At 39.1% G+C, this 144,179-nt stretch overlaps 2 protein-coding genes and 1 long non-coding RNA gene across 19 annotated transcripts in view; all 3 read right to left on the bottom strand.

Annotated features, from left to right (window-relative positions):
* LOC148877880 (secretory carrier-associated membrane protein 1-like) overlaps positions 1–9,972 on the bottom strand; it is a 24,842-nt gene extending 14,870 nt beyond the window's left edge. Inside the window, exons 1-4 of the mRNA XM_088945901.1 lie at positions 9,533–9,972; positions 8,011–8,076; positions 6,367–6,483; positions 6,201–6,263 (exon numbers count right to left, since the gene is read on the bottom strand). Coding sequence (XP_088802027.1) covers positions 6,201–6,263; positions 6,367–6,483; positions 8,011–8,076; positions 9,533–9,592 — 306 coding nt within the window. The 5' untranslated portion in view covers positions 9,593–9,972. The remainder of the gene's footprint in view (positions 1–6,200; positions 6,264–6,366; positions 6,484–8,010; positions 8,077–9,532) is intronic.
* A 14,752-nt stretch (positions 9,973–24,724) lies between these two features.
* LOC148877879 (uncharacterized) lies at positions 24,725–91,087 on the bottom strand. 17 transcript variants are annotated; one of them, XM_088945883.1, is made up of 15 exons: positions 90,353–90,682; positions 88,997–89,086; positions 87,415–87,528; positions 77,797–77,867; positions 64,423–64,533; positions 45,854–45,937; positions 45,672–45,790; positions 45,165–45,266; positions 41,520–41,636; positions 41,358–41,423; positions 41,146–41,212; positions 36,990–37,043; positions 36,238–36,327; positions 27,703–27,769; positions 24,725–25,125 (listed from the first exon to the last, which is right to left on the bottom strand). In XM_088945883.1, the coding sequence occupies exons 4-14, from the start codon at positions 77,830–77,832 to the stop codon at positions 27,746–27,748; spliced, it is 870 nt and encodes a 289-aa protein (XP_088802009.1). In that variant the 5' UTR covers positions 77,833–77,867; positions 87,415–87,528; positions 88,997–89,086; positions 90,353–90,682; the 3' UTR covers positions 24,725–25,125; positions 27,703–27,745. The 17 variants fall into 17 exon arrangements, with proteins under 17 accessions (XP_088802009.1, XP_088802014.1, XP_088802010.1 ...); XM_088945888.1 differs by having other exon boundaries at positions 77,797–77,821; positions 90,353–90,642; XM_088945884.1 differs by lacking the exon at positions 90,353–90,682 and adding an exon at positions 89,904–90,201.
* Positions 91,088–108,066: 16,979 nt separating this feature from the next.
* On the bottom strand, positions 108,067–109,423 carry LOC148877878 (uncharacterized). Its single transcript, XR_016101248.1, has 2 exons — positions 108,840–109,423; positions 108,067–108,750 (listed from the first exon to the last, which is right to left on the bottom strand). It is a non-coding gene; the product is annotated as an uncharacterized LOC148877878 (long non-coding RNA).
* Between the last annotated feature and the right edge of the window lie 34,756 nt (positions 109,424–144,179).

Genomic DNA, 144,179 nt, shown 5'->3' with positions numbered 1-144,179 from the left:
ACAAGAATAAAAATGCCTAACATTAGTTCAAAGGTTGGGGGGGGGGGGGGCGGCTGCTTGTCAATGCAGAGGCGAGCGAGCGAAGCGGAGCAAGACCCCCCTAACTCAAAAAAAAAAAAAAGGGATGCATCAAAAATGGGGCGGGAGGTCTAGGGGCGAAGCCCCCCAAACAAAGGGGAAAGGGGCAAACCACTTTCTTTCGCCTTATCTTTTCTTCCCTTTTCTTCCCTTTCCTTTCCGTTTCTCTTTTTTTTTCTTCTCTTTCTTTTTCTTTCCCTTCCCTTTCTTTTCCTTCCCATTCCTTTCCGTTTTTTTTTCTTTTTTCTTTTCTTTTCTGTCTTTTTATATCAGATGTGCATGAGCGCAAGAGGCGTACGCCTCAAAGGTGTCCGCGCCTCTAGCATGTCCTTTGCTATTTGCACACCTTCCAACATGACCAAAATCTCAACCCTCAAATAATCCCCTTCACCTAGTGGCCCTGAACAATAATTCTACCTTCCTCGTTCCTGAAAACACCACCAATACCTGATGAACACGGATTGCCTGCACTACTCCCATCAAAATTAAGCTTCATGAATTGGTGGGGACCATATGGGGTGTGTAACAAACTTATGTCAGTCTGAACTAGCCACTTCCTTCCAATTTCTCATAATATCACCCGTTAAAAAATCAGCAAATAACTCCAAAGACTTAACCCACTAAACCACCCTAACAATGTTAGTCTCAATAATAGCCTCTCTACTTCTTTCCCTATCTGAGAATATCCTTGAATTCCTTTCCTCCCAAATGGTCCAACTCAAAGTAGCTCTTTAACATCTCCACGTCAATCTTCCCCTCTTCTTTGGCCATTAAACCACCCAAACAATGTTAGTCTCAATAATAGCCTCTCTGCTTCCTCCCCTATCTAAGAATATCCTTAAATTCCTTTCCTCCCAAATGGTCCAACTCAAAGTAGCTCTTTAACATCTCCACGTCAATCTTCCCCTCTTCTTTGGCCAACTAAAATATGTAGAAGCAAACAAACTTTGCACATTTGGTGGGAGGATCCACCTACACCCAAACAAGGAGAAAAACCATTCCCAGATGGAAATTACAGAAGGGCAGGAGATTAATAAAAGATTCTCCATTAGTTTTACAGAGAACGCACCAATGCAGGGATCAGCACCAAACCAGTCTTTTTCCTTGGAGCAAATCATAAGTATTTATTATTTGCAAGAACACTTCCCAACATAGACCTCCAATTTTGGGAGGGATAGGTTTACACAAAACCTCCTTAACAGGGAAGGAAAGGTTGCCCCAAACTATCTAAGAGTTAAGACCATGAAAAAGGAAGCACAAGAAAAGGTACTAGTGGAGGAGTGAGTCCAAATTCAACTATCAAGTTTGGAAGAATCCAGGAAAACCCCTTCAAACATATGAAGCAAATTCAAGACATTGTTTAATTCCAAAGCCCTTAGACCCTTTCTTGGGCCCAAATCCCTATCAAAACATGTGCTTGAACTAGAAGAAACCAGGAAAGTAGAAAGAAGCTCATTTTTGTATCTTGAAAGAACAAAGAAAGAAGGAAATTTATCTTTCAAAGCAAGATCCCCCACTCAGACATATTCCCAAAATCTTATCAAATTACCAGAGCATAGATCATACCTGATACACAGTAAGGAAGAAGGTAGAATAGCATGGATGACCTTCCAAGAAGAAGCTCTCGTGGCCCTAGTTAGTACTCCTACATCCCAACCATCCGCCACATGCCCGTGAATGCTCACAATAACCTTTTCCCATAGTCTGTCCCTATTCTCAGGTAGTCTTCAAAACCATTTGCCCAACAAAGCCACACTTCTACAAATTTCCTAACCCTAGACCCTTATATTCCTTACTTCTACCAAGTACTAACTACTTCCCATCTAACTCTATGATCATTTTTCTCCGCACCTAGCTCCCACAAGAAATCCTTCATCATCTTTTCCAATTTCTTCCCCACCCCCTCTAGCATCTTAAAGACAAGCATATTACACAAGCAAGTTTTTCTTTTTGAAGGATCAATAGAAATTTTTCAGTAAACTGAAAAAGAGGTACAATACAAAACATTTGGTTGTCAAGTTGACAAACCAAACATAGATACACCACTCAAACTGAAAATAAATCTTCATTACAGGGATGCAACTCAAAAGTACTCCAAAAGTTTTCTAACAAATCAGCTTTGTTCACTTTATCGAACTCTGGAAGCTATAGAACCCAATCTGATATCAGATCACACACTACAGTTACCAAAAGATCAATGGTCTTTGACTTGTCTTCATATTACACAGGCAAGTTAGCTAGAGTGGATTTGATCAAAGTAATCCTACCTCCCAAAGAAAGGTAATTTTTCTTCCAAGAGGCAAGCATTTTAGCAAACCTTTCTACAATGGGCCCAAAAACTACTACTCTTTGGATTGTCTCCCAAAGATAAATCTAAATATTTCAAAGACCATTGAGACACCACACATCCTAAAATGCATGCACTCTCTACCAATTCCCTTTCCTCCAATGTTAATTTCCACTAAACAACTATGATTATGTCATCCACTAATTTCAAATTCCTAACCCACCTTCTATCCCCTCCCTCGTAGAACAAAATTATGTCATCAACAAATTGCAAATGTGTGATTGAAATCCCATCTTGACCAACTTTCCAACCCCTCACTAGGCCTCGTGAATCTACCTAATAATTAAGAGTTAAAATGAAGGGGGAGAGAGGAGTTTAGATTAGCTGAACACTTTAGCTGTTCAGCGGGCTGTGGAACCAATGATGAGGTTCCATGCCAGTATTAAATTCATAGGCCCCACTGTAAAAGATGTGGGCCCCATATATTTAATACTGGCATGGAACCTTATCATTGGTTACATAGCCTGCTGAACAGCTAAAGCGTTTAGCTAAACCTTGCTCGGGAGAGAGGATCCCCTTGTCTAATTCTTCTTAAGGCCAGAATGAAGTCCGCCATAGTTTTCCATTCACTAGAATGGAATAATGACAAGTTCTAATGCACCCAATTATCCACTTACACCACCTCTCCTCAAATCCAAAGCTTCTCATCACTTCCAACAAAAAGGACCAATCCACCATATCATAAGCTTTCTCCAAATCCAATTTGAATATTAATCATTTCTTTCCTTCTTTTTTCATCTCCACCACACTTTCACTCGCAATTAGAATTTGATCAGTGATTTGCCTATTCTTCACAAAGACCCCTTGATTAAAAGAAATGGTAATAAGGAAAGCTACCCTGATCCTTAGAGACAAAACCTTAGCAATTATTTTATATAAGGTATTCACTAGGCTAATGGATCTACTCTCCAGGATGAATTGCATCAGACTTTTTAGGCACCAAAGCAATAAAGGTTGAGTTTAAACCTGGATTTATTATCCCTCTCCCAAAGAATTCATTGGAAACGTCCTACAAGTCCTCTTTCAAAATATCCCAACAATCTTGATAAAAAGCTATTATAAACCCATCCAGCCCTGGTGTTTTACATCTGTCCATAGAAAAAACAGCCTCCCTTATTTCCTCCAATTCAAATTTGCTCTTGAACTAGTCTTTTAACTAATGTGATAAATCAGCTATTCAAAACCATCCAACCACACTCTATTTACTCTCCCTCTTCCCTCACAATAGTGGTCTGCACAGTACCAACAGGGGTTTGCAGCTCTGCATTAGGCTGGGAACCTAGAGAAAGACTAACAAACATAGAACAGGAGTTAGTATCTAAAACCGAAATGAAAACAGTACCTGAAATTGTGGGATGAGTAGAGGCAGGAGGCCAGCAGCTAGACCTAAAGGCTCTGTTGTCCTTCCCTATAAATTTGGTTGGATAATACCATCACTGCCATTAAAGTTTTGTTGGAAAGAGCCTCCTGTCTCTGTTAATACTTTTTTATTACTCCCAATAATCTGTCGATGAACCCCTCCTGGAATCCCTCTGAAAGCTCTTGAAGATTCTTCACTAATTCCTTACAGACACCCTGCCCAGAGGTTTGATGTGGTTCAGGTTTACCCTTGTCCAGGCTTTGGTTATCATCCCCATCAACATCCTTGTACAAAGAATTGTCAATACCTTCTACATGATTAATTGGAATCAAATTAGAGGTTGCATTAAACTTGACCCCTTCATCAACGATGAGCAAACCAGCACTAAGAACCTCCTCCCTGTTGCCTTCATTCTTCTCCTGATCCCCTATACTTAAAAGTTCCAATACAACAGTAATACCCTAAAACAAAATGTAAATACTAAATAGTATTTAGTACATGATAGAGTATATCATCAACAACAACAACAATAATAATAATAATATAATGCAACCATAGTAATAATATCATAATAAAGCACCCACCAAAATTTTGTCGCCCAGGCAGCGTACTTGACACCTAGGTAACATCTTGAAAACAATGCAGAACAAGATGTCGCTGCGGTCTCAAAGACCTATCTTCCTGAATCTGATAATGTAGCTAGCTTCCCCCACCCTCCACCTCTTATATGCCCTATCACTATCTCTTCCTCCACTAAACTATCAACCTCAATACATGAAGAAATACCAATATCTCAGTTCTAACAAAGGGCCCATGACCAATCAATCAACCCAGAGTATACCAGGAGTACCTCACCCAGAAAAGTTTCTAAAAGCACCTCCATCCCCAATTGCCCTGGATTCCCCCAATGAGCAACCATCAATATTCAGCTTGACTGCACCTAAGATAGGTGGGGCCCAATCTAGTGGATAATTTGTCTGCTAGAAGACTAAACCTTGGCAATCCCAGAGTTTGTCAAGATGCAATCCCTTAGAGATCAAAAGAAACCAAAATGCCAGGAGAAACCCGACTTGGGCCTCACTATTCAAGATGCAACAGGAAGCAATCTGAAACAGGATATGGCATAAAGGTTAGGAGAATGGGCACAAAGTGGAGAACCCTCCCAAAAGGTCCACCCAGAATTTCACTTTGACACCACAAAATGGGACATATATGTAACTCGAGGCCCAAGGTGGAGTCCATTGTCCATATGGAACTCCTAGTAAGCCCCATATTACAATCATTTGAACTCATGCAATCAATGTTTTTCATAATATAATGGGAGAACCCATTGCTTCCAAAGAAAATTTCCACAATCACTTGGCCAATATTGAGGTATTTCTATCTCCAACCTTCCATCGTCTAGCACCGACCTCCTTTATCTTTACAAACTATATTCATTAACTCCCTCTTTTTAGCTCCAAGCTCCCACAAGAAATCTCTAATGATCCTCACACTTTACACCAACATGGAACTGGGAACCTTAAAAACAGAGAAGCAGTACCAGCAAGTTAGATAAAGTCAATTTTATCAGAGAATCCTGCCTTGTAGATAGATGTGGTTCTTCTTCCATGGCAATAGCTTCCTGACGAAGTGGTCAATCACAGGATTCTATTGGTGAATTGGATAAATCACATCCCATAAATCTACCACAATCACTTACCACCTACTCCTCACACGCCAGAAACCCTTAGTTGTTTTATTGTATGAATTTAGAATAATGTTGTATTTGCAGGGAGTCCTTTTTCTTTTAATAAAGTTTCACCTTTCAAAATACTTTAGAATAAATTCCAAATTCTTTGTCATTTATATTTTATGACAATCATAATCAATGTGACAACAAATAATCTAGCTTGCATGTTGGTCTAATTAAGCTTCTCTTCATGCCTTCTAATTATGACTGATGTATCTCTCAATGCTATTGATCATGATTCAGTTCAAGCATGACTCTGAAAGCCTATCGTGCATGGTTTGGGCCAACTCTGCTTGGTGCTATACATCACAGTCCTTGCAATATTGTTATTTTGGGGGTTAGTCCTTCAACTCAGCTATCACCACTGTGGGAGGTGGAATGCCCTTATATTTCTTGTATTACTAATATTTCTTTGTCTTCTAATAAGGTTCTGATCTGCTTTATAGATAAAAGTATATATAATATGGATTTTCCAATTGCAATAAATGCTCAAAATTGTAATAACACATCATGTATCTCCAGAAATGTATTAAATAAATGAATGTCCCTCAAAATAGTTCACAAATTCAAATCATAACGTCATACAAACACAGCAAAAAGTGGTGAGAAATCCATCAGCAATTACTAAACATAAATATATCATTACTTCCATGATTTCTATTCACATGAAGTAAGACAAGTACCTGTTCTCTCTTCCTCAATTCAGCCTCCTTAGCTTGAAGCTCCTTCTCCTTCTTTTTTAAATCCTAAATTTATACAAAAGGCAATTAAAGAAAATAAAATTTATTTGACCAACACTAAATAGCATATATGATTTAACCTCTTCACCTTCCTTAAAATTGCACTCACCTTTTCTGTACCAAGAGGAATATCAACTGTTGCACCACGGCCATAGTTAAAATCTGCAGGCTCAGGTGGAAGGGGCGAAAGCCTTGAATTTGTGGCAGAAGGAACACTTCCAGGATTCTAGAAAGTAAATAGAATAAGGTTAAGGCATGGTTTACTTAATAAGCAAAGCATAATTGTAGAAGCATGATAAATACGTTTGCTACTAAAAACACCAAAAACTATTTGTGCATTTTCCACGATCCCACGCTTGAAAACTTAGGTGCTTAAAGCAAAGCTGGGAAATTGGATTGGGTTGCCAGTCCAGTCACTCTTTAGTGGTGTAGCAAAGTTTATCCAAGGACTCATTTGAAGGAGAGTGAGATGTTGGATAGATTTTATTTTTCTGTAAGTTCTAAGATTATAAAAGATGAATGGTTTGCCTTCTTTTACTTATAGGAGTTAAAGTCACTGCCTCGAGATGGTGAACACCTTATGTCCCTCCCCTCCCTACACCTTATGCTGTTATCCCCCCACATTCCTCCCTCCTTTTCTCTCATACTGGTTGTTGATAAGAAAGATGGTCAGCGGAAAAAAAAAAAAAAAAAAGTAACTCAATATCTACTCTCATGAGGAAGTTCAGGATCCCATTAACAGAAATTAGTTCATCAGTTTTCCTATTAAATTAGCAGATTGACATGGTCTAGTGGTCAATCTCCTTTTTTTTTCTCCTCGTATTTGTAGCAGCAGATAATTTTCTATTATTTAAAATGGAAACAGAGCACTTTCTGGTTGCACTTCAAGAAACATTAGTACCTTTTAGATCTAAGAATATGTCCTTTTAACACCAAGGCTTCTCTAGTTGTATGGAGGAATAGGGGGGACTTTTTTCCTCTGTATGCACCTCTATAATTTTACATCATATATATATATATATATATAAAAGAACTGTAAAATGATGATATGGTGGGCCTATAGTCTCATAATAGAACATGCAGTCTTATTCCTCAATTTCCCAAGGGTCAACATATTTAGTATGTGGTTGGTATAGCTTCCATTTAATAAGTAAACGTTTGTACTTGATTTGTCTTCAAAACTGAGAAAAGTACTTGATAAACCGTTTATGGACCACTAGGCACCACATCAGCAGAACAGTTAATAAACGCTCAACCATAGAGGGAAGCGTTAAAATGAAGCTTCCCCCAACGGTTGGTGTGCACATAAATCAAAACCCAACTTTTGTGAATATCAATGTGTACGGATGAATATGATGAGAAAAATGCTGATTTGGCGATGAAATGGTAGCATTTTGATAAACGCCCACTGAACAAAACACACGCTTAATATTTTTCCAAGATACATGATCTGTGCATATTTACAGGCATTCTTTTTGTATATGGTTGAGAGCCCCTCACTCTCCTTTTGATTTTAATACAATACATTACAATGATATCAGTTATCAAAAATAAATAAACCCCTAAGGTCAATCAAACAGCCAAACAATGCAACTCGTAAGCTAAGCATACAATATTTAAATAATATAATTTCCAAGACATATCTCAATGGAGCAAAAAATTAGGACATTCATCAATAATATCAGCTATATTTCTCTCTAACGAAAACCAGTACATGTCAGGGCAAATTGAAAGGAAATAAATATGAACTTACTGTTGTAAAAAATGCACCTCCACCATAGTGTGATTGACCCGATGCTTTACCCCTAGCAGCTGGATCCTGATGTTAAAGATATAAGGGGAGGTTGATTAAAGTTAAAGCTAGCATAGTTCAATATAGAAGGTAAGAAAAAAATGAAGAAGTTCTTTTTCACATAAAAATCAGACATTCTATACCACAATTAAATCCAGAAAGAGAACAAAAAAAGGAAAAAAAAAAGAAAAAGGAGATCAGACAAGAACACCACATCATCTTGTTCAATGTACAAGTGCACATAAAGGCCTAGCATATGTTTTGTTCAAAAAAAAATGCATTAACCAATTTTGTGTGTACATGAAAACAAAGCATGAAGCCATGAACATAATGATACGAATACGAAGTCCTCGGCTAAGTTTTATCTGGATAAGACCGTCCACATATGTCCCATATGCAAGAACAAAACAGGTATTTGAAAATGTCAATCTCTTTAAAAAATAATAATTGTCAATGCCCTTGTAACAAAAAATCTGTCTTATATTCACCTACATAGTTGTACAACATTTAATGAATAAATGTTTGTCTGGATGGTCAATCATACAGTATTGAGATTTAAAGAAAAAATAACTAAAAAAAATGTTTGTCTGGATGGTTAATCATGCCTTTAATTTCTCTGTAGACTCCAAAAAGCCCATTAACTACTCCTAGATGGCAAAACCTAATTAAAGCAAATTGCTCTACAATTATGCAGCATTCTTTAGTTCCTAAAGAGTTATTTCTTTGAAGTTGCTCAAGAAAATATGATAAACCATTTTAGGGCCCCTATAAAGTTCTGCGAACACAATAAGCAGTTAACATACACGGGAAGAAAAACAAGAGTGTAAGCGAGCACAAAAAAAACCTCTGAAGCAATCCTCTGGCTCTGGGTAAACCAGCAGTGACCAAATAATATGGATCCGTAGATATACAAGGACTGAATTTCACAAGCACCTCAAATATGGGAAGAGATTGGCCTCCTAAAACAGAACCTTTCTTGTTCATAACCAAACTCAATAACACAATCAATTTATAAAATCCAAGAGAACTAAAATAACCATCTCACACTCTAAATCTACTAACACAAATAATATCCCATTAACCCACTAATCCACTAACCACTAGACACATAAGACAGAATTATCATCCAAATCAGAAATGCGAAGAAGAGAAAACACAATCCAAATCATAAATGTGGATTTGCAAACCAGATCTCATCATCCAGACAAGCAAACACCAAAATACGGCCCAAATCTCTTTTGTGCTCGATTTAACAGATAGAAGAAAAAAACTAAATGAAACGGACAGTAAATTGAACATCCAGAAACCTAAAATTTCACATACAGATTAAATAAAGCAAACACACAGCAAAATTCCCTCAACTCATATGGTCAAAACATGTCTGGAAAATCAGAAAGAAACGCATAATAAAGAGAAGAAGAAGATGGAAAAGAGTAGAAAGGACAAAGGATCAATAAGTCAAAGATCATAGAGACAAACTCACTGCGAATGGATTAACTTCTTCTTCCTCCTCGAAAGGATTGGGATCGTACCGACCGGCCATAACAGTAGATCCTCAGAAATCAATCCTCAGTGTTAAAAAACAAAAACCAAAGGATCTGGAGGTGCAAACAAGTAAGAGAAACGATTTCAAGCACCAGATTTACAAACCTAGGGCTTCTTTTGCTCCTCTCGCAGGTAACAACTAACACATGAAACGGCGAGCGAGAGAGAGAGAGAAAGATGAGGAAAAATTTGCTTTCGGTCGTATTACGCTTTGGAAAAACGACGACTTCGCTTTTTTTTTAGTTTGTAAAATATTGACAACAAGAGGGGAAGGAGAAGCAGCCAGAAAAATCCACCCTCCCACCGTTACTCGTTCAGTTGTTATTACTGAAAGGGAAAGTTTCCGATGACTATACTTTGCTCCCCCGACTTTAAAATAGGATAATTCACTACTCGAACTTTTAAAATATACCAATCGCTACCATGTACTTTGATTTACCAAATACAGTACTCAAACTTTCAAAATGTGCCCATCAATTACTGCTTATAATTGTTAAGTAGCATTTGAAAAGATATAAATACTTTTCAAGTATCATCTAATTTTCTTTATCAATCAATCATTCAAATATTGACAAAAAATAACAGTCTCCAATTCTTATTTCTTCTATTTAATAAAGTTGGGATTACGTCTCAATGGTCATTTTGGTGATCCCAACTTTCTTAAATAAAAAATGCAATATTTTTGAATTGTTCATTTTTTATCAATGCTTGTATTGTTGATAAAGAAAATTAAATGATACTTGAAGGGCATTTATGTCTTTCCAACTACCATTTAACAATTGGTAAACAGGCAAGTTAATAGTAGGAAAAATTCCCGATTAGTACCTTATACTTTAGGCCTAGTATCACTTTGGTCCCTGAACTTTAAAACGCAACAATTCAGTACTTAGACTTTTAGAATGTACCAATTCAGTACCTACTGTTTAGGGATGTCAACAGTTTGGGTTTAATCCAACCCGACCCCGACCCTGACACTATATGGTCTAACTTGATACCAACCTGACCAAACCCATAACATTTCAATTGTATGTTTTAAACATGTTTTCAATACCTAAAATCCATTAATGTAAGTTGTGAAATTGTTTTATAGATTCTAAGGTGTCATTTTTCCCATTTTAAAAAAGAATAAAACCAAAATCAATATGTAAACAAATCTTAACTTTAAGGCTATAGAGTTAGAAGTCAAAAAGTTATAAGAATACTTTGTATATATGTGAGACATCATGACACATCAAAGACAGGTCATTCATAAACCCAATCTGACCCAACACGACTCAAGTTGAAGAATCAAAACCCTAAACCGATCCTAAACCAAATATGCCTTACCCTAACTCGACCCTATAAGTTTGGATCAAGCCAAATTTACCATTTAACATGACCTATTGACATCACTACTACTATTAACCAGTCATTAGTGTGACATTTGAAAAGACAAAAATGTCATTCGAATGTCATCTAATTTTCTTTATTAACCATCCAAATGTTGACAAAAAATGAATAGTCCCAAATCCTTTTTTCTTTTATTCAAGAAAGTTGGGACCACATTTCAGTGGGCATTCTACTGGCCCCAACTTTCTTGAATAGAAGAGGCAAATATTTGAGATTGATCATTTTTTATCAACATTTGGACGAGTGATAAAAAAATTAGATGACATTCGAAAGGCATTTATGTCTTTTCAAATGTCAATTGACGAATGATTTACAATAAGTATTAAATTGACATGCATTGAATACTAATCAAGAATTTTCCCTTATATTACCATTGTTAGTAGGAGAGGAGAGGCTGCGCGGTCAATCTCTCCACGTTGGGAACTTCTTTTAATGGAAATTGATGAGAGTAAAAACAATGCCATACTCTCATATAAATCCCATGGGATAAGCCTCGTTAAACCTTTGGAATTGGATTGGGAATGGGGAGCATTGAATATCTCTTTTTGCGAAGAATCATATTGATGATAAATTGACAACCCAACCATGTACGACAAAACATTCCAATCCGATGACTCGTAAATAGCCAAGGGCAGTGAGCATTAGAAGTAAAATTCGTAATAGTAGGAAGCAAGCAACTTGCAACTTTGGGTCGAGGCGTCTAAAATTGATCGTTTACCCAGGTCAGGATCCAAGAAGATTGTACTATTTGTAGTTGTGTAGTATATAGAGAGAGAGAGAGACAAACTTCTTGTATTTATTTAATGTGTAAACTAACGACCCAAACGTAAAATTGACTATCTACGAACACGATTTGTTGCGCGAGATGTGATTTGGATTTTGCGGCTACGGGGCTTTCCGCTTTCTGACTTCTTTTCTCTACATGAAATATTGCGGGTACGGGACTGATCCGTCAGGGACACTGTGGCCTCCGCCTCTTATTCTCAAATCGATTAGGCGGTACGCACAGCAGGACTGCTCGGCAAATGCATTGATTTTGCACAAGAAAGGTGTGGATCAAGAGTCAAAACCCGAGAATCCAATTCACTTTGCATCCGAAAATGGAGCACCTTGATTGAATTAATAAGATTTTTTGCCATGGGAATGGGTTGATTCCAAAAGACGGCTCTGCCTAGTTCAAGATGGCAGGACGCCTCTATGTTTTGCAGCTATGAAAGGCCAAGTGAGTTATCAGACCTCAAAGGGTACATTTTTATTATCCTCCTTACAAATATGTAGAGTTGTAAAATGGGTCGTGCTGGGCCAATATGGCCCAGTCTGCTTGCGGCTCATGCAAAGTGTAGGTCGTGTCATGCCAGTCGACGAGCCATCCTAGGCCATGTCTCCCTACTATGTGATATTTTTGAGGGTCAACACGGCACAACCCACGGCCCGTGCCAGGTTGGTCCATGGGCCAAGCCTTAGGCTAGGTCGGGTTGTTGATCGAGCCAAAGCTATGAAAGGCTTATTTAAAAAATTGAAAAAAAATCTTAAATTTTTTATTTTATATGAATTTTGATATATACAATTGTTTATTTTATTAATATATTATATACTATATATTATTATATAATTATAATATATAAATATATTTATATAATAGTGACGTGCCTTGCCCGCAGTGTTAGACAGTTTTTGTATGCCCTTAGCTTCAATCTGATTTGATGTGCTTTTGTTATTTAGTGGAAATAAATAAACTGCATGTTTGATTCATGTTGTTTGGTTTAATTCTGTGGAAAACCCTAAAACTGGACATTTATAGAGACTCGTGTTAGTTTTAAATGTTCACAGCCATTGGATAAGTCTGGGGAGATTTATCCTGCCAAGGCTGATACTGGTGTGCCACCAAGTGTTGGGATGGCCTGTCTCAGCCACCAGGGTAACACCCGAGGCACATGCAGTGTGGGATTACTTGAATCCTTGAACCGGGCCAGATTTCTAGTATTGCCCTGGACCTTGGAGATAGATGGGCAAAAACTGGAAAGTTACACCTGACCCCTAAACTCGATTATGACACTTCACTAGGTGTTGGATCAGGCTGCCTTTGATATGCCAATCGGTGAGATCCTTAAAGGGGATCAAAACCTGGGTATGTTGGGGTAGTTTGAGAATTCATCTGAGTGGGTGATCATAGTGATAGAATCAGCCACTTTGTCGGACAAAGGGTAATGATTGGGAATGCACTCTCTCTGATGGAAACCAAACTGCCAGCAGTTGATTTCAATCGTTGGAATTTTGTTTTGCAAAATTAATATATTTATATATATATGTACGGTTTCAAATTGTTTGCAAATGGATTTAATTCCCGGGATCCATGTGAGAGGAGAGTGCGGCACTGTTCCTTGCAGCCGAGGGAGAGGTCCTCTCTTGTCGGGCAGTGCTTGATCATTAAGGCCTGAGAGGTTAAGTGTAAGACCATTGAGGATAATACCTGATGGGCTAATCTTGCACCTGCCCACAGTCCCTGGGTTTTTATAAGATGGCTTGGCCTAGGGACCACTTAATGTAAGTGTTGGGCCCATAAGGTCCATATGATGGACTCAAGGGGTTCATTGAGTTTTTCAGTGAATTCGGTTGGGCCTTGTTTTAAAGGCTGGGCCGAACCCATGTGGCTGGTGTGTAGATCAATGCTTGGGTCCCACGCCATACAAAGAAGCCCAACTGGGCAGCAGATTGGAATGTAATTAGACACTGAACACTTAATGGGCCAGAAGCCCATTTCGAGGTGGGCTGATATGATCACCCATCCTTGGGGCGAATTTGAGATTAATGTTAGTAAAAGGATTGGGCCTTTAGCCTTATCCACTCTTGGAGACCAAATTCAAATTAGATTTGAATCTGGTAACCTCCTAATAAGATCAGGAGTAATCTAACTTTATCTGCAGATAGAATTAAAATTATCCCCTATCCAAATACTGATTTGGATTGGGATAACTCCTAATTAGGAGGATTCTTAATCAAGAAGAAAGGAGGAGAAACCCTGACCAAGAAAGAGAAATATCAGATTTCGAACCACCTTGAAGAGATATAGGATATCTCCTGCGAATTGAGAGAGGATCTCATTCATACTCCAGAAAAAGAAAAAGGCAGTTCAGCCTTTTCGTTTTTAGAGTTCTCCTCCTGCCGCCGCCATCTGTTTTTGCAAGATTAGATCTTTGTAGAAAAAGAAAGTCAAGAAATCTGTTTTTGACATTAGTCTTGCAACAAAGACTAAAAGGATTCAGTGTTTAGTGATTCCAGAGGATTCTTGTGAAGGATCCAGTGTGTAGGACGCACCCTGCTAGTTTTGTTCCATCCACAGCTGTGTCATCTTCAGCAGGAACGGATCTTGGAGCATTCTTTGGGCATGAACACCAACTTTGGGAGATACTGTTTCTCCGGATCAGGTATATTCCTCTCATTTATCTTTTGGTACAGGTCTGGTTTGATTATGGTTCAAGTAGGATCATTGAATATTGTATTCTAAACTTAGGGAATATGATTCCCAGTTGGGAGGAGGTAGGAAATTTTTTGAAATTTGCCCACCCATTCCGCAACCTTTATGGCGTCCATTAGATGGATCCTACCATTCTTTCACGCAGGCCGTGGGTGGCATGGCTCAATTTACAGTTTTGGAAATATGCAAAAAAAAGTTTAATATAGGGGCTGCAAAATGGATTGGTCCAAAATTTGATCCTATTTTGTTAGATTCGAGTATTCTTCTACCTGATTTTTTTTATTAAATCGGACTAGATAATAAGATCAGATTGAAAGATCGAACTGCTGTATTTTCTATAAAAAACATGTACATATGTGATGAAAAATAGTTAAAAAAAATACTTTTATTTTTTTCTGTTTTTACAAGTTGTTGTGTTTTTTCTTTTAATAATTTATTGTTTTTTTCAAAATTAAATCAGACCAAATCATATTTGTAGAGAATAGTGATGTGGGCCCCACAACTGTGGTCCCACTCTGTTCGTAGGGTAGAATGTATCTAGTCATAGCTGTGGTTATTTTTCTGTTCTGTTATTTCTAGTTTCAATTTTATATTGTTTGTTATTTGTTAGCAGTTATGATGTAAACACCAAGGGTAGATATGTCCTTTCATGTAACTAGCATAACCTATATATATTAACTTAAAGTGGCGGCGGCAAAATATTGACATTCTATTCTTCTCCTAAAATTATGTGTTCTATTGCTCTTCCATCACTCTTTCTTCTACATCTTCTTCACTTCTCTTCTCATCGAACCTAAAATCTCTTAGTGATCAAGACTGAATAGGAGTCTTGACAATCTACATGGTATCAGAGCCAAGTTAGGGTTTTTAATGTGAGTCTAATACCAGCTGACCACATGAGAATCTCCTAGGACTGAAAGCTGAAAAGGAGGAGTTCGCAGACTGATTCTTGGAGATCGTCGAGGTACTAGCCGTTGTTGGAAACTTGCTAGGGTTGCAGCATGTTGGTGGTCAGGAAGGATCAGAGAAGACTAGGGTTCAGGTAACCCTAGAAAGTAGCGAACTATTTTTCCTTGTAAATTGTTACTTTTTTAATAGAAGTTCTTTCAGAGAAGATAGGTTGGACCTATCTGAAGGGGAAGGCCGAACCATTCTAGCTCTTTCTCTCTTCGATTTCCTAGGGTTTTACAGTAAACCCTGAACCGAACTATGTTTCTCTCCACTCTAGGGTTTGAAAGTGATATGCGGCAAGCCCTAGTGGTTGACTAAACCCTATGATCTACCTAGAGCTACTCTTAAGTTGATTGGTAGGTCCGATCAGATTCTAGGGTTTCTTATTACTGCAAGCTCATCTATACAGTTTGGACTGGGCGACTGAATTGCTTCCTTTCAGGACTGATTAAAACCCTAACTTTCCATAGCATATCAGTTTTCTTTTTAAAGCTGTTCTCAGAGTTCTAAGGGGCTAGAGATCTACGGACAACTACTGCTGTGTTGGCTAGTTGGTTTCAGATCAGAATTACTTCTGTTTTGTGCACATACACTGAAAATACAGATCAGGCCTATACTGTTTTGATTGTGATTGGTGACTCAAGTATTGTTTTTGAGACTTGGCAGAAATGGAGTCTAAGATTCAGGTATAAGGTAGTCTTTGGACATCAGTTATAGTGGTGTTTCTAAGATGAGTGGTCAGATTACGACCGTAAAGTTTGATGGATCAAACTATTTGGAATGGGCCCAATCAGCCGTGATGGCTATTGGTGGAAGAAGTAAATTAAGGTACCTCCTGGGAGATATGAAAAAACCTTGCAAGGGAGACCCGACATATACCAAGTGGATGTAAAAAACTACTTGGTCATGACATGGCTGTGTAATTCTATGCAGCCTCATATTAGCCGGAACTATTTATGGGCAAAGACAACTAAGGAGATATGGGATGTTATTAAAGAAACTTACTCCCAACCCTTTAATGTTGCCAGAGCATATGAATTGAAATGTGAAGTGAATTCCCTTAAACAAGGAGAGAAACCGGTATCAGAGCATATGAACTACTCAGTAACCTTCTTCCCTGACCGATGTGTTTTTCAGGATTTGGAGACGCAGAAGGTGATTGGGACTGGCCGTGAGACAAATGGGATCTATCTTCTCGGAGAGTGGTACCGTCAGGGAGAGTCAGTAGAGAAGTTATCCTTTGTTTCTCAGAGTGTGAGTTCGGTTATGCTTTGGCATAACCGATTAGGTCATTTGTCTTTTCAATCTTTACAGAGTCTGTTTCCTACTTCATTTGAGTATATTGAGTTGTCTCAGCTACAGTGTGAAAGTTGTGAGTTTGCTAAGCATTGTAGAAAGCCTTATTTATTGAGTAATAAAAAGAATGATAATTCTTTTGATATTGTGCATACTGACGTTTGGGATCCTTATCATACCTCTTCCATGGGTGGGTATAGATATTTTTTGTTATTTGTTGATGATCATACCCGTTTTTCTTGGGTTTATCTCATGCGTTCACGAGATGAGGTACCTTCCCTCACCCAAAATTTTCACCAAATGATCATAACCCAGTTTGATGCCAAGATCAAAGTTCTTCGATCTGATAACGCAAATGAATACTTTGCCAAATCATTGACATCTTATCTTCTTCATCATGGGATTATCCACCAAAGCTCTTGCCCTCATACACCTCAGCAGAATGGAGTTGCCGAGAGGAAGAATAGGCACATTTTGGAAGTGGCTAGAAGCCTCATGTTTACTTCCAATGTCCCCATTCGCTTCTAGAGGGATGCTATCCTCACGGCGGTATACCTTATTAATCGGGTCCCTTCCAGGGTCCTTGATATTTAATCTCCTTTTTCGCTTCTACACCCACGTAAGGACTTGTTTTCTATTCCCCTTAAGACATTCGGTTACACTTGCTTTGTTCAGCTTCTCGGACCCCATCCCTCCAAGTTCGAACCCAAAGCCTCGAAATGCATCTTCCTTGGTTATGCACAAACTCAAAAGGGTTATTGTTGTTATGATTCTGTCTCTGGGAGGAAGTTTATTTCCATGGATGTCACTTTCTTTGAGGGGACACCCTATTATCCTCGGGTTGCCCCTCAAGGGGAGAGTAGTGAGAGTGGGGGTTTGAGTTCTTGTCTTCAGTGGGAGAGCAGTGAGAGGGGCAGTTCCTTTACCTATTCCATTGGGTGATGAAAACTGCAATGGTGAGGGTGGTCAGAGGGATCAGGAGTTGAGGGAAAGCTGCAATGGTGATGGTGGTCAAAGGGATCAAGAGTTGAGGGTTTATCATAGGCGGTGCAGGCAGGTTGATCCTGATCATCAGCAGTCCAGACCAGCTCTAATCTCATCTGCAGTTCCAGGTCTAGATACTTCAGTCCTAGAGCCCATAGAGACTTCCCCTACAGATGATCTTGACCTTCCAATTGTAGTCCGTAAAGGGAAACGACATTGTACCACATCCACAGCCCACTGTATTTCCCATTTTTTATTCTATGATCGTCTATTTCCTACCTACAGGTCCTACCTTAGCTCCATTTCCAATGTCCCTATTCCAAGAACAGTGCAAGAAGCCCTATCAGTCCCTGAATGGAAAGATGCAATGCAAGTTGAGATAGATGCTCTATTGAAGAACAACACCTGAGAGGTAGTTGATTTGCCAAAAGGAAAGAAACCAGTTGGATGCAGATGGGTATTTACGGTGAAGCATAATGCAGATTGATCTATTGAGAAGTACAAAGCTCGGTTAGTTGCAAGAGGGTTTACACATAATTATGGCATAGATTACTTTGAGACATTTGCACCGGTAGCCAAGATGACTACTATTCGAGTTCTCTTGTCCCTTGCAGCAAGTCACACCTGGCCTTTATACCAAATGGACATGAAAAATGCCTTTCTGAATGGAGATCTGCAGGAAAAAGTTTACATGCGTTTGCCTCCTCTTTGACACTGTTGGTAGTATATGTTGATGATATTATGGTCATAGGGAATGATAGCCATGAGATTTAGTCTCTTAAACAGCTTCTTCATCAAGAATTTGAGGTGAAGGACCTTGGTGTACTTCGGTATTTTTTGGGTATTGAGGTTGCTAGATCCAAATAGGGGATCTTTATATCTCAGAGGAAATATGTCCTAGACCTGTTGGCAGAAACTAGAAAATTAGATGTCAAGCCTGTAGATACACCAATTGAACAGAATCACAAGATTAGTGTCGAGAGTGGGGAGCTTCTTGAAGACAAAGTTATGTTCCAGCAACTAATAGGAAAGCTCCTATATCTCTGCCTCACTCGGCCAGATATTACTTATGCTGTTACTGTTGTCAGCTAGTACATGCATTCTCCTAGAACCACACATCTTCTTGCAACAGAAAGAATCTTAGCTTACTTGAAGAGATGCCCAGGTAGGGGTATACTTTTTAAGAACAACAATCACATGAAGGTGGAGGTTTATACTGATGCAGATTGGGCTGGGAGTGTTGATGACAGAAGGTCTACCTCGGGATATTATGCCCTTGAGAGAGGAAACCTTGTCTCCTAGAGAAGTAAGAAACAAAGTGTTGTCTCCCGGTCAAGTGCTGAAGCATAATACAATTCCATGGCCAACGGAGTGGCTGAAATCCTATGGCTAAGATCTCTACTTGAGGAGTTGGGTATTGAGTATGAGAAGCCTCTGATACTGTACTGTGATAATCAAATCGCCATTAATATAGCACATAATCCAGTACAGTATGATAGAACCAAACACATTGAAGTTGACCGCCACTTTGTACGAGAGAGGGTCTCATCTCATGAAGTATGCCTCCCTTACATCACATCTAGTATGCAACTAGCAGACATTCTTACTAAAGCCGTATCAAGAAAGAAGCTAGAGTCGGATCTATCCAAGTTGGGAATGATGAACATATACTCCCAACTTGAGGGGGAGTATAGAGAATAGTGATGTGGGCCCCACAACTGTGGTCCCACTCTATCCATAAGGTAGGATGTATCTAGTCATAACTGTGGTTATTTTTCTGTTCTGTTATTTCTAGTTTTAGTTTTATATTTGTTATTTGTTAGCAGTTATGATGTAAACACCAAGGGCATATATGTCCTTTCATGTAACTAGCATAACCTATATATATTAACTTAAAGTGGCGGCAAAAGAATATTGACATTATGTTCTTCTCCTAAAATTTTGTGTTCTATTGGTCTTCCATCACTCTTTCTTCTACATCTTCACATTCTCTTCTCATCGAACCTGAAATCTCTTAGTGATCAAGACAGAATAACAGTCTTGACAATCTACAATATTCAAATATCCGATACCCTTAGTCGAATTCAGTTTCAAATCAATGTCTATGAGGTCCAATCATACCTAGTTTAATATCTAAAAAACTAATATTTGTTTAAATTCATGTGGGTTTCTGGTTTCTTAAAGTTTTTCAAGAATTATAGAAAATGCCAAATTTATATATGCATATTGACCTTGAGCTTTATGCACATCATAAAAGTTGAATCCCCAAATAGCATATATCATATATGGTTAATGTTTACTTGCACATGGATATGTTTACAAACTAGGCTTTGCCTCCTTATTAACATTACATTCAGGCCAAAGCTTGAACATAGCTCAACCATTGGGTCTAGATCTTGAGCTCGAGCCTAACCCTCATGTAAGGCTCAAAGCCCAATTTCAAAATTGGGCTTGAAGGGTTGAGCTCAAATTTAAGCCAAGTTTTTGAGAAAGCTTGAGCCCAACTCGAAAAAAAAAAAAGTCAGGCCTAGTGCTTTTTGGGCCTAAGCTCAAACACAACTCAACCATTAGCCTAGATCTTGAGCTTGAGCCCAACCCTCATATAAGGCTCAAAGCCCAGTTTCAAAATTGGGCTTGAAGGGTTGAGCTCAAGCTTAAGCCAAGTTTTTGAGAAAGCTTGAGCCCGATTTGGAAAAATGTCAAGCCTAATGCTTTTGGGCCCAAGCTTAAACACAAGTCAACCATTGGCCTAGATCTTGAGCTCAAGTCCAATGCTCATATATGGCTCAAAGCCCAGTTTCAAAGTTGGGCTTAAAAGGCCGAGCTCAAGTTTAAGCCAAGTTTTTTGGGCTTGAAGGGTTTTTTTGGGCTTGAGTCAAACACAACTCAACCATTAGCCTAGATCTTGAGCTCAAGCCCAACCCTCATATAAGGCTCAAAGCCCAATTCCAAAATTGGACTTGAAGAGTTGAGCTCAAACTTAAGCCATGTTTTTGAGAAAGCTTGAGCCCAACATGGAAAAAAGTCAAGCTTAGTGCTTTTGGGCCTGAGATTAAAACACAACTCAACCATTGGCCTAGATCATGAGCTCGAGCCCAACCCTCATATAAGGCTCAAAGCCTAGTTTCAAAATTGGGCTTGAAGGGCTGAGCTCAAGCTTAAGCTAGGTTTTTAAGAAAGTTTGAGCCCAACTTGAAAAAAAGTCAAGCCTAGTGTTGTTGGGCCCAAGCTTAAACACAACTCAACCATCGGCCTAAATCTTGAGCTCGAGTCAAATCCTCATATAAGGCTCAAAGCTCAACTTCAAAGTTGGGCTTGATGAGCCAAGCTCAAGCTTAATCCATATTTTTTGAGAAAGCTTGAGCTTGATTCCGAAAAAAAAAAGCTAAGCCCGACGTGGGTAAGCTCGAACCGAACTAGGAAGGTCTGTACCGTATAAGACGGGTGTACGGGGAAGGCATGTACAAGCTCGAGACTTTAGAAGGGAAGCTGGTACTTCGAGCATGGAACATCGACAACTTAAGAAGGTACTATGTATGAGTCCACAACTCCAAGTATAAGTCACTCATGAAATCACTAAATTGGTCAAATAGACAACGAGCTGGAGAGAGGACCATAAGTCACACCCAAAAGCCTAAGGGCTATGGTGCCGAGTTGATAATAGACTTTGGCACGATAAAAGTCCGAGTCGCCTCTTCGGCATAGGCAGCTTAAAACACAGTCGCTTTGGCATGGGCAAAGCAAAGTGGTCCAGGCACAAACAGGTCAGGTATGTACCCTACACTGTCTGTTCGCCCTGCCATACAATGACAATTAGATTATTCCTATTAGTGTCGAGCTTGCCAGCTCAGGAGTAATCTATACTTAGAAAAAATTCCATTCCTATTTGGTTTAGCTTGCTAGCTTGGGAGTAATCTATACTTAAAAAAAAATTTCACTCCTATTTGGTTTAGCTCGCCAGTTCGGGAGTAATCTATACTTAGAAAAAATTTCACTCCTATTTGGTTTAGCTCGCTAGTTTGGGAGTAATCTACACTTAGAAAAATTTGTACATAAAGATTGCAAAACACTTGTATTTCATTGATAAAGAACTTCAAGTACAAAAAGAAGAGAAAAAGAAGAGAAAGATTACAATTAACCGAGTTCGGAGGCTCGGAACATTGAGCATTACAAAAGAGGGGGGGGGGGTCCAAGAAAAGAGGCTTCAATTTGTTTGGGGCTCTTCATCCTTAGTGGAGACTTCAGCAAAAGGATCTACCTCCATATGGTCCTCGGCAGCACCGGTCTCCTCTCCCTCGTCCTCAAGCAGGTCATCATCACTCTCTGCTTTTAGAGTCCGGATCCTTGGCAGATTCAATGGCCATCTCCTTGGTGATCTTCGACGTGGTGATAGCGTTGAGATCAAGGTGGGGAAATTCACGCCGAGTCAACCACCTGTTGAGTTTGAACCCCTTGTAGTAGCCTGATGTCCCTGCCTCGACCAACCTTTCCCGAAGCTCCACTGATGACTTGTACTCCTCAACTGCCTTAACCTTGGCCTCCTCTATCGCCTGAAGCAGGAGTTCAGTTCGTTCCTTCATGTGGGCCTCGAGGTTCTCGATCTCCCTCTTCAATGCCGTTTCACGCTCTTTGAGTTCAGCATGGGCATTTCAGGAAGACTCCTCGGCTTCGAGAGTTCACTTTAGGTTCACCTCAGATTGGTAAGCCAAGGCGTGGATGGAGGAGTTCACCTGGCAAGAGAAGAAAATGAGTATTAGTATATGAAAAATCTAAGTACAAGACAATTTGAAAGATAGGTTCAAGAACATACCACCATACAATGTGTGGTTGCTTAGGCTTCGAGCTGAGCAACTGGCAAGTCGGCCCAACGAGCGATCTCCTCAGTAAACACCGTGTCCTTGCTCTTGAGAAGGCCGAACTTCGGAGTTAAAATGCTTCGAACTGGAGCATCGCTGCTCGAAGAAGTGGCGGCCACTAGAAAAGGCTCTGAAGACGTAGCCTCCTCGGGTATGCGGGGTGGGATGGCCTTGCCCGAGTCCTCCTCGACCAAATCAATTACAGGAGACTGCTCGACAACAGGTGGGTGCACGGGCTTAGGAACGACAACCTCAGTTGTGGCTGCTTTAGTCTCGACGCAAGTCTTTTTGGAGGCTCTCTTATTCTTTTTCCCTTGTCATGCTCCCGAAGAGCTCATCGACAGGGATGTCGTCCATGGCGGTTGCGACAAGAAACGAGCTAAGTCAGATACAATACCAAGGTAAAACGAATAGAAAAAGTACAGCAAGTAGCGACCTACCAGGAGGACTTAGGTCGACTTGCACGAGCTTTTCCTTGGTCACGATGTTTTCGAACTTCAAGCTGAGCTTCGCCCAAGATCAGACCTCCTCCCCTGTCTTCAGGTCTAGTCTAACGCCGGGGTCCTGGATGGCTGCCATCCAGTGAGTTGGGAAGGGCCATCCATTGGTGTTGCGAACCACGAAGTAACGCCTTTTCTAGGCCGAAACCTTATTAGGGAGCTCATGCAATAGTTTGTACCCGGGACAAGGAGACAAGTAGTAAGTTCGCCTATCTTCGGGTAGAACGCATGCCATGTTTTTCTTAATGGAAATGATCAAAGAGAAGGCGTCGAGGTCAAGGTGACGGTTGTAGTCATAGAAAAGAGAAATGGTCCTTACAATATTACGGATAGAGTTCGGGTATAGTTGGTCTATGGTAATGCTAAAGAATTTAACGATCTTGATTATAAAAGGGTGAAGTGGGAGACGTAGACCAACTACGAGCTGCTCATCGAAAACCACAATCTCATTGTGATCATGATCCCAAGGAAAGTTGCCTAAGAGGATGCTATACACAAGGCCGATAGGGAGTCTGTACCGGGCTACTAAGGCTAGGAGCCTGTCCGCCGTCATTATTGACGGTCCGAAGTTGTCTGGCAGCCAACCTCGGTGGGAGGTGGAAGACAATTTACCGGAAGCTTTTCGCTCCCACTGAGGTGAGTCCACCTCGGGTGGACCGAGAGCCACATCATGTCCTGAAGTGACCACCTTGATAGGACGAGGATCCACGATTTGCGCCGATGTGCTCACCTCGGCCCTAGCGGATTCGCCGCTCTCGTCTAAAAGGCTATTTAAGCTAAGGCTAGACATATTAAAGGAAATGACAATGTAATCAAAAGGAAAAAGCAAAGGAATGTAGACTCACCCTCCACATCACCTAGATTCCGTGCCAAATCCACCTAAGCTCGTCGTGAACTCCCTACACTGGGTTAGGACCCCTGCTATGAGGAGTGGGGGGCAATTAATGATGAGTAATTTGGCACGACCTAGTAAATAAAAATCATGTAGACACGATTTGCATGTAGAATGGCAACTCATCAAGGGGAGCCTAATCAGTGGTATGCGGAGCTCGACATAAAGCCACTTCGGCATAAGGCTACTTCGACATAACACCACCTCGGCAAATAATCGAGTTCGAGATCTGGGAACCGAAGTGACACGTAATAAATACCAATAACTTCCCAGTAAACTTCAAATATTGCGGGATCATACCGCATAACGGCAAGCCTTATATTCTCCCTGTCCAAATCGAGTGGTGATAATGAAGTTCATTGACTGATACTTACTCCCCGACTAAAGTGGAAACGGATCTCATCCATTCAAGCCGCAGATCTCGGAATTGTTCCGGGAAACCTGTAATAACTCAACTATATAAAGGCATCAACTCCTCCATGGTCTAGCACTCAGATTCTAACTCACAATCATGACACATTATTGACTTAAGCATTGAAACAACCTCACCGAGTTAACCACCCTGGGTGCTCTAATCCTCTGTCTTGCAGCTTAATCCAACTCGCTACATGACTAAAGTCCAGGTCATCTTCCAACTAGGAGCTTCCAGATCGTGCATCATTAGAACCAAGGTAGTTCCAAATTTGATTCGTTTATATTATTCAAATTAAACTCAAATTGCAATTGTAGTATAAATAAATTAAATTAAAAAGCATCAGAATATTATATATATTTTTATAGAATGAACTTAAGAATGACTTTGCTATTGTATTTCATGAACAAAATGAACTGAAAAGTTTTCGTGTTAATCTCTATCATTGGAGCTTAAGCGACTCGCATTAAGTACAAAAATTAAGGTAGGAATTAAACTGGACTTTCAACATTTACAACATGAACAAAAGATCCACAGAATAATAAACAAAAGGCTAGTCCAAAAATGAATTAATTATAGAAAAAGGATAGTTGAACAGATAACGAGGTAATAGAAAAGAAAAATCAACAAGTCTAAGTCTATTCGGGATAGCCATTCTCACGGTCGTGATACATCTGGCTCCCTTGGAATGGATCGACCCAGTCTTTATCTTCTCTTATAGCTTGGTCCCAACGCTGTCGAAATATTCGAAGGTCCAAGGTTGATTGCCTCCTTATCTGCTCAAACGAATTATCAAACAACTGTTAATTGATGGAAATAAACACTAGCCTCTTACTAGTGTTTTCTGCGTTAAATGAAAGCTAAGGGTTCATTTGGTTTACAGTCAAACTTAAAATTGATTGAAACGGAATGGTCTGTTCCTCTCGCCTGTTTGACTTAGACAGAAACCAAAATCAGAAACGGAATCAGCTGAAATGCAATCCTCATTCGTCAAGGAGGGGGAGAGAGAATGGCAATGGGATTCCAATTCTGCCCAACCAAATGGTTGGATTCGATCCATTCCGATTCCTATTCCAAATCCCTATTCCCGCGAACCAACAGACCATAAATAATTTTCTTTCAGAAGAACAAAAGTACATCCACTCTTTCATGAAGGGCACATACTGCAACCCCAGGATGGTACAGGGCTAATCACATATTCACATGCTGCAAGCCTACAACCGTTCCACTCTCTCATAAAAAGTAACATTGTAAACAACCTGTTCGTGGTCAGGGATATAAGTTTCAAGTTCAAAAAGGTAGATTTGGAAATAGATTAATGCTTCGTTTTCAAAATAAATATCAAGCTGAAATCATATAGATGAAAGTTGAAACCTAAAACCTTGTGACAGTTGATCAAATTGGCAATCGTTGGTTTGCTTAGGCCAGGAGAAGATCCAAGGAAAGTGAATAACTGAATAGAAAGATTGAATAAGCAAATAGAATGAGTTAATCCCTCCTGCCACGACTTGGTTACAAATCTATCCAGGTGGAAGAGTCTAGTGGATATGCAACAGCCAAGTCTCAACCATTCTTCAGGTGGTAAATTGTTGTTCTTCCTTTGAACAGGAGCACCCACCAAAAATATTTCGGTTTTAACTGAAATAACCAAAAAAAATTTTCGGTTCAGTTTATTCGGTTTCGGTTCGATTTATCATATAGCTGAACCGGTTTTTAGAATTTCGGTTTTGACCAAAAAACCGAATGCTCACCCCTACCAATAAGAAATCCAACTTATCCAAATCCGATAAGAATCCATTAGATTTTCGGTTTCGACTCAATCAGAATTGTAATAAAACATTATGATATAATATAAATAATATATTATAATATATAATATATAATTACATAAATAATATAAAAAGTATAAATAGAAAATTTATATAATATTTCATAACTAACAGATCGGATCAGGTCATGGCAGATCGGATCCGGGTACATCTGAATTCAATCCATTAAAAAAATGGATCAAGTTTCCCGATCCAAACCGATTTGTTAGGATCAAGAGAGGTATCTGAATCCAATTCGGATTCAAATTGGATCTGATCCAACTTATTTGCAATCCTAGTTATTTGCGACCCTCTAACAAAAAACAAACATGCTATTGATCAAATGAAAAACCAAATTATTTGATGAGTGCATCCTACTATTGCTACCCCAAATGGTACACTAACAACCTGCTAACATATGAAAAAAATAGAGATTGCCTCTAGGTGTAAGAGGGTGGCCTCACATAAATACATAACTCCGGCCAATCCGGGAATTGAACCCAGGCCAATTTGATCTATTTTGATAATTAAATTTTAAGTACTAATTCCTAATATGTGCACAACTCAGGGATGGGCTTTCTAGAAACAAAAGTGCATCCAACCAATCTTATAGAAGAAGAATAAAACATGTGATCCAAATGACTAAACATGGAATATTCTATAGAAGAGTAAACATGCAAATGATAATTAATAAGAAACTCTAGAAAGTTAGATTAATCACACATTTTAAGTGTGTGAAAATAACATTCTGAATAAGAGGATAAAATGGGAAAAGCACAACTTAGACTTCTGGAATGTGCACCCAAAACCTATAAATAGATGCTTCTCACCCATTTCAAGGGACCTTGGAACTGCTCTTGCTCTATCTCCTTCATGCTAGCCCATTTCCTCTCTCTCTCCCTCATCCATATTAGTTTTTTCCCATCTTTCTATGAAGCCATCTACCATTTTCTCCCTCTTTTTCACGAGAATTCTAGCTCCGGTGAACTACATTGGCCTGATCCCTCTGATAGAGGATATGTGGGCAGCCCCTTCGGGAGTTTGGCCACTTCATTTTCTTTCTTTTTCCCCCCTTCCCGGTTCAGCCACCTGGCCAATTCCTCAGACATCAGAGTATAAACCACCTCACGTCTATTGGCCTTACACTAGGGTCTACCACCTTACTATGACAATTTAAAAATATCAAGGTAGACAACATATTGAATTATGAGTTCACACGACACTTTCGTGCAGCCCTCTATGAAACACAAGCATGCTATCAGATGAAAAACCAAACCACTAAATGAGTATATGTGTGGATTATTTGGTTAAGATGAATTTACAAAGTCACAACATTTCTTGCAACAAATGAAAAATAAAATCTCCCAATGAGTGCATGCCTTTTTCCTTACCCCATATGATATAAAAATAACTTACAACATATGAAAAACTAGAGACAACATCTAAGGTTTACTGCTTACTATGACGATCAAGAAATGCCAAGGTAGCCTAACAGGTTTTGTGATGTCCAATAAAACACTAACATGCAATAAATTAAAAAGTTACCCAGTGGCATGCCTAGGTGATTTGATTTGATGAGTTCACATGATCACGACACTTTCTTGTGACCCTCCTACAAATCACATGATCACATGGTCACAACAATTTTTTTGCAACCCTCCAGAAAAACAAATACATTCTATCAATCAAATGAAAGACGAATCAACCAATGAGTGCATGCTTGTTACTAGCCCCAAGTGATATATGAACCATGGTTTTAAAAACCGGACCAGACTAGATGATCAGACCAATTGACCCAAAAACCGGTCATGGGTCTGGGTTTGGTTTTGGACCCAAAAACCATTTGACCTGAGGTTCAACTGGACGGTCAAACCATTCAACCCAGGAACCGGTGGGCAAAACGGTTCCATTTCCGGTCCAGTTTTCAAAACCATCATACGAACTACCTACTATCATATGATAAAATGGAAACTGCCTCTAAGATCTACTACCATGCTAGGAATATCAAAAAATATGAATGTAGCCTAACATGTGGCACAATTTGTTCAAATCATAACACTTCCTTCTGGCCTCTAAAAAACCCCAAACACGCTTTAAGTCAAAAGATAAACCAAATCACCTAGTGAGTGCATGCTTGGGTGATTTGGTTTTCATGAATTCACAGTCACAATAATTTCTTGCAACCATCCAATAAAATGCAAACATGTTGCTATCAATTAAATGAAAAAAACCAAATAACACAACGAAGGCATGTCTTCTATTATTACACCAAATATATGATACAATAACAACCAATCATCATATAAAATAGAGACTTGCCCTAGTATATACTACCTAGCTACAACAATCAAGTAATACCAAAGTAGCTTTAACGTGTAGAATGACACCTAAGCGATAAGACGCTCATGGAGGATTACTTCACTTAATTGCCAAGATATTTTTTATACAATACTCTTGGATGCTTTTCTCTTAAATTTCTAAGATTATAATAATAAAATAGGCATTAATAAACCAGATTACTCAGTTTGAATTAAAATACTAATTTCTTTTTACTATTTCTATTATTTGTTAGGGTTCAATCAAGATGTATACTATCTTGAACACTCAAAGACTTCAAAACCTAAACAAATAAGCATAGAAGAATTCAAAATTTTGTCCAATCAACACATATTTATCATTCTTCTTCTTCCATCCTTATTTCTTCCCTTCTTTTCATGGGACAAAAATAGAGGCTCAACCCTTTTTATTTTCTAAATTTTCTTTTCTTTCTTCTAATTTTTTTTCATGAATATGTTGATTTTCTATGCTTAAAATGAAATTTATACATTTTTTTTTTATGAAGATTATATGCAATCAATAGTGAAAGATGGTGGTTGTTTATTATGGAACCTCAAGAATTGCCCTAAGATTTTATTCAAACAAAGCCCATTGTTTAGGCAACGCCTAGGTGACTAGGCTACAAGGTGCCCCTTATCCCCTAGCAGCCTAGTCTCACCTTGGTACCTTGAAAACTATGGTGGATTCTATATTTCCACTAATAATATAGATACTTGCAGCTTGTCCGTTTCCTCCAAACTCTTATCTCTTAAAAGGTAGGGGTGCAATGATCCAATCCAATCTTATTTTGTTGAATTCAAATATTCCCATTTCGGATCTTCAAGTCGGATCGAATTCAGATCACCCCCTATCCAATCTGAGAGGATCTGATCCAATATATATGTTATTTATGTTGGAAGGGTTAGGATCCATCATATGGATGGAGGAAATTTAAAAAATTTCCTAATCCTTTTGGGAATCGAATTCCCTATGTCTTGAAAAACTGCATTTTTCCATATTGGTCTTGCACCGAGCTGGACAAGATTTGAAACCAAACAAAGAGGGAGATTTATACCTGATACAAATGCCACAAACGCAGATCCAAATGTGGAAATTCACGCCCAAACCAATCCTAAAATCAGCCTCCACTGAAAATGGCACAGTGTATAGGTAAAGCTGATTCAACAACACAGTTTTCAACAAGATTGCAACCCAGGTGTTTGGATCAAACTAGGGAAGGTAGCCTGAAATTCCTCTGAATTTTTCTTGAAAAAATAAGAAGAAAACTGATCTCTATTAGTCCTTGATAGCTGATGTCGAACTGGGAAAAAACTAGGAGACAAAAGGGTACAGAGAGAACCAGAAACTATAAAAATAAGAAGCTGTTTTAGACTAGTCCGCCCCTCCTCTTTTATAATCTCTTATGGAGCTATCTCCTAATCTAATTAGGAGATAATCCAGATCTAAATCAGATCTGGACTCTAATTAGAGATATACCGTATCTTCTTATAAGATTAGGTGCTCCATGCCCAGATCCAAACCCATAATTAATTAACCATATTAATTATGGGCCTTAGGCCCATCAACTATAAGGCTCATGGCCCAAGGGTGTTGCATGACCAACTTAGGCCTGATTTGTATGGCGTGGGACCCCACAATGACCTCACATGTCCACATGGGTTCAGCCCAACCTTTGTGAAAAGGCTTAGCTGAATTCACTGCTAAACGTAGTGAACCCCTAAGCACATCACTATGGGCCCAATATTTACACTTAAACGATCCTTGAATTCAGCTATCCTATGAAGATCCAAGGATAATGACTTAAGTAAGATAAAGCCCATCAGGTAATCAACCCTGTAATGGTCTCTTACACTTAACCTCTTGGCCCATAATGATCAAACACTGCCCGACAGGGAAGGACCTCTCCCCTTGGTTGCAAGGTGCAATATCACACTCTCTACTCGGATGGATCCCAAAAATTAAAACCTTTTACAAACATTTTCATAAAAATTATCATAAATGTATTTTGCAAAGCCAAATCTAAAACACGGTTGAAATCCTATCACTATGATCACCCACTTATGTGAACTCTCAAACTGCCTCAACATACCCAGGTTTTGACCCTTGATAGATCTCACTGATTGGCATATCAAAGACAACCTAATCCAACACCTAGTGTAGTACCATAATCAACTCTAGGGGTTATGTGTAACTTTCCAGTTTTGTCCATTAATCTCCAAGGTCCAGGGCATAACTGGAAAATGGTCCGGGTTCAGTGTTTCATCCAAACACACACTGCATGTGCTTGGAGTCCAACCCTAGCAGTTGAGACAAGCTGCCCCAACTTCTTTGGCAGCACATCAATTTTAACTTTGGTAGGATAAACTCCCTAGAGCTTGGTTTGATAGATTCAGACTAGCCCTTGGAAAATTCGGCTATGTACAGGCTCAGTCAGATCATACACTGTTCATTAAAAGAGTGAACTCTTCTTTGACCTTGCTTGCTGTATATGTGGATGATATTGTAGTGACAGGGAATAATAATAGTGAGATTGAATCCCTCAAACAGCTCCTTCATCAAGAGTTTGAGGTGAAAGATCTTGGTGCACTGCGATATTTTTTGGGTATTGAGGTTGCTAGATCTAAACATGGGATCTTTATTTCTCAAATGAAGTATGTTCTAGATCTGTTGGAGGAAACTGGAAAGTTAGGTGTCAAGCCTGCCGATACACCCATTGAACAGAATCACAAGATCGGTGCAGAGGGCGGAAAGCCTCTCGAAGATAGAGTTATGTTCCAACGGTTGGTTGGAAAGCTCCTATATCTCTGCCTCACACGGCCAGACATCAGTTATGCAGTCAATGTTGTCAGCCAGTACATGCGTTCCCCTAAAACTACACATCTTCTTGCAGCTGAGAAAATATTAGCATACTTGAATAGATGCCCAGGTAGAGGTATACTGTTCAAGAACAATAATTACATGAAGGTGGAGGTCTATACAGATGTTGATTGGGCTGGGAGTGTTGATGACAGGAGGTCTACCTCTGGATATTGTGCCCTTGTAGGAGGTAACCTTGTCTCTTGGAGGAGTAAGAAACAGAGTGTTGTTTCCTGCTCTAGTGCCGAAGCTGACTACAAGTCAATGGCTAACAGAGTGGCTGAAATCCTATGGTTGAAGTCACTACTTGAAGAGTTGGGTATTGATTATGAGAAGCCCTTGATGTTGTATTGTGATAATCAGGCGGCTATTAATATAACTCACAATCCGGTGTAGCATGACAGAACTAAACATATCGAAGTTGATCGACACTTTGTCAGAGAAAGGGTTTCATCACAAGAAGTGTCTCCCGTATATTACCTCCAACATGCAGCCCGCAGATCTTCTCACCAAGGCCGTTCCAAGGAAGAAGTTAGAGGCAGACCTATTCAAGTTGAGAATGACAAATATCTATTCCCAACTTGAGGGGGAGTGTAGAGAACACTGATGTGGGCCCCACAGTTGTGGTCCCCACTGTGCTCGTATGATAGCACATGTAACCTTTGATTAGTTTGTTAGTGTTAGTTGATAGTTATCTTAGACAGCTTGTTATCTCAATTATTTATTTGTTTTATTTGCCATGTAAGCATTAATGGCAATTATGTCCTTTCCTACATTTAGTGAACATAAACTATAAATATTGAGAGGGTGGCGGCAGCAGATTCATTCGATATGTCCCTCCTTTCAAAACCCTTGTGTACTTCTACTTCTTCTCCTTTCTTCTCCCTCTTTCTTCTACTTTTCTCAATCCGAAATCTGTTGGAATTCAAGACTGTCTGTAGTCTTGATCGACTACTAAAAGAAAAACTCAACTTAATTAATTAAGTATCCGACATGGCTGATAAGCAAGATCACACTCAGAATGCTCAGAACTTGGTTACTATGGACCAATTCAAGCTGGTCCTTGACAAGCTAGACAACCTAGCCCAAAGATTGGACGAGGTGGGGCATCCAACAGAAGGCTGCCCCATCAGAAGCTAGGGGCAATACAGTGGGTGCTCCACTCATACACCACTGGGCCAGTGCCTGATCGACCAGGGAAAGGTTGACCCCTCAACGTCCAACAGCAGCAGTCAGCGGTCCAACAAGCCCCTTTCGAAGACCTCTTGGCTCCCTAGTCGGAGAGGTGATCCATTGGGGTCCCATGATAACCATCGGGACCACGACCGCCATCATCACCACACAAAGAGCAACCGGGACGATGGCAGGCGCTCTAGCCACTACAACCCTCCTCTGAGGACAAGAGGCCGATGCTATGCCTCTCCCCCACTAGTGTTAGATCTTCGCGATCTTCTCAATGACCGCCGAGCTTGTAAGGCTCAAGATGTGCCGATATCCAAGCACTCAGGAAATAGGGCCGACCTGTTCCACGTAAGAGAGAACTTGGATGAGACCCAAGCCCCCATCGATCGACGCCTTGGTGACGTACAGGCGTAGATAGGCGCCATCCAAGATCAAATCCAGCAGGTGAAGGAAGGCCGAGGTGATGCCTCCACTAGTCAGAATCCCTCGTCCACACGGATGGACGCTTTCACTGACTCCATCACCTCGGAGTTGCTCCCACCTCACTTCAAGGCTCCCACTCTGGAGACTTACAATGGGAGCACAGATCCAAATGACCACTTGGAGAGCTTCAAGGCACTTATGCTCCTTTATGGGTACTCCGACACCCTGATGTGTCGAGCCTTCCAAGTCACCTTCAAGGGAGCAGTACGCATATGATTCTCCACGCTCCCCCCTCGATCCGTCAACTCCCAGGACCAGTTTGCCAACCTCTTCCTCTCCCACTTCGTCAGTAGCCAACGGTGTTAGAAGATTGTCGTATCCCTCATGTCAATCAAGCAGAAGCGCGAAGAAAGCCTTCGGACATACATTGACCGATTCAAGCGAGAAGAGCTCGAAGTAAGAGACCTTTATCCCTCGGTATCCATGCATGCAGCTACCAACGATCTTCGGCCTGAACCCCTAAAATGGTCCATCTCCAAGACCTCACCCAAGAAGGCATAGAACTACATAGTTGCTGAAGGCAACAAGGGAATTCCATTGTGTCCAACCTCTAAGCAGGAGAAGAGTACACGTCAGAGGCCCTCGGTGTTATCCCAGGGGCGGAGACTCCAACGATCAAGTTAGCCAAGTGCCAAAGAGGGGCCGGACCAGGTTTGAGACAAGGGCTTAGAGCTTAGTCCTTAATAACTAAAGAGATTTCTCTTGGGATTCTGGATGCAAGAGAGCAAGTGTCTTTACCTTGAGATGAGGACCCCCTTTTATAGCTAGGCTTTCCTTGGAGTGGTTGGAGGTAGTTGAAGACAAGGTTTAAAATATCGATACAGGCGTATCGGGCGAATCAATATTGTTTTTTATTTACTTTTATTTTTTTTTTCTGAAACCGGTTCAGGGGGCCAGTTTAGGGCTCCACCCCCTGAACCAGTTAGACCCCCAATACACCCACTATAGGGGCATATCAGAGGGGTCCCAGAACGATATGTATCGGCCGATACCAGCCAATACGTGTTGATACTTTGAACCTTGGTTGGAGATGTTCGACCTGGATTCAATCTGGTTGATGCCACATGGCACGATCCGAGGCTTGCCAAGTACACTTACATCACTTCGTCCTACTCTCTTCGACCGAAGCCGAGGTCTCTGCCCAACGCACCATCCCACCTCGACCACTACGGCCTCGAGAGTAGGGGGCAAGTGATGTATACTTGGAAGGCCTCGGGTCGCGCCACATGGCATCAACCAGATGGAACCCTGGTCACACATCTCCAATTGCCTCCAACCACTCCAAGGCAAGCCCAACTATAAAAGGGGGTCCTCATCTCAAGGTAAAGACACTTGCTCTCTTGCATTCAGAATCCCAAGAGAATTCTCTTTAGCCATTAAGGACTAAGCTTTGAGCCCTCGTCTCAAGCCTGGTCTAACCCCTCTTTGACACTTAGCTAACTTGACCATCGGAGTCTCGACCCCAGGGATAACACCCGGGGCCTCAGACGTGTACTCCTCTCCTACTTATAGGTCAGACCCGTCGGCCTCAGACACTAGCAAAAGTCCCTTGTTGCCCTCGACCCCATCTTTGGCAACAACACATAGAATCGAGATTTGCCCCTGGCACCAACCTTACAACACATCTCACTGCACTGGGAACATCTCCCCATTAATAACATACAAATACGGCTAGGATGTAATGTGAGGCTGGGATGTTCCCGATGTGCAGTTGGGATGTACTGTTAGGTTGGTGTGAGGAGCAGATCTAGACCAATATAGATGCCCATCGCACCAAAAGCCTTTCCACCTTCCATGGACCTCCTCAATTGAAGTTGATTATCTTGAATGGTTTTGGAAGGTTGATTCAACCCATTGTCTCTCCTCCTTTCTCTTATTCTTCTTTGTTACTTAATTTTCTTTCTATTTCTCTAAAACCACTATCAAAGGCAGTTTTTTGCTTTTGCAAGTCTTGCCATTTATACAGCAAAACTGCGTTGAAGTTCATATCCATGTTACAGCATTGCCTAAGGCTCTTTAGCATCAAGGTCATGGTTTTGAAAACCAGACTGAACCGGGTATTCGAACTGGGAACCGGTCAGGTCTCCGGGTCCAGTTTTGATTTAGACCGTTAATTCTCAAAAAAACATTGAAATGGTCAAAGAACCACTGATTTGGGTAGTCGAACTGCTAAACCGTTCAACCCAGGCAGCGGTTCATGGTTTTATTTAACTTTTTAAGGAAGTATAAACAGAGGAGATCTCAAATTTGAAATAGAGATATCAGTTCTGAGATCTCAGATCTGAGATCACTGAGATGAGATGAGAGAGAGAGAGAGAGAGATCAGCGAGATCTGAGATCTGGTAGATTTGAGATGAGATCTGAGGTCAGATCTGCTGTGGCCAGCTCGCCGCTGCTGTCTGATACCATCACCGTGGGTGAACCACCACCACCACTTCCTCTTCTTCCTCCTCCTTCACCGCGGGTGAACCACCACCACCACCACTTCCTCCTCCTCCTTTCTTTTCTTTCCTTTTCTTTCTTCCCTTTCCTTTCTCTTTTTTTCTTTCCTTTCCCAACCGACAGCTACCTCCTCTCTATTTATATTTCTTCCTAATATGCTAATTCAATGGTCAAGGACTCAAGATGCAATAAAGTTGCCTTGACCATTTCAACCCATTTGATCCGAACAACTGAACCGCTGACCCAGAAACCGGTGGCCAAAGTGGTTCAATGTCCAGGTTGGTTTTTAAAACCTTGATCAAGATTGTTGTTTCATCAGGTTCAAGCATGAAATCTTCCTTGTTATTTTCATACTCACTGAAAGGTATTGCTAAGACCACTTTTTGATTGCCAAACTGGACTAGAGTTCATGAAGATTCTCTTATTCTGAGTTCAACTTATCCTCCAAAGTTTATTAATTCAAAATAGCCATAATTTGAAAGCATCAACATTTTGACTCTCTTTACAGTTATAAGGGGTGATGATTTAGCCATTAATGTTTTAAGAAAACCAATTGAAAAGAAAAATATATACTACAGCAGGGGAAGTATAACTAAGTCCATAAGCAGATATCTTATATATTCTTATAACAAATGGAGAAGGGAAAGGGTGTACAGTCAGGCCCTCTGCATGGAGGAAATGGAATTGCACAGTAACTTGCCTTCATTTTTGCCAGTACCGAAAATTTAAAAAAAAAAAAAATCTAGAAATGTAAAAAAATTATACATGAAAACAATATACCTTTCTTGCTGAGGATCCTCCTAAAGTTTGTATCCCTTTATGGACAATAAATTCACTGTCAATAACTCCTACCTTCTTTATTCGACCACCCTGTCAACAAATGGTGCATAGCGGTAAATATACAACATATTCTTAATCTGTGACAGGAAAAAAGAAAAGGAATCGGAAAAATAAAAATAAAAAACTAACACAGCACAAAAACAATTTCTGATAAGCATATTAAAACAAATTCCAAACTACTAGAACAAATTTAAAATGGAAAACCAAGACAAAAGGTGTATTAGTAGCATATCTGACTGATGCACGTTTTTGGGTACACAAATGCATGTATGTAAGAGATAGACTCCTGATTCAGAAATATTACAAATGTTTTTTCTATACTAAAATCCAACAATTTAGTTCCTAAGGTAAAATTTCATACTGAACCATGTTCACATTCACGCATAAAAAATTTACATGAAAGAACCCAAGTTTTTAGTTCTCATCGTTAAAAGGATTTCAAAGAAGAACTTCAGAAAGTAGTTCTAGGAATAGTAAGGAATATAAGGACCATAATCAAAAAATTAGTGAATTACAATATACAAAACATAATATTGTAAAGTTTTTATTTAATTCAAAAGAACAGAAGATATAAGTAGTGGATACATTAGAGATTATGTCCACAAGATATATCTACACACCACAAGACATACAAATATCATAACCGCGATTTTATTGTGTCTATGCTTCTGCACATATAATGAAAATCTCACCTGTGCACAATAACCAAGTTTCATATCCATTCCCCATCCATGTACAAGATCATTCTGCATAGACCCAGAAACAGCATAAGCATAATAAGCATGTGATGGCAACTCCTTAATAAATTCTATAGAAGTGACAAGTTGTTAGCATGGCATGCATTACGATGCATGAGTAAGAGAATATTGGCAACAAAGACATCCAAACAACAACCATGGTAATGATTGGATTCCAAATGTTAGGTCTCAAAATTTAATGTTTCACTTTCACCACACCCAAAATCGGACTTTGATAAGGAAAGTTGAATGGAGTATCCATTAACACTATTTTTTTTGAAACAGGTAAGCATTGCAATGTATTAAAGTATGAGAGAAATCAAGAAACATCAGCCCATGTACAATGAGAGCCTGCACATTGGGAATACAAAAATATTTAACGAAAGAAAGGTCCAGCTTGCAAAAAAGAGAAAAGCTGGGTACCCATGAACACCCCTTTGTACACTTAACCAGGAAAACAAAAAAACATGCAACCTTGTTTTTAACTGAAATTACATCAGAATAATTGTTATCAAAGACTCAGCTGTTTCTTTACTTCCAGAGAGCCCATGGGATGGAAGATGGAAAAATTCTCCAAAGCAGTTTGCCCCTAGCATTCAAACCCCTGAGGGACTACCCTTCCAGAAGTTGAAGAACTGATTCAGGTAAGCAGGACTAAACACCGAAGCATGACCAAGCCATGTCCCACAGTTGGGAAGAAAAACTGCAATGGATAAAAAGGTGATTAGAGGATTCAAAAGTCTCATTACACAAGGGGCACAAGAAGTTAGAAAGTAGCATTCCCCTTCTAAGCAGCTGATCAGTGGTAAGGCATTTACCAAGCACCAGTCCAAACCAGGAAGGCAACCTTGGATGGGGCATGGGAATTCCAGATCAAAGCCCAACAGAAATCAATGTCCTCGAAAGACACCAAGTTGTTGTAGAAGGGCTGAGAGGAAAACTTGCCTGAGGAGAACCAAGACCAGAACCTTTCATCTTCAGTTCGATAATTAGGCAGGATGTTTTGAACAAGGCTTAACAGCTCAGCCAGTGGGCTGATTTCCCAATCATTGAGATTTCTTCGAAAAGTGGGGCCCCAAACAACCTCCCCATTCACAGAGTCAAATCAGTCTTCAACCACAGCATCCTTACCAAGTGCAATGTCGAAAAGAGAGGGGAATCTCTCCTGTAGAGCCAGATTCCCACACCACTGATCATGCCAGAATTTGAGGCGATTACCTCTACCAACCTTGCACCTGATGCCCTTCAAGAAATCAAGGAGAATAGAGGCTATATTGCTCCACAGAGCACGCCCCTTCGGGGATAGACCGGCGCCTGAATCCCAACCAAGGTTTGTGAGCCCATATTTGTCTTCAATAATTCTTCTCCATATGCCGTATCTCTCTTTGCTGAATCTCCAACACCATTTACCCAGAAGAGCCTTATTAACCAATTTAATATTTCTGATGCCAAGGCCTTCAGATTTTCTAGGCTAGCACACAATAAAAGACATGGAAGTCTGTCAAGTCCTTAATTTTGCTGGACTGGGAGCATGTTATTAAGATACTCCTAATCACAGCTTAAAGAAAAAAAAAAAAGAAAAAAAAAAAGAAAAAAGGGGCTTTCTTTCCAACCTAACTTTTAAGCCCAGTCAGTCCCATGGATGGGCTGAAATAATTTAGGAAAGAAAGGGGCCTGTAGTCCAATTTAGTAAACAGCAGGCCCTAAGTTAATTGGGCCTTATTTGTAATGCATTAAGCATTTAATGGGCCTGCAGTAGAGCCCATTTAATGGGACAGCAGGCCCTACAAAAAGTTTTATTTGTGTTAATTAAAATTTTTGTGAGGTGTCCCAGGGGATGCCATTTGTCTTATTTTAACAAGAGGGCTATTTTCCCTCCTTTAACCACTTGAAGTGGGGGGACACATGTCACCCTAGGGGAGAGACTACAGTCATTTCACCTCCTCTAACCACTTTAAGTGGTGGGACACATGTCACCCTAGGGGAGAGAGTCATTTTCCCTCCTCTAACCACTTTAAGTGGGGGGGCACATGTCACCCTAGGGGAGAGAGTTATCCCCCCCTCTAACCACTTTACGTGGGGGGACACTTGTCACCTTAGGAAGGAAAAATTTTCTTTTCCCTCTTTAACCCATTTTAAGTGGATGACACTTGGCACCCTAAGAAGAGAGGAGTGGGAAGTTACTTAACCACCTCCCTCCTCTATATAAACTCCTCTCCTACAAGAGAAGGGGTTAATGCCATTTTTTTGGCTAATGCTATTCAGTTGATAGAATTTACAACAACAAGAGACAAACCAAAGGAGAAAGAAAAGAAGATTGTGGTGTGGAAGAAAAGGAAGAAGAGGAGAAAGAAGGTAGGGATTGCAGTATTCCTCCACCTCTTCATTATGATACTCCTACAACTCCCTCTATTAGGCCTATGTCTTTCTTTATACTCCTTTCACACCTTCTTTCCTTATTGTTTTCATTTTATTTTTTTCTTTCTCCTTGTTTCATTTTTTGTGAGGGAGACAACAATCTACAGCCTTGTTCATGCAACTTAGCTTATTATGGTTCCTCGTAGCATATTAACATATGTGTGAGGAGGAAAACCATCTACAACATTGTTCATGAAACTTGGCTGATTTTTTTTTTTTTTATCAATAACAACTTTTATTAAGAAAAAAGATAATAGAAATATACATTAGGAAGGGAGGGGTAAAAACTCTTAACCCTCCCTAACCTTATAGATCAGATTACAACAATGCCCAAAAGAGATTTGCTCTTCCCACCCCTTGTTTGGCCAAAGTGTCTACCAGAGAATTAGCACTCCTCTTGGACCACTGAACCTGAATTTGCATGTTTTGAGTTAGTTGGTTAATTTTCTTTTTTTTCATTTGATAACCTCCAAAGACTAAAATCTTCCTTCTGTAGCCAGCTAACAGCCAGCCTAGAGTCGCCTTCCACCAACAGTTTACTGATTTTCAGCTGTTGGGCTCTTTTAATCCCTTGGCTGATTATGGGTTCTTCACACCATAATAATGCACATAACCACAATTTAAAGGCCATTTGTAGTCTTATTGATGAAATACGACTATTTATGACACCTATTTATCTGTTATGTATAAAAAGTTTGTTTATTTATATTTGTTGGTTTTCTCTTAAACAAAGAGGGAATATATACTAGAGTTTTCAAAGGAAAATTCTGTAGAAATGATACTTAGCTTAGTATATTCATTTGTACTTCTGAATCAAAATCAAAAGGTTTTCTCTACCCCTAGCAAAGATGTAATTAAGGGAGCATCTACGTGATTTCCTGAATGGGGCTTACCCAAATAACAAAAAACCTAGTTACTAGCAAGGGTGTCAATGGACCGGTCCATTTATAATGGATGGTCCAGACATTGAATTGGATTAGTCCAAATTGGTCCAAAACATTCATTGGATTGGATTGGACCTGGTCCATTTATAATGGATGGTCCAAACATTGAATTGGATTGGTCCAAATTGGTCCAAAACATTCATTGGATTGGATTGGACCTGGTCCATTTATAATGGACTCACATTGGACTGGATTGGATTGGACCAAATCCAGTCCAATTGATACCCTAGTTATTAGTCTAATTGGGTGAATTATGTTATGTGAAAAATTATACAAAAAAAATTCCCCTAACAAAGTCCAACTCCCTAGCTTCAGAAAAAATCAAAAGCACTTGACAAACAAGCAGAATGCAGAATAATGGCAGGGATAACAGGAGTTATTGGAAATGGAGAGTGGTTGATTGATTTTAATAGTTTGTAAAAATATCCTAGAGTTTCGGTTAATTCCTGTGAGGTTCTGCACCATAGCTTAGAACTCAAGATAACAAAATACAAATGTCTTTTGTATCAGCTAAAACTTGCATTTGTATAATTCATTAGGACTGGAAAAAAGGAAGAAAAAGAATGAGTGGTTATTCCCTTTTACTTGTTCCATGTGAAGAAAGCTCACAAAGAGCAAAATATCACATTCACAACAATGTTGTCCATCTGGAATAGACTTGAAATGAGTAATTTTCATGGAATGACACTTACAACGAATAAGCTAGTTCTATCTTATACAAGGCATTATGGGACAAAAAAGTAATTTACCTGGATAAGATGCCAAACACAACGCCAAGCAGATCTTGAAAATACTGGAGTCATCCCCTCAACCCATCTATAAATGAAGTATATAAATAATAATTGTTTACAGGCATATTGTAATTAGAGAAAATAACTTGAGCACATTAATGGTAATAGATAACAATATCCATTTAACAAATAAAATAGAAACTCTCAATATTTCAATAGAAAAAACAAACCCAGTGCATGGTGGTTCTTGGCTAGCATCTGAACACTTCACACTTCCTCGTCTATCATATACTCTTCTGCATAAAGTAAATGACATTGTTTTGTATTTATGCAACAGATGTTTTAAGAGATGAAATATACATTAGTAATAGTGTAAAAGGTAAGTCATTCACCTATGCAAAATTTTGGATTTTTTGCGGATGGTGATCCTATGATGAATATCCGAAGACTTTGGGTCCAAAGCTGGTTGAGATATCTCCAATCCCTCTGATTTCACAATTTTCAAGTATCTGTAGACAGGAGGTCTCCAAAATGAACCAATAATATAGTTCCACACTGAAGGAAGAGATGAAAATTACACCTACAGTAATTCAGATAATGCAAGAAAAGAAGAAAATAGAGAAAGAGAAAGAAGAAGAAAGAAGTTTCAGCAATAGGTTGTGGAAGAAGAAAAGAAGGGGAGGGAGAAAAGACGAATTTGAACCTCTCTCTAGCCGTCTTTCATCACTTTTATTAATAATTCTTAGTCTGAGTACAATTACTTGGATGCCCTTAATGGGGCGACCAGCACTAAAGAAATAATTAAAGAAAATAAAACAAGGCCCATAACTAAGGACCCTAACTAAGAAACATAACTTTTAAATATTACTTAAAAGAAATAAAGAACACTAAGGCCCATTCGACCCATTCTCACTATACTCCCCCTCAAGCTGAGCATAGATGTCAATCATGCCCAGCTTGCTAACATAATGTTGAAGCTTTGCCTTTACAACTCCCTTAGTTAGAAAATCTACTAGCTGCTCTTTTGATGCAATGAAAGGTAGGCACACCTCTCCTGAAGCCACTCTCTCTCGTATAAAGTGTATGTCTACCTTAATGTGCTTAGTTCTATCATGCTGATCTGGGTTGTGAGCAATGTTAATAGCAGCTTGGTTATCACAACACAACATCAGTGGCTCGTCACATGAAACAATCATCTCATTAAGGAGAGATCTAAGCCATAAAAACCACTCAAAAACACCATGGGCCATAACTCTATACTCTACCTCAGCTGAAGATCTAGCAACCACTGATTGTTTTTTGCTTCTCCAGGAAACAAAATTTCCAGCTACCATAGCACAATATCCTAATGTGGATCTCCTATAATCCACATTTCCTGCCCAATCAGCATCTATATATGCTTCTACCTTCATGTGTCCATTTTTAGCAAATAATATACCCTTCTCGGGGGTTCCCTTAAGGTAGCATAACACCCTTTCTGCAACAACCATATGTGTCTCTAGGAGCATGCATGAACTGGCTGATGAGTCACAGCATATGAAATGTCTGGACGAGTCATACATAGATAATGAAATTTCCCCAGTAACCTCTGAAACACTCTCTTGTCAGCTAAGATAAGGGATTATCCTTATCCCTTAAAGAGAGTCCAGATCCAAATACAAGATTTGGATTAGGGAACTCCTAATGGGATTAGGAGAACCTCTCTAAAGCTATAAATAGAGGAGCAGGGCGAACCTCTAGTTCATCCTTCAGTCTACTGATTCAAGAGAGAAGATAACATACAGTTGGACTGCCTCTATCTTCCGCTCTTGTTCTCTCCTACTATTACCGCCATAACCAGTTCGATCTCCACTCTGGGAGCGATCAAGAAAGGGTTCTTGATATCATCTTTTGGCAGAAAAAGTGATCTGAAGTCGTGCTCACTCACCCTCCATCAGATTCTTGCTGAAGAATCAGGTTCTTGCTGAAGAGCCATCCTGCTGATTCTGCTTCATCCTGCATCGTGTCATCTTCGGTAAAGCAGTCTTTGGATTCATCCTTGGGCGTGAGCACCTTAATTGGAGGTTACTATTACTTCGTATCAGGTATAACCCTCCACTCCCTTTTGGTTTCAGATCTGGTTTGGTTTAGATTCAAGATTGATCCTTGAAAATGCAGTTTTCAAAAATAGGGAATATGGTTCCCACATGGGAGAGTGAAATTTTTGAAATTTCGCCTTACCTTCCTACATGGTTCGGCCATCCATATGATCGATCTCTCATCCCTTCACCTGCAACAATGAATCCTTGCGGTTGCTGCATATAGATATCTTTAGTAAGATCTCCATTCAGGAAAGCGGTTTTGTCATTCATTTGCCAAATCTCGTAGTTATGGTATGCTACTACAGCTACCAAGATCCTAATAGACTTTAGCATAGCCATCGGCGAAAAGGTCTCCTCATAGTCGATTCCCTCTTTCTGAGTGTACCCTTTTGCCACAAGACGAGTTTTATAGGTCTCAATGTTACCATCTGGGCCCTTCTTCCTCTTGTAAATCCACTTGCAACCAATTGCTTTCACCCCAGGGGGTGGGTATACAAGAGTCCAGACCTTGTTGGTCTCCATCGAGTCCATCTCGGCTTTCATGGCATCTACCAACTTCAAGGAATCTATGTCCAACATAGCTTCCGCATAAGTCGTGGGATCCTCCTCATTTGTCGTGTCTTCCACTAAGTAACTTTCTTGGTCATAGCCGTAACGAACTGGATGCCTTGATACCCGGGTAGACCTTCTAGGTTGAGTATCTGAAGCTTGTGGGGCATCTCCCACTACTCCTGGGCTCTCCTCATCAAGAACAACTTCTTGCTAAAGATTCTCCAATATGTAATCTTCTTCTGAGAAACAAGCATTTTGACTGCAAAACACCTTTTGTTCTTTCGGATCATAGAATAGGTAATCTACAGAGCCTTTTGGGTAACCTACAAATAGGCAACGACTGGTATTAGATTCCAATTTGTCTGCACTTGTTATTTCCTTTTCCCTGCATGCATTAACCAGCCCAAGACCCACTACTCTAATAAACCACCTCAAAATTTCTTGTAAGGGAATTGGATAAGGTCTGACTGCTTTAATAAATGAAGACAAAGCTTAGAAAAGGAGAGGGTATAAATTCTTTCTGACATCAAGCTTTTTACATCACAGAACACATCCTGAGGTTCTAGCTTTCTTTCTTTCTTCCATTTTTGATGGGTAAAGGTGTATGGAAAGATGTGATTCAAACCAATAAAAAATAGTGAAAATATTTCAGATTAAGGTAGAAGAGAAAGAGAAGAAGAAGAAGACAGCAAGAGGAAGAAGAAAGAATGGAGAAGAAGGGAGAAAAAGGAGGAGTTCGATGATCTCCTCTTTCTCCTCTCTAATCTTTTATTAATCTTGCTTAGATTACATAAATTACAAGTCTACCTTTAAGTAGGCGTCCACCTCATCAGCATACTTAGAAAACATAAAAAAGGATTAAAGGCCAATTAAGAACTAATAATAAGAAAGAACTAATAAAAAAGATAGTAATGGGCTAGGGCCCATTTGGCCCAGTCTCTCTACATGGAATAAGTAAACCCTTGGAAGATATATCATCTAACCCAGATTATTAAACACATAATATCTAAGAAGCATAAGACTTTGGAAGAAAAAGGAAACCCTTTGATAAAAAAATGCAAATATTTTTTGAACATACAGATGTTGAAGACAGAAGGAATCCAACACCTATAATCATGGAGAAAGATGAACCATTTATCTTTCTTTAGTCATAAATACAAAAAATATCCCTGCTTATCAAATACATGTAACATTTGAATAAATGGCTTTAAATACCAGAGATTACAAAACATCAAATGCTGCTGACCAGAAACATAAAATAAACCCTGCCCTGTAATTACTCAAATATAAATGCCCGCACTCCAAACAAAAAGCCTTTAATACTTCACTTACACACAATTCAGACTTTAAGAAAAGACAACATCAGCAGAGCAGACTAACATTATAGAAGACCTTGATAAGTACCTTCCAGGGTGGAAATTGTCTACTCCTAAATCCTCCTCCCATAGAAATATATAATCATAAACGGAAACAACATCTGGATGCAGAAAACGTTTCGCAAACCACCTGGGACAAAAAAAATATGCCATAATCATAGTAAGTTAAAGAAGTAATGGAGACCCTAGGGAAATGCTAGCAATGATACACTAATCATTGGGGACATGGAATTGGTGGGACAAGACATACAAAAGATCCAACTCAGAGATCTTCTAAGCAAGAAAGTAGGACCAGATAGGAAGATCATAACCATAAGTTCTCAACGGTATCCAAACTCAATTTAATATTATTACACTTTATCCTAAAAAAATCCAAAAAGAATGCGGTAGACTTCCCCACCAAATTTCATTAACAAGGATTTATTCCAAAATATAATGATGGTACTGTGAGTTTTTAACAACAGCCCAAAAACATGCAATCTTCTCTACTCACAAATGACCCAAAATAGAAGTAAAAACTCTTCAAAGGTCATACCATTTTGTTTGATTCTGAGCAACTATATGTATGGCGTTGTTACTCCACTCTAGATCCAGCCAACCATCCACATTCCCATCGTAGTGGAAAAGAACAACAGTAAAATTCTCTGAAATAAACTGAAATTCGAAGAAATTAGGCAAGCCTCTTAAGAGATGTAAACCACAAATAAACAATAGTACCTTTTGAACTATAGCATCAACATATCGCTTCTGCTTAATACCAGCTGGAATTGCTAATAAGCTCTTATTATTTGGAATATTGACCTGGAAAAATTAGGCAAGCCAGCTTAACACAAACCATATGTATGGCCTTGTTACTCTTTGCAGTCTGCATTAGTAGGATACCTCTAGTATAATATTTAGTGATTAAAGATTGCTGAAGTTTAAGAGAGCCCATCAGTAGACTAAAAGGACAACCAACCAGTCCATGAATACTACAGGTGATCATCTGGACCAGAAATTTAATGAATCCATCGAAGGGAAAAGTTAACCAAGTTACATGATAGGGACAATAACAACTTGGGTAATAAAACAAAATTTATTAAAAGAAAAAAAAAAAAAGATTACAAGGAAGATGACCAGAATTCACCCTAGAAAAAAGAAAAAACAAAGCTATTCCCAACCAACTCCAAACAAAAAAAAAAAAAACAAGAGAAATCAATCAAGACAACAACCTGTATTATTCTGATTTTTTTTTTTTGAAAAAGAAAAGAAAGTTTTATTAATAATCATGGGGGTGGGGGATGTGATCTGACCCATTGAAGAGTATGCTAGAGGAAAAAACACTTAAAAGAAAAACAATGTCCAAAGTAGACTGCATTGTAAAGATATATCTTGATGCACATTATTGAAGGGATGAGAGATCCATCATATGGATGGCTGAACCCTACAGGTAGGTTGGGCGGAATTTCAAAAATTTCTCTCTCTCCCATGTGGGAATCACATTCCCTATTTTAAAAAACTGCATTTTCAATGATCAATCTTGAAACTAAACCAAACTAGATCTAAAACCAAAGAGGGTTATACCTGATACGAAGTAATAGTAACCTCCAATGAAAGTGTTCACACCCAAGGATGAATCCAAAGACTGCTTCCACCGAAGATGACAAGGTGTAGGATGAAGCAAAATCAGCAGGATGGTTCTTCAACAAAAACCCGATTCTTCAGAGAGAATCTAATGGAGGGTGAGTGAGCACGACTTCAAATCACCTTTTCTACCAAAAGATGCTATCAAAAACCCTTTCTCGATCGCTCGCAAAGCAGAGATCGAACTGGTTATGGCGGCAATAGCAGGAGAGAGCAAGAGCAGAAGATAGAGGCAGTCCAACTGTATGCTATCTTCTCTCATGAATCAGTAGACTGAAGGATGATCTGGAGGTTCGCCCTGGTCCTCTATTTATAGCTTTAAAGAGAGGTTCTCCTAATCCCATTAGGTATTTCCTAATCCAAATCTTGTATTTGGATCTGAACTCTCTTTAAGAGATAAGGATAATCCCCTATCTTATTTGCAGATAAAGATCAGCCCTCCTAATCTAATTAGGAGTTTCCTGATCCAGATCTCTATTTGGATCTGGACTCTCTGAGTGGATAGGGACAATCCCTTATCCTATCTGTTGATCTAAATCCCAGAACCGCCCCTCTTTAATTAATCTCATTAAGCCAGTTCGTATTGGAATTTAGGCCCATTAAGTCTATGTGCTCACTTATCCTCCAAACAAATGCCCAGTTGGATATCCTTGTATTGCGTGGGACCCAAACATTGATCTACACATCAGCCACATGGGTTCATTCCAGCCTCTGTTACAAGGCCTAGCCGAATTCACTGTAGGAGACATTGAACCCCTGAGTCCATCACCATGGGCTCTTAATGGGCCCAACATTTACACTAAATGGTCTTTGGGTCAAGCCACCATATAAAAACCCATTGGACTGTGGATAGATGCAAGATTAGCCCATCAGGTATTACCCTCAATGGTCTTACACTTAACCTCTCAGCCCATAATGATCAAACACTGCCCGACAAGAGAGGACCTCTCCCTCGGCTGCAAGGTACAGTGTTGCACTCACTACTCACATGGATCCCGAGAATTAAAACCTTTTGCAAACATTTTGAAACCACAATATGTATATCCCTATATAAATATATTTTGCATAACAAATTTCAACGGTTGAAATCGACTGCCGGCAGTTTTGGTTTCCATCAAAGAGAGTGCATCCCCGATCATTCACTTTGTCCGACAAAGGGGCTGATCCTGTCACTATGATCACCCACTCAGATGAATTCTCGAACTGTCCCAACATACCCAGGTTTTGACCCCCTCTAAGGATCTCACTGATTGGCATATCAAAAACAACACAATCCTACACCTAGTGTAGTATCATAATCGAGTCTAGGGGTCAGGTGTAACATTCCAGATTTGCCCATCTATCTCCAAGGTCCAGGGCAATACTGGAATTCTGGTCCGGTTTAGGGTTTTAAAAAAACCTACACTACATGTACCTCAGGTCTCACCCTGGTAGCTGAGACAAGCCACCCCAACCAACTTGGCGGCACATCAGTGTCGGCCTTGACAAGATAAATCTCCCATGATCTATCCAATGCCTGTGAAGATTCTAAACTAACACGAGTCTCATACGTGTCCAGTTTAAGGGTATTACACAGAAACACACCATAATAACATGAATCAAATATGTACTTTATTCATTTACATTAAATGTCATAACGTACATCATTCTGATTGGAGCAAAGGGCATACACTGTCTAACAGCTCCCACTTGCACTTAGGTCCAATCTGGTATAAGCCGGAGCCCCATGCTTTCCACGTGTTTCTCAAACACTTTCTATGCCAATGGCTTAGTCAATGGGTCTACTAAATTTTCCTCTCATGCTACCTTCTGAATTAGGACATCCCCTATTCCAACTATCTCCCATAGTACATGGTACTTCCTCTCGATGTGCGTCGACTTCGAGTGGGCTCGTGGCTCCTTAGCCTGAACAATGGCTCCAGTGTTGTCACAGCAATGGAATGGGTGATGTGCTGGATGGAACCACTCCCAATTCATGAATGAACTTCTTCATCCATACGGCTTCTCTGGTAGCTTTACTTGCGGCAATGTATTCGGCTTCGGTTGTGGAATCTACCGTGGACCCCTGTTTGCTACTTTTCCAGCAAACAACACACGATCCTATCGTGAAAACATAATCAGATGTAGACTTTCTATCATCTGGATCTGACTGGAAGTTGGCATCAGTATACCCCTGGATCTATAGTGAACTACCATCGAATACCAAACAAAACTATTTTGTCCTTTGAAGGTATTTTAGTATGTTTTTCACAACAGTCCAAGGCTCCTACCCTGGGTTTGACTGGAATCTACTTACCACACTCACTGCCTGAGAGATGTCAGGACGAGTGCACAGCATGGCATACATGATGCTCCCCACGGCTGAGGCATAGGGAATGTCCTTCATGCCTTCAATCTCTTCAGGAGACTTGGGAGACATATCTCTTGACTATCTTGTCATTGTAAGCAGATTGGGATAATCCTATTATCCTCTTAGATCTATCTCTAAAGAGCCGAAAACACAGTATGTAGGAGGCTTCTCCAAGATCTTTCATGCCATACTTTCACCGTAGTCAACATTCCTACATCATTCCCAATGAGTAGAATGCCATCTACATACAGAACCAGGAGCGTAACCTTATCGCAGTCTCTAATGCGTAACCCCAAAAGGATGTGGGTAACTCTGAGTGTACGAGAAGTGATTGGACCATATCCAATAAAGTCAGATTCCTCCTCTCTAACACACCATTTAGCTGTGGTTTAGCAGGATGAGCTAGTTGTGATACTATCCCATTGTCTTTTAAGTAGTCCCTGAATTCGTCAGAGAGATACTCGCCACCTCGATCCGATCGAAGGGCCTTAATTTCTCTCCCTAACTGCTTCTCGACCTCTTGTTTGAACTCTCTGAACTTTTCAAAGGATTCAGAGTTGTGTCTCATTAGGTACACGTAACCATACCGTGAGTAATCATCGGTAAATATTATGAAATAAATGTGCTGGTTACGTGCCCTAACACACATGGGACCACATGCATCAGCATGTATAAGGTCAAGCGTGCCTGTAAATCTTTCAGGCTTACCGTTAAATTGTCGTTTCGTCATCTTACCCTGAAGGCAAGGTTCACAGGTTGGAAGATCTTCTATAGTTAGAAAATTCACAGGTACATCCAGTGTGGGTTTTCTTGAAACCCTGAACCGGACCGAAATTTCAGTATTGCCTTGGACCTTGGAAATAGATGGGCAAAACTAGAATGTTACACCTGACCCCTAGACTCAATTATGGTACTACACTGGGTGTCGGATTGGGTTGTCTTTGATATGCCAATCAGTGAAACCCTTAAAGGGGGTCAAAACCTGGGCATGTTGGGACAATCCGAGAATTCATCCAAGTGGGAGATCATAGTGACAGGATCAGCCCCTTCGTCGGACAAAGTGAATGATCAGGGATGCACTCTCCCTGATGGAAACCTAAACTGCCAGCAGTTGATTTCAACCATTGAAATTTGTTTATGCAAAATATATTTATATAAAGATATACATATATATATATATATATATATATATATATATATATAATATATAATGGTTTCAAAATGTTTGCAAATGGCTTTAATTCCAGGGATCCATGTGAGTAGAGAGTGCAACACTGTACCTTGTAGCCGAGGAAGAGGTCCTTTCTTGTCGGGCAGTGTTTGATCATTATGGGCTGAGAGGTTAAGTGTAAGATCGTTGAGGGTAATACCTGATGGGCTAATCTTGCATCTGCCCACAATCCTTGGGTTTTCATAAGGTGGCTGGACCCAATGACCATTTAGTGTAAATGTTGGGCCCATTATGAGTCCATGGTGATGGACTTAGGGGTTCACTATCTCCTACAGTGAATTTGGCTAGGCCTTGTAACAAAGGCTGGGTTGAACCCATGTGGCTGATGTGTACATCAATGTTGGGTCCCACGCCATACAAGGAGAGTCAACTAGGCAGCAAGTTAAGAGTTTAAGTGAGCACATGAACTTAATGGGCCTAAAGCCCAATTCGAATTGGGTTAATAAAATTAATTAAATAGGGGGGGATTTGGGATTTGGATCAACAGATCTTAAAGAGTCCAGATCCAAATAAGGATTTGGATCAAAGGAACTCCTAATTGATTAGGAGATAAGATAAGGGATTATCCCTATCTGTTAAAAAGAGTCCAAATCCAAATAAAAGATTTGGATTAGGAAACTCCTAATGGGATTAGGAGATTCTCTCTTTAAGGCTATAAATAGGAGAGCAGGGCGAACCTCCAAATAGACAGTTCGCTGAATACAGATAGAAGACTACACAGTTTGACTGCTTTTGTCTTCTGCTCTTTTCTCTCCTGCTCTTGTCGCTCCTACCCAATTCAATCTCCACTTGTGGGAATGATCAAGAACCGTTCTTGATATTGCTTCTTGCTAGAAGACCATTATGTTCCATTGTGAACGAGAGACGTTTTCGACCAACATCTACTCATATCCAGCTTTGTGTCATTTTTGAACAAAGCGATCAACAAGCTGCTCCAGCGCACTACTCTCGCCCATTGTCCAAGATTCCCCACTACTGCCCCCCGTTGGAGTCCGGGCCGTGTCTCAGTCCCAGTGCGATAGATCATTCGAAAAGACCAGCTAAGCATCATTGGCTTGGTCAGCCTTTACCTGACCAACTACCTAATACTACACAGGCTCATCAAATAGCGCTTTTAGCTTTCTTCAAGATTTGGCCGAAGTTGTTCAGCAGATTCCCACGTGTTACGCACCCGTTCACCCGCAATCTGAAGTTGTGCTCACCAGCCCTCCACTACATTCTTGTTGAAGAATTTGGTTCTTGCTAAAGAGCCATCCTATTGATTCTGCTTCACCTCACACTGTGTCATCTTCAGTGGGAGCAGTTTTTGGTTTTCTCCTTGGGCGTGAGCACCTTCATTGAGAGTTACTGTTACTCCGTATCAAGTATATCCCTCTCCTCCCTTTTGGTTTCAGATCTGGTCCGGTTTCATTCAAGATTGATCCTTGAAAGTGCAGTTTTCAAAAATAGGGAATATGATTCCCAGATGGAAATTTTTTGAAATTTCGCCCTACCTTCCTGTAGGGTTCGGCCATCCATATGATGGATCTCTCATCCCTTCAGTGGTATCAGAGCCAAGTTCAAATCTTGAACCGAATTAAAACAGATCTGGGTCTACGCAAATGGGCAGAAGGCATTCTACCCGATTTTCGCAGTTAGCGTCTTTCTGTGAAATTGTTTCCCAGTTTTTGGGTGAATGATCTGAAATTAAATCTTTGTTAATCTGATTTATATCTAAAATTGTTCCATATATTTTTCTTGGACTTTGGGCTGTTTGTATGGTGGAGATCGAATTCTTTAATAGCGCAAGAACTCTGCGCACCTGCTGATTTGTTCTATTCAGTCATGGTCTGTAATTAATTTTATTATTTTTAATTTTTAGACATAATGTATAGGAATTCAAATCTGATGTAATATTAATAGAAAATTAGGTTTTCTATTTTATTTCATTCAAGAACTAAGCAGAAAGCGCAAAGGAGAGAATTTCGCAGATTTGGGTTCAGCCATCTGCAATTTGCAGTTTTGGAAACTGCATACTGCGAACTAATCTTTGTTTTGCAAGGTAGCGGTCTTACGAACAACCCTCTTACTGATTCTTGATTGTCTTGTATCAATTGTTTAATTTCAGATCTTCTTGAATTGAATATTGAATTAAACATCAAACCCTAGACCCATTTGAACCAGATTGGACCAAACTAGTTGGACCTTATCTATGGTTCGGTGGGGGTTGTTCTCAGCCCTAAAATTGCCTATATGGGCCGAGGGATTGATGGTTAATTGCAAGATGCAATTCGACCCACATCTGTAAAACGCAGTTTTAATATGTTAAAACTACTTTAGCCCAGTTTAGCATAAATGCTATATGGGCCGAACTGCTCTTTGTAGTTCAGCCCATATACCTAGATAATATTAATTGATAATATTATGAAATTAAATGGGCTTTACATATGGGTTTTATAATTATTTAATTGATTTGATCAATTATGGTTTTCATGCTTGTGATGTGTTGATTACATGGGCCATAAGTGCTTGGCCCATGTTAATGCAACAATGGCTCTTTCGAACACCATGACTGAATGCACATCATTGCCATAGTGTCCTTAAGATCATTGGATGATCTCCTTACATGGTGGGCCCCACACCAGCTTCCTCCCCAAGAGAAACTATGCAGAACCCTAGCCGTTTAGGGCCCATCTAAATCTGGCTTTATGAAAGCCAGTGGGAGCCACTTCGGTTTGACCTAAATAAATTCTTGGAAGTTTTTCGATCCATCCATTTAACATAAGTGCATGTGATAGGGAATTTCATATGACGAATTCTCTAAAGACCTTCCATCATTAGTATGAAGGTTGACTGTATTGGTGGGTGGGGATGCACCATAAAATTGAGCTATCCATCTACTAATGCAGTTGGCTGGATTGCTTCATGAGATGATAGGGGCGTCATAGATCGATGTGGGAGGGGCCTATCCTAAAATGGAACTCTCCCACGGTACCTTGGCGTTCACGAACATAATGGGTGAGAACCTACTGGACAGAAAGGTTTAACCTAAAATGGCTATGAACCTTGTTTGACAGAGGCCAAAGGGAAAACTCATAAGATGAGTGGATGAGATTCTTCACAGAAGGTGGTGGGGTTTTGCAGTTGAAACAGTTGGCTCCATGCACCCTATGTGGTTTCCCGCATTTCTAGAAACATAATTGTCTCCGTCATTGAGATTGGAGGGAATCTTAGAGATGCCCAAAATGGAAATTGAACATAGATTAAAAGCCATATCTATGTGATGACATGAATCAATTAGGTTGTGGACTTACAAATCTGCCTTGCCTTTACCAGAAATGGCAAACAGAAACCTGACCAAACTGTTGGATGACAACAAACTCAAGGGCCTTAATTATGCTGACTGGTCCTGAAACCTTATGTTGGTTCTAACGTCCGAAAAATTTGACAAAATTGCTAAGATAATCCGATACAGTGACAATTCAATAAGATCGAAGTGTCCAATGATATATTGGATAGTCTGAAGACTATGTATGAAGAGCAGAACCATTCTACTCGTCAGAAGGTCTTAAAATTGTTTATGACCACAAAGATGACCGAGAACCAACAGGTTCATGACCATTGTCTAAAGATGATGGGTTATATCAATGAACTAGAAGCTCTCGGGTTAGGGCTAGACCATTACACCAAAATTGATGTTGTCCTCAATTCCTTGCCTCCGTCCTTCAATCAATTCATCATGAACTATAACATGAATAAGTTAAATGTTAGCCTTCAGGAACTCAGCAATATGTTGCAGAGGGCTGAAGAACTGATTAAGAAGGATAAGCCGATTGCCATGTTTGTTGAATGTGGCAAATCAGGTAAGAAAAAGCGGAAGGCTAAAAGGCAGGCTCAGAAGAAAGGTAGCAAAGCTAAAAAGCAGAAGAAGGATAAGGCATCAAATGCATGTCACTATTGCAAACAGACCGGCCACTGGAAGAGGAACTGTCCTCAATTTCTGGAGACTAAGAAGAAAGGTAATTTCGAATCTTTTATCATAAAGACCAACTTGTTGGTTACTTCTGCTTCCTGGTATATTGACTCCGGAGCTTCAATTCATGTGTGTAACTCACTGTAGGGGTTCAAGATAAGCAAAAGACTGAGTGACGGAAAAATGACACTCTACTTGGGGACTTCTGCAACAGTTGCAGCTACATCCATAGGAACTATAGAACTAGTTTTCAGAGAATGAACAATTGTACTTAAAAATTGTCTTTGCATACCTAATTTAAGAAGAAATTTGATTTGTCTCAAAATTGTGCATGATGGTTATTCTATCTTATTCGGTAATGTGATTACCATTAAACGGAATAACAAGTTCCTCGCATATGGAGAACTTGAGAATAGTCTCAATGTTCTTCATCCTTCTCTGGAAGCAAACATTACCGAAACTACGTCAGAAATAATCCCCAAGAAGAGGACTCGTGATACAGTAAGTCCCACGTGCCTGTGGCATTACCGACTTGGCCACATTAATATAGATCGTATCACAAGGTTGGTAAAGGATGGTCCTTTGGATTTTCTAACCGTAGATATTCCAACCTGTGAACCTTGCCTTCAGGGTAAGATGATGAAACGGCCATTTACGGGAAAGCCCGAAAGATCTACAAGCACATTTGACCTTATACATACTAATGTATGTGGTCCCCTGAATGTTAGGACACGTAACCAGCATGTTTATTTTATAACATTTACCGATGATTACTCACGATATGGTTACGTGTACCTAATGAGACATAAGTCTGAATCTTTTGAAAAGTTCAAAGAATTCAAACAAATCGAGAAACAGTTAGGGAGAGAAATTAAGACCCTTCGATCAGATCGAGGTGGCGAACATCTCTTTGACAAATCCAATGACTACTTAAAGGACAATAGAATAGTATCACAACTAGCTCCTCCTGCTACACCACAGTTAAACGGTGTGTCAGAAAGGAGGAACCAGACTTTATTGGATATGGTCCGATCACTTCTCGTACACTCGGAACTACCCACATCCTTTTGGGGCTACGCATTAAAGACTGCGATTTACGTGCTGAACCGGGTTCCAACCAAATCCGTTCCTAAGACTCCATATGAGCTATGGACCGGTAAGAAACCAAGCATGAGAAACTTGAAAATTTGGGATTGTCCAACACATGTTAAAAGAACGAGTGCTGACAAATTGGAATCCCACACCAGTCATTGTCGATTCATAGGCTACCCCAAAGGCTCTGTGGGTTACTTATTCTATTATCCAAAAGAGCAAAAGGTGTTTTGCAGTTGAAATGCCCACTTCTTAGAAGAAGATTACATCCTGGATAATCATCATCAGGAAGTTCTTGATGAGGAGAGCCCAGGGGTAGTGGGAGATGTCCCACCAGCTCCAAAAAATAACCAACCTAGGAGATCTACCCGGGTTTCCAGGCCTCCAGTTCGTTGTGGGTATGACCAAGAAAGTTACTTGGTGGAAGCCACGACTAGTGAGGAGGATCATGTGACTTATACGGAAGCTATGTTGGACATAGATTCCTTGAAGTGGGTGGATGCCATGAGAGCTGAGATGGACTCAATGAAGACCAATAGAGTCTGGGCTCTAGTAGATCCGCCCCCTGGGGTACAGGCAATTGGTTGCAAATGGATCTGTAAGAGGAAGAAGGGCCCCAATGGTAAAGTTGAGACCTACAAGGCTCGTCTAGTGGTGAAAGGGTACACTTCGAAAGAGGGAATCGATTATGAAGAAACCTTTTCGCCTGTGGACATTCTTAAATCCATTAGGATCCTGCTAGCTGTAGCAGCTTACCATGACTACAAGATTTGGCAAATGGATGTCAAAACCGAGTTCTTGAATGGAAATCTTACTGAAGATACCTATATGCAGCAACCGCAAGGTTTCATAGCTGCAGGTCAGGAACACATGGTTTGTAAACTCAACTGATCCATATATGGACTTAAGCAAACTTCTAGGAGTTGGAACATCCGTTTTGACTCTACCGTCAAACAGTTTGACTTTGAGCAACATCCGGATGAGCCCTGTGTTTACAGGAAAACCAGCGGCGATAAGGTTACGTTATTGGTTTTGTATGTAAATGACATTCTACTCATTGGGAATGATGTAGGAATGTTAACTACGGTGAAAGTGTGGCTTTCATAGCAATTTTCCATAAAAGATCTTGGAAAAGCCTCCTACATATTGGGTCTTCGACTCTATAGAGATAGATCGAAGAGGATAATAGGATTATCTCAGTCTGATTACATAGACAAAATAGTCAAGAGATACAACATGGAGAACTCCGAGAAAAGAAATGTTCCATTTAGGCATGGAGTCGCTCTTTCCAAGGGTATGTCTCCCAAGACTCCTGAAGAGATTGAGGACATGAAAAAGGTTCCCTATGCCTCAACCATAGGGAGCATCATGTATGCCATGCTGTGCACTTGTCCTGACATTTCTCAAGTAGTGAGTGTGGTAAGCAGATACCAATCCAACCCAGGGTAGGAGCATTGGACCGTTGTGAAAAACATACTAAAATACCTTCGAAAGACAAGAGAGTTTTGTCTAGTATTCGATGGTAGTTCACTACAGATCCAAGGGTATACTGATGCCGATTTCCAGTCAAATCCAGATGATAAAAAGTCTACATCTGGTTATATCTTCACGATAGGATCATGTGTTGTTTGCTGGAAAAGCAACAAACAGGGGTCCACCACAGATTCCATAGCCGAGGCCGAATACATTGTCGTAAGTGAAGCTGCCAAGGAAGCCGTTTGGATGAAGAAGTTCATTTCGGAATTATGAATAGTTTCATCCGGCACATCACCCATTCCATTGTTGTGTGACAACACTAGAGCCATTGCTTAGGCTAAGGAGCCACGAGCCCACTCGAAGTCGAAGCACATCAAGAGTAAGTACCATGTACTGCGGGAGATAGTTGGAAGAGGGGACGTCCTAATATAGAAGGTAGCATCAGCAGAAAATGTAGCAGACCCATTGACTAAGCCACTGACACAGAAAGTGTTTGAGAAACAAGTGGAAAGTATGGGACTCTACCTTGTACCTGATTGAACCTAAGTGCAAGTGGGAGCTATTAGATAGTTATGCCCTTAGCTCCAATCAGATTGATGTACTTTTTTGACATTTATTGTAAATGAATAAAGTACATAATTGATTCATGGCATTGTGGTGTGTTTCTGTGTAATACCCTTAAACTGGACACTTAATGAGACTCGTGTTAGTTTAGAATCTTCACAGTCGTTGGAAAGATCTGGGGAGATTTATCCTACCAAGGCTGACACTGATGTACCACCAAGTTGGTTGGGGTGGCTTGTCTCAACTGCTAGGGTGAAACCTGAGGTACATGTAGTGTGAGTTTTCTTGAAACCCTAAACCGAACCAAAATTCCAGTATTGCCCTAGACCTTGGAGATAGATGGGCAAAACTGGAATGTTACACCTAACCCCTAGACTCGGTTATGGTAGTACATTGGGTGTCGGATTGGGTTGCCTCTGATATGCCAATCAATGAGATCCTTAAAGGGGGTCAAAACCTGGGTATGTTGGGACAGTCCGAGAATTCATTTGAGTGGGTGATCATAGTGACAGGATCAACCCCTTTGTCAGACAAAGTGAATGATCGGGGATGCACTCTCTCTAATGGAAACCTAAACTACCGACAGTTGATTTCAACCGTTGAAATTTGTTTTGCAAAATATATTTAAATAGATATATATACATACATACATATATATATATATATTGTATATATATTGTAGTTTCAAAATGTTTGCAAAAGGTTTTCATTCCCGGGATCCATGTGAGTAGAGAGTGCAGCATTGTACCTTGCAGCCGAGGGAGAGGTCCTCTCTTGTCAGGTAGTGTCTGATCATTATGGGTGAGAGGTTAAGTGTAAGACCATTGAGGGTAATACTTGATGGGCTAATCTTGCATCTACCCACAATCCTTGGGTTTTCATAAGGTGGCTAGACCCAAGGATCATTTAGTGTAAATGTTGGGCCCATTATGAGCCCATGGTGATGGACTCAGGGGTTCGTGAGTTTTCTTGAAACCCTAAACCGAACCAAAATTCCAGTATTGCCCTAGACCTTGGAGATAGATGGGCAAAACTGGAATGTTACACCTAACCCCTAGACTCGGTTATGGTAGTACACTGGGTGTCGGATTGGGTTGCCTCTGATATGCCAATCAATGAGATCCTTAAAGGGGGTCAAAACCTGGGTATGTTGGGACAGTCCGAGAATTCATTTGAGTGGGTGATCATAGTGACAGGATCAGCCCTTTTGTCAGACAAAGTGAATGATCGGGGATGCAATCTCTCTAATGGAAACCTAAACTACCGACAGTTGATTTCAACCGTTGAAATTTGTTTTGCAAAATATATTTAAATAGATATATATACATACATACATATATATATATATGTATATATATTGTAGTTTCAAAATGTTTGCAAAAGGTTTTAATTCCCGGGATCCATGTGAGTAGAGAGTGCAGCATTGTACCTTGCAGCCGAGGGAGAGGTCCTCTCTTGTCAGGTAGTGTCTGATCATTATGGGTGAGAGGTTAAGTGTAAGACCATTGAGGGTAATACTTGATGGGCTAATCTTGCATCTACCCACAATCCTTGGGTTTTCATAAGGTGGCTAGACCCAAGGATCATTTAGTGTAAATGTTGGGCCCATTATGAGCCCATGGTGATGGACTCAGGGGTTCACTATCTCCTACAGTGAATTCGGCTAGGCCTTGTAACAAAGGCTGGGCTGAACCCATGTGGTTGATGTGTACATCAATGTTTGGGTCCCACGCCATACAAGGAGAGCCCACTGGGCAGTAGGTTAAGAGGTTAATTGAGCACATAAACTTAATGGGCCAAAAGCCCAATTCGAACTAGGTTAATAAGATTAATTAAATAGGGGCTGATCTGGGATTTGGATCAATAGATAAGATAAGGAGTTATCCTCGTCCACTTAAAGAGTCCAGATCCAAATAAAGATTTGGATCAAAGGAATTCCTAATTGATTAGGAAAGTTGATCTTTATCTAAAAATAAGATATGGGATTATCCCTATCTGTTAAAGAGAGTCCAAATCCAAATAAAAGATTTGGATTAGGAAACTCGTAATGGGATTAGGAGATTCTCTCTTTAAGGATATAAATAGGAGAGCAAGGCAGACCTCCAAATAGACAGTTCGTTGAATACAGAGAGAAGACTAAACAGTTTGACTGCTTTTGTCTTCTACACTTTTCTCTCCTACTCTTGCCGCCCCTACCCAGTTCGATCTCCACTTGTGGGAGTGATCAAGAACCTTTCTTGATATTGCTTCTTGCTAGAAGAGGCAATCTGAAGTTGTGCTCACCGGCCCTCCACTACATTCTTGCTGAAGAATTTGGTTCTTGTTGAAGAGCCATCCTATTGATTCAGTTTCACCTCACACTGTCATTTTCAGTGGGAGCATTTTTTTGTTTTCTCCTTGGGCGTGAACACCTTCATTGGGAGTTACTGTTACTCCGTATCAGGTATATCCCTCTCCTCCCTTTTCGTTTCAGATATGGTCCGGTTTCATTCCAGATTGATCCTTGAAAATGCAGTTTTCCAAAATAGGGAATGCGATTCCCAGATGGGAGAAAGATATCTTTTGAAATTTCGCCCAACATTCCTACAAGGTTCGGCCATCCATATTATGGATCTCTCATCCCTTCACTCTCTTAGATTGATTACAACCTATTTCACTTGTCTTTGGATCAAGGTTTACTTCAAATTAGTTTCTTTAAACTTCATCTGACCCCTATTTGTGCTATTTTCTTGTTGTAATGGCTTCAGGCAGAGGTGATATCATCCCTGTAAAGATGAATGGACAGAACTATGAGATGTGGAAGTTCCACTTTGACTTTTATGTTGACGGAAAGGGTTTAGAAGGATACCTGAATGGAACGGTCACCAAACCAGCTGAGACCGAGGCCAAAGCTTTACAACAATGGAAGTTGGACAATGGTAAATGATGAAGGGTGATTTGGCCCGACCTCGTAGTCCGGGGATACATGTGCGTGACCTGGCCCAATGAATAGCTCAGTCTGACAGCACGACCGCGACTCGACGGGAGAGACGCGCCGAGTCCAACGCTGGCTACTCAGGGAGTTGCAACTCGCCAGGGACTAAACCTGGCCAATTTTTTACTCCCACCAAGTGTGGAAGGGCCTGAACTCCTCCTAAGGGGCCTGGAGCTCTTCCGTCCCGAGGAAGAAGCACCCCGGTTCTCGGCTAAGTACCGCGGGCACCTCGGGGCAGCCCCACCCCCGGTGCCGGCACTTCGGCACCTCGGTACCGGGAGAGACCTGCCCCAGGCAATCCTGTGCTCGGTAGCTCGGTAGGCTGTGGGGGGCCCTGCCTAACATCCGTACCCGTCGGACCAGGTGGTAGGGTTCTGATCCCTTGCCAGGCAGCTTTCCACCTACCAGGCGGTTGCCGCCTCTGGGAAGCATGACAAGTCTGTCAAGCCCGTACCTAGCGATGGCAGTGTGTGGCGGCCACCTGCTCCTGCCACGCCTGTCCTGGCAGTAACGCCTAGGGCGGTGGCGGTTATGCCAAGTATGATTGGACTCCAACATAAAAAGAACTCCAACTCCCACAAGAAAAGGGTATTGAAGCTAAAGCACTTTCGGCACTCTCACTCTCTACTCTTTTGAGATTTTCTCCAATTCTAACTTAGCCATCAGAGTGTTCCCCCCGGGATAAATCTCCAGGAACCCTTCACTTTCTCCTTCCTCTCAGGTGCCGCCCGTCCAGTTAGAAGCCAACTTGTAGCCAGCTAGGAGTGCCCAGATTGTATCAGTAAACTTGTTTCTTGGATTCTGAGTTCTATAGACTATCATATATCTGTACCCATGAGGAGAATGAAAACAACATATGAAATGTACATGTATCTAGAAAAAGTTTATCAATAGTCCAATGTATCTAAGCAATATCAGATAGAATCAAAAATATTCTCTTACAACCAAGGAGATGGGAGAATACAGGAGTATTATTCTAGTTTTCTTGATTTATGGGTTGAATATGAGATTGTTCACATTGAACCCTCGGATCCAGTAGAGTGTGTGAAATATCTTCAGAAGCACTTTGAGAAGAGAAAGGTGACTTAATTCTTGATGAGACTTAAACCTGAATATGAGATAATCAAGTCCAACATTCTGAGTAGGGGAACACTTCCAGATATGGATTCTGTTTTAGGGGAACTTCTGAGAGAAGAGACTAGACTTCTCACTACAGTCAGGTTTGATGGGAAGATGGCTGATGTTGGGGCTGAAACAGCCTTTGTTACTCATGGGGGTAAGAAGCCAACCTCCAAGGACCTCTCCAAAACCCAGTGCTATGAGTGTAAGGGTTTTGGACATATTGCATCTCACTGTAAGAAGAAGAATGTGTGTACCTATTGCAAGCAACAAGGTCACATCATTCCAGACTGTCCAGTACGACCAGCTAAGGGCTTTCAGAAAAAGACTCAGCCCCGGGCATATCAGACAGCAGATGGACCAGCAACAGACACTATACCTACCAAGGGTGAGTCCTCAGTGAAAGGTGAATAACAGGTGTCATGGATGAAGGGTTCGGCAACTAGTATCTTCTGCTATTTCCTCTACTTTCTCTGCTATTGGCTTGTCTAGTAAGTTCTCTACATATTGTTCTTCCCCTTCACATGCTTGGGTTATAGATTTAGATGCCACCAACCATATGATAGGAGCCTACCTCAGCCACCCAATCCCTTCCACTAAAACTTACCATAAACACATTATTACTGCTAATGGTGAAAAGTTAGACATCATTGGCAGTAATGATCTATCCCTTCAACTATCACCAACCAGATCCTTTCCTCTCTCCAAAACCCTCTTAATACCCAACCTTACTACTAATCTGATTTCTGTTGGTCAACTTGTTGATGAAGGAAATGTTCTCACCTTTTCTTGTGATGGTTGCTTGATACAGGACCGGTACACTAGGAAGGTGAAAGGGAAGGGGCATAGGTTGGGCCGTCTGTTTGTGCTGGAGTTCAAGAAGCCTCAACCGGGGGCATCCTCAACTTTACTTAGTTCTTCTTTGTCCGATTCTATGTTGAGTTATAGAAATAATGTTTGGGATTTATGGCATAAACGATTAGGTCATCCATATTCCCCAAAATTAAAATTTTTGTTTGACTCTGGTTTGATTAAGAATAAAGTTTCCCCTATTGAAACTTTGGATGTTTCTTCCACTATGTGTTGTTTGAGTAAAAGTCATGTTTTACCATTTCTTCATAAATCTGAACATGCCACTAAACCTTTCAAGATAATACATAGTGATGTTTGGTCTGCTTCTATTACTTCACGATTGGGGTACAGATATTTCGTATTATTTATAGATGATTGTACCAGATATACTTGGATTTATTTTCTACGATACAAATCAGAAGTCTTTGGTGCATTTAAATTGTTTCATATTATGGTGCAAAATCGATTCAAGTGCAATGTGACTATCTTCCACTCAGATTCAGGGGGAGAATATAGAGATAGAGACTTTTTGGCATACTTGAGAGGAGTCATGGAATTCAGTATCAGCACAACTGCCTAGAAACTCCACAACAAAATGGTGTAGCTGAACGGAAGAACGGACACATTCTCAATGTTGTGCGGACATTACTACAGGAGTCTCACACTCAAACTTCGTTTTGGGTAGAAGCATTCAGTACAGCCGTGTATTTGATCAATTTTCTTCCATCTTCTATTCTAGGCAACACCTCTCCCTTCCAAAAATTTTTTGGTTATCCCCCAGATTTCTCTAGCCTTCATGTTTTTGGATGTCTTTGTTTTGTTCATCTTCCTGTTCGTGAACGATCTAAATTAACTGCTCAGTCTGCAATATGTGCCTTTGTGGGATATAGTCCTGACCACAAAGGACTTTGGTGTTATGATCCTGCTACTCGTCGTATTCGGATTTCTCGGAATGTTGTGTTCAACCTCTCAGGGACTATTTTTCTCTTCCCCATCATCCATACAGTTGAGGGTTTATGATAATGCTAGTTGGGATGGTTGCCCTGACACTCGTTGATCCACTACTGGGTGGTGTGTCTTCATGGATGACTCTCTCATATCCTAGAAGTGCAAGAAACAACAAACTGCCTCTAAGTCTTCCACTAAAGTCGAGTATAGAGTTGTCTTCTACATGTAGTAAGATTGTTTGGCTGAAGTCACTTTTCATTGATCTTGGGATTTCTCTTCCTACTCCTATCCACTACTGGGTGGTGTGTCTTCATGGATGACTCTCTCATATCCTAGAAGTGCAAGAAACAGCAAACTGTCTCTAAGTCTTCCACTAAAGTCGAGTATAGAGTTGTCTTCTGCATGTAGCGAGATTGTTTGGCTGAAGTCACTTTTCATTGATCTTGGGATTTCTCTTCCTACTCCTATCCCTCTATGTGCCGACAACACCAGTGCTATCAAGATCGCATCTAATCCAGTCTTTCATGAGAGGACTAAACATATCAAGGTAGATTGTCACTTTATTAGAGACCTCCTTGTTGCAGGCTCTGTATCTCTTCCTCATGTTGCCTCTCACATGCAGATTGCCGACATCTTCACCAAGGCCATGACTAGGAGTCGACATCTCATTCTTGTGGGCAAACTGATGCTGATGTCTATGCATCAGTTTGAGGGTGAGTGTGAAGATATATCTCGATGTACATTATTAGAGTAGTCTTTGTTGTACAGTATAATAGTTCATATTATTTTATTTGTTCTTTTTATCTTTCAGCCCTGTAAAGGCATTCTTGTAACTGTACATACTTTTTATCTCTTTAATATAAAAGAGGCTCTTTGGGGTGGGGGTCGATTATTCTTGACACCCCTAGATCTGTTTTCTTCTAGATCTGAATTCAGTTCACATGCATTAATTATTCCAAGGCTTAAAAGCCTAATGGTATATAGGAAAGCATACATAACATAGTTTTATTATTATTGCATAATTAAACCAGCCTATCCAATGAAGGAATGACAGCTAAAACAATGAATATTAAGATATTGCACAAAACTAAGATCAGTATCTAACCTTCAACTTTGACCAACTTGTCAACCATAATGGCCTCATTTCCATATCTGAGCTTGACTGTATAATACCACGAGGTAGATAATCTACTTTCATGGAATCCTCCTGTGATTCCTACAGAACAGTGTGCCTTTTAGAAAATAAATAAAAATATAGATAAAAAGGATATAAATTATAGACACGAATACAAACCCTGCAAATTGAAAGAAATCATAAACACAAAAGCAAGATGTCCAGATGCCATATATATGTACATGCACAGATTTCCCTTTTTAAGATCCAGAATAGAAGTATGAATATCCTCATATCAAGTTTCTGTATGTAGGAGATTCCTAATCCTCTTTTTGCAAATTACATATCAAAAAAATTGGCATGTGTCTACATCTAGAATCTTCTATGGATGAAGTGAATTTAATAGGTACAATGGACATCTTTTACCTTTTGAAGATAAAAAGCACAAGGGAAAACAATTTTTTTATCAGCAGCAAAGGGAAAACAATTGCCTATAAAAACCAGAATGGCCTTTTCACTTTGCCACATGGATATCATTTATAGCTAGACACCAAGAACTCGAAAAATAAATTTTCCCATTCATTACAGAAGGGACTGAATTTTGGCCCCCCAAAAGTATCCCATAACAGAAGCATAAAAGTAGATGAGTTCTTCTATGTTTCTCATCTTACTGGAAATCAAACATGTTATGTGCCTTAGAAGAACTCACCCCTAAAAGCTAGTTATTAGAGGGAGGGAACCCAGACATCTGTTATGTGCCTTAGGATAATTCACCCCTAAAAGCCAGCTATTAGAGGGAGGGAACCCAGACACATATACACCCCACAACGGCATCCCATACTATCGATGTGGGACTAATGAATCATAACATTCCACCATGCTCCGCAGCCCCGGCGCTCATGCACGCTGGCTTTGCATTAGTCCCCCTAGTCCCAGCCGAAAACTGCAATACCGACGTCACCACCTGCACCGCACGATTGCAACTGGGAAGCATAGTGTAGGCTCTGATACCATCTGTTATGTGCCTTAGGAGAACTCACCCCTAACAGCTAGCTATTAGAGGGAGGCATGTTATGTGCCTTAGGAGAACTCACCCCTAAAAGCTAGCTATTAGAGGGAGGCATGTTATGTGCCTGCAACTAGCAACACCATGCCGAGTACAACGTCAGAAACAGTGGATGATCGGATGGATTGCATGGAGATCCATCTGCACAAGACCACAGGATACTTACAAGAAATCAAGCAAACACTAGCCCTGTTGATGACACAGATGGAGAAAAATTCGACGGAAGGCAACCACAATGGCAACCAAGAAGGAAACAGCAGATATCAAGGGGGCGGTCAGCATGGTTGGGCCTCAACTCGTTCAGAAAAACTAGATTTCCCAAAATATTCAGGGGAGGATCCCATACCCTTGATCTTTAGGGCAGAAAGATATTTTGAATACCATGATACACCTAGCCATCAAAGAGTTCTTGTCACTTCATTCAACCTGGAAGGAGAAGCGATCTTGTGGTTCCAATGGTTCCGGCAAGCCCACCCACAGGTTTCTTGGTCTGAATTCACAGAGGCTTTGTGATGAGATCTCTCAAAACTCAAACAAATTGTGTGAGAGTGGTTGGGTCAATACAGGGCTGTTTTGGACCCACTGACCTCCGTTTTGGAAGGAGAAGCGATCTTGTGCATCCGTTTTGGAGACCTCCACCCAGACAATGAAAGTGGTTGGGTCAATACAGGGCTGAGCAATTTCAGTTCTAATTGACAGTGGGTCATCTCTCAACTTTGTGACCCAAATGGCAGCCAAACAATTGGGCCTAATACAAGAACAGGTGTTGCCATTCAATGTACATGTAGCAGATGGCAGCAACATCAGTTGTGATAGCATATGAAGAGGGGTCCACCTGAAGTTACAACAACATTCATTTTTAGTGGACCTCCATCCATTAGAGATGAGCGGAGCTGATGTGGTATTAAGTGTGCAATGGCTACAACAGTTGGGACCGGTTGTATGTGATTGGTCAAAACTAACAATGGATTTCTCCATTAATGGACAGAAGTATCATCTGAACGGGGTGGCTAAGAGTGCTCCACAACAAGGACTAAGAGCCATCCTCAAGACTAGTTGTAGTGAAGGGCAAACCCTCCTATTGCATATGGGACTGAATACCAGCCCAGTTTTAACCAGTCCAAAGGAAGCAGCCACGCCTCTGGAAAACCAACAAGCACTCCGGTGGTTACTCAACACCTATTCAGATGTCTTTCAAGGACCCAATCAGCCACCTCCTTCCAGACCCATGGACCATAGAATTGAGATCATCCCAGGGTCAGCTCCATCAAATGTTAGACCTTAAAGCTACCCCAGATTTCAGAGGGAAGAGATGGAGAAAATTGTTCAAGAATTACTAGAGAAAAAATTCATACAGCCCAGTTCAAGTCCATATTCAGCACCCATCCTTCTAGTCAAGAAAAAAAATGGAACATGGAGGTTTTGTGTAGACTATCGGAATCTAAATCAGATCATAGTAAAGGACAGGTTCCCCATTCCAATCATTGACAAGCTATTGGATAATTTACATGCTGCTACCATATTTTCTAAGCTTGATCTACGAGCCAGTTACCATCAAATTCAGATGCATACAGCAAATGTACCTAAAACAGCCTTCCGTACACATGATGGCCACTATGAGTTTCTTGTCATGCCTTTTGGGTTGACAAATGCACCAGCAACCTTTCAAGCCATCATGAATGAGGTATTCCGTCCCTACTTGCACCGCTTTATTCTAGTCTTCTTTGATGATATTTTGGTATATAGTGTTGATTGGGCTTCTCATCTACAACATTTAACCATCACTTCGGAACTTCTAAGAAAACATCAACTATATGCAAAGGCTTCTAAATGTGTTTTTGGACAAAAACAAGTCCAATACCTAAGCCATGTGGTCAAAAAAGGGAAGGTCATGGCTGATCCGGAGAAAGTTGCTTGCATTCAACAATGAACAACACCTACATCAGTGAAGGCCTTGCGGGCTTTTCTAGGCCTCACAGGCTACTACAAGCGCTTTATACCACATTATGCAAGGCTAATAGCACCACTCACCCAATTATTAAGGAAAAATGCATTTCAATGGAGTGAGCAAACCCAGCAAGCCTTCACTAATCTAAAGCAAGCAATTTCTACACCACCAATTCTATCATTACCCAACTTCTCAAAGCAGTTCACACTTGAGTGTGACGCTTCGAGGACAAGTCTAGGAGCTGTTTTAATGCAAGAGGGGAAACCATTGGCCTATTTCAGCAAAGTACTCTCACCACAAAATCAACATATGAGAAGGAGCTCATGGCTGTTGTACTTGCAGTCCAAAAGTGGCGGGCTTACCTACTGGGCCGCCGATTTGTCATCAAGACAGACCACAAGAGCCTGAAATTCCTGCTTGATCAGAAATTCCATGCACCTGAACAGCAGCAATGGGCCCACAAACTCATGGGCTATGACTACATTATAGAATATAAACCTGGTACAACTAATCGAGCAGCTGATGCTCTATCCAGGCTACCTGAGTTGGCACAACTCACTGTCTCTAGGCCCAGTTATCCATTACTTGAGCAGCTCAAAGCTGAAGCCTTTCAAGATACAGAACTAGCCCAATTAAGGGCCAAATGGACCCAGAACCCAGCCTTCACCCCAGGTTTTTTAGTTCGTGACTCAACACTCTATTACAAGGGTCGATTGGTTATCTCATCCAAGTCACCCATGTTTGCCGAACTGAACCTGTTGAGAGAGCTGAGAAGAAGAAGACGAAGAGGAAGAAGAAGAGAGGAGAGTCTGATGTGTTCAAACGGGCACTGTTCACTAATGTAAGAGCAATACATAATTTACATGAAAGGACCAGGATGCCCTTGATTAGTGATGGGACACCCAGTCTAATAAAACACAAGATACAAATAGGCCCAGTTACTAAGGCCCATTAACTAGAGACTCTAATACCCAGCCCAGACAAGAGAATAACAACATATCAGCCGAACCAACACTCCCCCTCAAGCTAAGCATGGATGTCAGTCATGTTTAGCTTGCCCAGTAAGTCCAAAAATTTCACTGTGGTTAGCCTTTTAGTTAAAACATCTGCAATTTGCATCTTTGAGGGAGCGTAAGGAATGCAGAGTTCTCCTATGACTATTCTTTCTCTAACAAAATGGTGGTCTATCTCAATATGTTTTGTTCTATCATGTTGCACTAGGTTATTTGCAATGTTGATAGCAACCTTGTTGTCGCAGTACAACTTGAGAGGACACTCAGTCTTCACTCCCAGTTCACCAAGAAGAAAGTTAAGCCATAACAGTTCCGCAACACCATGAGCCATAGCTCGATATTCTGCCTCTGCACTAGACCTTGCAACAACATTCTGTCTTTTACTTCTCCATGTAACTAGATTTCCCCCAACAAAAGTGCAATAACCTAAAGACGACTTTCTGTCACCCACAAAACCAACTCAATCTTCATCAGTATATCCTTCAACTTCAATTCAATTGTTTTTTTCTGAACAGAATCCCTTTCCCAGGGCAAGACTTCAAATATCTGAGAATTCTTTCTACAACCTTCATGTGAGGAATTTTGGGATTGTGCATAAACTGGCTGACAACATGAATGGCATAAGCAATGTCAGGATGAGTGAGGGACAAGTAAATTAACTTCCCCACTAACTTCCGGTATCTCTCCTTATCAGGGTAGTCCTCTCCCACTGACTCCTGTAGACCATGATTTGGTTCTACTGGAGTATCTGTTGGCCTGCACCCGAACATGCATGTCTCTTGGGTCAATGATGTATTTTCGTTGACATATATAGATGCCTTGGATCTAGCAATTTCAATCCATAGGAAGTACCTCAGTTGACCCAGGTCTTTGATTTCAAATTCAGCACCTAGGACCTCCTTCAGTCTGTTGATCTCCTCCTTATCATCCCCAGTAATTACCATATCATCTACATAGACGATAAGAGTTGTAAGTTTCCCATTCCTCTTCTTTATAAATAAAGTATGATCTGCCCCGCTTTGAGTATAACTACCTTTCTTCATGGCTCCACATAGTTTCTCAAACCAGGCACGAGGGGACTGTTTAAGGCCATATAGTGCCTTTCTCAGTCTACACACTTTTCTGCCAAATTCATAACCTGGTGGAGGATCCATGAATACCTCCTCATGTAGATCACCATTTAAAAAAGCATTCTTCACATCCAGCTGATGAAGCTCCCACGAGAAGTTTGCAGCTAATGAGAGTAGGACTTTGATAGTGTTGAGTTTTGCTACGGGAGCAAATGTTTCTTTGTAGTCAACTCCTTCCTTTTGAATAACCCCTTTGCCACGAGTCTAGCCTTGTATCTTTCAATAGACCCATCCTTCCTATGCTTCACGGTGAACACCCACTTGCATCCAACAGTACCATTCCCTTTCGGTAGATCTACTAGTTCCCAAGTCCCTGCTTTCATCAAGGCCTTCATTTCTTCAATCATAGCCTCTTTCCACCTTGGGTCAGACACAACCTCACAGTAACTAGTAGGAACATCCACAGAAGAGAGAGCATACACAAAAGAACAATAACTAGGGGACAAGTGTGAGTAAGACACAAAATCCGCAATAGGGTATTTGATAGTACAAGAACGAGTAGATTTACGAAGTGCAATTGGAAGATCCAAGTGAGAGGAATTGATAGGATTACCTTGAGTTACTGAGATGGGTTGATCCAAGTCCAATTGGTTGTTGTCATAAGTTGGAGGGCTCTTCTTCCTTCTATTGTAGGTAACTCTGATATCTTTTTGCTGCCTGTTGGAGCCTTTAGTAACATTTTCCACACCACTAGTAGTAGCAGGGCCAATGGGAGCCTCACTAGATTCACCTAGGATACCACAACTAGGAGGATCAAGAGGAGAAGATGGAAGATCCGAGGCAGAGAGAGGCACAAAGAAATGGGGAATAGAAGAATCAATCGGAGGGTCTTCTTCCATCCTACTAGTCTCCCCCTTAAGAGGATCCGAAGAAGATTGAAAGTAGGATTGAGACTCAAAGAACACCACATCTTTTGAGACATATCTTTTCTTGGTGACTGGATCATAACACTTGTATCCCTTCTGAGTAGGAGAATAACCCAAGAAGATTCCCTTTGTAGCTCGAGGATCCAGTTTTGTCTTCTTTGGATCCTTGACATGTATGAAACATACACACCCAAAGACCCTTAGTGGAAGAGAAAAAACAGGGAGATGAGGGCAAAGAACCGAAAACGGAGTCTTCATTCCCAAGACCTTAGATGGCATTCGGTTTATCAGATATGATGCAGTGATGATTGCCTGAGACCAATAGCCTTTTGGAACCTTGTGCTAAAATAATAAAGCTCGTGCAGCCTCCAATAAGTGTTTATTCTTGCGCTCAGCAACCCCATTCTGTTGGTGGGTACTAGCACAAAATGACTGGTGAATCATTCCCGCACCCTCCATAAACAAGTTTAAGGATCTTTCGAAATATTCAACAGCATTATCTGACCTGAATTGCTTGATTTTCTTGCCAAATTGTGTTTCAACCATTTTGCAAAATGCCATGGTTACCCGCAGCACTTCATCTCGTGTCTTTAATAAGTAGATCCATGTGCATCAAGAATAGTGGTCAATAAAACTGATAAAGTATCGATAGCCATCCACAGAAACAATGGGAGAAGAACCCCAAACATCAGAATGCACTAAGTCAAAAGGTGCTTGAATTTCATTACTAGAAGTTGAGTACACAGTTCTACACTGTTTTGATAATTGACAGACTTCACAGACTAACTTTTGACTTGACACACCTTGAAACAATTCCGGAAACAACATTTCCAATGACGAGAACTGTAAATGACCTAGTCTAGCATGCCACAGGTGCAGCTTAGATAACGACTCCACATTAGATTGACCGCTAGTAGTAGATGTTTGAAGGGCTGAACTGATGTCTGCACCCAAGTAGTAGAGGCCTCCATGTTCATGACCGCTCCCAATCATTCTCTTCGTCAAACTGTCTTGAAAAACACAATGGGTAGGAAAAAAAGTTATGCTACAATTCAAGTTCTTGGTAAGTTTTGAAACAGATAAAAGATTTGAAGAGAGATTGGGAACATGTAAGACAGATTTGAGGGAGATGTCCTTGCTTAGGCCAACCACTCCTTTCCCAGATATGGTAGAGAGGGAACCATCAGCAACCTTCATCTTGTCTTGACCAGACATTAAATGATAGGAAGAGAATAAGGAAGACATGTGAGTCATGTGGTCAGTTGCACCGGAATCAATAATCCAGGAGGCTGGACCAATGGAACTAGTTGCACTAAAGGTTGAAACAATACCTGATCTGGCAAGGGAGGTGGAAGCAAGAGAATTTGTCCTTAGGCGGGCCAGTGCCCGGCTAAGTACCTCTACCTCATCAGCTGTGAAATCCATAGGCCCATGTCCTTGGGAACTGGTAGTTTGTCCCGAAGAAGAGGAAGCAACTATGGATGAGTGTTTGGAACCTCCATCGCTGTGACTTGCTGCTAGGTTCCCACTTGCCGAATGGCCCTTCTGGTGCTTCTTCTCTTTCCTCAATGCTGTTGGTTTCAAATGAGGGTAGAGAACCCAACAGTTCTCTTTCACATGTTTTTCTCCCCCACAGTGAGTACACCTCAGGTGTCTCTTGTCAGAGAACTTGTTCCCCCTTTGGCTTGTAGAAATGAGAGTTGAATGTTCTATAGACTGCTCTACTGGTTTAGTCTGGGCATCAACTTGAATCTCCTTTCTTCTCACCTCTTCATTTCTCACAAGATAGTAGACATGATGTAGATCAGGCATCTCATCTCTTCCCAAAATTTGGGACCTTATGTTCTCATATACCGGATCTAGGCCAGCCAAAAATTTGAATGCTCTAACCTCCTCAACTTGTTTGTCGTGTTTCTCCTTATCTCTGGCATTCTCCCAGTCTATGATGAGGTGGTGATCCAGCTCTTCCCATATCTTGGCAGCTGTGGAGAAGTGTTGAATCGTCCTAACTACCCGGGAGTCATTGAAGCAAGCAGCCAGGACATGATTGTAGCATTCTCTCTTCTCCAAACAGCATATTTAGCACTCCCTATTTCGGGTTCTTTCTTCTGCCCGTCCAAATAGCCTATAAGATCCCGGGATGTGATAAAGAGCATGGGCAAAACAGACCATTCCCTAAAGTTGTATTCATCAAGTAACACACTTGTTATCTGTAGGCTGTGCAAATTAGGGTTCTCCAGATTAGGAGACCTCCCACTAGTCCTACTATCTCTAAAAGAAACTTCCCCAGATATGGAAGACATCTTCTCCGACTTGCAAGAGTACCAAAACTGTCACACAGGTTTGTGAAACCTCTTCAGACTTCCGGACCTTGTAGCATTGTAATCTCAGACCTGAGGGTCTGTTTTAGGGCTGTAATACCCTTCCCACTCTGCTGTACTGCTCCACTCACTGCTGTCACAAGCTGCCACTTACAGTTGAAGTGCCGAGCCAAAAAAAAAAAAAACAAAAACTCTGTTGTGTTTGGCCACTGTTGCCGCAACCCTGACCTACCTGTTGTGGCTTCTACCACACACCAATCACTGCTATCGCAGGTTAACCTTCACTCACGAACTGCTCTAGGAGTGCTGAAATCAGTCCTCTCTTCTAGATCAGTTTTACACAGATCTCACTTAGCCGAATGGCTACACCTCGCTCTATGTATCTCTTAGGGCATCAGCTACTGGGACTAACTCCCCTTGGGCCCTACAACCAAGGGAAACCCTAGGTATAGGTTCTGCTGTGTTATACGACCAGACCTAGGGTTTCTTTGCAGTACCAAGATAGAGAGAGAAGTGCGAGACAGCTGCTGTAACCAGGCAAGAGAGGTGTTCTACGACCAGACCTAGAGCTCTGATACCATGTTTGCCAAACTGAACCTGTTGAGAGAGAGCTGAGAAGAAGAAGAAGAGGAAGAAGATAGGAGAGTCTGATGTGTTCGAATGGGCACTGTTCACCAATATAAGAGCAATACATAATTTACATGAAAGGACCAGGATGCCCCTGATTAGTGATGGGACACCCAGTCTAATAAAACACAAGATACAATTAGGCCCAATTACTAAGGCCCATTAACTAGAGACTCTAATACCCAGCCCAGACAAGAGAATTACAACATATCAGCCGAACCAACAACCCACATAGCAGAATTACTACGACTTTTTCATGATTCAGCTATAGGTGGTCATTCAGGCATATTCAAAACCTGCAAGCGTCTGGCAACACATTATATTGGAACGGCATGATGAAAACGGTAAGGAGTTGCATCACCTCTTGTCATGTCTGCCAAAGACAAAAGTATGAAGCCCAACAACTAACCGGCCTCCTACAGCCCTTGAGCATCCCAGATCAAGTATGGGACGAAATCTCAATGGATTTTATTGTGGGCCTACCTATTTCAAAAGGCAAATCAGTCCTACTTGTGGTGGTTGACCGGCTATCAAAGTACAGCCACTTTATACCTCTAACACACCCTTACACACCAGCTACAGTGGCAGACGCATTTGTTAGAGAAATCACCAGATTACATGGGACACCAAAGGCAATCGTCTCCGACAAAGACCCAACCTTCCTTAGCAGTTTTTGGAGAGAATATTTCAAGTTACGAGGCACTTCACACAACACCTCTACTAGCTATCATCCTCAGACGGATGGGCAGACCAAAGTTGTCAAGAGATGCATCGAGACATATTTACGATGCTTTGTGGAGGACAGACCTAAACAATGGATACGATGATTGCCTTGGGCAGAGTTTTTGTACAACTCTTCATTCCATGTCTCAGCAGGTATAACACCATTTAAAGCATTATACGGAAGAGTCCCACCATCAGTTCTACCCTATGAAAAGTGGTCATCAGCTAATGCAGCAGTTGATGAGTGTCTTTCATCCCGAGATGAAATCATTCGTGAACTAAAGGCTCACTGGACACATGCTCAAGAACTGATGAAGCGCTATTATGATGCAAAACAAAGGCCTGTTGAGTTCCAAGAAGGTGAGTTTGTCTACCTAAAACTCAAACCATATAGACAGACCTCAATGGCCTCCCACCCCTACAACAAGCTTGCCCCTAGGTTCTATGGACCATTCAAAATTCTACAGCGCATAGGATCACTAGCCTACAAGCTGGAATTGCCAGTAGACTCCAAAATAGACCCAATTTTCCATGTCTCCGTCCTCAAGAAAGCTGTCAATCCACAAACCACATGTGCAACATTACCGGAATTCACATAAGAAGGGTGGAAACAGCTACGACCCAAGGACATCTTGAAATATAGATGGGTGAAACAAGGTAAAGCCTTTATTAAAGAGGCATTAGTCTGCTGGGAAGGGGTACCAAATGAAGAAGCCACATGGGAGCCCTGCACCGAGCTGATGCAACACTTTCCACACCTTGGCCTCGAGGACGAGTGCCAGCTTGAGGAGGGGGGAGATGTTAGAGGCACAAGGGGGCAGGAACTACAAGTGTATTCTAGGAGGAGAAGGCCACCTCAGCATAAGGAAGCCAGTGCAAAGACAGCTGGAATTAACTGAATCAACTTGGAGTTAACTAAATCAAACAAGTTGGCAAGGTGTTACAATTTTGTTGTAAATCAGTTAAGGCCACCTCAGCATAAGGAAGCTAGTGCAAAGACAGCTGGATTTAACTGAATCAAATTGGAGTTAACTGAATCAAACAAGTTGGCAGTTGTTATAATTCTGTTGTAAATCAGTTACATTGAAGGCAAGATGAATATAAATACAGAGGTGTACTTACAATAAGGGAATAATAAGAACATTTGATCTCTTTCTCTCTTCACTCTCACTTTCCCCTATTCTGGAGGTTATCCTCCCTCGAAGAGGATCTGAGTTGGGCAGCTACCCAACAAAACATCTCTTTTGATCAAATATTCTCATATTGCTTTCTCTCCGTATGTACCAGCAGGTAGTACCCATGTGCACCATTTTACATATATTGGAAGTGCTAATGCTATAAAGTATACTCTAAAAAGTGTTGATGCAGTATTACCTGTTGCATTGGGTATATACTGTGTCTAACACAGTTTTTATATGTATCTGTACACCTTTATTAAGTTCTCATAAAAGAATGTTATGCACAATATACTTCGGTATCACATTACATAGGTGGGAGGCTCTACCTATAACCCCTTTTACACAATATGCATTAAATAGAAGCCAGAAGAACTTTGTCCTATTGACCCCCTGTTTAGCTAAAGTATTGGCTAAACCGTTTACTATTCTTGTTGCCCCCCAACACCCTTGCTAGCCAATATATTTCTCTCCTTGGTTTGTCCATAAATCCATAGTGGCTGACTGTTACCCTTCATCCAGCATACTGCCATTTTTGAATCCCCTTCTATCTCGATCTTTTTAAAGTTGAGGTTTTTGGCCATCCTTACTCCAGCATACTACCATTGTGTCTAACATCGTTATGCTAAGCACATGTATGGATATCAGGGTGTCATAGCTCAGAAGCATATGGACTAAATGCTGAACAGTTACCAACTGATGGGTGGCTAAGTTGGTACAGTTGCTGGCTTGTTCCAGCAGAGACTTGGGATCAAATCCCACTGCCACCAAGGGTTGGGGTTATGGGTATGGACCAACGGAGGATGAGGATGGGCTTCCCTCCGTTGTGTAGCTCAATGAACCAGAAAAACACAAAACAGTTGGTTGTCATATAATAGAAGGGTAAGAGGACTAGTAAGTTCTGCCTAAACCTGTTCATGGGCCGGGTGGCCCGATGGGCTTGAACACGCATATGGACCCGCGGGCTTAACCTCGGGCCAAAAAGCCTGGCCCGCAATAAATTCGAGCCAGGCTCGGGATTTTCCAGCCGAACCTTTCTTCTCCACATCCTCCACAGTTCTCATCCTCACACTCTCAGGCAGCCACACAACCGGCGAGGCGGCGAACATTCACCGGCGCAACAACTCCGGCAGTGAGTCCTCTTCTTCTCTCTCTCTCAGGCAGCCATACAGCTTTTATATCACTTTTCCTTATAATCAGAATATTTCTGTACTGGCTTATTTTTCATATATTCATTTACTTATTTCAGTTACGATTTGAGATGGATTTTTGTTTTATTGATGTTGTTTACTTTCGTTTTATTGCTTATCAGATTATACTAGAGTCGTAGAGACTGTATGTTTTGTTTGCAGAAGCGGTTTTAGTTGAATTGGAAAACATTTGAGGGGAAAATATGTTTAAACCATAATTTGTCCAATCCTGAAATCCAGGTAATTCCCATTCTGTTGAAATGAATGTCTCTGGTTGATTCGTTACTGCTTTGAAGGGAAATTGTTTAAGGACCTTGTTTTGATTAATCTGTATTTGAGTTTCTAACACGGGTTCTAACTTTTTTTTTTGGATAATTAACACGGGTTCTAATTTGTCCAAAACCATTCGGAATGATTTTGGTGTTTGTTTGAAGGGCTGAAATCTAGTTAACATTTTCCCGTCATCATCACTTTTTCTTTTCATTTCTTTTCTTTTTAGGTTGGTCTTGTCGTAAAATCAACATAAATGTGCAAATTCAAGGGTGTATTCCGGATTGTCATCAGATCAATTTACTAACTAAAACTCCTTTTGATTTTATCAATTAACATGTTATTTGGATTTTGGTACACAAGGGAATGTGGAAAAAACCTGTTCTAAACATAAGAAGGAAATGGCCACATCCAGGTTTGAAAGCAAACTTGTAAGCCAACATATATAATATTTCATATCACCATTAACTTAAGCTACTAGCTTAACATCAATCGATTATTCTTCATTACAAACAATGTAGCCACAGCAAATCGGAAAAGTTCATTATAAACAAATACAAAGTTAATCCAATGTTCATTTAAATGGATTATGTGATTATGTCCATTTGAATAAATTTTTTTATTTAAGAATGTAAAACCGTGCTTTAAAACGTAAAAGAAAGGGAAAAAAAACCATCTTGTAGGCCCATTGTTCATTTAAATAGGGAAAAAAAGCATCTGAATTAAAATAGATAATGTCCATTTGAATAGGGAAAATTTCTAATTTTTTTATTAGGTCGGGCTTCAGGCTCGGGCTCGGGCTTCGAGCTTTTTATCAGAGCCGGGCTCAGGCCCGAGTTGTAGGCCTGTTGGTCGGGCCGGGCTCGGGCTCGAGCCTAACAAATTTCCATTAATGAAGAGTAAAAGCCTGGCCCGAGCCTGGCCCGGCCCATGAACAGGTCTAGACTTCTGCCAACAGTCAACAAGTGGCAAATGGAAGGGAAAAAAGTTAAAATACCATTTGTAACATGGGAGATGCGAGGACTCAAGTTATTACCTTCACATCAGCAAAGGGATGTAATCTAGCTTCCATCCGACGGCCAAATAAGAAATTTGTCAGCTATATCACTATTAAAAAAACAAGGAAAATCTAAAAACTCATAAAAGCTTTCAAAATACAAATAATTGAAGACAAATGACATTTGCATGCCTATTAGTCTATCATGAAGATGGTATATCAACAGATAACATCACATGGCACACAAGTTAGCATATCTGTCGCATGATTTCCATGTAAGAAGTTTTCCACACTAAATATCAATTAAGTTGGGGACAATGTTTTAAAAGCGCAAGGTGCAAAAAAGGCGTAGGGGTCAATTTACGCCTGAGGCGCAAGGTGCAAGGCAAGGCACGTGCCTTTTTGAAGCAAGGCGCAAAAATTAAAATAAAATGCTAAAAAATAAAAAAATGTCAGAAAATTCAAAAAATGCCAAAAAATTCAAATAAAATGCAAAAAAATAAAAATAGTAAACATAATATTAATAAAAAATATAAACTTTCAATTTTAAAATAAATGTTTTAAAAAACAAATTATCTAAAATTGAAACACATAAACATAGCAAGTAAAGCATATTCAAATGTGAATTTTAAAAATAAAATCAAACATATAAAACAGTTTCAAGCATGTAAAACCCACAAATGGTTTTAATTCCCGGGATCCATGTGAGAGGAGAGTGCGGCACTGTTCCTTGCAGCCGAGGGAGAGGTCATCTCTTGTCGGGCAGTGCTTGATCATAAAGGGCTGAGAGGTTAAGTGTAAGACCATTGAGGATAATACCTGATGGGCTAATCTTGCACCTGCCCACAGTCCCTGGGTTTTTATAAGATGGCTTGGCCCAGGGACCACTTAATGTAAGTGTTGGGCCCATAGGGTCCATTAGATGGACTCAAGGGGTTCATTGAGTTTTTCAGTGAATTCGGCTGGGCCTTGTTTCAAAGGCTGGGCCGAACCCATGTGGCTGGTGTGTAGATCAATGCTTGGGTCCCACGCCATACAAAGAAGCCCAACTGGGCAGCAGATTGGAAAGTAAATAGACACTAAACACTTAATGGGCCAGAAGCCCATTTCGAGGTGGGCTGATATGATCACCCATCCTTGGGGCGAATCTGAGATTAATGTTAGTAAAAGGATTGGGCCTTTAGCCTTATCCACTCTTGGAGACCAAATTCAAATTAGATTTGAATCTGGTAACCTCCTGATAAGATCAGGAGTAAGCTAACATTATCTGCAGATAGGATTAAGATTATCCCCTATCCAAATATTGATTTGGATTGGGATAACTCCTAATTAGGAGGATTCTTAATCAAGAAGAAAGGAGGAGAAACCCTAACCAAGAAAGAGAAATATCAGATTTCGAACCACCTTGAAGAGATATAGGATATCTCCTGCGAATTGAGATAAGATCTCATTTTTCATACTCCAGAAAAAGAAAAAAGGCAGTTCAGCCTTTTCGCCTTAAGAGTTCTCCTCCTGCCGCCACCATCTTTTTTGCAAGATTAGATCTTTGCAGAAAAAGAAAGTCAAGAAATCTATTCTTGACATTAGTCTTGCAACAAAGACTAAAAGGATTCAGTGTTTAGTGTTTCCAAAGGATTCTTGTGAAGGATCCAGTGTGTAGGACGCACCCTGCTGGTTCTGTTCCATCCACAGCTGTGTCATCTTCAGCAGGAACGGATCTTGGAGCATTCTTTGGGCGTGAACACCAACTTTGGGAGATACTGCTTCTCCGGATCAGGTATATTCCTCCCTTTTATCTTTTGGTACAGATCTGGTTTGATTATGGTTCAAGTAGGATCCTTGAATATTGTATTCTAAATTTAGGGAATATGATTCCCAGTTGGGAGAAGGTAGGAAATTTTTGAAATTCGCCCACTCATTCCGCAACCTTTATGGCGTCCATTAGATGGATCCTACCTTTCTTTCAAAGCCATCTTATAAAAACCCAGGGACTGTGGGCAAGTGCAAGATTAGCCCATCAGGTATTATCCTGAATGGTCTTACACTTAACCTCTCAGCCCTTAATGATCAAGCATTGCCAGACAAGAGAAGACCTCTCCATCGGCTGCAAGGAACAGTGCCGCATTCTCTACTCACATGGATCCCGGGAATTAAAACATTTTGCAAATCTTTTGAAACCGTACATATATGTATATATATATATATATATATATATATATATATATATATATATATATATATATATATATATTAATTTTGCAAAACAAAATTCCAACGATTGAAATCAACTGTCGGCAGTTTGGTTTCCATCAGAGAGAGTGCATTCCCAATCATTACCATTGTCCGACAAAAGGGTTGATCCTGTCACTATGATCACTCACTCAGATGAATTCTCAGACTGCCCCAACATGTCCAGGTTTTGACCCCCACTAAGGATCTCACTGATTGGCATATCAAAGATAGTCCGATTCGACACCTAGTGATGTGTCATAATTGAGTCCAGGGGTTAGGTGTAACTTTCCAGTTTTGCCCATCTGTCTCCAAGGTCTAGGGCAATACTGGAAATCTGGTCCGGTTCAAGGGTTCAAGCAATCTCATACTGCATGTGCCTTGGGTCTTACCCTGATGAACGAAACAAGCCATCCCAACACTTGGTGGCACATCAGTATCAGCCTTGGCAAGATAAATCTCCCCAGACTTATCCAATGGCTGTGAACATTTAAAACTAACACAAGCTTCTATAAATGTCCAGTTTTAGGGTCTTACACAGAATTATACCAAACAACATGAATCAAACATGTACTTTATTAATTTACACTAAATGACAGAAGTACATCAAAATGGATTGAAGCTAAGGGCATACAAAACTGTCTAATAGTTTTATCTCCGGGAGCAAAAAGGCTCCTCCGGAAGATGATCCATCATATGAAAAGTGGATGCAAGAAAATTATACTGTTATTGGATGGCTTGTGAACTCAATGCAACCACAGATTAGTCAGCATTATTTGTGGATGAAATCATCAAAGGAAATTTGGGACAGTGTTGCTGAGGCATATTCCCAAAAATTAAATGTGGCCAAGGTTTACAAGTTGAAAAGTGATGTGAAGAATTTGAGACAGGGGGAGAAACCATTAGTTGTATACTTCTCAACACTGGAGTCTTTATGGCAAGAAATATATTTGATAGAAACTGTAGCCTGGGACACCACTAAGGATGCTGAGACCTACAGAAAAATGGTTGAAAGAAACAGGGTGTTTGAGTTCTTGACAGGGCTAAATCTAGAGTACAACATTACAAAGCAAAATATTTTATCCAAGGATAGTCTCACTGTTTCAAGCATATGCCTTAGTAAGTAATGAAGAAAGTAGAAGACTTGTCCAGGTCCAAGGGGCTGGTCTAAATAATCACTTTGCTAATATGGGAGTGAAACCCAAAGGGGTTGCAGGGACTCCTAGTAGCTCAGGGAAGAAAAAGATCATCTGTGAGTACTATAAAAAGCCAAAACACACTAAAGACAAGTGTTGGAAATTGCATCCTGAGCTCCTACCAATTCGGTTTCAAAAGAAGTCTGATAATATAAAGGCAGGGAATGCCAATGTTGTTGTTGGTCCAGATAGTGACAGATACCAAACTAAAGAGATGATGGCTAGTGAAAAGTTAGCAGCTGTGAAGGCAGAATATGAGAAGTTTGGGAGGATGATCAGTCACTTAGAGGGTGTGACCTCTTCTTCTAACCCTCTAGGAAATTCAACCTCTTCTGCATTTGCTCATTCAGGTATATGGGTTTCTACCAATCATACAACCATTTCATGTAATCGTAGGATCCCTTGGATTATTGATTCTGGTGCTTCTAATCATATGACCAACATTTCTACTTTGTTTGTTTCATATGATTTACTTCCTGGACGTGACAAAATCACCCTAGCCTATGGCTCTCTTGCCCCTATCTCTGGCAAGGGAACCATTAAGGCTACAGATTCCTTAGTTCTTCCTTCTGCTCTTCATGTACCCAGACTAAATACAAACTTGTTATCTGAGTAAGAAAGAAAAAGAAATCCCAGTGGGCCCTGGGACTGTAGTACCTGGATCTGGATCCGCAGAAGGAGTTGGGGCTGGCCTGGACTGCTGATGACTGAAATCAACTTGCCTGCATCGCCTGTGATAGACTTTCAACTCCTGATCCCTCTGACAACCCTCACCAATACAGCCTTCATCACTCAATGGAATGGGTAAATGAACAACCTCATATGAGTTAACCCCACTCTCACTGCACTCCCCCTAAGGAAAAAGACCCAAATTCGCATTCTCACTACTCTCCCCTTGAGGAGAAACCCTAGGATAATAGGGTGCCTCCTCAAAGAAGGTGACATCCATCGAGACAAATCTCCTCCCTGAAACAGGATCATAGCAACAATAACCATTTTGAGTTTGTGCATAACCGTGAAAAATGCATTTGAAGTCCTTGGGGTCAAATTTGGAATGATGAGATCCAAGAAGCTGAACAAAACAAGTGCACCCAAAGGTTTTAAGAGGAACAGTAAGCAACTCCTCGTCTGGGTATAGAAGGGTAAACAGAGGCTTCATATCAAGAACCGGTGAAGGAACCCGATTAATGAGATACACTGCCGTGAGGATAGCATCACCCCAAAAATGAATAAGCACATTGGAGGTAAACATAATGCTTCTAGCCACCTCAAAATGTGCCTATTCTTCCTCTCGGCAACCCCATTCTGCTGTGGTGTATGAGGACAAGTGCTCTGGTGAATAACCCCATGATCAAGTAGATAAGAGGCCAGTGGCTTAGCAAAGTATTCTTTTGCATTATCAGATCTGAGGACCTTGATTTTGACCCCAAACTAGGTCAAAATCATCTTATGAAAGTTTTGGGTCAGAGCGGGAACCTCATCTCAAGAACGCATAAAGTAGACCCAAGAAAAACGGGTATGGTCATCAACAAACAACAGAAAATACCTGTACCCACCCATAGAAGGGATGTGATATGGCCCCCAAACATCGATATGCACAATATCAAAAGAATTATTATTTCTTTTATTACTCAAGGAATAAGATGTTCTACAATGTTTGGCAAGCTCACAACTCTCACATCTCAAATTTGACATCTCAACAGAATCAAATAAAATAGGAAACAGACTCTTCAAAGACCGAAAAGATAAATGACCTAATCGATTATGCCAAAGCATAACCGGACTCACACACTGAGAAACAAAAGACTTCTTATCCACTGGCTCTTTCCAATGAGGACTCTCTCCAAGCAGGTAGATCCCATTCGTCTCACAGCCAGTCCCAATCACCTTCCTCGTCTCCAAGTCCTGAAAAACACATCGGTCAGGGAAAAAGGTTACTGAACAGTTTTGATGTTTGGTAATACTACTGACTGAAAGCAAATTAGTATCAAGCTTAGGAACATGCAAGACAGAGGATAAAGAGATAGTATCAGATAACTTAATGTCACCCTTGCCAAAAATGGGAACAAGAGAGCCATCAGCAATGAATACTCTATCTCTACCAGAAGACAAGTGATAAGTAGTGAACAATGATGACAAGCTAGTCATATGGTCAGATGCTCCTGAGTCTATTACCCAACAGTGTTCAGTATTACATGGAGCTAAAGCATGGTAAGCTGAGGCCCGGGTACCTGAATGAGCAAATGCAGATGTGGCAGAGGCTGATGGTGACTGAGATGACTGGGCCGAATTCCCAATCTCCTTTTCCAACTGTATCAGGGCAGCCCGAATAGCAGCTAAGGTATCTAGGGGTGTGCCTTTTGTGCCTGACGATGATGCAGAATCAGTATTCACAGCCATATGAGCATTACCCCTTTTATTCCTCAATTTTGCTGGGACTAAATGAGGGTGGAGCTTCCAACATGTATCTTTCATATGCTTGGGTTTCTTGCAATGTTCACATACCAAATCCCGTTTGTCCTCCTTCTTCATGTCTCTTTTTGTATCACCCCTAGACTTAGGTTTAACTGCTGCCAGGGCTGGGGGAAAGGGTTGATGTTGCATCATAACCTTCCTCCTGGTCTCTTCACTATGCACCAGGGAGTATGCTTGAGAAAGGGTCACACTGTCTCTTGTTAGTATTTGCTGTCTTACAATGTCATAATCTGAATTCAGGCCAGCCAGAAATTCAAACACCCTATTGGTCTCGACTTGCTTTCTATGAGTCTGTGCATCTTTTGGACTTTCCCACTCAAGAGTCTCCAGATGGTCAATTTCATGCCATAGTGATTTCAGTGTAGAAAATACACAGAGACTAGTTTCTCTCCTTGTTTAAGGTTATTCACTTCACACTTTAGTTCATAGGCCCTAGCAACATTAAGGAGTTGGGAGTAGGTCTCTTTCATGACATCCCATATCTCCTTGGCTGTCTTTGCCCATAAGTAATTTCGGCTTATATGTGGCTGCATCGAGTTGCACAGTCGTGTCATAACCAAGTAGTTCTCTTGAACCCACTTGGTATACATTGGGTCCTCCTTGGAAGGCTCTTTCACATCTCCCAATAGATAGCTAAGTTTTCCCCTTCCCCCAATGGCCATCATGGCTGATTGGGCACATTCCAAGTAATTGGATCCATCAAATCTCACAGTTGTAATCTAAAACGCGGTCTCAGACATACTACTAGAACTATTGTTCCCCAACACACCTTCTCCCTGATTTTTGAACTCCATTCTTGGTCAAGAATTAGTAGTTAAGAACTATTAGGGTTTCCACACTAGAAAACAACACTGAAGCAATCGATCACAATCAGAAAACTGTATGAAATCAGTTCAGATCTGATCTGAAACCAATCGGCAATCAGAATATATGCAGTATGATAACAGTTCTCACTCTCAAACCGGCTCGGAAGCCAAAACCAGGTTTGAAACTCACTTAGAAAGCACTCTGTAGAGCTGAAGCAGAATTAGGGTTTCAATCGTAAGATTAGGAAAACCCTTGTGAGAACATAAACAGTGCTCAGCCGCACTTTCCAAGAGAATTCATAGTCAAGTCTAGCCGTAGGGTTAATGACAAACCCTACAAAAAAACTGATCACCTCAAAGAGAAAATAGGAGGGTTCGGCCGCTCCTAGATAGGTCCAACCTATCTTGACTGACAGTAATCTCAAGGGAAAAATAAAGACTTACCCAGAGAATTCTGAATGCTACCTTCAATCGTGGCTTGAACCCTAACCTCTTCTGATTCTTCCTGATTACCAAAACACTCTGCAAGCCGCGACAAGTCTTCGAACAGCTGCTAAACTTTTCTGGTAACCTCCAAGAATCAGCCAACGAACAGTCCTTTGTAAGCTTACAGGCCTAGATTGTTCTCATGTGGTCGGCTGGACTAGACTCACATGAGAAACCCTAGATGGGCTCTGATACCAAGTAGTCGATCAAGACTACAATCAGTCTTGAATCCCAACTGATTTCGGATTGAGAAAAAATAGAAGAGGAAGAAGAAAAGAAAAGAAGCAAAATGCACAAGGGTTTTGAAAGGAAGGACATATTGAATGAGTATGCCGCCGCCACTCTCTTAATACTTATAGGTTATGTTCACTAGATGTAGGAAAGGACAGAACTGCCCTTAATACTTACGTGGCAAATAAAACAAATAAAAGACTGAAATAAATAACAAACTGAAATAACAAGCTGTCTAAGATAACTACCAACTAACACTGACATGACTAACAAAGGTTACACATGCTGTCATACGAACACAATGGGGACCACAGCCGTGGGGCCCACATCAATGTTCTCTACAATTTGTAAGTAGCCTAAGTCATTAAATTGTTGTATAACATGCTTCCCTTCCTACTATGATTTTTAGGATCTGGAGTCTCAGAAGGTGATTGGGAGTAGCCGTGAGGTGAATGGAATATATCTACTGGATACTCCTGGACAGTGCCATGAATAACCTGGAAAAGCTGCTTTTGGGTCTACATCTACATAGTCCATCAGTCGAGTCATGTTATGTCATTTTCGTTTGGGTCATCTTTATTTTTCTGCATTAAGTCATTTATTCCCAAAACTATTTAAGGGAATTAGTTTGTCCAATCTTCATTGTGAGTCTTGTGAATTGTCAAAACATTGTAGAAACAATTATCCTCTAAGTAATAAAAGATCTTCACCTTTTAATATTGTGCACTCTGATGTGTGGGGGCCTTACCACTCACCTTCTATGGGTGGCTACAAATATTTTATCTTGTTCATTGATGACTTTTCTCGATTCACTTGGATATTTTTTATGAAGTTCCCAGACGTGAGGCAATTCCATGAATTTGTCCTAACCCAGTTTGATACCAGAATTAAAATTTTCAGATCCGACAATGCAAAAGAATATTTTGATAAAAACTCAACCTGCTATCTCACTGATTTAGGGGTTATTAATCAAAGCTCCTGTGTTAGGACCCTAGAACAGAATGGAATTGCTGAAAGAAAAAATAGGCATATTGTTGGAGTTGCAAGAAGTATTCTATTTGTCTCACATGTCCCTACAAAATTTTGGGGTGATGTTGTTCTCATTGCTACCTACCTTATAAACTATATGCCATCCAGGGTTTTAGGGATTAAGTCTCCCTTCAATCTTCTTCATCCGGACAATGATCTTTTTCCTATTCCTCTTCGTGTCCTTGGCTACACTTGTTATGTACGTATCCCAAGTGTCCAGAGACATAAATTTGGACCAACAGCCCACAAGTGTATCTTCCTTGATTATTCCCTCATACAAAAGGGTTACTGTTGTTTTGATCTGAAGACTTGATTATTCCCTCACCAAGGGCATTCCCAAGGCTAAACTTCAGCATGATACTGGAAAGCTTGGCATGATTGACATCTATGCTCAGCTTGAGGGGGAGTGTAAAGAAGATAGGCCGAATGGCCCAAAGGCTGTCTATCCTTTTTTACCTTTTACGTTCTTTGTTGTAATGGGCCTTAATCTGGGCTTTATTCTTCCTTATGTTATGTCCTTTTAATTTTTTGCCCAACTAGGGGCTTCTCTGTAAATTATTAAAGTTTAACTTAATGAAATAGAGTTAAGGGAGTAAGAGAAGAGATTATGTCCTAAAATCTCACTCTCTGAACCCAAGTTGCCGCCACCTTCTTCTTCTTCTCTCCTCTTGAACTCTGATTTCTGCTACTTTCTTTTGAATTTTTGCAACTTTCTAAACAGTCCTTTCTTCTCAAAAAGCTGTTTTTTTTCTTCTGTTAGTTCCTTTAATTTTGGCATTTTTCATGTTTTTTCCCTCTTTTTTAAAACTTCATTTATTTTATAGTTGATCCAAGTTGACCCTTGGATCAACCCTAACCCAAGCATTTAGGGTTAGGGTATAGCCCTTGCTGACCCAACCTGAACCCAACGCAATTGTCAGGAGGTCTAGCTTCACTACATTCAGCGATCAAAAAAGCAAAGAAGCAAATTTTCACAGATCAAGGCTCAGAATTGTTCTCAAAACTATTTTGCTTTTCAAAGATTAAAATTTAGATTTACTGATGCCACCTAAATGCCCTACACTGAAATAGGAAATGTCATATGGAAATTATAACTTCATAGTGCACAATAAATAAACAACCTTACAGTCTATCTAGCCCTAGATTTCCTTAGTCCTCGCTTTAAAAAATTCTTTTAAAGGATCAGGTCAATCATACATAAGTACCTTTGTATGCTGATGCTGATACTGATAATCTGTGGTTCTATACACAATGAACAACATAGCTGCACAGACTATTCCCATAAAAGGCAGTTGTTTCATCTTAAAGCCATGTGTTCCCTGCACTCCCCAACATGCAATTAGGAATAATAGAAACCAATCAATTCCACATATGGTGGGAGAAATATTGATTGATAAAAAATTGAGAAAATTCCACTTTAGTACCCTAAACTTTGGAGTGGTGTCAAATTAGTACCCAAACTTTCAAACGTGTCACTACAGTACCCAAACTTTCAAAAACTGTCAAGTTGGTCCAAAACCGTTAACCGACATTAAGTATCATAAAAAATGACAAAAATGCCCTTCATCTATCATCTAATTTTCTTCTGGTTCGCATCGGATCCCTAACCACCCCCTCCATCTCTGTGATTTTTTAGTTGCAATTATTGGGTCCCATATCGTCATTGTCAGTGGCACCTCCAAATTTGAGGTTGAGAGAGAGAATCTTCCATCTTTTTTTTGTGTGAATAAAGTAGATTTCTAAAATGTCCAAAATCCAAAAGAAAAAAGTCCAAAAGGAAATAAAAGAAAAGATGAAGAAGAAAAATAACTTGATTCTCTCATTTACAAAAGAAGAAAAAAATAATAAAAAAAAAAGAAGTCATCTAATCAGATATCGTTCTGGTCAAAATCGAAAGAGAAATGTAACGCCATATCCTTGACAACCTGAAGCATTCCTTTCAAGTCATGGGCCCACAGTTCAAGGCAGTCCCTCAACAATCCCCCTTCCTCCATCTCCCTCTATACCGTCAACACCATCTCCTTCAATGGACCCAATTGACGGAGCACCTGGATGAACCTGCGAGAGAGGAATTTGGAAACCCTAAATAAACTCTGATAGTTGGCTGCAACCCAGGCCACACTGTCCTTGTCCGATCCTACCCAAGTCAACTCATTCAGACCCCTCAGTAGTTCGTTCACTGAAACCGCACCCCCATCTCCGACCATATACCTCTCCACAACCCTACCCCCATTCCCCCTTCCAGCTTCTCAACGATCCTTCTCGCTCTCATCGACCCCTAGTAATCTCCTCTCAAAGCTCAGAGGTTCAACACTTGGTTCATTAGTGAGTGGGCAAGTGAGATTAGGGTTTCCCATTGCTGCACCGAGAAGGCTTCAGCCGGTAATGGCACCAGCGGGGAGACTGTCAGGAACAGCAACAAAAGCAGTAGAAACGGCCCAGAATATACAATCTGGCACTGGCGGGGAGACTGACATGAACAGTGTTTGTTTAAGGGTAGTTTTGACATTTTGAAAAAAAATAAGTTGCACATGTCATCACGTGATAAGATAACTGATGGACTATTAACGGTAGGGACTAAAATGACAGTTTTTTAAAGCTCGGGTACTGCAGTGACATGTTTGAAAGTTCAGGTACTAACTTGACACAACCCCCAAAGTTCAGGGTACTAAAGTGGAATTTTATAAGAGGAGCAATCATTTAAAATCAAATCCACAACTTGCTCCTAATCATTGACATAAATTTGCCTGAAAGGAGAAAAAATTAGCTAAAATTCACAACTCTCACCCCATCGAAAACATTTCTGCTTTTTGAAAGCCAGTTCCATGGTTTAACTGTCTTCATAGACACGCAGTGTTCTGTTCAATCTCATACATCCTGTGAAAAGGGCATAAAAAGCAGATAGCACTCTAATAAAAATAGGAAAAAATCAATTTGTAGGTTGTAACACCAACTTTAACTATAAGTATGAAATAACAAAATGTCTTGCAAGAAAAAACAAAACCTATGGTAAGATATTGCTACTGAAAATAAATAAATAAATGCTTTTTTGCACCACAAACAAATATGGAAGGAAGCCGACTCTTCTCCTGTGTGTACAATAACAAAATAACGAAATAGATTTAACAAAACTAGGACTAATTCTGAAGCAAATCCCCATACCAAATCTTATACCCCATCTACGAAATGTATAACTTATAAACATGAAAAAGGGAGAAACCTTAATGAAATAAACCATTTCTGTTAACCTAGAATTTCACAAATAAGAACATCCCGTTTAAATGTAATGGTTTCCAACCTATATACCCAAAAAGTGATTTCAAAAAATAAAATAAGAAGAGTGAAGAGAAAAGGACTGATTTGAGAAAGGAAAACCGATCTCCACGCTTAAATTGCATTTGGGAAACCAAATAGTTAGCGATGAAAATCCAACAAATTATTAGAGAAGTTAATCCTGTGATGACCCATGATTCTGTGTGTTAAGAACTAAACCGAAACAACCACGAGAAAGATGGCGGAAAGTAATCCAAGGTAAGAAAGGGCTCAGATTCTGTACCTCATCTGGCTCTTTGATTTCCAAAAATGAGAGTATGGGGGTAAAAAAGAAGAAAAAGGGTAATAATAATAAAACAAAATCTAACTAAACGAGCTGCCCAAGGACTAATAAGCATAGAAAAATTGATTGAAGTCTTACAAAGTACGCGAGGATTTTAGATCACCATTCAATAGAAAAATGGCGTCAATTTATATAACAAAAACAGCTACATATACAATAGTGTTTTGCTCTTCTCTGTGTACTGTAGCTGTTATTCCTTCCGTCTTCTGCCCTATTTTTCTTCGGCAAAGGAAACAAAAATGGAATGTAACGAAACCAATAAACTGTACAAGCTACAAACAGAAATTTCACGGCCCTATTGACAAGAAAAAAGTGCTGGAATTCCGCTTCTAGCTACTTATTCCTAGTTTCCTACTTCCAGCTTCTTCTTCCTTGCCTCAAAAAAAAATAAAATCCTGCTTCTTAATGAAGTTGTTAACAAATACAACAGTTTTACAGAAAAACAAGATTTGGAAAACTAGAAAACAAAAGAAAGCAAGTAGGTGCCCGTTAATGACGGAAGAGGATTTAGTACGATTTGGTTTTACCTGCTCTTCCTCTTGCTTGAATTTCGCCGCGGAACTAAAAAAGGAAAATGCCGACTACAGATTGCAAATTTCCCGCCAGAAAAGAACAAGAGTCTAAAGGGCTTCTTCCCTTCTTTCCCGGGAAATGAGACACGCAAATATTTTCACAGAATTCCAAATTACATCTGGAAGAAATGAGGCTTCAGAGGAAAAATATACTTTGTTGACAAATATTTCCGTCGAAGGAACTTTAGAACCACATTGGAACTTGTTCTTTTCGTTCCCTCAGGTGAATGGTGAAAGAAGTTCACGTCGTTTACGAGGATTCCCGAGATAGAAGATATGTAACTCGCTGGAAAATGAGCAGCTTCTCGGAAAAAAAAAAAAAAAAGGAAAAAGGAAAATGCAATGCTTATTTTTACCCCTCCCATACCTGAAACGGAAACGCTAACTTTTCCAATCGAATACACGAGGAAAGTTAACCAAAAAGAGAGCAAACTCTGCAAATAAACGATATGGATTATTCCAGATATCTAGTTACGGCGAGAGGAAAATGCTCGAAAATCACTTTGGAACCTATGGCGATGCCCGATCTAGATATTCTTACATGAAAAACTATATGAATTTCAGTTGTAAGGTGAAATGGACTAATTTGCAATACAGTCAGGTTGTTCCGATGATTAAATCACTACTATATTATAGATGTGGGCTGAATATTTGAGTGCTTGAATGATAGTAAGTAAAATAATTGTGATTATCTTTGTTTTGAGGTTTTATATCCTTATATAATGTGGTAGTCATGCGTTTTATGAAAGAGTTTTAAAATCTTCGAAATGTATGAATAAGATCTGTTCTATTTTTTAAAGAGAGCAATATGTTGATAAAGTTTATCATTTACTTTCGATTCAGGCAGAGCTAAGATGAATCTTGTTATTATTTAAGAAATTCGAAGTCTATTAAGAAGGCCTTTCAAGTCGATTACATGGCATTTCGACTTTTAACTCTAAACTGGTACTTCGATTCTTTAATCCCAAACCAAATTGGGTATCGATTAGATTGTACCAAATCATCCTTCATCATTTTCCTTGCAACTTAAAGCCTATCCAACTAGTTTACCAAGAACTCTACATCATCTTTACCAAACGATATTTGATTTGTATATTCAACGAAGAGCCCTCACGAAACATAAATCACTCCTCAACAAGTCAAAAGCTCGGAGATCACACGAAACATAAATCACGAGATTAGGTTCTTCGAAAGAACAGAAACGGAGTAATGCGAACTCCCTGACTAGATTCACAAGTCTCTCAACGCCTACCGATGCAAACAAAACCAGGGAAACAAAAAGCAATAATGGCAATGAGAGAGAACAGGAGAGGCAGACGTCACTGTTGAAAGCGCCACGTTTTAAGGGAAACCGGAAAATGCATTTCATGCAAGCTCGCGTTCGTCGACAAGTAAAACTCTGTTTCTGCTTTGGTCGTCGTGACACGAGCTGTCCTCTTAGATTCTAAGAGACAGTCTCATTCAGAGGAAATGATCCACAAGAGAACAGAATTATCCTTTTAGTGGGGACCCACTCAGTAGTAGGTCGTGATATTCTATCTGTACGTGTGAAAATGACAGATTAAAAGGAGAACAATCAGCAATCCGTGTCACGGCATGATCAGTCGGCAAGGTAGTATGGTACATCCAATATTTGAAATGCAAACTTCTATAAAAATTTGAGAAAAAAAAAAAAAAAGATAAATATGCATTTAATCTCATTTTAAAAGCTTGAAGTCAAGGAGCTCGAATCTGTTAGCCACAATGTTATCACATCATAACATCTCTACATGAGACATGACAACAGCGCATTAGGCTCCCTTATCGACATGTTACTAATACATGGAGCGGTGATGTGTGAGTATGGGTGAGAGAACAATTTATGAATAGCAGATCCCGAGACGAACTGAAACCGTCAAAGATTTGATATATTTTGTATTTTGTTTTTTATAATATTTTAAAACTAGCATAGGGCCCTCCTAGTGGAATTGAGAAAGTAAGTTCAATAAAATGATAAAACGAAAATTATGTCCTTAAAAAATGTGAGATAAAAAATTAGTAATTTCATTTGATATAATTATAACAACTCAATTATTATGTTTAATAATTAATAAGTAAATACAAATAAATCATATAAATATCACTATATATTTAGAATATAAAATTATATATAAATAAGATAACATTGGAAACATTTGATGAAACATTAAATTATATGTGATGCGACACGATCCAAGCACTCCTAACTGGCCGTTGGCTGACTCCTATCTGGCAACGGATGGCACCTGAGAGGAAGAAGATGAAGGATTCTTGGGGAATTTGCCCAGCGAGAATACTCCGAAGCTTAAGTTAGAACGCTAGGAGAGAAAGCAAAGAGTGTAAAGAGGCTAAGAGTGTAGGTCGCGCTGGCTCACTAAGTTCTCAATATTAACTCGAGAGCAAGTAAGTTTCAGATAGGATCTCTGATGTTCGAGAGAGAGCTTCCCTTCAACTAGGGAGCTCTTATATAGGCGTTCTTGTCAAATCGAACTTAACCGCCACGGGGCTTCTGTCACAGCCGTTACCAGCCAGGGCTGTGCAGGTGACCGTTGCAGGGTACTACCCAATTGGATGGGTGACATGTTCTAGGAGGACAAGCACGCCACCATCTGTCGAGAGACGTGGGTACAGTTTGCCGAACGGACAGGGACTGCACCATCAGTTGAGAGACGTAACGCAGTTTGACGGGTACGGTCTTGTCAGATAGAAGCTTCATTAAGAGTGTCGCGTTGCTTAGTCGCGAGCTACCCTGTCACACAACGAGCTATCTTGTCACGAGCTACTTCATAGCGAGTTCCCAAGGGTACTTCGAGGTGACCCTCATCGGGATTGCCTTTGGGGCATTCTTTCTGCCTAAGTGTTGGAGCGAGCTAGTTACCCTAGCTCGGGGGTTGGGACAGTCTTGGAATATTCCCTTTCAGTAGCTCGGTGGAGCTCGAGCTTGCGCTGTAGCGAGCTCCCCCTACAACGAGCTATGACGTAGCAAGCTGTCCTGCATGCTCGTTACTTAGCCGCAGTCAGGCTGTGGAGCTGAGGTATTTGCTCATGCCAAGTCAGGTCCACGTGTCATTGTCTCAAGGGGTCGGGTCAAATCATCCTCCATCAATTGCCCCTAACTCCTTGGGCTAAGAGTGCTACCTTAGCGTAAGGAGTTCATGAAGTGGGACAGGTGGATTTGACTGAAGTCCAAACTTGATTGACTACTTGCATTAAATGCGTGCGCAGAAGTGAGGAGATTTCTAACGTTTTGAATTCCGAGAAATGTGCTGTAAAAGCTCTTAACTTTGAATGTCGTGCAGCTGTCATTACCTCAATCATGGGAGGCGTGCAGCCAGTCACATTTCGATTTCAGAAGATGTGCGGTCAGCTTGACTGCGAACCGTCAGATCTACCTCAATCTGGGTCGTTGGTCTAGGGGCACAGTGGCTATAAATAGGAGGGCCCCCAGGCCTCATTTTCTTTCACGCTAACTTGCTCTCTTCGGATTCTGAGGTCGCGCATCCATCTAGTCTACCCGAGCTCTTCTGTTCACACCATTTTCATCTTTCTGGTGAGTCATTCATTCTATCAATCATGTCTGGGTACCCGTACCACGTTTATCCTCGGGACGGTGACCAAGACGACGACGCCCCCTCGAGCTCGGGGGGAGATTGGGAGCAAGCTCCGGAGGCTCGGGAGGCCTCCGGCGATGTGGCTTCTACCTATCAGGGCAGAGAGTCTGACACCTTTAGTCCCTCCTCTATGATGATGGGGAGACTCAGATCTCTAGTCTACCATTTTCACCTTCCCGGGAAACTTATTTACGGTCTCTATTAGACAGTTGTATGCCCTTAGCTCCAATCAGAATGATGTACATTATGAATTTATTGTAAATGAGTAAAGTACATATTTGATTCATGTTCCTGTGGTGTGTTTCTGTGTAATACCCTTAAATTGGACACTTATGAGATTCATGTTAGTTTAGAATGTTCACAGTCGTTGGATAAGTTTGGAGAGATTTATCCTACCAAGGCTGACATTGGTGTACTGCCAAATGTTGGGGTAGCCTGTCTCAGCCGCCAAGGTGAGACCCAAGGCACAAGCAATGTAGGATTAATTGAATCTTTGAACCGGACCAGATTTCCAGTATTGCCCTGGACCTTGGAGATTGATGGGAAAAACTGGAAAGTTACACACAGACTCGATTATGATACTGCACTAGGTGTTGGATTGGGATGTCTTTGATATGTCAACCAGTGAGATTCTTAGCGGGGGTCAAAACCTGGGTATGTTGGGACAGTCTGAGAATTCATCTGAGTGGGTGATCATAGTGACAGGATTAGCCCCTTTGTCGAACAAATGGTAATGATCGGGGATGCGCTCTCTCTGATAGAAACCAAGACTGCCGACAGTCGATTTCAATCGTTGAGATTTGTTTTGCAAAATATATTTTATATGAGATATAAAAGTATATATATTACGACTTCTAAACGTTTGCAAAAGGTTTTAATTCTCGAGATCCATGTGAGCAGAGAGTGCAACACTGTTCCTTGCAGCTGAGGGAGAGGTCATCTCTTGTCGGGCAATGTTTGATCATTATGGGCTGAGAGGTTAAGTGTAAGACCATTGAGGGCAATGCCTGATGGGCTAATCTTGCATCTACCCACAATCCCTGGGTGTTACAAGGTGGCTTGGCCTAGGGACCATTTAGGATAAGTGTTGGGCCCATAGAGCTCATGTGATGAGTTTCAGGGGGTGCACTGCCCATAATAGTGTATTCGGCCAAGCCTTGTAACAAACGTTGGGATGAACCCATGTAGCTGATGTGTAGATCAATGTTTGGGTCCCATGCCATACAAGGAAGCCCAACTGGATAGCAGTTTGGAAGGCTAAGTGAGCACATAACCTTATTGGGCCTAAAGCTTATTACGAATTAGGTTGATTTGATTAGTTAAATGAGGGGCGAATTCTTATATTAAATTAGCAGATAGGATTGGGTCTTAACCTTATCCACTCAGAGATTTCAGATCTGAATGTGATTTAGATATGAAAACCTCTTAATAGGATTAGGAGGGGGCTGATCTAATCTGCAGATAAGATAAGGGTTATCCTTATCATTTAAAGGGAATTTTGATTCAAATATGATTTGGATCAGAAACTCCTAATGGGATTTAGGAGTTGATCCCTTTAACCTTATAAAAGGAGGAGGGGGCAGCAGCCTTTAGAAGATATACATATTCACATCATTTTCAGAGCTGAAATCACAGAAGAGAGAATTCAGCGTTACTGCACTAAATCTCTCTTGCCGTCTCCTTCCTACCGCCGCCATATCTGCCAGTTCGATCTTCTGTTCTCAGTGGGAGTGATCAAGATTGGATCTTGATATCAGTCCTTTTTGAAAGGGCCGATTGGAAGTAGTGCTCATGTGCCGTCTAACTGATTTTTGCAAAGGATCTGGTTCTTTTGAAGAATGTTGTTGATTCTGCTCCATCCTGTACTGTGCCATCTTCAGTGGGAGCAATCTTTGGTTCCTTCCTTGGGTTCATTGGGAGATATTGTTTCTCCGTATAAGGTATATCTCTCTCCCACTGCTTTTGTTCAGATTTGGTTCGGTTCTTGGTTCAAGATTGATCATTGAAAAATATGATTTTTCTAAAATAGGGATTACGATTCCCAGTAGGATGGAGAGAAATTTTTGAAATTTGCCCATTCTATTCCGCAAGATTCGGGCGTCCATACAATGAATATCTCATCCCTTCAGTGGTATCAGAGCCAGGTTCAAATCTTGAACTGAATTGGATCAAATCTGAACCTGTGCAAATGGGCAGAAGGCGTTCTACCCGATTTGCGCAAATATAAGGTTTTTCTGGAAAATTTGTTTCCAGTTGATGGGCGATTAATCTGAAATTAAATTTTATAAATTTGATTATTATTTAGAACTGTTCTTTATAATTTTCTTGATTTATGGGTTGTTCGTACACATGGAGATCAAAATCTTGATTGGCGTAGGGAACCTACAAATTTGCAGTTTCTTGATTATTTTATTACATTTGGTCTGTAAAATATATATATAAATTTTAGACTGAATGTATAAGCATTCGATTTGATGTAATTATTAATAGAAATTTGATTTTCTATTTTTTTTTGGGTCGAAGATGGCGGCGCAAGGAAAGAGATTTTGCAGATGGGAGAATCGCTATCTATGATTTACAGTTTATGAAACTGCAAACTATGATCTAACATCTGTTTTGCAAGATGAATTGTGCGAAAAACCCTATCTGATTGAATCTTGATTTTCTTTTATCAGTATTTAATTTCAGATTAATTTCTTGAATTAAATGTTTAATTAAAGATCAAACCCTAGACCCATTCGAATCAGATTGGTCCAAATTGGTTGAACCGAATATCGGGTTCGATCAAGGCTGAATGTCAACCCTATTTCTCCCACTAATGGGCCTAAGGATTGATAATTAATTGAATGTTTAATTCGGCCCAACCTGTAAAGGCCCAGTTTCAAATTGTTAAAACTGTTAAAAGCCCAGTACGTAGATAAAGCTATATGGATTGAATTGATCAACCCTAATTTCAGCCCATATACCTAGATAATATTAATGATTAATATAATGGATTAAAATGGGCTTTACATATATTAATTGATTGGATCAATTCTTCCTTGCATGTGATGTATGGATGTGTGATGTGCTACGTTCATGGGCCATAAGTGTTTGGCCCATGCTGATTTGATAGTGGCTCTTGCCCACACCATGGCTGAATGCACATTATTGCCATAGTGTCCCTGCTGGTCATTGGATGACCTCCCTCAGTGGTAGGTCCCACACCTCCTGAAGAGGAAATGTGCGGAACCTTAGCCGATTTGGGCCCACTAAAATTTGGCTTTATGAAAGTCAGTGGGAGCCACTTTGGTTTGACCTAAATCAAACTAGGGCGTAATTTTTCGTTCTCTCCAGCAAATATGAGTGCATGTGATAAAAAGATTCATGTGATAAACTCTCTAAAGGCATTCCATCGTTAGCATGAGGATGTGTCATTCAGTAATGAGGAAGCACCAGAAAATGGGCTATCCATTTGCTATTGAGCTTGTCTGAGTGTTTCATAAGATTATAGGGGTGTCATAGACCGATGTGGGAGGGATTTCACCAGAAAATGGGAACTCTCTCACGGTACCTTGGCGTTCACAAATATGATGGGTGAGTACTCACTGGACAGAAAGCTTTACCTGAAAACGGCTCTGAACCTTGTCTGACAGATGCCAAAGGGAAAACCCATATGATGAGTGGATTTGATTTTTCACAGAAAGGTGGTGGGGTTTTGTAGCTGAAACAGTTAGCTCCATGCACCCTATGTGGTTTCCACATTTCCAAAGACAAGTCATTGTCTTCGTCACTGAGATGAGAGGGAAATCTCAGAGATGAACAAATGGAAATGGAATATAGATTAAAAGTCATATCTATGTAATGAACATGAACAAAATTAGGTTGTGGACTAATGTTTGTTGTTTTACTAGAAAATGGCAAACGAACAATTTGCAAAGCTTCTTGACGACAACAAGCTTAAGGGCCCGAACTATGCCGATTGGTACCGTAACTCATGCTGGTCTTAACATCTGAAAAATTGGATAAGGTAGTAAAAAATCCTGCCCCGGAGCGTCTGAGTGACTGGGCTTCTGATGCCAGAAGGAGGGAATTCCAAGATTGGGAGGATAAAAACTCCCTAGCCTATTGCTATGTCATTGCCTCCCTATACAATCTGATACAGAGGAAGTTCAATCAAATTGAACTAGCCAAGGACATATTGGATAGTTTAAAGACAATGTACAAAGAGTAGAATCGTTCTACTCGGCAGAAGGTCTTGAAATAGTTCATGATTACTCAAATGTCCAATGGGCAACAGGTTTATGACCATTGTCTTCGGATGATGGATTATATCAACGAGCTTGAAGCCCTTGGATCCAGGCTAGATCTTGGCACGCAAGTGGATGCCATCATTAACTCTTTGCCTCCTTCCTTCAACCCGTTCATAATGAATTACAATATGAACAAGCTGAATGCCAACGTCTAGGAACTCAACAATATGTTGCAGAGGGCCGAGGATTTGATTAAGAAGGATGAGCCTGTGGCTATGCTTTCTAGTGGTTCCTAGGTGCCAGAACCCGGTTTTCAAAAATCTTCTTGGGCGGTTGTGCCCTTTTTTACTTTTTGTTGGACTTTCCCGAGCTTTTTTAACTCGGTTTTTATCTATTAGTAATGAAATTTTTCTTTTTTCTGCTAAGTATGGTGTGTTTTTTTTTTTGTGCCAAAACAATCTCATCACTTGAACTATTAGAGCTACATACCCGAAGTAGGATTTTTCGGTAATTATTAGCCCGAGCTATCCCTTAGTGTCTTGAGGCATTTTTATAATACACCGCGAAGTAGTTACCGTGTATGCCCGAACTGTATGTTTTTAGGTTGTACCTTACTTGGTCCAACCAATGTACTGAGACGAGCTATGCTTCGTATGGTTCAAACTCGAGCTGCTTATGCCTCTGATATTTCATACATTGCCTTTATCAATGAATTGGCTAAGTCTTTCATAGTGTTGATGTCTTAGTTAGCTCGGTGTTTTAGCCCTTAGGCTGAGAGGGTGACTTATGGTCTGCCCTTGGAGTTCGCCCATGCCATGGAGGCGATTGGGTCTTAGGCTTTGAGAGTGACTCATGGTCTACTCAATAGTTCGCCCATGCCATAGAGGCGATTGGGTCTTATTGTGCCGAGGTCGTGTTAGCTCGACATTTTGGCCCTTAGGCTCTGGGAGTGACTCGTGGTCTACACATTAGTTACAGGTAATACTACCTTAAGTTGACAATATTCCATGCCCGAGGTACTTGTTTCCATTCAAGGGTTTCAAGCTCGTATGTTCCTTCCCCGAGCACTCATTTCACTCGATAGGGTCATTCCCAATTCGGTCTGAGCTTGCCAACTCTTGGCTCAGGTACCATAACTTTACGAAGGACCAGGTCGCTGATGCAAAGGTTCTGCTTCTTGACCATGGCATTATAGTACCGAGCTACTCTTTACTGGTAAGCTGCGGCCCTGATATATGCGAGGTCCCTTACCTCATCGAGTAGGTCGAGGTTGGTATGTAGCTCGTCTTCATTTGTCTTGTCGTCATAAGCTTCCAGTCGTAGCGAGGGAACCTCGATCTCAGCTGTGATGACTGCTTCGGTATTGTAGGTGAGGTTGAAGGGAGTCTCTCCTGTGGCGGTCTTCTGTGGTTCGGTAGGCCCATAGAACACTGGGTAGCTCATCTGCCCATAGTCCTTTAGCTCGGTCTAACCGTGCCTTCAGTTCGCGAAGGATAGCTCTGTTCATAACCTCTGCTTGACTGTTTGCTTATGGGTGTACGATCGAAGTGAAATTCTATTGGATCCTCATGTCTTGGGACCAGTTCTGGAATTTGATGTCCTCGAACTGCTTACCATTATCAGAAATCAATACCTGAAGTAACCTGAAGTGGCACACCATGTTCTTCTAAAAGAAGTCCTGTACGTTTCGGGCCGTGATCGTTACAAGAGGTTCAACTTCTACCCACTTGGTAAATAATCCACTACTACCACCAGGAACTTCCTTTGGCATGTCGTTAGTGGAAACGGTCCGAGTATATCGATGCCCCATTGTGCGAAAGGCCACAGGCTGGTGAGATACTAGGAGAGATGCATTATTGGCTGCTACCTCACGGTGTTAGGACTCAACTGGCCTAGGAGCTCCGGACTCACCCGAACTAGGGGCCTCGTGTTCAATTGACTTGGGAACTTCGGAACTGAAAGTGCACTCCGCGACGAAGACTGCTAAAGCTTGGGCCTTAATAGTAGTTCGTGGCTTGTATTGGAGGTCGTACTCGCTGAGCTCAACGCCTACTTCGTCAGTCGACGGGAGACCTCGGGCTTGAGTAGGACTTGCCTCAGAGTTTTGTTGGTGAGGATGATAACATTATGAGCTTGAAAATACGGACGGAGGTTTCGGGCTGCAATAACCAATGCATAGGCCAATTTTTCTATCTCCGAATATCTTGTCTCTGCTCCCTGCAACACTTTACTAACATAGTAGATAGGTCGTTGGACCCGAACTACTTCTTTTATTAGTATCGAGCTGACCACTTCGTCACTTGCCGAGAGGTACAACTCTAAAACATTGCCCTCTTCAGGCCGGGTTAAGATCAGTATGCTAGCAAGGTACTTTATGAGCTCGTCAAACGCGAGCTGACAATCTTGGGTCCATTCAAACCCTTGGCTTTTAATTGCTTTAAAGAAAGGTAGGTAGTGATCTGCCGACTTGGACATGAAGCAACTCAGAGCGGTTATTCGGCCATTCGGCCTCTGAACCTCCTTCACTTTTCAGGGTGGTCTCATATCCAGGATGGCCTTTATTTTGTCCGGGTTGGCTTCAATTCCACGTCGGTTAATATTGTATCCTAGGAATTTACCTGAGGTGACGCCAAAGACACACTTATTCGGGTTTAGCTTCATATTAAATATATGCAGAATTTCAAAAATTGAATGCAAGTCTTGTATTAAGTCACACGAGAATTGGGTTTTGACGACCATGTCGTCTACATAACATTCTACTTTTTGGCCAATCAATGGATCAAACAGTTTATTTACAAGTCTTTGAAAGGTTGCCCCGACATTTGTTAGCCCAAAGGGCATGACCTTGTAGCATTACAGGCCAAACTCGGTTATGAAGGCAGTCTTTTCTTCATCTGCCGGGTCCATCCTGATGTGGTTGTAGCCCGAATAGACGTTTATAAAGGTCAGTAACTCGTGCCCCAAGGTCGCGTCCACCAGACGGTCGATCCTGGGGAGTGGGAAGCAGTCCTTTGGGTAAGCTCAGTTCAGGTCGGTGTAGTCGACACACATGCGCCATTTATCGTTAGCCTTTTTCACCATAACAAGGTTGGCCACCTAGCTCGGGTAATGGACTTCCCTGATAAAATCGGCCGCAAGGAGCTTCCCAACCTCCTCATCGACTACCCTCCATCACTCTAGGGCTAGGTTGCGTTTCTTCTATCTAACGGGCCTAACTACAAGATCATTATAAAGCTTATGAGTTATGATGTTGGGGTCTATACCAGGCATTTCTGCCACGGACCAGGCAAAAACATCTAAATTCTCAAGTAAAAAGCATACCAGTTTAGATCGCAGAGGCTCCTCGATGGAAGCACTAATCTGAAGTGTCCGGGCTGGGTCCTCCGTCGAGGCTGGGATGGAGATGGTCTCTTCTATGGGCGCAGCTCGATCCCCGCTTTGCTCCGTAGGTCGCTCCAGCTCGAGGTCATCAGCCACCTTAGCTTTTCTCTTGAGAGCGGTGACATAGCATTTGCGAGACTCAAGCTGGTCACTTCGCGCTATCCCGATTCCGAAGTCCATGGGAAACTTCATGGCCAAGTAGTAGGTGGACACCACAGCCCATAACGCATGGGTAATCGATCGACCTACTATGACATTATATGGGGAGGGGGTTGCAACCACTAAGAAATCGTGGTTGAGCCTCACTATGCTAGGCCAAGTGCCGACTTCCACAGGTACTGTAATCCTTCCTAGGGGCTTGACTTCCTCTCCACTGAAGCCTACCAGGGGAGTGTTTGCGGGCTTTAGGTCACACTCCTAGATCTGTAGTTGGTCGAAGGCTGCTTTGAAAAGGATGTCCGTCGAGCTGCCTGAGTCGACGAGGACACGCCTGACTTCGAAGTCATTGATCTTCACCTTTATGACGAGTGCGTCATCATGGGGGTAGTGGACCCCGTGCGCGTCATCTTCTGTGAAGAAGATGGGATTTTCCAACCTTGGGCGCTTTGGGGGATTTTGCTCTTCCCTGGCGGCTTCGCTTTGTACAAAATTTCTCAAATATCTACGACAAATGAGTTCTTCTATCTCATCACAGAGGTTTTTACAACTTTCGATGCTATGACCGTGATCTTTATGAAAGCTACAATACAGATTTTTATTTCTAACATTAGGGTCCGCCTTTAGCCGAGGTGGCCACTTCATATACGGGGTGTCCTTGATCGCCATGAGGATCTCGGCCCGCTTCGTGTTGAGGGGTGTATAGTCCCTTTCTGCTGTTGGAGCTCGGAAAGGCTGATTTGGCTTTGCCGCCCAGGCTTGATCTTCTTCCTGCTATTGCTCTGAGTTGGGGGCTCTGGTTCCCTCTTCCTTTTCTCAAGGGTCTGCTCACCCTTCTGGTTGATTTCCTCCTCCGTCCCTATGAACCGATCCGTGAGCTTGAGGAACTCGATCACGGTCTTGGGTTGATTGACAACTACGTGCCATTTGAACTCTTTGTGGGTGATACCTCGCTTGGTTGCGGTGAAGCAAACTGTGGGATCCAGGTCGGGTATCTGTAAATAAGCATCGTTGAACCGCTTGATGTAACTCTGAATGGACTCCCCTTCCTTTTGAACTATGCCGAGGAGGCTTTCCTAAGTTCTCGGGCACCTTTTGCTGGTGACGAAGCGAGAGGTGAAAGCTTGTACGAACTGCGCCCAGCTTCTTATCGAACCAGGCGCGAGGTTACAGTACCATGTGCGGGCTACCCCTTTAAAGGTGGTGGAAAAGGCCACGCATATGCAGGATTCACTAGCTCTTGCTAGGTGCACTTGGGACTAGAAGGCATCCACGTGATCATTTGGATCGAAGGATCCGTGATACTTGTCTAGTGGAGGGAGCTTGAAGTCCCTTGGCATGGGGACAACAAGGATTTCTGGAGATAATGGGGAAGAAACTGAGAGGAGAGGGGTAGCTTTCACTTCACCTAAGCATACCTCCTCTTTTCCTTTGAGCTCGGGAGAGACTTGGGTAGTAGTTCGGCGAGCTCGCCGGCATCTTCGCTGCTGCTTTGTTGGCTCGGCGTTGGTGCTTGATGCTTTAGTGTCGCCAAGTTCGATGGGCTTAGAATGCTGGTGGTGGCTCTGAATCGAAGGGCCCTGCCTATAGTCTGTGGCCAGAACCTCGAACGAATTCTCTGCGATTGGGAGCTCAAACCGCAAAGGTTGAGGTGATACGGGCTTGGTTGGCTGGGAGGCCCCCGACCTGCCCACAGGCTGCGAGGTGGGGGTGGTTGGCCTCTCCTTTTGGCTATGAGAAGAGGCTTGGCTCTTGGCGGGGTCTTGGGCCTAGGAGGCCTCTCCCCGGCGAGGTTGATGACTCTGGCGGGAGGGCTTGGTCTGCTTCGTGGCCAGATGCCGATGGGGAAGTGACGAATGGGCCTGAGGCAGAGAGGGAAACTGCTGTTGATACTGGTACTGGGAAACCTGGTGCAACACATGCTGTTGATAGAGTTGGAATTGTTGAAATTGTTGCATTTGAACTTGCATGGCTCGCATGCATTGCATTAAATCCTCCAACTAGTTCGGGTTGACCGCTGGGGGTACAACCGAGGGTTCAGCAAAGGTTGCTCCAACTGTGGAAGGGAGTGGAGCGACCGCGTGTGCCACTGTGAGAGGCATGTTCAAACTGGGAACTCCGTCCACGGAGAGGGGGACGGTGAACTGCTCAATGCAGACAGTAGGAAGTTGGGGCTGCTCCCTAGAAGCGTTTTGGTTGGCACCATGTCCGGAGTTGTTGGAAGAAGCCATGAATGCTGAGTTTTCAGAAAAGGAAATTGTAAACGCTTAGAGGAAGGCTTCTTGAAGCGTTTCCCACAGATGGCGCCAAATGATGCGGCACGATCCGGACACTCCTACCTGGTTGCTGGCTGGCTTCTAGTTGGCAACGGATGGCACATGAGAGGAAGAAGATGAAGGATTCCCAGGGGATTTGCCCAGTGGGAATACTCCGGAGCTTAAGTTAGAACGTTGGGGGAGAAAGCAAAAGGTGTAAAGAGGCTAAGAGTGTAGGTCGCGTTGGCTCACTAAGTTCTCAAGATTAGCTCGAGAGCAAGTAAGTTTTAGATAGGATCTTTGATGTTTGAGAGAGAGCTTCCCTTCAACTAGGGAGTTCTTATATAGGCATTCTTGTTAAATCAAGCGTAACCGCCACTGGGCTTCTATTGTAGCCGTTACCTGCCAGGGTTGCGTAGGTGACCGTTGCAGGGTACTACCCAATTGGATGGGTGACACATCCCAGGAGGACAGGCATGCCACTATCTGTCGAGAGACGTGGGTACAATCTGCCGAACGGACGGGGATTGCACTGTCAGTCGAGAGACATGGCGCAGTCTGACGGGTACGGTCTTGTCAGATAGAAACTTCCTTGAGAGCGTCGCGTTGCTTAGTCGCGAGCTACCCTGTCACACAACGAGCTATCTTGTCACGAGATACTTCATAGCGATCTCTCAGGGGTACTTCGAGGTTACCCTCATCGAGATTGCCTTTGGGACAGTCTTTCTACCTAAGTGTTGGAGCGAGCTAGTTACCCTAGCTCGCAGGTTGGGATAGTCTTAGAGTATTCCCTTTCGGTAGCTCGGGGGAGCTCGAGCTCGCGCTGTAGCGAGCTCCCCCTATAGCGAACTATGACGTAGCAAGCTGTCCTGCAGGCTCGTTACTTAGCCACAGGCAGGCTGTGGTGCTAAACTGTTTGCTCGTGCTGAGTCAGGTCCACGTGTCATTATCTCAAGGGGTCGGGTCAAATCATCGTCGAGAGGGGGAGTGTACTGAACCTTATACCCCAAATCTTAAGAGAAGTAGCTAGGAGAAAGAAAGAGAGCCCCCTCCCTCTTTTATGATTTCGGGTCCGTGGAAAACCGTCTCTTTCCTTTTTCTCTCCCCCCATTCTTTATATGTCTTAGAAATATGTTAAAGTAACTAATTTAATTTAAATAATTACATTAATACTAGTAAACTAATTAGTTAATTCAATTAGTTAATCTAAATTTAGTTGATTAAGTGATTTAACTAATTATTTATTTTGACTGAATTGTATAAAATAATTACTTAATTAATGAATGAATTTTAATTTAGAGGGGGAGAGAGTGTACCTAAGGGAAAAGGAGATAAAGGGTGTGTAGAGTACCGATGGTTGATGCTTGGGCTGAGAAAGAAAGAGAGAGATGTCTATGGTCTGAAAAGTATTCACTATGAAAAAAAAATGACATGTTGGGAGTTTATTTGTAATAAAAATCTTAAACAATATATTATAATCAACATTACATTGGATTCTTTTCTACAATTTTTTAGTATTAATTTAATAAAGTGGATGAACAAATAGGCAAAGATGGCAACGACAAGTTCCATCTATGTGAAAGATATTTTTAATCTTTAAGTGGACTATTTAATGGATCACATTACTTATCAATCATATATAGCATGTCTAGAGTCCCGCATTACAGATTTGGCATAAAGCAAAAACAGTTGTTGCTCAAGAAGTCCATCAGCATCTAAAGAAGCAACGGCAATATTAATTCATAGCATGAATCTCAAGGTGATACCAAGATTTGAGTTTGGATTTCCTGCACTAACCAATCACCGAGTGGCAGGTGTCCAGGACCTGGTGTAAACCTCAGTTACTCTCATATGTATGGGATTTGTACACATATAATGGAATGCCTATCACATTGTGATTGATTAATGCAACAAGTAATATTGTTGCATTTTCCTATTTCAGAAGCCCAATTCTTGATTGCTTAGTCTTATTTCCTATTTCAGATTTCCATTTTCCTCCTCTGGAAAACAAGAGCCCAAGCTCTCTTTCAGCTTCATTGTAGAAAATGAAAACATCAGCTGTGAATAAGATAATATTTGTTCAGGTAAACATAACTCATAAAAGACCTACGGCTTCTTGTTTTCGTTGTGCATAACTAGTTTTCCCTATGGGTCAGCACATATACGGGCTCTGAAGCTTCTCTCCACGGGTTTGCCTGCAATACTAGAAATAAAGATAACAGGTTATAGATGTTAAAGTAGAAACAAAATAAACACAAATGTTTAAAATGTTTTCAGTTCCTTTATGGATCTACATGCTAAGGGCCTGAGAGATACTAAAATATCACCAAAGAGGTAAAGTGAATCCATACTCTTCACGAGTGGGAGAAATTGATAAAACCAACCATTACAATGAGTCAGATAACATATCAAGCAAATGAATTTATTTATTGTTGGAGTTGTCAACATGCTAAAGAATTAGATTTATTTGAGTGTTGTTTTTAAATGGTCACATATTAAAATTAAATACAGCAAAGCTCATTTGCCAAAGGAAACTACAACATAGTATTGGGAGAAAAGGTAAATACACCAGTTTAACTGATTCGATTACAGTGTTGTTAAATTTAATCAGCAATAGAAGATCCAATTGGAATAGAGTACACGATACCAAAGAAGGCAGTGATTGCAGGAATAATTGGTTTCAGGTTTGAATTGGTTCTGGATAAGGCAAGAATCGAAACCAATCAAATCATTAAATCATTAATCAAGACAAAATCATAGAATCGGAACTGTTTTAATTTGTTCAGTCGATTTGGGTCCATTAGTTTGACCCAATCCATTGATAAGTAACAATGGTTTGTTAGTAAATTATTCCTAACTAAATAAATAATTTTAGAAATAAAATATAAAAAGAATAAATAAAAATAAATAATATATTTAATTTTAATAAATAAATAAATGTTCAGATAACATTTTATTAAATTGAATAAAATAAATAAATGAATAAATAAAAGTTTATTGGATTGTCGAAGTGTCTCCCGTCTCATGCTTTGTGGGCATAAGCAATCATACGATCAACATCTTAATTAAAAATTAATTTAGTATGGTACAGTATTAGCAACATATACTAAAATTAATAAGTGGAAGAGAAGATATCGCATATACAAATTTTAATCATTGTTTAAGTATGTATGGTGCAGTGCTTTTAAAGTGAAAGGCACAAGAAAATTAAGGTGCAGGTTTTAAAAATACGTAAACCTGAATTTTAAAAGACATTATAAGTTTTGAAAGACCTATTAGCTCTAAGCAAAAAACTTAGACTCTATTTGTTTGTAGTGCAAATCTGAATTGAATAAAAATTTTGAACCCAATTAGGTTTTGAATTTGTTTATTTGTAACTATGATTTGTTCCACCAATTGGTACAAAATTTGTACTTTGCTCATTTGAACTCACTACAATGTTTCTTTTTTTTGGGGATAACTTTCACTGATAGTGCAAATTTTGCATCCCAATTCCAAATATTGATACACAATTTGCATCATCATCTTCATACCTCTATTCTCTCCATAAAGTGTGGATTAAATCACTTTGCTTCCTACAACACTCAAAGAAAAAACTCTCCTCCCATCACCATTGGCTGTTAGAACTTGTTAATGGCTATAACCAATTTATTCGTAATCAGATGAATTTACCCTTGCATCGATAATCAATGGTAAGAATCAAAGCTGAATTTATCTCTTCAACCAAAAGTTGCCTCCCATCGATTTAATCTTTATTTTATTTCGTTTTATTTTCCTTATCTTTACAACAACCCCCTATTTTGTTTTCTTGAAAATAAATCAACTCAATCCCTGTGGAGATGACCTTTCTCATCACTATATACAAAAGTATTTAATCCGAACAGGACTTTTATTTTTGGTTGGATTCGACACCCACCATTTATGATTTTTGAATTATGGCTTACAATAAATCTTTCTTGGGCAGCAAACAACATAAATGAGATGAAGAATGAAATTTTCAAAAAAACATAAGATAATGATATTAAAGTTTTAGTCTTTATGATTAGGATTAAGTGAAGTGATTATCTTCAAAGAAATACATGATACTATATGGTGGGGGCTATGTAAATATCAAATCAATGTATGTTATATATTACATATAACATATATTTATACATGACATGTACTATAGAGTTGGGTTCGGATTGGCTAAAGGGTCAATTCAAACCCAACCCGAAGTAAAGATGGGTTCATGAATTTCAACCCTAACCCTAACCCGAACATCATCCCAACCCAACTTTTTAAGGTTGGGTTAGGATTGGGTTCGGGCCAACCCGGCCCAAATTGCAGCTAGCCTTAGCTAATGGGTCCCTCAAACATCTTCTCGATTCCAATAGCCATTCATTCATCCAGCATGTCCCTTTCTCCAGTTCTTGCTTATCATAACAAGGGGCTCTTCCCGTGTTCTTCTATCCCTCTTAAACAAAGAATGAAAACAAGGGAATCAATGTTTGTTAGACATTCGTTCATCCAGCATGTCCCTTTCTCCAGTTCTTGCTTAACACAACAAGGGGCTATTCCCGTGTTCTTCTATCCCTCTTTTAAACGAAGCATGAAAACAAGGAAATCAATGTTTGTTAGACATTCGTTCATCCAGCATGTCCCTTTCTCCAGTTCTTGCTTATCACAACAAGGGGCTATTCCCGTGTTCTTCTATCCCTCTTAAACAAAGCATGAAAACAAGGAAATCAAAGTTTTAATCTCCAAGTTTTTAATAAATAAGAAAATAAAAATTAACAATAGCAATTACCTTTTTGGCAGGAAAACCGATTGAAGCTACAAGCGTATGGGTTCCTCAAACATCTTCTCGATTCCAATAGCTTTTCTCCAATTCTTGCTTATCACAACAAAGGGCTCTTCTCATGTTTTTCTATCCCTATTAAACGAAGCATGAAAACAAGGAAATCAAAGTTTGTGAAGCCTTGGCCAAGAAAACGCTAATGTTTGCACAAAATGTTTGCACGTGAAAATGCTAATCTACTCGCACGAGTAATTCAAAAGAAGAATAGGAGGGAGGGAGGGAGAGAGAGTAATGGGAGGCCAATGGTAAGAGCATATTGGTCGTTCAATGGACCACATATCTTCTTATGCCGCAAACCCCTACCGGAAGAGACCAATGAAGAAGAAGAGAGAGAGAGGGAGGGAAGGAGAGAGTAATGAGAGGTCGGTGGTTTCCGCGTTGCTCGAGTTCTTCCGACGAGAAGGAGGAGAGGAAAAAAGGAAGCTTCCACGGGCGTGCTAATCTATTTGTACGAGTAGATTCTATTTAGCGTAAAGAAAAAGCACCCATTCATAACACCCATCATCGACTCCACAAACGGCCTATAGCGTGCATTAGAAATATCTTTCGAAGTTGTCAATAAAAAAATGTTCTTAATACATGGTTGAAATATGCTTCGTGGGGTGCAGGTGTGAATTCCCCGTCAAACAAGCCAAAAAACCGTGAATGTCGACTTCACATCTGCACCCCAGAGCAGAAGGGGGCGCAGATCTGAACTCGAAAGTGACATAAGACAAGTGGTTCGCCATGTACAATGATAGGCCGAATTCCATTGTCACAGTACTTGGTGCTCCGCAAGCGAACCGGTTGGTAGGACCGATAGTTTGACTTTGGTCCCACCACTGGTATTACCGTTGATAAATAAAGAACAAAAAATATGACGTTGTTTTGGTAATTGAAAAATATCTTATATTTCAACCATTAATGGAAGGTTAAAGGGGATGGATTTTCCCTCTTGTCTAGTCCCATAAGAAAAAAAATGTCTTAGAAGAAAAAAAATTGTGTACCACATATCGGAAATACCTTTCATACTTATTTTTCATAGGGCAACTGGATGCCCATATTTAAGGATGTTAATTGGATTAAAAATGGTCCAATCCAATCTAGTCCAGTGTGAGTTCATTATAAATGGATCAGGTGTAATCCAATCTTATAAATATTTTGGGCTATTTTGAATTGATCCAATTCAATGTTTAGACCGTTTAATTTATTCAAATTTGTTTTAATTTAGATTCATTCTAACTCAAACCTGATCCAATGGCACCAGTATTCTTATCTTTTATAATGTCTTAGATATTGGCTCAATCCAACCCAATCCAATATAAATTCATTATGGATGAATCGAGTCTAAATCGATCCAATAAATACTTTGCACCATTAAGTCTGCACTAGTCCATTTCCATATGTTTTGTTGATCTATCCAATCCATTCAAATTGATTTTAGTTTGAACAGGTCCAATCCAAAACCGGCTTATTGACACCCTTAGCCATATTCTTAGGGGGTATACATGATTTTTGGTTCCAAAGTGTCCTAACCCAATTATATTATGCATGTTTACAAGTAAATGATAAAGATATAAATTGATATTGAATATCTGAGGAAAGTATCAACTTTATAAATAACCTTTTTGTATTATGATACTAGCTATGCATAACGAGCTACATAACAAATTACATCCCATATTCCCATGTATAAAGAACATGTTGTGTACGCAATAGATCCCAACACAACTGAAGTGTTCTATTCTATTAGCTAGCTAGTAAGGGTGACATTTGAATCCGGATGGGCTAGAAACAAAGTGGGTTAGGTATAGGCAACGTATCAAGAATGAATCATGCAGGCTGGTAGATTGCCTGCACGGGTCCAATCCAACCATTCTAAATGCACCGCTATATTGCATGCTATCAGTGTGTTAGCATGCTTTTTGATATCAACAATTCCATTCATTATCGCCTACAATTGACTGATTGAGATACATAGCCAATTCGATATTACCCACACCCACACGCATCCAGCCACTCCTAATAGCATAGATTTTTTTAGGAAAAATCTATGCTATCAATGTCGCTGTTTTTTTTTAAGAAGAAAAGATTGTTAGGAGGGAAACTAGATATGCAGCCTATCTTATAGCGCAAATGGGCTAGTTTTATCCCCCGGGAATGGCACTCTTTCTGATAGCATAGATTTTCCCTAAAAAAACAACAAGATATATATAAGCACCAAGATAGTCACTCAAGAGATCTCTGCTCATAGCTAGAGCAAATATAGTAGATGTAAGCATAATCCAAGGTGATCAACATCTAGGGTTTAGATTCAAGCCCACCCAAGTTGAATATCCAGTTATTCGAGTTCAAGCCTTAAGCTCGAATTCAGCTCGACTCAAAAAGTTCAAATGTTCAAGTTCATATCGAGTCGAGCTCAATTGTGGTCCAATCTTCATATAAAAATAAAAATTTATACTTGTAAAAAATTATAACATATAAAAAAAAAAAATGTTTCTTATGTTACAAGCTCAGCTTATTGGGCCCAAGCTCGGCACAGGGCTCGATTTAAACTGAGTTGAATAGAATCATGAGCTAACTTATGAAAAGATCAATTTGTCTCCACCGCTATCAACATCTCAAACGACGAGACTTATCTTCCTAACAAGTGGCATCGTATTCCTTCAAGAAAGAGTATCAAAAGCATAGTTATTTCCACTCTCATATAGAAACATTCATTTCTAAATATATATTACCTACTAAAAAAATATGAGATTCAAATGGTAGATGACTCCACTCTCAAAAAGGTTACTGATAGTTAGCTCCACTAAAAAGAAAAAAATAAACTCATTCAAATAACGTAGGATCCATAAAATGGATTATTGTTTAGAAATAAGATATGTTTTAGTCTTTTTAAATTAAGGGTTCATTATTTATATATACCATGTATCTTTTAAACTACTTAAACGTATCATGAACTTTCAAAACCTTCTTATCTATGAGCAAGGTTTAATTTAATGCTTTAGTATTAAGCAGGCTGTAGAACCAATGATCAAGTTCCACGGCAGTATTTAAATATATGGGGCCCATGAATTTATTACCGAGTGAAACCTCATCATTGGATTCACAGCCCACTAAACAACTAAAGTGTTAGGTAATCCAAACTCCTTATATATACCCTGTTAACCTTTCACAAGTTAAGTTTAATGAGTAAAATGTAAAAGACAAAACTAAACTTAATTATTCATTAAATTTTCAAAATATGCCAATTTCTTTCTTTCTTTCTTTTTCTCTCTCCACGTCTGAATCTCTCTCTCTCCACACCTAAGACTTAGGCAAACTAAATGTACCCAATGAAATCCTAGTGATCCAAGATCAACCAAAATTTTCTCCTAATGACTACTATTTTGCTTTTTAGTTATGCCGCAAATATCTAGGGGTGGCAATGGGTGGGTTGGGTAAAGGTTCAATACAAATCCACCCACATTGACCCACCAATAGAATTATTCAAGGGCCGGGTAGCCCGATGGGCTAGCCTGGTCCGGCCCGTTATTAAGTTGGGCTTGGTCATAATTTTAGGCACGCAGGCTCGGGCTCGGGCCTAATGCATTGGGCCCAACTTTTTTTGGGCTGGGCTCGGGCTTTTTCAAAAAAGCGCAGCCTGAGCTTGAGCCCAACTTGATACTATATATTAAATAATAAAAATATATTTTATTTAATAAAAATATATATACAATATGTTTTCTTTGTTCTTCATCTCTTTTTTTCCAAGTAATAATGAGATGTTTACTACTTTTGAGTTTTGGAGGTTTTTAATATAAATAAAACACTTTTTTATTGAATCAAAAAGAAAAAATTATGTTTTTGAATTTCTGGTCGGGCTCGGGTTCAAGACTTAGGCCCAATGATCAGGCCGGGCTCAGGCTCGGGCTTGAGGGTGTGTTGATACATATACAATGCTCGGCCCCGCCCATGAACAGGTCTATCCACCAATCCACTATGACCCATCATCAATCCTTGTTAAATGGCCATAACCCACCCCAAACCTGACCCACCCATATAAACACTTGTCCACCCTCACCCATACTAACCCACCTACCCTCACCTACAAATATGGAAATGGGTTGGGATGACCCATATACCTGAAATGATATTTTTTTAGAGGAACATCTCTCTCAAAGTTGTCACATTGCATAAACAAGTTGAGTTGACCCTTATATAGTCTTTTCAATTGTGATAAGAAAGCGAAGCGCTCTTAGTTCAGTTCGGTAGAACGTGGGTCTCCAAAATGCCAGAAATAACAATTTTTTTAGAGGAACATCTCTCTCAAGACTGTCACATGGCAGAAATGGGTAAAGGAAACCCATATACCAAAAAATAACAATGTTTGAGAGAATAATCTCTCTCAAGGATGACACGTGAAAGAACTAGACCAGGTCAACCCGTATACCTAAGAAAAAAATATTTTTGAGAAAATCATCTCTCTTAAGACTACAACGTGACAGAAACGGGTTGGGTCGATCATATATCTGAAAAAACATTTTTGAGAGAATGATCTCTCTCAAAACATATACCAAAAATGGGTCAGGTCAACCCATATACCAAAAAATGCAAAAATTGTAGATAAATGCAGAAAATGGCAAAAAAAAAAAATACAAAAAATGCTCAGGTTAGGGTTAGGGTTGAAATTTATGAACCTAACTTTACTTCGGGTTGGGTTGGGTTAGGGTTAACCTCTCGGGCAAACTGAACCCGACTCTATAATACATATCATATATATATATGTGTGTGTGTGTGTGTGTGTGTGTGTGGTGTGTGTGTGTGTCATATATTGATTTGTTTATATGCATGATAATTGTATAGCCCCCACCACATACGATCATTTATTTCTTTTAATGAAATCACTTCACTTAATGCTTATTAGAAATACTAAAACCTTAATAACATATTTTATGTTTTTGAATATTTTATTCTTTATTTCCTCTATGTTGTTTTACGACCCATAACTTGCTGCCCATAAAAGATCTATTATAAGTCATAACTCATAATAAGCTATAGTCATTTCAAACACTTTTTTTTTTCTAAATTTTATACTTAAAGAACCAATAAAAACATCAACAAACAAATACTAATTAAATATTGGATTAATATATGTAGTGAAAGTTGAATTAAGATATGAGATTAGAAGTTTTACAAGATTATAAGGATGGGAAGAAGGTTGGGTTGGGCCCAACCCGAGCCAATCTAACCCCGAAGTTGACTTTGGGTTGGGTCGGGTTAGGGTTGAAGAAATTTAGTTAAGGTTAGAGTTGGGGTTGGGTAGGTCGGGTTGGGTTAGGGGATTGGGGGTTTAGAACTTAGAATTGAACTAGGATTGGCCTCAACCCGACCTAACCCAACCCAACTTGCAGCCATACAAATTTATATAACAAAAAATCAAATTCACAACATAAATAATGAGTATCAAACAAAAATTATCAGACCTCGTACTTACAGAGTGATCCTTCTCTAATACTTGAAGAATGACTCGAGGGATCTTTACAGATGGATAATAGATGTACCAAAAAGAAAAGGAGGATCCCGATCAATTTCCTTCCACAAAAGAAAACGATTCAATTAGCGAACTTCCGCAGCAAACCAGAGTTCAAGACGCCAATTCCCTAGACTATTGCATTTGAACTTTGAACTCTGCTTATGTGAATTAATGCATATTGTCATTATTATTAGAATTAATCAACGACTTTGGAAGACCACCCAGCATATTCAACCAATTACGTGAAACAGGTGGGTTAAGTGGGGCAGGTTGCATAGAGAAACTAACCAAGCATTAAGAAACTCAAGTCGTTTACTCATTTGCATAGAGAAACTAACCAAGCATTTGGCTCATTGTTTAATGCAAACCATGTGCCTAAACCAGTAGATTTGTCATTTCTTTTACAGCTAATGTTGCTTGGAAGTTAAAATATTTTATATTTATTTTGTCTTTTCATGTAGTAGGTAAAAAGTAACTTTAGTTGGGCCATTTTCTACTTTTTGTAAAATTGGGTTAATAGAAAATTTTACTTGAAGAAATTTTTTACTTGGCTTGCTCAAAAGCCATTCTTATATGACTCTAACCAAGAGAGAAACTAGAATACGTATGAAGTGATTTCAGCCCTTCTCTTGCTCTATTCTTGCTATGTATTTTTACTTCAATCTACTACATGAAAATTCTCTATTTTCTCCACTTTGCATGCACCCATAGTTAGCTGAAACTATAGCCAAATCCCAACAAGTGGTATCAGAGCTGCAAGGTTCATTGAAACAAGTTTGGGTGCAAGAAAAGTTGAAGAAAAATTGATTGTGAAAAGCAAACGGTAGATTCAAGGAGACAAAAAAGGTAAGGACTGTTAAACTCCTATCTCTTAGAAGAGATTTCAAAAATATGAAAGTAAAGGAAAATGAAAGTCTAAATGATTATTTCAGTAGATTTATGGAGTTGATAAATCAGAAGAAAGCTCACGGTGAAAATTTTGATGATAAGAGGATTGTTGAGAAGATTTTAATTAGCTTACTTGAAAATTTTGATCATATTGTGGCTGTCATTGAAGAAACAACGGATCTCAATGAATTAAGTCTTCAAGAGTTGTTGGCATCACTAAAATCATATGAGCAAAGATTGGCACGCCACTCCGAAAAATCAATAGAGAGTGCATTCCAATCCAAGCTCAATGTTAGTTCCAAAAGCCATGATGGAACATTCTCAACTCAAGAGCATGGAAAATGAGACTCCAATAGAGGAGGTAGATATGCAAGAGGAAGAGGAAGAGGTTGAAACCAAAGAGGAAGAAGCAAAAGTAATTTTGACAAAAAGTCTAGTGATGAAGGGTCATCACAGCGGTGTTCTATTTGCAAAAGAAGCCGCCATGTTGATAAGGATTATTGGTTTAAAGGAAAACCACAATGTTATTTTTGCAAAAAGTTTGGGCATCTACAAAAGGACTATAGATTGAAAAACAATTAGCAAGCAAATTTTACAGAAGAAAAAGAAGATGAAAGAAATTTGTTTTATGCATGTCAAAATGCCATGGAGGAAAACAATGATGTGTGGTTCTTGAACAACAGGTGTAACAATCATATGATGGGGTCATTTAGCTTAAAAGTGAAGTTGGGAAATGGAGAAATTGTTGAAATAAAAGGCAAAGGCACGATTGGTATTGAAACAAAGAAATGAAGGAAATTTATACATGATGTGTTATTTGTACCTGAGTTGAATGAGAATCTTCTTAGTTTTGGACAACTTTTCGAGTATAGTTATTCACTCCATTTTGAAGATCTTGGTTGTACCATTTATGACCATGAGAAACATGTGGTGAAAGTTCTGAAAATGAAGACAAATAGAAGCTTTCCACTACTTTTTAATTATGCAACAAATGTTTCTATGAATGCCAAGGAGGTTGATGAATCTTGGCTATGCCATAAAAGATTTGGCCACCTAAATTTTAAGGGGCTGAAACTGTTATTACAAAAGGAAATGGTTCAAGGGCTTCCAAACATTGAAGAAAAACATGAAGTTTGTGAATGTTGTGCATTTGGAAAGCATCACCAATAACCATTTCCAAAAGGAGTTGCATAGAGAGCCAACAAAGTGCTGGAATTAGTTCATACCGATGTGTGTGGACCTATGAGCACACCCTCTCATTTCCAGAATAGGTACTTTATTTTTTTTATTGATGATTATACTCGCATTACTTGGGTTTATTTTATGAGAAAAAAAATCTAATGTGTTTACTATTTTCAAAAAATTTAAATGTCTTGTTGAAAAACAAAGTGGGTGTTACATTAAAAAATTGAGAAGTGATCATGGCAATGTGTATACTTCAAAAGAATTTGATAAATTTTGTGAAGATGAAGGCATGGAAAGACAACTTACAGTCCATTACACTCCCCGACAAAATGGAGTATTGAAGAAGAGAAACCAAACTGTGATGGAAATGGAAAAATCCATGCTACATGAGAAGAAATTTCCAAAAGTTTTTGGGCTGAAGATGTAAACACAGTTGTTTACTTGATGAACCGATGCCCCACTATTGCTATTAAAGGAATGACTCCATTGAATGCTTGGAGTGGAAGAAAACCATTGGTTAGACACTTGAAAGTGTTTGGTAGTATGTGCTATGCCCAAGTTCCAAAAGAGAAGAGATCAAAGCTTGATGAAATAAGTGAGAAGTGTATATATTTTTGTTGGCTATAGCTCTATGTCAATGGGTTATAGGATGTATAGTTTAAAAACAAACAAAATGATTATTAGTAGAGATGTGTTGTTTGATGAGAAAGCTGTTTAGAATTGAGAGCAAGAAAAAATTGAAGAAGAATATGTTCCTATGTCTAATTTGGAAGAGAATACAACCCAAAATGAAGAGGGAACTTCTCAATCATCTCCAAGTTCAAGCTCATCTTCGTCTGGCTCAACTCCAAGAAAAATGAGGAGCTTGAATGATGTTTATGCAAGGTGCAATTTCTGTGTTATGGAACCGGAAAGCTTTGATGAAACTATTAAGGAAGAAGCTTGGAAAAATGCAATGGAAGAGGAGGTTGCCATCATAGAAAAGAATAAAACATGGGAGTTGGTTGATAGACCCAATAACAAAAAAGTGATTAGTGTTAAATGGGTTTACAAAGTGAAGCACAATTTTGATGGTTCTGTGCAATGAAACAAAGCAAGGTTGGTTGCTAAGGGCAATGCACAATAGTCCAGTGTTGATTATTTTGAAACATTTGCTCTGGTAGCATGGTTGGATACTGTTAGAGCTCTCATTGCACCTACTGCCCACAAAGGTTGGTTGTTATGACAACTTAATATTAAATCAGCTTTCTTTAATGGAGAATTGAAAGAAGAGGTGTATGTAGAACAACCACAAGGCTTTGTACTTCAAGGCAAAGAAGAAAAAGTGTACAAGTTAAAGAAGTCTCTATATAGGTTAAAACAAGCACTAAGAGCATGGTATAGACAAATAGATGCATACATTGCTAACAAAGGGTTCATAAAAAGCAAGAGTGAGCCTACTTTGTATGTGAAGAAACAAGGTATGCATGATGTTCTCATTGTTGCTCTTTATGTTGATGACTTGGTTTTTACAGGAAACAATATGAAAATGATTGAAAATTTTAAAAATGAAATGGTGAAAAATATGGAATGAGTGACATGGGACTGTTACATCACTTTCTTAGTATTGAAATTTATCAAGGTGATGATGGTGTATTCATTTGTCAAAACAAGTATGCTAAAAAAGTTCTCAAAAAATTTAGAATGCTTGGATGCAAACCTGTAGCTATTCTATTGGTTGTCAATGAGAAATTAATGAAAGAAGATGGTGGTAAGAAGGTGGATGAAACCTTTTATAGAAGCTTGGTTGGTAACTCATTCTATCTTACTAGTACAAGGCCGGACATCATGTTTGCTGCAAGTTTATAGTGCAGATTTATGAACAACCCTAGTCATATTCATTTTGGGCCTACAAAAAGAGTGCTAAGGTATGTGCAAGGCACCATGGATTATGGACTCAAATATGACAGAGGAAATGAAGTAAAACTGAGTGCTTTTTGTGACAGTGATTGGAGAGGATGTGCTAATGACATGAAGAGCACCTCTGGTTATTGTTTTTCTTTTGGTAGTGGTGTTTTTTCTTGGTGCTCAAAGAAGAAAAAATCAATAGCTCAATCTTTACTAGAAGTAGAGTATGTTTCATCATCAATGACAACATCTCAAACAATTTGGCTTAGAAGAATTATGGAAGATGTTAATGAGAAGCAAGAGAATGCTACGGTGATTCATTGTGACAACAAATCTGCCATTGCTATGTCAAAGAACCCATGTTATCATAGCAGAACCAAGCACATTGCTCTCAAACATCACTTCATTCGAGATGCCATTGAAGATGGAAAAATTGAACTAATGTATTGCAGGACTCAAGAGCAATTGGCTGATATTTTCACCAAGCCATTGGCAAGAGAGAAGTTTGAAGAATTAAGAGAAGCATTATGAGTCCAACAACAACACATTAGGGGGGAGAATGTTACAGCTAATGTACTAGGAAGTTAAAATATTTTATATTTATTTTGTCTTTTCATGTAGTAGGTAAAAAGTAACTTTAGTTGGGTCATTTTCTACTTTTTGTAAAATCTAGGTTAGTTGAAACCAGAATACGTATAAAGTGATTTCAGCCCTTCTCTTGCTCTATTCTTATTTTGTATTTTTATGTCAATCTGCTACACGAAAACTCTATATTTTCTCCACTTTTCATGCACCCATAGTTAGTTGAAACTACAACCAAATTCCAACAATTTTTTTTATAAATATATTTGTGTGATTTTGAAAAGGTTCATACACACGACCCCGCACCGGTGTTCAATGATAGGCCTCCTCAATCTAAACATAGCTTCATATAAAACCTAGCTCAACATCATTCTACTGGCTTGACATTGCTTCGAAGGAAATTCTGGTCACCTCCCGACTCCCATGTAACTACATGATTTCGTAACTGATTGACTGATGCCAGGCAATTGTTTCTCTAGAGGGAAATTAGGGTTGTTACGTCGAGAGATCAATGAGGATAAAAGTATCGATACCGGGTATTGTATCGGATAAGTCCGATATGGATACGGATACAGATACGCTTTAGAGATAACAAAAGATATAGTAACACTTGAATAATGCTAGTGAATTGCATACAAATCACATAAATACATTAATCATACTAAACCAAAAGTTGAATTATCTATGAATAAGATATAAACACATGAGAAATGCATACTTCAATAGGTTATATCAAGAGAAATATTACAATAAACAATACCAGGACTCTAGAACATTCAAATATTGTACAACAATTATCACTCTTTCAATTTTATAATTATAATTTTCAATTTTTGGGTATATTTATTAATTTAGTATTTTATTTAAATAGCAACTATTTTTAAATAATAAATATGTTTTCATTTTTAACATATAATGTTTTTATTTTACACATAATTTTAAAATAAAACCAATAAATCATTTAAGGTAGATACAATAAATTATATTTACTTTTTAGTTTTTTTAATTTTTTGGGAAAAGTAAATCTTAAATTATTTGTTTCAGTTTTTATAATTATAATTTTCTATTTTCCATTATTTTTGTTGGGAAATTTACTTATTTAGTATTTTAATATAATAACTCTATTTTTTCAAATAATAACTAAGTTTTCATTTTTAACATATAATTATGTTTTTATTTTACACATAATTGTAAAATAAAACAAATAAATCATTTAAGGTAGATACAATAAATTATATTTACTTTTCAGTTTTTATTAATATTTTTGGGAAAAAGTAAATCTTAAATTATTTGTTTCAATTTTTATAATAATAATTTTCTATTTTCCATTATTTTTGTTGGGAAATTTATTTATTTAGTATTTCAATATACTAACTCTATTTTTTCAAATAATAACTATGTTTTCATTTTTAACATATAATTATGTGTAAAATAAAATATATAAATCATCTAAGGAAGATGAAATATATTATTTCTATAATTTTTAGTTTTTATTAATTTTTTTTGGAAAAAATAAATCTTAAATTATTTATTTCAGTTTTCATAATACTATTTTTTAACTTGTATTGAAGATGAAAAACAATCCAAAAGTACTCAATGTACAATTTTGTCAAACTAGACACAGATACACCCCCATATTGGTGTGTATTGAACCGTATCCACTGATATGGTGTGATATGACCTGATATGAAGGTGTATCGTACCAATATGCATGACTCGTAGGATACGTATCCAGTCGTACTGTGTCTTGTATCCATGATCATGGATACGGATATGATACACCCCTTATTGGGAGTATTGTACCGATACCTTAATCCTTGGATCAACGTTGTTGAATCAGAATACATATTCTTCTTAGGAGTGTTATTTTTTTGGATGTGGAGAGGGGGGAAAGTTTATCGATGGGATTTTGGTTCCCATTGACCAAGAATTCCATGCTCTTTTTTTAGATTTATATGGGGACTAGGGAAAGTTAATTAAAGTGATACCCATTTCCTAGGAGCATAAATAACTTTCCCACATAGGAGGAAAATTGTCAACACTTGAATCAGACAAAAATGCCCTTTTTAATAATGGATTTCTATGGCTAAAATGGTCATTGTCTTATTTACATGGGAAATAAAAGAACATGGGTAAATGCACTTACTTAGGTACCCAGGTAATTGCATTTACCAGGGTAAGTAACTTACCAAAAAGCGAACAGGGCCTTAGGGTAAATTTCTTAAACTACCCTTATGATTTAGCTATTTGACTAACTATACCCTTATTGTTTGAAAATTGAATGATGCTACCCCTACTATTTCTGACAATTGAATAACTCTATTCTTGCCCTTAGCCTCCTTCAAAACCCATGCAAAATGCCTAAAGTACCCTTTTATGGTCCAAAATAATCAGTTTTGCAATGGCATCCAGAGCCTTGTGGCTTAAAAATTGCAGAGCTCAAAGACAACTCTAAAACAAGATTGTGAAGACAGTATTCAGTCTGGTGGAATCTCTCAGGTCTTTTTTCCGATCTTGGGCCCCTACCAATCGAACATAGGTAGCCTCCTTTGTTGATTGGTCAAAGACGAAATCAAGAGCTGCAACTACAACTTGGATGGTTGGTTTCAATTGGAAAGGGGAGATGGAACATAGGAGAATAGAGAGAGGAGGAGGAAAGAAGAGGGGAGAATGGTTGGGTGATCCCGCTGCAGGGTGGAGTTATTGGGCAGTGTCGCTGCCATCGCCTAAAGGAAAAAGAGAGAGAGAGAAAGAGAGATCGGAGTTCATAGGGGGTTGCTATCGTAGTCACCTAGAGGAAGAAGAGAGAGAAAGAGACAACGGAGTGTAGAAGGGTTGACACCGTTGTCACCCAGAGGAAGAAGAGAGAGAGAAAGAGAGATCAGAGTTCAGAGGGGGTTGTTGCCGCCATCGCACAAAGGAAGAAGAGAGAGAGAAAGAGAGGTCGGAGTTCAAAGGGGGTTGTCGCCGCTGTCGCCCAGAGGAAGAAGAGAGAGAAAGAAATATCGGAGTTTAGAGGGGTTACCATCACCGTCGCCCCTTGTTAGACAGTGTATGCCCTTAGCTTCAATCATATTGATGCACATATGCATTTATTGTAAATGAATAAAAGTACATAATAGAGGAAGAAGAGAGAGAGAAAGAAATATCGGAGTCCAAAGGGGGTTGTCGTCACCGTCCCCCCTTGTTAGACAGTGTATGCCCTTAGCTTCAATCATATCGATGTACATATGCATTTATTGTAAACGAATAAAAGTACATAATTGATTCATGTTATATTTGGTGTGTTTCCGTGTAATTACTCTTAAACTGGACACTTATGAAACTCGTGTTAGTTTAGAACATTCTCAGCCATTGGATAAACTTGGGGAAGTTTATCCTGCCAAATTAGATCGGTCTTGGTTTCTGACTTTTGCAAGAAAAGTCAAATTTGCATTGTGCTCACATCTTGCTCAATCCAAGATGTTGGATTGCAGTTCTTGCTAAAGGACTGCGTTGTTGAACCGGCTTCACCCTAGGCTGCGCCATCTTTAGTGGAAGCTAGTTTTGGTAACCTCTTTGGGCATGAATACCCACGTTGGAAGCTACTTGTGTGGAATCTGTGTCAGGTATTCTTCTCCCTTTCTTTTGGTTTCAGATCTGGTCTAGTTTGGTGCAAGCACGACCCTTTGAAAAAGCAGTTTTTCTAAAACTAGGAATGTGATTCCCGAAAGGGTAAAAGAAACTTTTTGAAATTTTGCCCAACCATCTGGCATGGTTTGGCCATCCATATGATGGATTTCCCCTTCCTTCAGTGGTATCAGATCTAGGTTTAATCTTGTACCAAAATTAAACCAAATATGAAATTAAACCAAAATCGATAGAACTATTCTACTCGATATGCGTAGTTTGCAGTATACTGAGAAATTGGTTCTCAGTTTTTTGGTGTTTTGATCTGAAATTAATTTTATTTTATTCTGCAATAATTTTAGAATTGTTGTATCATTATTTCTTGAATTTTTGGGTTGTTGGTTTGATGGAGATCGAATTCTTTGTTGGTGCCAAGATTTGCGCACCCTGCTATTTGTTTTGGTTTGTAAATATATATATATATATATTTTTTAATTTTTTGACAAATTGTATTAGGATTTATTTTGATGTAATAAATAAAAAATTAGGGTTTTCTAATTTTTTACATTGGAAGACATGTTAGAGTGCGTGGAGGAGAAGAAGAGATTTTTGGCGAAAAACCTGCAATCTGCAATTAACTAGTTTTCTTACAGGTTTGCAGTTTGTCTGGATCAAATTCGGACCATCACACTTGCAGCCCTTTGTTATGATTAATTGTCAATATTCAGATGTTAATAATTTTGGACCGAAATCTTGAGAATTGTAACATGTTTTGCACACCAAACCCAAGGCCGAATTGACCTAGTTTGGTCCAAATTGGTTGGACCGAAGCCATGGTTCAATGGGGTCTGATCTCAGCTCTATGGGTCACGTTTTAGGTGGCTCAAATTTAGTTATGGGCCAAGGGTTTAATGGCCCGTCACATGATACAATTTGGCCCACTCTTGATAAGCCTAATTCTACTAAGTTAAAGCAACATCAACCCATTTTCATCATAACTGCTATATGGGCTGAACTGCTTTTTGTAGTTTAGCCCATATACCTAGGTGATATTATTTGATAATTCATGGGCCTTAAATGAGCCAATTGTGTGTTAACTTTCATTAACTAGGGTTTTACAAGCTTCTGATTGATTGGATCAATTTTGTTTATGTGAATGCTTGTGATGTGTTGAATGTGATTTGTTCATGGGCCATAAAGTGCTTGGCCCATGTTTAATCGTATGTGGCTCTCTGCGAACACCATGGATGAATGCACATAATTTCCATAATGTCTACAAATCATTGAATGATCTCCCTTCTCAATGGGCCTCTTGATAAGTTTCCTCCCCAAGAGGAACCCCGCAAAACCCTAGCCCGTTTTGGGCCCATTTGAATCTCACTTTATGAAAGTCAGTGGGAGCCACTTTGGTATGACCTAAACCAGACCTAGGGACTGTTTTAGCTTGTTCCCTCTAGATTAATATAAGTGCAAGTGATAGAGAATATCATATGATGAATTCTTTAAAGGCCTTCTGTCATTAGCATGAAGGCAGGCTGAATTAGTGGGTGGAGATGCACCATAAAATTGGGTTATCCATTTGCTGGTCCAGTCGGTTGAATTGCTTCATAAGATGGTGTGGGAGAGGCCTATCCTAAAATGGAAGACTCTTTTACGGTACCTTGGGGTCCATGATATGATGGGTCAGCACTTACTAGACAAAAATGTTTAACCTAAAATGGCAATGAACCTTGTCTGATAGAGGCCAAAGGGAAAACTCATTGGATGGGTGGATATGATCCTTCACAAAACGTGGTGGGGTTTTGTAGTTGAAGAAGTTGGCTCCATGCACCTATGTGATTTTCCACATTTCCAGAGACATGGTATATGTCTCTGTCACTAAGATAGGAGGCAAGTCTCAAAGATGAATAAATGGAGATTGAACATAGATAAAAGACCTTTCTATGTAGATAACACGAATCAATTTTAGGTCGTGGGCTAATATCTGGTGCCTTTTATCAGAAATCGTAAATGAACAATTCGCCAAGTTGTTGGATGATAACAAATTTAAGGGACCCAACTATGCTGATTGGTATCGTAACCTTAATATGGTTTTGACGTCTGAGAAATTGGACAAGGTTGCTAAGAACCTTGTTCCAGAACATCTAGGTGACAGGGCTTCTGAGGCTCGAAGGAGAGAGTATCAGGAATGGGAGGAGAAGAAATCTCTTACCCGATGCTACATCCTAGCATCTTTAGACAATCAAATCCATAGACTATTTGATAAGATCGAAGTGTCCAAAGACATTCTGGATAGTCTGAAGACTATGTATGAGGAGAAGAATCGTTCTACCCGCTAAAAGGTCCTTAAGCTATTGATGAGTACACAGATGACTGAGAGCCAACAGGTCCATGACAACATCATGAAATTGATGGGGTATATTAACGAACTGGAGGCTCTTGGTTCTCAGCTCTCTGTTTCCCTCCTTCAATCAGTTTGTCATGAACTATAACATGAACAAGCTAAAGGTTAGCCTTCAAGAATTTAGCAATATGTTGCAAAGGGACAAAGAACAAATTAAGAAGGACAAGCCGATAGCCATGCTTGTTGACGGTGGCAAATCAGGCAAGAGAAAGATGAAGGGCAAGAAGAGGCTTCAAAAGAAAGCGGGCAAGCCAAAAAAAGCAAAGAAAGACAAAGCATCGGATGCATGTCACTTCTACAAACAAACCGAACACTGGAAGAGGAACTATCCTCAATTCAAGAACAAAGAAGGTAATTTCGAATCTCTTGTCATAGAAACCAATATGTTGGCCACTTTTGCATCCTGGTGTATTGACTTCGGGGCTTCTACTCATGTATGTAACACATTGCAGGGGTTCAAAGAAAGTAGAAGGCTAAGTGATGACGAGGTTATCCTTACTTGGGGACTTCTGCAACTGTTGTAGCTACAACTATAGGAACTGTAGATTTAGTTTTCAGAGAAGGCATTGTGAGACTTAAAGATTGTCTTTATTTACCCTCACTGAGAAGAAATTTGATTTTAGTGCCAAAACTTTGCAAGGATGGTTATTCTATTCTATTTAGTGATATAATTACTATTAAATTGAATAACACATTCCTAGAAACAAACATAAACGATGGAGAACATGAGAATGGTCTCTATGTCCTTCGTCCTTCTCTAGAAACAAACATAAACGAAACTACGTCAAAAATTATCCCCAAGAAAAGAACACATGATACGGTTAATCCCACGTGCCTGTGACATTACCGACTTGGCCATATCAACATAGATCGTATCACAAGATTGGTAAAGGATAGTCCTTTGGGCTTTTTAACTATAGAAGATATTCCAACTTGTGAACCATGCCTTCAGGGAAAGATGACAAAATGACCATTTGCAGATAAGCCTGAAAGATCTACGGGCATACTTGACCTGATACATACTAATGTATGTGGTCCCATGAATGTTAGGACACACAACCAGCATTGTTATTTCATAACCTTCACCAATGATTACTCTCAGTATGGTTACGTGTACCAAATGAGACACAAGTTCGAATCCTTCGAAAAGTTCAAGGAGTTCAAACAAGAAGTCAAGAAATAGTTGGGGAGATAGATCAAGGCCCTTCGATTAGATCGGGAGGCAAATATCTCTTCGACGAATTTAGGAACTATGTAAAGGACAATGGGATTGTATCATAGTTATCTCCTCCTGCTATACCACAGTTAAACGGTGCGTCAGATAGGAGAAATTGGACTCTATTAGATATGGTCTTATCACTTATCGTTCATTCAAAATTACCTATATCCTTTCGGGGATATGCATTGGAAACTGCTATATACGTGTTGAACCGGGTTCCAATGAAATCCGTTCCTAAGAATCTCTATGAGCTATGGACCGATAAGAAACAAAGTGTAAGATACTTGAAGATTTGGGGTTGTTCGACACATTCTAAAAGAACAAGTAATGACAAATTGGAATCCAAGAACAGTCGCTGCCTATTTGTAAGCTACCCCAAAGGCTCTACAAGATACCTCTTCTATGACCCAAGAAAGCAAAAAGTGTTTTGTAGTCGAAATGCCTAATTCTTAGAAGAAGATTACATCCTACACAATCATTGTTAGGAAATTGTTCTTAACGATGAGAACTTAGGAGCAATGTGAGATGTACAACAGGTTCCAGATAATACCCAACTTAGAAGATCTATCCGGGTATCTAGGCCTCCAATTCATTACGGCTATGATCAAGAAAATTATTTGATGGAAGCCACGATCAGTGAGGAAGATCCCATGACTTATACGAAAGCTATGTTAGACATAGATTCCTTGAAGTGGGTAGATGCCATGAGAACCAAGATGGACTAAATGGAAACCAATGGAGTCTACACTCTCGTAGACCCACCCCCTGTGGTGAATGCAATTGGTTGCAAAAGGATCTATAAAAGGAAGAAGGGCCCTGATGGGAAGGTTGAGACCTACAAAGCTCATCTTGTAACAAAAGGGTATAATCAGAAAGAGCGAGTCAATTATGAGGAAACCTTTTTGCCAGTGACCATGCTTAAATCCATATGGATCCTGCTTGTTGTAGCAGTACACTGACTATGAGATCCTACTGGTCAATAACACATGGTGTGTAAACTTATCCGGTCCATTTATGGACTTAAGAAAGTTTCAAGAAGTTGGAACATCCGATTTGACTCTACTGTTAAACAGTTTGACTTTGAGCAGAATTTGATTGAGCCCTGTGTTTATAGGAAATCAGTAGGAGATAAGGTTACGTTCCTTGTTATGTATGTAGATGACATTCTACTCGTTGATAATGATGTAGGAATGTTGACTACGGTAAAGGTATGGCTTTCGTAGCAATTCTTGATGAAAGATTTTGGATAAACCTCATACTTCTTGGGACTTTGACTCTATAGAGATAGATCAAAAATGATAATAGGATTATCCAAATCTACTTACATTGACAAGATTGTCAACAAATACCATATGGAGAACTCCAAGAAGGGATTTGTTCTTTTCAGACACAAAGTCACTTTTAATATCTTATCAACTTTTCAGATTTCAGATTTATCAAATGCCACCTAAGTTTAATGTCAGAACAACCATAAATACATAGGAATTGTATATTTAAATTATATATATATATATATACATATGAACAAATATATTATAATTAATATTGCTAGACATGTATATATCATACAATTTTATTAATATTGCATCAATCAAGAGTCCAAGGCAAATATTATATAGATTTTTCAAACTAATATATGCAAAAAGACAATATTATTTTATTATCTATTATAGTGTAAGGCATAAAGCATATGTAACTATTATATTTGAATTATTATATCATTTTTTCTATTTTTCTATTTTTTTAACATTAACACAAAATCAACTAAAAAATTAATTCTTAAATGTTTGATAAATAATATTTATATTTTTGTAAACACTAAATATGTTATTATAAAATGTAAATTAAAATATCAATTAATAATTTATAAAAATATATAGTCTTAACTTAAAATATACTAAATCTATTAAAATTTTGAAAATGCATATCATATGAAAATTCATAAATTTTAATTACTAAAATAACTATTCCATTATTAATATTTTATTTTTATAAAATTTAAAAGTTACAAATTGTTTTTTATATAAAATGTAGATTAATAGATTTGATAGATTCAATTTATATTATATTTTAAAATATTTTGTAAACAATAATTTTATTTTTGTAAATAATGGATACACTATTATTTAATGCAAATTAAAATATAATTAACAATTTATAAAAACTTAGGGTATATACCATTTGAAAATTTATAAAATTTAAGTACTAAAATAATTATTCCATTATGAATATTTTATTTGTATACATTTTTGGAATTAAAATTCATTTTTGATATATATATATATATGTGTGTGTGTGTGTGTGTGTGTGTGTGTGTGTGTGTGTGTGTGTGTGGATTTTATAAATTACTTATTCCATTGATTTATAAAATAGTTCTTTTTAATTTATAGTTGAAGTTTTTGAATATAAATATGTTGTTTTTTGTTTACATGTAAAGATTAAGTTTAATAAAAGTTATTTTATTACACTTATTAACATGAAATAACAAATGGCTTTGTGGTTAATGTACATGCACGCCTGGGCATTGACCAACTTAGTTTTGAGTTACACTCCTCCCATTTTTTTTTAATTGTGAGACGCCGCATCATTCATCGAAACCATGGTCGCTATGCTTCTGTATTGATGCGTATCGACCGGTACTATGCGATATGCGTTGATACGGTGGTGTATTGAGTACGCACGACTGGCATGATACACCTGCAATTGTAGCATATCCCATATCGATGCAGTCTGATACCGATAGGATACGCTCCGTATTGGGCGTATTGTGTCGCTATTTTAATCATTGAATTTAATTGCACAGTTAATACCAAACTTTTAAGCTTCAACACTACAAGATGAAATACATGAACATAGGATTGGCAATGGAGCAAGGTCGGTCTTTGTATGCCCCATTCTCAATCTCGAAGTCAAATATTCCACCTCGTATCTTAAGGGAAAGCCCAACTTCTATCTCTATCTCTATGTCCCTAAATTTGCCCCATTCTACCCCTATCATTGTTCTTTCTCTCTCTCTCTCTCTCTCCCTCTTTCCCATTAACTATTTTAATAATCTCTCCTCATTAATTAATTTTAAAAATGTTGATGTAATGCAATAATTTTACTTCACTTCAGCTTTCTCACATTTGTTCAAGAAGAGTAAGGAGAATTATTCTGTGAAAGTTGTCTAACAAAATAAATAAGTGGAGGGTAAAGTCAAAACTTTAAATTATGTATGATAATGCATTAACAATGATAAAGGTATTTTGGTAACTTTAATGTCTTTTTTACCGAAGAGCCAAGGGAAATGAGGTATTCACACTTTTTTCTCAAAACTATAGGGAGGCCTTTGTTAGGGTCAAAACACAAAGGTGGTTTATGGAATTGTTATAAGATAATTTTTATAATAATAATAATAATAATACAATAAAAATTAGTAAAAAATATTTTCCAAAAGTTAATAAAAATTAGAATTAAGATACAAAAAAATACAAATTTATCTAGAGAATAGGGAATTGGCCACTCCTACTAAAGCGTAACTTAGATTGTGATCGAATAAACTAGACATAACCCAAAAAAATAATACTTGAATTGAAATTAGATGGACACCATTTAAATGGAAATGTCATAGAACTCCATCTTCATTTTTGTTGATAAATAAAGATTGTGCATCGCACACGTCCTGACTAGTATTATATTATATTAAAAACTATATACAAGATTAGAAGTGCTCACAGTTCGGTTAACCGAACCATGGGCTAATTTTTGAAATCGAATCGGGGTTACTAGTTTTTCGAAAACCAGTAACCAAACCTAACCAAAGCCAATCGGTTAATCGGTTTGGTTCATCAATTGCTCAATTTTTTATTATTTACAATGTTTATCATGGAAAAATATATAAATATATAATAAATGCTAGAAATATATGTAATATTTAATTTTAAATAATAAATAATATATATTATAAATATATATATATATATATATATATTTACATAATGCATATTTATTAATTTATAATGTATAAAATATATATAATAATATATATATATATATATATATATATATAAAATATACATAAAATATATATAAATATATGTATACCAATCGATTTAGTTAACCGTTAGTTTTCTAATTTAATTAACTGAAATCGAACTGATACCTTTGATTTTTTTTTAAAATACTAAACCAAAACCAAATCAACCGATTTGATTAACCAATTTGGTTTGATTTTTCGAATTTTTTACTCACCCCTATACAATATATAGATACACTCTTAATTAGTGCGGATTAGAAGCGGGAGACAGGGCGGGTGAACTAATACCGCCCCCGCCCCAATCCCAATCCCGCAAACTCACCCCAAACCCAATTAATGGAAAAAAAAAAAACTACCCCAACCGGTGCACGGTGAGGCTCTGCCGCTCCATGAGGATAGGTCAAATTACTATATAGTAGTTGCCATTTCATGGGCTCAACAATATTGAATGACTGATGGAGACATCAATGGCTCTAGGCTCACAACTAAGGAATAAAGTAATAAAAAGAAAACATGATAGTTGTTTTTTGCTTAGAAAATCAAAATCGCACGTATTAGCAAACACCTCTTATGTGGTTTTGTCATTACAAATGGGCATAAATGAAAATTAAATAAATTGCAACAATTATATGAATATCAAGGAATTTCAAATTAACACTGATGATGCACGATCAAGTCAAGTCCTAGTCACCGGTTATCTCGCCTCTGACAGAGCTGAAGTTGCCTGAAACTAGGAAGGAACTGAAGACTTCCGGGGAGGAATCCGGTTGGAACATTCCGAAGCTCAAGTTAGTGAAGGCAAGAGGAAACAATGGATTCTAAGACTAGAAAGCACAAAATATCACATACCTTCTTCCCCATCAGATGGAGGCCTTTATAGTCACCTTGTATACTTACATCCGAACCCCTGTCAGTTCGGATATCATTACCTCTACCAGATCGGGTCACTTCTTTTGCCAGATCGGGAATCATTTTGGGTGTCATAACCTCCATTGCCAGTTGCCAGTTGCCAGTTGCCAGTTCGGGTGTCATAACCTCCACTGTTCCTTGTCAGGGCCGTCCCTGCCATGTTGAGATGGCGGTGGCAGGTGGCCGTTGGGGGTGGCTGCCATGTGTCGGACACCTAATCAGTCAGGTGCGCCGCCTCCATGTACGAGCTTTCTGGGCGTCAGGTACGGTTCAGTCAGGCGACTTGGTGCCAAAGTGGTGTGCGATGTGGTTTTGAGTTCGAACAGAAGTATGGCCCGAACTGCCCTTGGGTGGGCAGTTCGGGTCTTTGCCTTTTGTTCTTTTTGTAAGGCTCAGGACCTTGAAGGGAGAGCTCGGGTTCCTCCTTGGGGAGTTTGGGGCTCTTCAGCTCGGAGCTCGGGTTGTAGGTTTCCCTTTGGGGAAACTGGCTTTTTGCTCAGAGCTCAGATTGTGGGGCCTGCTGTCATGCCGAGCAGACATTTCTGTCAGGTCACTCTTGATTGCTTCCACGTGTCATATAGCCAAGGGATCGGGTCAAATCTTCCTCCATCAAACACCATTATATTCTTATTCTTTTTCTTGTCCATGCATAAACATTTGGAAGCCTTTACACAATTAGCTATAATGGTGTTATCATAGACCACTGATATCTAAAAATCGGAGAAATTATTTCTTTGGTTCCACTGCAACCATACCAGCTTATTTTTGAGAAGCCAGTTATGAATTTGTTTGAAAGTAATTATTAGTGATTTTTCTTTTACAGGAGCTATGTTCCCTATCCATATCGTCACATCCTCAAAAAAAAAAAGCCTGAAAAGATGAATCATTAAAAATGGAGATTCCTTTTTTCAGTTCAAATTTAATGATAGATTTCTAACCTGTTTGTTGATTTCTCAAATATCGACCAACCAAACAACAAAATAATCAGCAAATTTTAAATCGTTGACGTGATATCAATTTTTAAAAAAATCGACATCGGTCCCAAATACCATCTATATAATTAGGTTGGGGGTTAAAGGCAATCCTCACCCCTAAACGGGCGGGCCTATCAATGATATCGAAAATCCGAGTTTCAATTCGACATCTAACCCAATTATCTCGGATTTAGATTTCACTCCATTCGATTCCTGAATATGATTATATTATAATATTTATTGATTTAAATATTTAAAATTTAAATAATTATATTTAAATTTATAAAAAATATATTTTATATGAATTTATATATAATAAATTCCATATATTATATTTACATTAATAAATTATGTATAATAGTTGAAAAGTAAATAATTTTTTTTTTTGTATTTTAAAAGATTAAAATCGAGTCAGATTAATTTCAAATGCAATAGGATTCAAATTCGAATTCCAGGTCTTCAAATCCGATTAGACATAAGTTTTCAGTAATCATATCAGATTTGAATTTTTACTGAATTGGATCTTATTACAGCCCTACAAACATATAGATGTCTCCACCAAGGTTCAAAATATCGATATGCCTGATACACCAGTAGGGGCATATCAGGCGAATCGATACTTTTTTTTTTTTTCAAAACCAATTCAAGGGGCTAGTTTAGGGCTCCTCCACCCCTTGAACTGGTCAAACCCCCGATACACCCACTATAGGGGCATATCATGGAGGTCTCAAAATGATACGTATTGACCAATACAGGCCGATACGCGTCGATACTTTGAACCTTGGTCTCCTCTTTATTTTATGTCTTTTGATAAAGTGGAACACCTCTACATTAGTTGTCTTATTTTAGCGTCCAATGTGTTTAAAATCACAATAAGTAATTGTACATTGTGCGAGTCCAGATCTGCTCCTCATAGATAGGGGTGCAAATGGATCGATCCGATCTAATCCTTTTTGGTTGAATTCGGCCCACCCCTGGTTGGATCAGAAATTGGACCGGATTTGGATCACCCCCTATCCGATTCGAGAAGACCCAATCCGATGTGTTATATATATATATATATATATATATATAAATATAATGCATATATATGTTATTTATTTTTAAATATATTATTTATATTATGTTTTTTATAAATTTGTTATATTATTATTATTTTTTAAAATATGTACATATATGATGAAAATAATTAAAAAATACTTGTATTTTTTGTTTTTCTTTATTAAAATTGGTATATTTTATTTTTCTTTTAATAATTTATTATTTTTTAAAGAAAACAAAGCGGATCAAATCAGATCCGATGATTCAATAGGATTTGAATTCAGATCAAGTCCTATTAGATCCGATCGGATTGCAGACATAAACAGTGTCGGATTGGATTCAAATATACCCTGATTCGAATATGATTCGATCTGCTTGCATCCCTACTTATAGAGCACTCCTTACACACTTTTATCGATATATTCCAGTTGTACATCGAGAACATATATATATAAATATATATTAAAACTGATCCTACCATGTCAGCACCTCTCTCCTTTCTCCCCCACCCTTTTCCTAATTTGTCAGAATTTTGAATTTTCTATTTTTTTAATCCACGTAATATCACTTAAGCCAATAAGGAAATCACATATGTTTAACTACTAACAACCATAAAGAAAAAGGGATTTGCTTTTCTAATGCTTAGTCAAGTGGCATCACTTTCCCCCACTTCCTCCTAAATTGTCTCTAATTCCAATTTATCTCCTAAATTATCTCTAACTCCTATTTATCTCTTAAATTATCTCTAGTTTAGTAGAGAATTTCTCTCCTAAACTATATCCTATTCGTATTTATCCTCTCCCCCCACTTTCTATCTAAGGAAAGTTTCAATTAAAAAAATTCAGAACTATTTAAATGTTATAATAAAATTATATACAAAATTTAAAATATTTATTCAAAACACAAAAAATTAATAGACTTAATAATATTCACATTATTAATAATTCAATATTTTTACAAAATTCATCATGAAATTATGTAGTAACAACATAAATTATAATTTTATGAATTATTCAATTTGAATGTTATTCAAATAATAAAAATTTAACATTAAAAAATAAAACATTATTTAAATATTTCAATAACAAGAAATATTAAATAAAAATATTAAAAATAGCTAAATAATATAACAAAATATTTAATATTACGTAATAAAATAAAATAAAATTAAATTCAAATAATGAAAATTTTAAAATATTTTACATATTATTTAAATATTTAAATATGTAAATAATAAAATATTTAACATGACAAGATTTCAAATAGTTAAAATAACGAAATTATGTAATAAATTTAGAAAATAATTATAATATAATTCATAATATTCATATTAATAATAATTTAATATTTTAAAAATTTACTAATGAATTATGTAATAATAGTATAATTATAATTTTATGGATTATTAAATTCAATAATTAATTAATATTCTAAGAATTTAAATAACAATATTATTTCAATAACTAAATAATGTTGTAAATAACTAATTTCACTTATATCAATTAATAATTATAGAAATAACTATCAACAAAATTATATTTATTAGTAATAATTTTAAAATAATAGTATATATTCATTATATATTTATATATACTATAATTAATATTTATTTTATTTTCATTAGTTATTTATTTTATTTTGTAAATATACTTTCAATAATTATTTATAAATCTGTTTTTAATTTGTTATTTAATAGAAAAATATCAATAATTATTGGAGATTAAACAACTATTATTTAACTTTTGAAATTTAATCTATCGTATTTATTGTATTATTGTTATAAATTAATTTTTAGTAATTATATATTTTTTATAATTTATAGGTTAATACTTATTAGAAATTAAACTATTATTTAAAATTACAACTATTTATTGATAATTTAGTATATTTTCAGTATTTATTATATTTTTGTAATTATTGTATTTTCATTATAAACTTATTTTCAATGATTGTGTATGTTTTCTTTAAATTTTTAATAATTATTTTAGATTAAACCACTTTTACTTATTAGACATTAGACTACAAATTTAGTTGAAATTAGGAGTGTTCAATAATTGGTTCCGCTCATTTGCAAGTTGTTTCGCCAACCAAATCAATTTGGTCAAGTTCACAGTTTGTCACTCGATACCGATTGACCATTAGCAAAAACCCACCAACTCAAGTTGTATCGATTTGGGTCTATTTTTGATTTAGTTTGTTTGTTCAAAAGATTTAAACTTAAAAATTAACTTTAAATTTCATAAATTACAATGATATTATTAAAAAATAAATTATAAAAATTAAATCTATGATATAAAATATTTTAGACTAACAAATATGGGAATTTTCCTACTTTCCCATATTAAAAAATTAAATTTAAAATATAAAATATTAATATATATTTATTAAACCAAAGCCGATCTAAAATACTAGAAAACTAACCAACTTGGGTTGAGTTTGATTGGATTGTTTATTAAAAAGTTAAAATATAAAGCAATTATATACTTTTATGTATTTCTATTGTTTAACTTTCGCTTAACAATGCACGGGTCCATGTCACCATGCCTCTTCTTGCTCCATTATTCCCAGCCTGCATTCTCTTTGACTTTCTCTCCTCTCCCCTTCCCACCACTCCCATTAAGCCATGTCACCTAGTTACCTAAAAATATTCCTACAATCTCTCTCCAAAGGTATCTCATTTAAACCAATAGGAATGTATCATGTAGCTCCACTCCTTAATCAATTCCTAAAATGCATCCCCCCAATCTATATCCACTCTCCCTCATTTAAAATATTCATATTAATTAATAAATAGTTAAATATGGTTAATATTTAATCCCACCCATATTCAATGAGTATTAAATAGTGTTATTACCAAAAGTTAATAAATATTATTAGTAAATTACCAAATATTCTTATTAGTATGGTTAGTAAATTACCAAAAGTTAATAAATATTGTTATTAATTAACTCATTTACAACATTTTATAGAAATTTAAAACTCTTTAACTAATTTTTAAAAAATTGAGATTTATATTTAACAAGTACCAAAAAGTATAAAGTTTTAGTTATTGTTATTATTATACTTAATAAACAAATAAAACTAGGGGAACAAAATATTATAATGTTAAAAAATGAAATTATTAATTAATTTATATTTAAAACTAAAAGATAAATTAGTGTAACTTTGTTAGTAAACTACCAATAAAAAATATATTTAATAACAATTTAAAAAAATTCAATAAATCCCCATAGTTACACAAATGTAATATTTTTTTTAAAAGTTTCATAAAACTACATTTATGTAACATAAAATTTTTGAAATTAAAAGATATAAAGTATTAAGTTATTTAATGCATTATTAAAATGCATTCAATAACTATTGAAAGTTATTAGAATACTTTTGAAATTTTAGTAAAATTTATTACATTTGATAGATCTTGGAAAACCATTGAAAATTATATAATTTTCATTACAAATTATTAAAGATAATTGATTATGGGAAATGGAAAAGTATAATTTGAACAAATAATTACACAAATTATTAAGATAAATTAGTATAGTATTGGAAAAAGGAAACTATTGGTTAGTTTATATTAGAAATTATAAGATAAGTTAGTATAATTATGTAAGTAAATCATTTAAAAAGAAAATAAATTATTTAATAAAAATCTAAATAAATTTGAATAAATTTTCAAAATTACACAAGTACAATAAATTTTCCAAAGTTTTCATAAAAATACATTTCTGAATATTAAAGACAATTTACTATACTTTTAAAAATTTACCATGTGGTTGATATTCAATGTATCCTTTTGATCATTTCTATCATTAAATTGAATATTGGGTTGACAGGGATAGTGTTTTCAAAACTAGATCAAACCAAATGGTTAGACCAAAAAAATTGGGAACCGAACATTGTTTCACTTCAAAACTGCTTTTTGTCCAAAAACCGTTTATTTGGTTAGCGAATTGCTGCCTGTTCATTTGAAACGTCAACCCATACAACACTTTTTGGCCTGTTTTTGTTGTCAGAGGGGTTCATCCGTTCAGATCGAACAGTCAGACCATTTGACCCTAGAACGGTTCCCTATCCGGTCTAATTTTAAAAACCTTGGACGGGGAGTGGGTGCCTTGCCTTGAGCTTGGCTTGGTGTGCGACATGGCCTGTCCAAGGCTTAGCCCATGGACCAACTGACCCACGGCACGGCATGGGCTCGTGCGGGCTCGGGCCGAATTGACCCTCCAAATTATCCTAGAGAAGGGATGCATGGCCCAGTTTACACCTCTACTTGAACCCACATGCGAGTTGTGTCGTGCTACCTAGCACGACCCAATTTACACCTCTACTTGAACCCACACAATACTAGGGATGGGGCAGGGAAATTCAAGGATTCTTCATCCTTGATGAGGAGTGGGGTGCCTTGCCCGTGAACTCACTCGGCATTGAGGAATGGTCACCTTGCCCAGAACCCGTGTGACACTGGGGATGGGGTGCCCTGCCCTGAATCCACCCTGTTGTCATTCCTATATAATTGTTAATTATTAGTGGAATTAATAAAAATGTTAGCTTTTATAATTATTTTTATTTATTTAAAGCTAATCAAAGTTTTATTTAAAAATAATAAAAAAATTTAAAATTACTACAAATTATTAATAAAACTAAAATTAGTAAATCTTTTAGATTTTCCCGTGCATCACACGGGTCCTTGCTAGTGTATGTAATTATTCATGGAAAATGTTCCCAATACATGGTGGGATGTGGCTTTGAGGTCGATGTGAGGATGCTCAATGAAGAATATATCCCAATTCACAATTTGCTATGTGCCAAATACTTTGATTTTCCGATTTCTAATGTCAAATTCAGGGAGTTAAGATTGGCGCCCCACACTTGCCCCACAGTCCATCCCAACAGTGTATTATGGTAACATATCTCCATGGGACAAGTATGGAAAATGTTTCCAATACACGCAGAAATGCGCATGTGGGGCACACTCCGTAGGACATCAATTTGAACTCAAATTCTCAAATTCAGGTATAAAACACCCAAAACTTAAAACATGTGCCGTTCTTAAAATAAAAACACACATATGAGACCAAACACCATCTCACATGGGCAGATGATTTGTCAATAATATCATCTACTTAAAGCACGTGTTGTACCAACCTTAATGGAGACCAGATCTGCTCCTCACACTTGGCTCCTCACACGCACATCCTATCATTCATTGGGAACATCTCCCGTTCTTATTAGTTATTATTCACGGGTGATGTTCCCAATGCATGGTGGATGTGCATGTGAGGCACTCATTTGTGAGGAGCAGATCCCGTCACACCTTAATTCCCTTTCTCAACGATAGGTTCTTTCCATGGGGTATGCTAGTGGGACCCTACATATGCATTCCTTGTCACCACCAGCCTTGTTAATGCTAATTAGGTCTAGGCTTCTGGCATATGGCACCTGCCCTATGGAGCTAAAGTAGGGATGATCATGGTTCGGGCCAGGCCAGGCTTTGCACCTGTGATAAGGGATATAGCTAGACCTATTAATGGGCTTGGTTTTGGGCTCAACTTTATACAGCCTCAGGCTTGGGCATCGAATCAGGCCCATTAGAATTTTGACAAAAGCCAAGTTCGAGCCTGACCCATGAACAAGTCTAAATATAGCCCGAGCCTAGGCCTAATTATGAATCTATGTATTAGATGCATAATACAAAACATTTTATATATATATATTATTGTTAGGACCTGTGCGATGCACGAGCTTTATTTATAAGCAAAATTGCAGAGAGAGAGAGAGAGAGTTAATGGTATATTAATGAAGTGTTAAAAGTTTTAAAGAGTAATAGAGTATGATAGTATGTAAGAGAGTATAAGAGTTGTTTTGGTGAGAATGGAGGATAGGGGTATTTAAAGGAATTGGGGGGTTAATTTGAGCAAAACACCCTAAAAAATTAGCTATTTATAGATGTTGAGAGGGATATTTTAGTTATTTTGAGGTTATATGTTATTTGGCTTAAATACCCCCTAAAGGTAGGGGCCTAAACTTGTTGTTTTATAGTTATTAGGGCTTTAGGGGGGCTTTTAAGTCATTTTTTGCCCCCATGATCCAGAATACAAAAATATCCCCTAATGGCGGTTTAGAGCTGTTCGAGGAATATTTTAGTTAAAATACCAAAAAAAAAGCGAATATAGCATAGGTCACACACGTGCCATGCCATTCCGAGTCGTGCTTGAGAGGCCCGATCCCCTCCGCAACCTCGGCTTGGCATGGCCCAGATTCCTATGTCGTTTTAGGCACGGCTCACCACCGGCCTGACCTACATTACAACTAAATTCGTAATTCAATGCAATGTTTTCAACCTATCATTGTCCAGGATGATCAAAGTGTTCGAACCATTATCCCAACTAGGATTCCATGTCTGGTTCATTCAAGGCCCACTACACAGTTAAAAGCCATTAACTTGGTCAAGAACAATTTAACTTGGCCGGTTCGATCATTGACCCATTCAACCCAGTCATCGAGTCATGGGTTGCATACTCAATGCATACAAACTTTCAGAGGCCATAACCTTGCACTTTGATGTCTGATTGGGGTGATTTTTTATTTTTTATTTTTTATTTATTTTGGATAACTTTTTGAGATCTATGTGTCCCAAGGCACTATAGTCTATAGATGACTTGCCTTATTATCTTCATGAAAAACCCCTTTTTTGGCCTCAAATTGCAAATTTTAATATTTTTCTATAAATAAAAAAATTAAAAACATATATTATATATAAAATAATAATACATATAACATATATAAAACATATTTATACATTATTTTGTATACATCATTTATTGCTAATATATATATATATATATATATATATATATATATATATATATATATATATATATATATATATATATATATATATATATAACATATATCCAAGGTTCAAAATATCGATATAGTTCGATACTCTAGTAAGGTGTATCGACCTGTATCAATGCTTTTTTTTAATGCTTTTTTTTTTTTCAAAACCGGTTCAAAGGGGTCCGTTTGTGTCTTGGTTACCCTTTGAACCATGGCCTGACCCGATACACCCCCCATAGTGGCATATCGAGAAGGCCCAATACGATACGTATCGGGTGATACAAGCCGATACATAATGATAATTTAAACCTTGCATATATCTATATAAATATATATTCTTAATATATATGCAATGACAAGGCATGGTCGGAAATGTTCAACATAGCTAGTCAAATCGGTGACTTGCGACCCGAAGGAAAGACAGTTCGGCCTAACCGAAGTTGCTCTCTCTTCGCCCTTCAAAGCAATGGAATGCCTGTTTTTTTTTTTCTGCAAAAATAGAAATTGGATTCATTAAGAGGAAGTTAAGGGAACATTTGAATCCCTTTACATGAGTTCACAAAAAGGGGAGTTAGGTTTACCGAGCTGGTATAGCTATTTACAATAGAGTTCATATGCCGAGCTTTATTTGCCAGATCATGGGCTGGCAAAATGACATTCCTGCTTACATACATGAATTTAATATTATCAAAAGAAGATAGAAGTTAAAAATATGATCATAAAGTGCTTGTTGGTCCCACGGTATCTGCTTATCTGCCCCTTTGCGCTTCGCTAGCACTACTTTAGCATCTAAAAACAAAAAACCTATCTTTACATCTTTACACCCATACAAAAAAGACTTTCTTAGTCCTCTAATCACTACCCAAAGATCAGCTGTTGTTGGGGATCTTGCCAAGTCTGGTTCTCCTTCTACAAGAATAAGATGAGACCTATGAGTGAACATATATATACCAGTAGAAGAAGTTTGTGTGAATGGATTCCATGAGCCATCAACAAGAATGATCGGAATGTTTGAGGAGAAGACTTGTTGTAAATCCGATTCTGATTGAGAATTTGGTGGATTGAGGAGTTTAAGCCTCGGTTCTTTGTAACTGTAGTAGTTTTCAAACTTTCTCAGAATTTGAAGGGGGTCTGGGTTGACATTGTTAAAAATTTGATCATTTCTTGCATCCCGAAGGCTTATGAAGATGGCACACACCTTTGCAATATAACTGTACTTTATCACTTTATTTTCCAAGTGGGAATTGTGCTGCCACCGCCACTTGGCCAGAATTCAAATAGAGTTCTGGAACCAAACCAACCCGAGCTTAAATCTAGACCACCCTAGAGAGAGGGCACTGCAGGAAAAGATGCTCTTGGGTTTTAGAAGTTTCTTTACATAAAGTACACCCAGTTTCTTCTTTTCTCCTACAACTCCATATTTTTGTCTTAGTTCGAACAATTCTATGGAGAAACTTCCACATGAAGATTTGGCATCTGTGGGAACATGGGCTTTTCCAAAATTTGGGCCAACTTAGAGGGCTTATTTGTGTTTGGAGTAGAGTTTCTAGGAGTGAGTGATAAGTTGAGTTTACTATAAATTCTCCATTACTTGTATTCTTCCAAAGAAATCTATCAGGTTGTTGCATGTTCGTCAGAGGGATACTTAGTATTGCTTCAACACTTATTTCTTCAAAAAGGTTGTTGAGGAGATCAACATTCCAGGTCTGGTGATCTGTGATTAGCTCACAAACTTTCTTGTGGAGAGAATTAGTATTCTCAGTTCTTTTGGTCGGAATGTTGTTCTCAAGTTGAGGCATCCATGGGTCCATAAATGCTGAGATAGATTCACCATCTCCAATCTTCTAGAAAAAGTAATTTTTTAGTTCATCTATTAATTTGATAATACATTTCCACCAAAGGGAGTTTGAGGCTTTTGCCTTTAACTCAAAGAAACATTTTCCCTTGAAATATTTTGCTTCTACTTGCTGAGACCAAAAACTGTTGTTTGAGTTTAGGAGTTTCCAAACTGACTTTAGCATAAGAGCTTTGTTCATCAAGGAAAATTTTCTTATTCCCAAACCCCCCAAGGATTTCGGAGAGCAGATTGTTGCCCATTTTAAATTGTTGTTTCTTGTAGTGGTAGAACTGCTAGTCCACTAGAATTTTTTTTTGCATCCTGTCTAGGGTTTTACAAAAGGCTGAGGGAAGAAGATTTGTTTGCATGGTATACACTAGTGAACTTTGGGTGATTGATTTGATGAATGTTGTAGGACCTGCTTGGGACAAGGTTTTTACTTTCCAGTGCTCTATCTTTTGGGAGAAGTTGTTTAATAGCTGATGTTTGTTGTTATTTACACCATTTTCCCATTCTACCAAACAGGTTCCCAAATATTTTGAGTTGTAATTTATAATTTTCATTTGGACTATATGGCTCTACAACTTTTGGTGGGTTCTGTGCATATTTTTGCTAAACGTCACACCAGACTTTGCAGTGTTGACATGCTGCCCTGAAATTTGTTCAAAGAGCTAGAGGATAGATTTTGTGTTGGAATGATTCGGGGTCTACTTTATAGAATAAGAAGTAGTCATTTGCAAACAACAAATGGGTGATGGTTTGTGATCTTCTTGAAAGTTTTATGCCTTGAATTTTTGAGAGGTTCACTTCTTTGTTGAGAGTTAAGAGAGTCTGCATTCCTAGGATAAAGAGGTAAGGTGAGAGGGGGTTTCCTTGCCTTAAACGTCTTTGGGTTTTGAAGATGCCCATTGTTGTCCCATTGAGTTTGATTGAGGATGATGTTGTAGATATACACTACCATATCATATCACACTACTCTGTGGAAAGCCCATTTTCTTCATAGACTCAACAATAAACCTTCATCTCATTCTGTCAAGAGCCATGGCCATGCCAATTTTCAAGGCTGCCCACTTCCTCTTCCCTTTTTGGGTTTTGAGTTTGTGAATGATTTCCTTTGCTAGGATGACATTGTCTGTGATACTCCTTCCTTGAATGAAGGCAACCTGGTTTTCTTGAATTAGGTTTTGGATGAGTGGCTTCATTTTGTTAGCTAGGACTTTGGCTAGAATTTTTTATAGAGCATTACTTAAGCCGATAGGTCTGAAATGTTTTGCTTTCTCCACACCTCTCTTCTTTGGTATGAAGACCAGGTTAGTATGATTTAATTTTCTTAAAGTTCTCTTTGAGTGAAAAAAGCTTTGTATCATCCCTGTGACATCATCACCCACTAGATCCCAGAAGTGTTGAAAGAAGAAGGCAGTAAAGCCATTAGGGTCAAGGGCTTTATGGGGATTCATTTGAAACAAAGCCAGTTTGACTTCTTTTTTTTTGTGGGGGGGGGGGGGGTTAATATAAGCTTTTGACTTTCCTATACTAAAATTTGATTGAATTGGAGTGAGTTTAAGAGGTTTGGGTCAAAGTTCTCCTCTTGGCCTGAAGTTTGCAGGAAGTGAGTTTTGAAGAGGTTTGCAATGGCTTTGGGTTTTGAGGTCCATTAGTCTTGGTTATCTTTCAGATATTCTCTAGCACCCCATCTTCTTTTGAATTTTACTCTTTGATGAAAAATTTTGGTGTTTTTGTCACCCTCTTTAAGCCATAATTCCCTAGATTTTAATCTCCATAGTTGTTCCTCAGCTTGAAGCCATTTATTGTTTTGGCTTTCCAATTCATTGAGTCTGCTGTTGTCTCCTTGGTTTGCCTGAATTGTTAGGATTTCTTGCTCTAGTCGTGTTAGGTTTTTCTAGATATCACCATAAGTATCTCTATTCCAATCTTTGAGATAGCTTTTCATGAGTTTTAGCCTTGTTGTTATTGAGTGGGCTCTGGATCCAGAGACTGGTTTGCTCCAATAATCACTTACCAACTTGTCAAAAGTCTTGTGGTTTACCCACATTGGGAGGAAGTGAAACTTTTTTTTCCCTTTTGATTGGGTTGGGTTTGTATCTACAAGGACTGAATATATTGTCGGAAGGGTGGAGAGTTTGGTGTCAAGGAAATAGGTTAGCCATTCCATACTTGCCAGGCCTCGGTCTAGTATCTATCTCACACTTCTCTTTCATTGTTGCTTGTTTGTCCAAATGTAGTAAGGACCAGTGGAATCGAGATCAGAAAGGGAAAAATTGTCAATTAAATTCCTCAAGTCCCGGGAGGGTCTTTATCTATTACTAGGTCCCTCATAATCTTCCCAAAGCACAGTATCATTTAAATCTCCCATTAGGAGCCAAGGGGTTCCTTTCAGATAGGAC

This window comes from Nelumbo lutea, chromosome 1 (genome assembly GCF_056320005.1).
Source record: "Nelumbo lutea isolate HS-2025 chromosome 1, American lotus-T2T, whole genome shotgun sequence".
Lineage (NCBI taxonomy): Eukaryota > Viridiplantae > Streptophyta > Magnoliopsida > Proteales > Nelumbonaceae > Nelumbo > Nelumbo lutea.
Note: the sequence above shows the minus strand (reverse complement) of the source record. Positions and strands in the feature narration are given on the sequence as shown.

What these genes read in the sequence shown, in the direction of transcription:
- LOC148877879 (XM_088945852.1), bottom strand. Translation starts at nt 89,053, where the DNA reads ATGAAGACAGTTAAACCATGGAACTGGCTTTCAAAAAGCAGAAATGTT. An exon ending in GCTCAGAATCAAACAAAATG is followed by an intron (nt 45,267 to 45,671) that starts GTATGACCTTTG and finishes TTTTTGTCCCAG; the next exon opens with GTGGTTTGCGAAACGTTTTC. An exon ending in GACAATTTCCACCCTGGAAG is followed by an intron (nt 41,637 to 45,164) that starts GTACTTATCAAG and finishes TCCTGTCTACAG; the next exon opens with ATACTTGAAAATTGTGAAAT.